The 144,179-nt window shown below is 41.7% G+C and overlaps 2 protein-coding genes, 1 long non-coding RNA gene and 1 pseudogene across 14 annotated transcripts; 2 read left to right on the top strand and 2 right to left on the bottom strand.

The window, feature by feature from the left end:
• Positions 1–1,101: 1,101 nt before the first annotated feature.
• Positions 1,102–1,519, bottom strand: LOC100687228 (annotated as a pseudogene).
• Positions 1,520–48,717: 47,198 nt separating this feature from the next.
• Positions 48,718–94,143, bottom strand: LOC119863882 (cytochrome b5). 3 transcript variants are annotated; one of them, XM_038525784.1, is made up of 6 exons: positions 94,120–94,143; positions 90,865–90,939; positions 57,917–58,045; positions 56,035–56,064; positions 51,976–52,010; positions 48,718–50,270 (listed from the first exon to the last, which is right to left on the bottom strand). In XM_038525784.1, the coding sequence occupies exons 1-6, from the start codon at positions 94,126–94,128 to the stop codon at positions 50,189–50,191; spliced, it is 360 nt and encodes a 119-aa protein (XP_038381712.1). In that variant the 5' UTR covers positions 94,129–94,143; the 3' UTR covers positions 48,718–50,188. The 3 variants fall into 3 exon arrangements, with proteins under 3 accessions (XP_038381712.1, XP_038381713.1, XP_038381711.1); XM_038525785.1 differs by lacking the exons at positions 90,865–90,939; positions 94,120–94,143 and adding exons at positions 53,062–53,084; positions 85,744–86,006; XM_038525783.1 differs by lacking the exons at positions 90,865–90,939; positions 94,120–94,143 and adding an exon at positions 85,744–86,001.
• Positions 86,211–90,508, top strand: LOC119870698. Its single transcript, XR_005353315.1, has 2 exons — positions 86,211–86,753; positions 90,001–90,508. It is a non-coding gene; the product is annotated as an uncharacterized LOC119870698 (long non-coding RNA).
• Positions 94,144–94,220: 77 nt separating the features above from the next.
• Positions 94,221–128,593, top strand: C1H18orf63 (chromosome 1 C18orf63 homolog). 10 transcript variants are annotated; one of them, XM_038525780.1, is made up of 15 exons: positions 94,221–94,348; positions 96,908–97,076; positions 98,826–98,904; positions 101,320–101,376; positions 103,827–103,870; positions 104,466–104,507; positions 105,995–106,071; positions 107,795–107,890; positions 112,592–112,701; positions 113,534–113,630; positions 113,743–113,828; positions 115,229–115,412; positions 123,530–124,546; positions 124,726–124,815; positions 125,886–128,593. In XM_038525780.1, exons 4-14 carry the CDS (start codon positions 101,348–101,350, stop codon positions 124,780–124,782), a joined length of 1,839 nt encoding a protein of 612 aa, XP_038381708.1. In that variant the 5' UTR covers positions 94,221–94,348; positions 96,908–97,076; positions 98,826–98,904; positions 101,320–101,347; the 3' UTR covers positions 124,783–124,815; positions 125,886–128,593. The 10 variants fall into 10 exon arrangements, with proteins under 10 accessions (XP_038381708.1, XP_038381703.1, XP_038381709.1 ...); XM_038525775.1 differs by having other exon boundaries at positions 103,759–103,870; XM_038525773.1 differs by lacking the exon at positions 94,221–94,348 and adding an exon at positions 94,846–95,055 and having other exon boundaries at positions 103,759–103,870; positions 123,593–124,546.
• The last annotated feature ends 15,586 nt before the right edge of the window (positions 128,594–144,179 follow it).

The following is a 144,179-nucleotide window of genomic DNA, read 5'->3' as shown; positions in this document are numbered from 1 at the left end:
GCTTCACTCACCTTTGTCCTTCTTGGGATTGCTGGCAGCCCTCACACTAAACCCTACTCCCTGCTTTCTTCAGGTCCCTCTGACCCAGTGACAATACTGTAATCCTAGTTGAAATGTGCTGTCAAGGGATCCCGCCTATCACACAATAAGCTATGTTTAGAGCTTCACTGGTTCACTCACCTAGGCCACGCTCCCAAACAAGAACATGCCTCGGCACGTCATAAGTACATCCAGCCCTAAGACAATAACCACACATGTGCATATATACACAAACGTGTCCCTACTTTTTAAGACCAATACAAACCAAACATGCCCTATCAGAGCCGCAGTAGTTTTGGGTGCATTTCATATTGACTTTCCTTTTCTGAGCATCATTATAAATTCACAGAACTTCACATTTTATTTCATTTAAATTTCAGGATGTCATTTTCTTTTTGACACTCACATTGTTGTAGTTAGATTAGCAGAAAGCTCTTTGTGCTACTTTTGTCTTGATACCACTGAGACCCCTGCAATGGAATATATTACTTTCTGGGAACATTGGTTGTGGGGGAATAATATTAGAGACCATAATCTGGGCACTGGGTACACACATGACATTTGGTGTCCCATCACTTTGGGACAGAAGTGATGGTCGTGTTGCCATTGCTGGGCCACTTTTTATGATGAAACTGGAGAAAATATTTCTTTCAAGTTGTTATTTAATTTTATTTATTTTTATCTTTATTTTTTTTAGAGGGAACGAGAGAGATGGGGAGGGGCAGAGGGAGAGGGAGAGAGAGAATCTCAAGAAGGCTCCACACTCACCTCGGAGCCTGACATGGGGCTCGATCCCACGACCCTGAGATCATGACCTAAGCTGAAACCAAGAGTCGGACACTTCACCGACTGGGCCACCCAGGTGCCCCGTAAGTCATAATTTTAAGTTAATTTAAACTTCATTCAATTTTAATCAAAGCAATTAAAAATAAAATAGTTTAATTTAATTAAATTTTTTAAATGTCGGTTTCTATTTTATTTCTTCTAAAACACATCTATTGTAATTTTTATTTTTTTATTGTTTTTTAACAGATCAAGCTTTTTGATTTTTATTACTCAAAAAAAATCCTCATTTTTTTATTTAGCTTTCTGACTCTGTGCTTGTGCCTTCAACACTTTCACAACGATTTTCTGCTCAATAAAGAAAGCACACTTGATCCTGTCACGAACACACTTAGCACACATGGAACCACCATAGGCCCTGCTGACGTGTTTTTTCATTTTAGACAATCTCATAAGGACTTTAGGTCTCACCGCACGAACTCCTCGAAGTCGGCCAGGACACACGCCACATGCAGACTTTGGCGCTTTCCCAACCTTCTTGGTATAAAGGTAAACGATTCTATTGCCAGGAGTTCGGGACAGCCTAGTTTTGTTAGAGGCTGTATTGTAGGACAGCCTACGACGGTATGTCAAACGCTGAACCATTCTGAACGCCTACAGACGCCGTCCCCGGAAGAGGACTACTGTAATTTTTAAACCTCTCCAGTACTATATTCATGTAAACATCCTCCCCTTTAATAAGCTCCACACTACTTGTTAACCACCATGCTGTAGTCCACATATTGACAGTTCCATGCAAGAAGCCTGTTGTACTTATATTTATGGAATTAAAATCTGAAACCAAGTATGGGAGACATACTGTAGAACACAAGCCAGATGGGGGGAGCTTTTTGTAGGAGAATTGGCCCTTCCCAATTTCCAAAGACCCTCCACCACAAGAGGCTTAAGGATTATCCCATGGGATCCCTGGGTGGTGCAGCGGTTTGGCGCCTGCCTTTGGCCCAGGGCACGATCCTGGAGACCCGGGATCGAATCCCACATCAGACTCCCGGTGCATGGAGCCTGCTTCTCCCTCTGCCTATGTCTCTGCCTCTCTCTCTCTCTCTCTCTATCATAAGTAAATAAAAATTAAAAAAAAAAAAAAGGATTATCCCTCTACAGCTGCCATTGTGGAAATACCTTGGGCCCACCCACACCCCCAACACCATGAGGCTCATCCACCAGGTATTTCCTATTTCGCAGGAATGTAGAGCAAGGCTCTTTCCTCTGGTTTCTGCAAAGCTAGTGTAGCTGGTCTCACTGCTCATATGAAAGGAAATGGCTTTACATTTTTACAAGTCCTTGGTAACAATGATGCATTACATTTCACTCAGAGTATTTGGGAAGATCCTTTTCAATTTGCCTCATTACTCTTTAACACATACCTATAAATAAATGAGCCTTGATTCTTAGAAGAATAAGAGGAAATTGTTCTTCTCAAGGTGTGACAGCTGGCAGACTTGAAAGGGATAATTTGCTTTATTTTATTTACTTCTTTTATTGGCTGTTCTTCTCTGAAGAAATACAAATTGCCAGTTAAGGAGGGATGATGTGCAACACAGAAGGACTCTTCTGTTTACAAGCATTTCAACTTAGTTCCTTTTAAAAAGCAAGACCTTGGACTAAGCTTAGAGATGATCTCTATACCATGGAATACTATTAATAGCCATTTAGAGGAGCAACGTTCATTTTAAAAGGCCTAATAGCACAAAAATGTGAAGAATGCAAGTTTGACTTCCTCCATTAGTTGATGTCATCATCATCCAGGCCTGTGAGAACAGGGTGATGCGGGAAAGGTAAAAACGTGTGCTTTCCTATGTGGCACATTAAATGTAGGCAATTTGGAAGTTTCGAGGTTTGCATGGGGCACCCAGGGCCTCTTTGAAATATTTAAACACCTGTGAGCTCACCTTGACTTGGTGGGGGAAGCTGAAACGAGAAGGCACAGGAACAATATAGGAGCAACCCAGAGTGAGGCATTGACCAGGACAGTTTCCATGGCAGATTGATTTCCAGGGAATGATAACAAAACAACAATAAAACAGAACAAATCCCCTAAGATTTGGCCAGGCAGCCAAACGCAGTCTGTTTGATTTTACACTAATAACTGGCATATATCAAACACTTTATATACGCCAAGCATTCTGCTACCTTGCTTCTTATTCATTAGCTCATTAAATACATAAAGTATAAATGCTATAAGTACTGTTATTATCCTTCCCTTACAAACAAGGAAAGCAAGACCCAGGGCGATGAAGTACCTTGCAGAAAGTCACAGGGACAGCAACTGTAGGTTAGTGCCCAGGATCTTAGGAAGCCTATAGCATGAAGGCTAGGACCCATCCTTGTAGCTCTGATGACTGATGGAGATACCGAAGAAGCCCACGTGCTGATAGTGTTGCTCAGATCTTCTACATATGTCTTCCCTGGGTTTTTGCCTAGTTGCTCCATCAACTGTTTGACAGAGAAATGTTAAAATCTTAGAGTATATTATGGAATTACCTACTTCTTCCGTGACCTCTGTCAATTGTACCCTCACTGATTTTGAAGCTCTGTTATTGAGCATATACACATTTATAACTGGCATGTCTTCCTGTTGAATTGACCCTTTTATCACCATGAAGTACCCTTATTTATCTCTAGGAATACATTTTGCTTTGATATTTACTTTTTCACGTTAGTACATCCACTCTGACCTTCTTTGTCTTGTCTCTTTTCCATTCCTATGTTTCTTCTTTTCTGCCTCTCTGGGATTATTTGGACTTTTTTTTAAAGAATTCGCCGAAGGCTGTCAAAGGTGTATGACAAGACAAATACACCAATTCTCTGCAGGTGAGAATCACAACTGACACCCTTCAAGAAAGAGAATCTGGTTATACATATCAACATTCTTAATAAGATATTCTGTTCTTTAGCCTATTCTACCTCTGAATGTTTATGCTTATTTTAAAATTTTTATTAAAGATTTTATTTACTTATTTGAGAGAGATCACAAGCAAGGAGAGGGGGAGAGGGAGAGGGAGAAGCAGGGAGCCCAATGTGGGATTTGATCCCAGGACCACAGGAAACATGAACTGAGCCAAAGACAGATGCTTGACCAACAGAGCCACCTAGATGCCCACATATTTATGTTAAAAAAAAATTATGGGGGCAGCCCTGGTGGTGCAGCAGGTTTAGCACCACCTGCAGCCTGGGGTATGATCCTGGAGACCCAGGATCGAGTCCCATGTCGGGCTCCCTGCATGGAGTCTGCTTCTCCCTCTGTGTCTCTGCCTCTCTCTCTCTTTGTGTGTGTCTCTATGAATAAATAAATAAAATCTTAAAAAAAAAAGCATTTGCATTCATAGAAAATAAAAAAATATATATATGGGTTTATAAGTCTATGCCTCAGGCTTATTTTTCTGCTTCCAGGGTTGACAATACCTGCTGCTACTATAGTAATACTCTTACAGAATATTACCATATAGTACGCAATGATAACCTTTGACAATCCTCACCTGTTCTGCTCTCTCCCTCTCCACATTGCTCCTCCCACCTCTTTCCCTCTTCAACTTACCTTAAGGTCTCATTGGCAAAAACCTACAGTATACCTTTAAATTAATTTTAGCTCTTAGAATTTTGCAATTCAAGAAAAAAATTTAGAATACATAACACACTGTTCATTGTTCCTAACTCTCACAGCCATACTCTATGGCTTGGGGGCAGCCCAAGGGCTGACACACGGGCCATCACAGAGTTGCAAGTGTGCAAACAACTGTTAATTTAGCTTTTAACAGGCATATAAAATAAATTGAAGGCTTTATTTGCTTTAGCTCTTCACACACAAAAAAAAAATACCTTAACACATGGGGATAGTAAAAGAAAAAGCAACAGCTGTTCATTAAGTGAATATTACGTATTCATATTGGGCATGGCATTTTATGCCAAATGCGTATGCAATAAAAATGAAAAAAGCAGGAAGTGGCATTTAAAAAGCTTTTAATTTTTCAGCAACGTTGAATCTCCTGCTCCCTTGGTAAAATGTAAAAGGATATATGGGGGTTGAGGGCAAGGACCCCAAATTGGGCTTGGGGATGGGAGTGGGAACAGGTTGCCAGAGGACTCTCAGAATCAGGAAAGGCTTCAGCCCCTCATCCTGCCCCTCCAACAGCTCCATCCAGCATTTTCTCTCTATCCTCCAGGAGGTGTTCTTTGCAAATACAAGTGCATATGTACTCTTTCCAAACAAGGAGTTGCTGAGAAGGGACAGAGCTGCCCTCTCTTCTGCCAACAAATTTGACTGAGAATCTCTGGGGGGGTTTTAAGACTATCTACACTCTTTGCCTCCTCCCACAGTTGAAAGCCCCAATCCAAAAACAATTATTTTGAAGAGAATTTTTTAAATATAAGAAGAAATAATAATGTTCTTCAAAATATGAAGGAATAATTCCTTAAGTAGATCCTTCTGGGGCTCTTGCAGTATCTGCATCTCCTCTATGGGAAGGGAGAGTGGTCTGAGCTCTGAAGCTCCTGCCCAATGGTGGGAGGTTGTGGGCTGGTGTGTGACCTGGAAGCTATTTCCTATCAGACAACTAGAGTGAAGTCTGTGACCCCTATCCCAACCCAAGCTAAAGTAGGGCACAAACCAGACACAGAGACACAGAGAGCAGACAAAGAATGAAAGTAAGAGAAAAAGAAGGAGACCATTCTCAAGAATATTGTATTTCTGAGAAATGGCTCACAATCCAGTGGTGCACAGATCAGGACAGTAGCAGATTAGGAACAGAAGAGGGAGAGACAAAGTCCTGTGTGACTGGAATGAAAGGCCTATTCCAGGGACAGTCCCCAGAAGTTCTGAGAATAGGGAGAAATTCAGTGAGGCAGGATGTAGAGACAGGGGGGCTGGAGCTCGGCAGGACAGGCATTGAAGATAGTTGGCGAATGTCCTTACCTACCAGGATAATGTTGGATTTTGTCTTCTGGGAAATGGGGGACTCATTCGCAGAGGAAATGCATGATTAGATTTATTTTAGGGAGGTCATTAGTCCTTGAAGCAGGAAATCTAGTGTGTCATGGGCCACTGGGTCCCGGCTCTGAGACCTTAAATCCCCCCCAAACTTGCTGGGGCAGTATGTCTGCTTGGATACTTTTCATTGTGAGTAATTTAAAGTCTGAATTAAACTGGTTTAATAAGGGGAAATTCTTGGCTCACCCAACAGAAAGGCCCAGGGGTATATCAGGCAGCAGGTGGAGTGGAATCCAAGAGTCCAACATCAACAGCGACCCAGCATTTTCCAGTCTCTTCCCTCGGCCCCCAAGGTGGTCACCTGATCCCACGGCTGACCTTCTCCAGCCTGGAAGATGTCTGTCAACAGTATCAGAGACACCTGCCTCCCTATTTACAGACAGACGAACAAAGAACATCTCTTGCCCCTGCCCCTTGCCCCTGCACTTCCACAACCCCTATTCAGACCATTCACCCTCCTGAATCCTTGCGGCCCCAGGGAAGGCATCACACTGAATGGCTTAGGGAGAGATTCTTACTGCTTCCTGAACAATCACTGTGTGGTTAGTGCTCACAACTACAACTGGGTTTGAGTCTGTATCAACTCAAACAGCACGGTCCCCAAGTCATGCAGAGGGTGAAATGGACCTCAGTGAGGCAACTGCAGTTTGCCAATTTTCTCCTCTAGTTATTTTTTCCAATGAGTATTGGAAATTGAGTGGTGTGCAGGATCCACAGTCTTTTATCCTGCCTATATGGGAAGCAGTCAAAAAGTCTGGGATCCACACAAAGTTTGATGTAGTATTTGCAGTGGGTTGGTGTCTTCCAAATATTCATGTCCAGCCAGAACCTCAGCCAGTGATCTTATTCAGAAATAAGGTTTTTGCAGATATAATTAATTATGATGAGGTCATAGTGGATTGGGTAGGCCCTAAATCAAATGACTGGTGTCCTTGTAAGAAAGGGAGAGGATTCATGACACACAGAGAAATGGCCACATGAACACAGGAAACAGGGATGGGAGTAAAAGAGATGCAAGCCAAGGAACACCAAGGGAAGCCTGGAATGACTGGGAGTGGGATGAGGCAAGGCAGGATTTGCCCCTAGAACCTTCAGAGGAAGAAAAGAAGCATGGCCTACCAATGCCTCCCCCTCAGACTTCTTGCCTCCAGAACCTTGAGAGAATAAACATCTGTTGTTTTCAGCCACCAAGTTTATGGTCATTTGTAATGGTAGCCCTGGGGAATGAATACAGTATTTATCATGGGGTATTTTATCATTTAGGGTTATGCTCAGAAACCCTTAAAAATGTGGCTTAAAACCATGGAAAGAGCCCAAGTGTCCATTCACTGATAAATGGCTAAAGAAGATGTGGTCTATATATACAATGGACTATTACTCAGCCATCAAAAATAATGAAATCTTGCCATTTCCAACAACGAGGATGGAGCTAAAGTGTATTACACTAAGGGGAAAAGTCAGAGAAAGAAAATACCGTATGATTTCACTCGTATGTGGAATTTAAGAAACAGAACAGATGAAAGTACAGGAAAGGAAGGAAATATAAAATAAAATAAAAACAGTGAGAGGCAAACCATAAGAGACTCTTAACTAGAGAGAAAAAAATCGAGGGTAGCAGGAGGGGAAGTAGGCAGGGGGATAGGCTTGATGGGTGATGGGCATTAAGGAGGGCACTTGTTGTGATGAGCACCGGGTGTCATATGTAAGTGATGAATCACTAAACTCTACTCTCGAAACCAATACTACACTATACATTAATTAACTTGATTTTAAGGAAAACCTGGGGCAGCCCCGGTGGCTCAGTGGCTTAGCACTGCCTTAAGCCCAGGGCCTGATCCTGGAGACCCAGGATCAAGTCCCATGTTGGGCTCCCAGCATGGAGCCTGCTTCTCCCTCTGCCTGTGTCTCTGCTTTTCTCTCTGTATCTCTCATAAATAAATAAATAAATCTTAAAAAAAAATAAAGAAAAACCTGGGGGGGAAATGTGACTTAAACAAGGTGATTCTCACACATAATAAAGAGGTTTAAAGTCAACAATCAGGGACAATCGCAAAATTTCTACTTGCCTTGCAGACCTAGGATCCTTCTATCTTCCTGCTCTGTCGTTGTAACCCTGAGGCACAACATGGCCCCAAGCAGAGGGGATGCAGGGGTGCCTTCTCCTTAAAAACATCATCTTGTTATTTGGAAAGAGAAGCCTTCGACAGGCCCTTCTGCCTGTATCTCATTAAGCTCCATCTACCTGTAAAACATCATCCAGTGTCAGACCATCACTCTGATTGAAAAAGGGTCTAGAAAACTGAATGTTTCAATGAATGAGGGTCAAGGACAGCAGGGGCCACAGTATAGAAGGCTCCCTTTGGTCAGGGAAAACTTCACCCAGGTTGCAACAGGAAACTGTTGGAAATTGAGTTAGTTGCAATCTGGTGCACCTAATAGTCACCTAGCTGAATGTGGTTCCAGATTCCCTTTGGGCACTAGGAAGCTTAGAGTTAAATCTGAGACCCACTTACCATTTTAAAGGACTATTTAACATCTGTTTCTGGGCTCATCTTATGTGCTGGCTTTTCATATTTCTCCTCTGGCCAGACCACATTCGAGTGTTCATTTTGCTCTTTGATATTGCCACAAATTTTTATGAACTGACTCAAGTCCTCCATCACAGGATAAAAGAGAGACTGAGATCGTGTGAGAGAGGATGAGAGCTAAGTCTAGCAGGATTTGGGGGTGGGAGATAATTAAGTCTATTTGGGATGTACAACATTTTAAGATAACTATGGGATATTGAATAAAAAATAATATAGAGATTGGATGAAGATTTGAAAAAGGCAAATAAATATTAAAGTCATGGGAGTGGCTGAGACTATCCAGGGAAATGACAGAATGAAAAGAGAAAAAAGATCAAAAAGAGAAGGAGGAAGAGGTGCTGTAAATAAGGAGCATGAGATACTTGATTACTTGAAGCTTCTGGATTCAGGAAGCAGCTGCTTGCGTTGCGGCGCTACTTCAAGTTTTCTTTCCAAGCAGACAGTCTGGTGCCACCTGTCTCACGTTTGTTAGAACTTTATGCTCTTGCATTTTTCATCAGTTTCATTTAACTCTTTGCAATAGATCCAACTCCCCAACTAAAGACAGAAAGAGAGAAACCATTATGAAATTAGGCAGCATCACTACACATGTCCTTTATCAGTGACAATTTGAAATTCGGTCCAAACGAAAGTGTAAGACCATGTCCGTGAGACAACCCATTTTCCATCTGCTACTGAAACAGCCCTCAACACACATCCTACAGTTTGGACAGTAAGTCCAGTTTATGTTATTCTCTAGTGGATCCTGGAATCAAACCTACTTGGTCTCCAAAAATGAAGACTATGTCTGATTGCTGCTGTCATGTCCCTCCCTACCTTGTGTGTGCACATGTGTGTGTGTTCCCATTTTCACAAGAACACTGGCAAACAATATTGGTGCCCACCCATATCCCCTCACTCCCACTTAGTGCCACTTCCCATTATTACCTGCCAGCACCCGTGGGTGTTGGCAAGCCATGGGCGATGGTTTCTGAGCAGCACCCTTGCTTCCAGCATTAGGAAACTGTGTTCTCTACACCTGGTAATTCTACACCTGGTAATTCTACACCTGGTAATTCTAACAAATTACCACAAGCATAATGGTTTAAAAGAACCCAAATCTTTTATCTTATGGTTCTGTATTCATCATTAGCCCAACATGAGTCTCATCTGGTTAAAATCAAGGTGTCAGCAATGCTAGACATTTTGACAATATTTGTTCTCCCCACCATGAGCATGGAATGTTTTTCCATTTCCTTGTGTCATCTGTAATTTCTTTCATCAGTGTTCCATAGTTTTCAGAGTATAGATCTTTTTACCTCTTTGGTGAGGTCTATTCCAAGGAATCTTACGGTTTTCAATGCCATTGTAAATGGGATGGATTCCTTGATTTCTCTTCCTGCTGCTTCATTTTTGGTGTATAGAAATGCAACAGATTTCTATACATTGATTTTGTATCCAGTGGCTTTACTGTGTCCATGCATCAGCTGTAGCAGTTTTTCTGGAGGGGGAGTCTTTTGGCTTTTCTACAGAGTATCATTTCTTCTGTGAATACTGAAAATTTGACTTCTCCCTTGCCGATTTGGATGCCTTTCATTTTTTGTTGTTGTTGTTGTCTGATTGCTGAGGCCCTGCTCATTTGGAATATGGGCAAATTCAGTTCCTTGAGGTTACAGGACCAAGGTCACTGTTCCCTTGCTCGTTATCACTTGGGGACCACTCCCAGCTTCCTGGAGTCCCTCCCATTCCTTGGATCCCAGCCTCCATCCTCAAAGCCAGCAAGAGGGGATGGGTCAGAACCCTTTCCCCCTTTGAATCTCGACTCCTTCCAAATGCTCCGTCTGACCCAGCGGGTAAGGAGTCTATTTTTAAGGACTCACGTGATGAGCTGTGCCCAGTGTCAGGTGGCTAGTAAGTAGGAGCAACTGTTTTGAAACTCAGGTGTTTCAGCTACCTCGGCTGGGCCCTTAGCTGCTCCAAGATAATGCTTCCCCAAAAAAAATCAGTTGGGGTAAAGAGAAAACAGATGCCACGTTGAGCCAATTGGAAAGCAGAGCAAAAAGAAAAATCAGTCTTCTGACATTGCCTTCCCTGAAAATGGTGATATTTTGATTATTATGGGTATTTTCAATTAATTTTGATTTCTAAAACTGTTTCAGGGAAATAGTATCACTCTCCCCCCAGGGCCCATAGAGAAAAGAGCACAGTGCTAGTTGCCATTTATGGGAACCTACATATACAAACACCTTTCCCAGATCCAGATGAATAAGCTGCCTAAAATAATAAAACGATTCCATCTGAAAGAAGGTGAGGAAAGGGAACCAAAACAGCTCATAATATTCTGAAACATGCAGGGCAATGACTTATCCTTGTCTTTTCCATTGATCCCAAGGAGAGAGGAGCAATGAAGATGAAGACAGGACTCACTCTGTTCCTAAGTGTCTGACTTTTCGGGAACTGTCACCAAACGTGTTCAGAACCTCATTGGGTCAGAAGGGGGAGCTCTTGGTTTTAGTTTTGTCTCCCCAGCACTCAGGCTTCGGGGGCTTCCTTTCTTTGTTTTGTAAACAGAGGAATAGTATTAAGGATACTGTACAACAGGCCAAGTGACTGTCTGAGTTGCTTGCACCACTGCTGCGCGAAGCCCTTGTCTTCTGCCTTTGTTCTGTCCGGGTCCCCAAGTGGTTTCTCTCGGCCCCACAGAGCAGGTTTCTAACCCTCTGCTGAGCGGGTGGGTGGTCATCTCCGGAAAAGTTCAGTGTTTCCGGAGCTTTAAAATTAATGCTTTAACTCTTTGGGGCCACTAGGGGGCCATGGACATCCACTCTAACAAATTTCAGACTCCAGAAGTTGGATAAGTTGGTAATTATTTACCAGTTTGCACTTTTAAGACAGTTTCTTTAGGATAGGCTTTTAAAGATTACTCATTTTTTAAAATTATTTATTTATTCGTCAGAGACACAGGCAGAGGGAGAAGCAGGCTCCCTGCAGGGATCCAGAAGTGGGACTCCATCCCCGGACCCTGGGATCACGCCCTGAGCCGAAGGCAGATGTTCAACCACTAGGCCACCCAGGCCTCCTAGGCTATTCATTTCTTTAGCATTCATTTGTATAGGGTTTCTTTAAATTTTAAGATCACCTAGTAACTCCAGTGAAATTTAAAGTAAAAAGCTATTTACATGAATGGAACAATAACTAACTGCTTCTAACTGGAGCATTCTGCTCCAGAAGAGTCTGTGCCAGATGGTGAGGCCACCACATCGAGAAAGACTCAATCCTTGTCTTTAAGAATAGACAAATTAGAAGCATGAATAGTTCGTGGCGAACAGGGTGGTAAGCGTGGGAACAGGGAACAGGCGTGTGGACAGGCGCTGGCATTTCGGGCTGAGGGGTCAGCTGAAGCCACGGAGCACGCGGGGTGTGTAGGAAAGTGAGTGTGTAAGAAAGAGCAAGTGGGGTGTGTAGGAAAGTGTCTACCCTTCAAGCATGGATTGCTTGAGCTTTAGGAAGTCCCAAGTTGCTTCCATCCTCTCCTAAAGAGAAGATTTTTGTTCACCATTGGATTCATCGAAAAAACAAAAACACAGGGCAAATGCCCCAAACCTGACTATCCCAAGATACCTAAAGTTTCCTACCAAATGCCACTGTGATGTTTTTCCCCTAGAAGTACCTTAACTTTTAAAAACCCTTTAAAAGATTTTTTTAAAGATTTTATTTATTTGAGAAAGAGAAAGAGAGAGAGCATGAGCTGGGGGAGGGGCAGAGGGAAGAGGGAGCAGCAGGCTCCCCGCTGAGCAGGGCATGGGGGGAGGCTCCATCCAAGCGATGAGGGAGCAGGCTAGCTGAGGACAAAGCAGAAGCTAACACCCCGCAGCCCCCCAGCCCCCCACTCCCAGGGGGACGTGTGGGACATTCCCCAGGTAACCCCCTGCACCCAAAGCTAAGGAAAGGAAAAACAAATACTTAACTTATGGAGATCACAATCCTGCAAGACACGAGTCTCCCTCAGTTTACAAATGTCTTAGGAGTTTCTGAGAACAAAGCATTTTTATCAATAACCTAGCTTCCGGAAGGAAATGTAGATACAATGAAATGTCCTCATAACCTGCAGCCCACTGACAGAGACTTGAAGTGGGCAGGGTGTCCTGTTCCTCAGGAAGCTCCCAACTGTCTTCGGTGGGTGAATGCCTGGCTAGAGGGAAAAACAACCTTAACTTGATAATGGCGAGGCCTCAGGTATCCTGGGCGTCTTCTTTAGATATGAAAATCCTTTGGAGACCTCCCTCTTCCTTGCCTCCCCCAGCTCCCCAGTGTAGAATCAGCCTCCCCTCACAAGCTCACAGGTCCTGTCCGAGGGTTTTCATAAAACCACCCTTTTGCACCAGAGATGTCTCAAGAATTCTTTTTTGGTCATCACCCCACCGAATCCCACCTACACTCCAAAACTATATCACCAGGACCCCGGGCCCATGACCTGAGCCAAGGCAGATGCTTAACCAACTGAGCCACCCAGACGCCCCTTTAAAAGATATTTTTTTTATTTTAGAAAGGGCAAAAGAAAAATCTATCTTCCCCAAAAGCCCCGCTGTGTATCTGGGTCTGGGAACACTCCTTGCCTTTGAGGAGCCCCTGCAAGCCTGGGTGGCCAGTGGGGCTCTTCCTACTTAGTGCCACAGGGTAAGTCTTCTATTTTGCACAACAGAGAGCTGAAAGAGTTACCAAACAAGACCAGAGCCTGCCTGGAAAGTTCCTGACAATCCAAAGGTCAGAACACTCCCTTTTATCCCATTTACCTAGGCCCTGGGCCTTGGGCCAGCTCAGATCAGAGAGCAAGCGGCCTGGCCCGGGACATCTGAGCCCCAAGGCCTTGGGCTAGCCCCTTCCGTCCCCAGGAGCTCCCAGGATTGTAAACCAGTGGCACAAGTCAACTGGATGTAGGCATCCACCTGAAAACAAATATCTGACACCAACTGATGGTCACTATCACCCATGAGAGTGAGGGACCAAGCAGACGCTCCTCGGGGAGCACAGGGCTCGGCACTTAGGCCGGAAGGGCCCATGGTCAGTGTAAGAGGTACCTGTGGAAGTGTAAGCAGAAGAGGATAATGAGGATGAGACAGGATGAAGGCCCCCAGAGAGAAGGCGGACCTGAAGGGCACACCTGTTGGGTGAGCCCCCTCCAGACCCACTTGTGAAGCCCAAAACCCAGGGTCTCTGGGAGCCGAGCCTGGGGTGGCATGGTTGCTCAGATGATGGCAGTGACACAGACACAGTGGCTTCCCAGCCCCTCGGAACCCAGCCCAGCTGCGTGGCCCAGGGCCTCAGAGGACAGGCTGCAGCCCTGGGGGTGCAGCGGAGAGAGCTGTCCCGGCCACAGTGGGGTCACACGGCCTGGCAGACGGTGGCACCTGAGCAGGTGCTGGAGAGGTAGGTGGCTTGCTGCCCACAGAGCCCGTCAGGAGGGGAGGCCGCTGGCAAGGAAGGGCTCCCACGTGATACCCCAGACTGCCTCTGAGACCCTGCCCGCCACTGCAGGGGACCAGCAGATGGGCAGCTGGAGCCCCCAGACTGATGGGGGGCAGGGGACAGGAAGGGGGCCAGCAAGGCCCAGTTGCCGTGTCATAGGGAGAGTTCTGTGGCCACAGTGGAAAGGATAAGCTGACCCTGTAAGTCCCTTAAAGGCAGGCCCCTCGTGTTCACAGAGTGTCCCTCTGACCCTCCATGGTCAGCCCAGCGCCTGGCGCCAAGGGGAAGGGGATGCTGTTCTTCGGGGGGTCCGGGGCAGGCTGCTTGCTGAGGCAGCTGGGCTGAGTGGGGGCCACGGGCTGGGGATCTGCCATCGAGAGAAGATGCATCTGGGGAGTAAAATCAATAGGCTGTGTCTTCAGAGGACCAGGAGGGTTAAGGTGGAAGCCGATATGACCCAGTAAAAGGCCTGAAGATAATGCATGTCCAGCACACATGGCATGTGACTACCACCGGCCCAGTGTGACTGCGATTAGGCCCTGCAGCCCAGGAGAGCGGGGCTGGAGCTGATGAGCACGCAAGCATGACCAGTGAGCCGCACACCAGCTAAGAATCATTCTTCGGGCCCTGGAAACAGTGTCACCTCCGTGTTTAGAAACATCTTTGAAATTGTGTTGACACCTCTACCCTGTTCTGTCAACACAGGGAAATTTGGCTGCAGAAAGCTCAGTGTAGCTTGCCCAGTCTGAACAAGTTCACGAAGGCTGAGACTTTGCTAATATCCAACGGGCATCATAATAAAGGAGATGCAAAGGGCTGCCAGAGAAGAAAAGTTAGTGCACCGCCCTGGAGGCAAAGACGGAGATGGTTGGAGCTTGCACCGCATGGTTAGAGACAACCTCCTTATTCTTCTGTGAAGATGGGATCCTTGTTCCTGAGGTACTTTTCCTCTCTGATTTTGAATTTCATATATTTTGGTGTAGTCAAGTCCCAAGAAGAGGCTTACATCCCCCAAATATTTCAAATATTAGAAAGCACAGAGTACAGTTGGAGCAGCCTTACAGGGTCAAGTGTGGAGATTTTCGGTCTGTCATGAGGCAAAGAGTGTCCAGAAGTGGCAAAAGGGCCCTGAGCTCCCACCTTCTACATGTCTGTTCTGCACACTCCCCGCACCAGACACAGTTACACAGGCCACCAATGTCAGAGCGAATGACCCGTTGACGATGGGCCTCTCTACCATAAGGGACAAGGGAGGAGGGCGGATCATCCCTTCCAGAGTCTGTGACTGCAGGTCCTTATTGTCTGGAAAGGAGATCCGGAGACACAATAAGAGGAGGAAGGCTGAGGGTGACCGGCCAGACTGACACACTAGTCTGGAGGCCAACAGTCAATGCAGAGAGCCATAGAAACTTTCCAAAGATTCAATTGTGATTATGTTAGCTTGGATGACGAGAAGGAAAGAGATGCCGCCTTGTACTCTAAAAAGCTCTCTGTATAAGCAACCTCGTGGCATCTGAAAGCACGAAGCCCAGAGTCCTTAACTGTGACACTTGGAAGACGTTCCTTAATCTCTGGCTAGCCCTGGTGCCTGTCTATAAACAGGGATATTTACAGTCCCTTCCTCAAGATCTTATGGGAAGGATAAAGATGAGGTAGCAAGACCTACAGCACTCGGCCAGTGCCTGGCCCATGGGGAAGGCTCAACAAATGTTTACCACTGTGATTTTTATCTGCACCCTGGGAAGAGAAGTCAAATCAAACATGCAATTAATAAATGACTTTGCAACAGTCAGCATAGCCAGGTAAGAAAAACATGTTTCGGTATAATAATCTTATTTCACCACCATCACGTTTTGTGCCATTGGTACTTGGGCTAAGGGCACAAGCCCCTGATGTTGTGAGAAGATACGAGAGAAGCAGGTCTGTAGGACAGGAGCAAGGAGGGGACTGTATAGACGCAGTGGACACTCAGCTGGTGGGGTGGAGCCCTGCCCGCTGTCACCTTCCACGCTTGGTCCAGTGGCCAGGCTTGCCATGCGTGGGCCACCAGCCACATTCTCCCCAAGGGAAGCATGATGCTTGCGTGGTCTTCCCTGGGGTGTGGGGTGGTAGGGCAGGGGCAGAAAGTGCCACTTCTATCTTTGTCCATAGAATTCAAATGCACAGATCTCCTTATTTTCTCCTTAAGTGCCTGGTGTTACAGAGTGCTCAATTTAGCCAACATCCACGGGGAAGAAATAAAAAATATTATTTAAAAAAAAATCTGTGGGAAAACAACAATTGAAATTTGGGGTGTGTGCATTACCCAAATGTCTGATGCAAGAAACAGAGAAGGGGAATGGGAAGCTCATCAGAACATTTCCACTTCCTGTCACCTTAGGATGGAATCTATTCTGGAGGCCACAGGTGCCACACAGGTCAGAACAGCTGCTCAGGCATTTGCTGAGACATTTGCTAAATGAGTCTAATCCATTGCATGTCTTCATGTTCCTTCCCCTGCTTTGCTGAACAGCACACACACAAAGTAAAAGGCTCTTGGATGTGAGTCTCCTTTTGTTCTTCTATCCCTCACACACAAAGCAGAATTTCTCTTTCCGTTCCAAGAATTTAAAATCAGCCTGAGTGTTAAGTGGCAAGCCCAGGTGAGCGATAGATGCCCAGGCCCTGGGCCCTGTTTACTCTCTGCTCTATGAGTGTGCCCGGTCCTGAGGCTCCGTCGCCCCTCTGTGAACGGGCTTTGCCCATCTTGGGCTGGGCACCACAGGGCAAGCTGCCCTCACCATCCTGTATTCACAAGATGCCCCCTGGGCTTGGCCTTCCCACGGAGGGTGTGTTGGCACCTCCCCTTGCAACAGACCACGGTGGATGCTGTCCTGAGCTGGCCGTGGAGGAACGCATAGGTGTGTGCTGCATGAACAGAGGCAGACCACGGTGGTGCAGGTGGGCGGCTCTAACCAGGACGGAGTGGGCTTTGGGTCCTGGTTCTGCCGTCTTGCAAACTAAAAGCTGAAAACCGACCTCACTGCTCCAAACTTGAGCTTATTTGTATATTTGTAAAATGATGATCATTGCTGGGGGTTAGTTCTGTCCCCACTCAAAGATATGTGAGTGTGGTCTTATTTGGACTTAGAGTCTTTACAGATGTAATTAATAAGTAAATTAAGGGGATCCCTGGGAGGCGCAGCGGTTTGGCGCCTGCCTTTGGCCCAGGGCGCGATCCTGGAGACCCGGGATCGAATCCCACGTCGGGCTCCCGGTGCATGGAGCCTGCTTCTCCCTCTGCCTGTGTCTCTGCCTCTCTCTCTCTCTCTCTCTGTGACTATCAAAAATAAATTTAAAAAAATTAAAAAAAAAAAAAAGTAAATTAAGGTAGGCACGCTGGATTAGGTAGGACTCGCCTCCCTGTGAGGAGATAACGCATAGAGAAGAAAAGGCAGGGGTTGGAGGGAGCCAAGAAACTCACAGGGACTCCAGCAATACCATGAGCTCGAAGAAACAAGGAAGGATCCTCCCCCCATGCCTTGGGAGGAGCCAGGCCCTGCTAACACCTCGATTTGGGAATTGTGTCTTCCGGAATGGTGAGAGGATGAGTCTCTGCTGTTTTCAACAACCATCTGGGACATTTTGTAAGGGCAGCCCTGAGAAACTCAGGCAGTAATAAATTCTGGTTCATGAGCTGGCTGTGGGGATTAAATGAGATTATATAAGTAAATGCTTATTAAGTGTTAGATATCATCCTTCCTCTGCCCCCAAGGAGTGGGAACATAAGTGAGTTCAGGAAAGGGTTTGATAGCCACGCTGTCACCTGAAACCCAAAGGTGAGCGCTGCTGGGTGTTGACCAATCTGATTTTAGAAGCACAGCCCAATTCCACAGGCTGCAGTCCACTTCTCCTCTACGTCTAGGTCTGAACTGGGGACTGGATACCTCCGCTGGCCCATCCCGTCCAATTTGGCCCTGAAGTCTGGTGATGAGCAGAAGGCAATGGCCCACCAAGCATCCTGATCAGAGATGGCAGAGGGATGTGCCACCAGCCTCCTCCCAGCCCTCTGGTGACTCTCATGGGCCAGACAATCCCCAAGACCCCCCTGAGCTCTAGCATCCTAAATTCCATGACGTGGGATCCAGGAACACCTGAAGACCAACCCCAAGGTGGTGCCACATTAAAGGTGGTGCTGTTCCCACGAGAACATCTCAAAGCCGTGTTTATATTTGCCACCCAATTCTACTAAACCCCCTGTACCTGGAGAGCTCCTCATCTGCTGAAAATTATTTACTCTATTTGTCAAAGATCCACTGAAGCTCCAGTCCACCAGAAATGAAGTCAAGGTTTGAACAGACTGAGGGAGAAGGCCCTTACGGAGCCTCCACCTCCCTTCCTGTGGACCCTGCAAGATGAGCGGCAGTGACCTGTCCCTGTCACTCCAGCTGATAGCCCAGCTGGAGCCCAGCCCTGGACTCTGATGTGGACCTGCCGTAGGGAAAAGGAGAAGCCTCCCGAACACAGAAGTCCATCCTCAGAGAGGGAAGATTAGGGCCAGTGAAATCAGTTCAAAGTTGACAGGTCACCGTGGAGAGAAGCCTCTGACCTCAGGTGGAGTCCCAGAACTAGGAAACCTGTTCAGTTTTGAATTGTATGTCCCCCAAATTCATCTGGGGGGATGCAGAATGTGACTATATTTATAAGGTTGTTACAGACTTAATGAACTAAGACTAGGTCATCCTGGAGTGGGGTGGGCTCGTAATTCAACACGACTGTCCTTACAGAGGAGACATTGGGACACAAACACACACTCAGGGAGAACACCAGGTTATCGTGAGGGCAGAAATGAGATTGATGCTGAGACCAGGGAACCGCAGAAACTGTCAGCAAAGCCCAGAGGCTGAGAGAGCCCTGGCACAGATTCTCCCTCCTAGCCCTTGAAGGAACCAGGCCTGCTGACACCTTTCTCTCAAATTTCTAGCCTCCTGGGAGAGGAGATTCCTGTAGTTTGAGCCGCCCAGGCTGAGATTCTGTGTCCCAGCAGCCCCAGGGAGCCGATGCAGCATCATTCCAATCATGATGGTGTAAAAGCAGGAGATAAGGTCAGGCTGGGCCCGGGAGATGTGAGAGTGCGGAGCTTGGGGGTCGGCGCCCCATAGCCGTGGGTCTGGAGGAGGCTTTGACTTCTCTGGCAAGTTCCAGCAAGAGCCACACCATTGTGGTCCTAGTAGCAAAGCCAAGGTTGGGGGCTTTAGCAGCCATGGAGGGAATCCTTGGGAAAATCAAGGCCGAGAAAGCAAAACCAGGTGACTACTGTGCATTTCCACCATCACTCTCAAACAGGGTTGCTGCAAGTATGTTGTGCCTAAGCACCTAATACAATCGGTCAACACTGGGGAAAGCCAAGACAGCAGAGAGCTCCAGGATACAAGAGGCAGAGCCCAGAGAAGAGCTGACCACCACAGCTGGCATGGCTGAGCAAATGTGGGGTGCACCGCACCTGCAAAACAGGGAGAGTTCCCCATTGAAAGCTTTGCTTCAAGAACTCAAGTGTAGCTTCTACTTGAAATCAATATTATTGCATGCACTTCAGTCATTCGCTCATAGGATGCTCAAGAGCCATCTGCAGTGACCCTTAAGTTCTGAGAGAAAAGTATCCAACTTATTTAAAAATGCAAACATACCCAGATATAGAAGGTACTAGTGAAAGCAAGTTAATGTACCAAGAAATAATTGTAGTTTGTTATAATCGAACCATTAAAGCATTTATAATGGGGAAAGGCTCCCAAAAAGAGTTTCTCTCATGAACAAGAGTCACGAGAGTTAATGCACCATTCAGTCAATGAAATTCTGGCAACAGACATGTTCCCAAAAAGGGCGCCTTCGCTTTATGGATTCCATGCATTGCTGAGGGGAAAGAGTTCTTATATTGAGTTTTCATTAAAAAATAAAGAATATACCCAAATAAGTTGGAGTTTATGTCCCTCAAAGCTTTGAGAAATATATACATATATATATATATATATATATATATATATATATATATATATATATGTATGTATAGGCTCTATACGGATCATGGGACGTGAACTCACAGCCCTGAGATCAAGAGTTGCATGCTCTTCCAACTGAGCCAGCCACATGCCCCAGATCCCTCTAAGCTTTGAAATGGTTTAATCAAATAGCAGTCTGATAAGAATGTTAGCATGAATCTAAATACCAGGAAAAAAGATCAAGTACATTCTGAGAATATTTCTGGAAGTGAACTATTTGATTAATTCTCAAAAGGGAAAAGAAGATGGGCTAGAGTATAGAAAAATGGAACTTGACTCAAATGCAAAGTTTTAATTTTTCCCAGAAGAGTTTACATATTCCTTGTGTAGTACTATTAATAAAAATTTTGTTTGGCCAAAGGAAAAAAAAAGTCAACTATTTGAGAAAGAGAAGTTTAAACTTCGTATGGATCTTCAGAAAACAGTGCATCTTAAAATGTAATTGAACAGTTGATGAGTATAAAAATAAGTGTTTTTGCCAATGGCAGGATTTCCTTCTTTCTCATGGCTAAATAATATTCCAGTATATATATCACATTTTCCTCATCTACTCGTCTGTTGACGGACATTAAGCTGTTTCCATGTCTTGGTTATTGTGGATAATGCTGCAGTGAACATGGGAGTGCAGATGATCCTTCCATATCCTGATTTCACTTCCTTTGGGTATACACCAGAAGTTGGTTGCTGGATCATATCATATTTCTATTTTTAATTTTTTGAGTAAATTCCCTACTGTTTCCCACAGTGGCTACACCAATTTCCATTCCCACAATGGTGCACAAGGCTTCTCTTTTCTCCATATCCTTGCCAACATTTGTTATTTCTTGTGTTTTGGATTTTAGCCATTCTGACAGGTGTGAGGTACTATCTCATCATGGTTTTGATTTGCATTTTCCTGATGAGGAGTGATGTGGAGCATCTTTCACATATTGTGTTGGCAATAACATCGATGGACATTGAGAGTATTATGCTGAGTGGGATAAGTCAGATGGAGAAAGACAAATACTGCATGGTGTCACTTACCTGTGGACTCTACAAAAGAGTTAGACTTAAGGGAACAGAGAGCAGGAAAGTGGTGGCTAGGAGAAATGAGGAGACATAACTTTCCACTATAAGATGAAGAAGGCCTGAGGATCTAATGTAAAACATGGTTGGTGACGCTGTATTGTATGAAATTTGTTAAAAGAGTAGAACTTAAATGTTCTCTCCCAAAATACTAAAGAGAAAAAAAAAGACACAAAAATACTAAAGAGAAACATGGGAGTTGTTGGCTAGTTCGAGGGGGACCCCTTTTCACAATGTGTGTGTATGTCAAATCACCTCGACGGACACTTCAAATAGCTTACAATTTTATATGTCGATTTTACATCAATAAAGCTGAAATTTAAAAAATTTATTTTCAAAAGATGTCTACACAAAGAAGGATGTTGCTACACTAAGAAATGTGTCAGGGCAGGGGTGGTGATGAGGCACACGGAGGGAGGAAGGGGGACTGGAAGGTGAGGCTCTGTCATCTATGTCTCGCAGGCATGAGAACCATAGTTACCAGGGGACTCGCCCCCCTCCTCCCCAGCACCCAGATCCCTTCTCACCGGCACCCACTCACCTTCTAGTTGCTAATTCAGTTTCTCGGGTATCTGGATGCTATCTAGGAATAAGCTGACATTGTGACTGAGAAATTCATCTTGTGTGGGTCAGGTCTTTTATTGAGCATCCAGCATCAGAAATCAGTGCAAGCAAGTTTAGACATTAAAGAAAATAATAATGGCCCCTGGAATCCAAATGTTAGGAAGGCCATAGATGGAGGTGGGCCTCAAGGAGATGTGGAGACAGGCCTTGACACTTCCAGGAATCTTCTATCTGTGAGTTGGCTCTGTTCTCTCTCAATGCAGCTGGCTCCCTTCCTTTCTCAAGAACAGCTGCAACACTCTGGCCCCTCAGCCCACACGGCCTTGGAGCTCAGGGGAGGGCTCCTCCTCAGCTCTGCTATGCAAAGTCCTTGGAGATAACCACCCCCAGACCACTCACCACGGTCTCAGGAATCCATTGATTCACCAGGGCCATGAAGATGGAGTCGGGATTGACAGGGGGAAGGGGAGTCATCTGCTAGATAAGGGGCAAGTTAGCGAGTGGGGGGCAAGGAGGAGGGGGGCGGTTCTCACGGAGCACACAGACCTCCATCACACCCACGGTAGGTATCAGGAGTCACTTCCCCAAGGCGCAACCAGCTCCCTGAAGGCAGTTAGTGAAGCCACAGGCCTCAAGTACTAAGACTTTAGACCCTGGATAAGGATACGACTGTCAAGGAATTTAACACCAACTCTGCCAACACCAAACTCTGGCTTTGAGTCTTGCCTATCACATTATAACCAAAATAGGGTCATGTTCTCCCAATTTCACTTCAGTACCAACAATATGAGAAACTCGGTGTTTATTTAGTATCCAAATGACAGATAAGCTGATTTGAGAGGTTTGTTTTTGGGCTTTTGTTCTGTTTTTTCTTTTTAAAGACAACACCCTGGGGTCAGAACATACATAACTCAGTCTTCCTTGCAATTTAATCGAGAATACTGCCCCTTGAGACCAGCAGAAACACCTTTCCCTCAACAGCTTCTGACAGCGTGGCTTCAGGTGTTGTGACAAGTGCTGAGGACCCAGGGATCAGAAAGACTTGTTCCTTCCTAGGGAGCCTTCTTCAACTGTCACCCAGTGAATTACTGAGCCCCCTAGAAGCTCAGTCTTATCATCAGAATAATGGAGATAATTAGTACCTACCATCCCCACGGTAATAAGAGAAACATATGGGATAGCACCCAGCACTCTCTAGAACGTCCAAGATTCATTATGTTCTATTCACTTTCTGATGTTAAACATGCATTGCTCTGATTTATTTGCATTTCAGAAATCCAATTGTGGGAAATATTGTTTACTGTCCGTTTTCCACAACATTAAGTTTATAATAATGAGTTGCTATAAATTCAAACAACGTTTGAAATGTGTTTGACAGTTTGGGACAGTCTCAGTTCTAATTAAATCAGCTAATAGTTAATCAAAAATACGATGCCTCAGTTATTTTACATAATTAGAGAGTTCCTGTGAAAATAGCAGGACAAGAAAAATTAAGCCTTTTGGAAATGAAGTTAAATAAATGACAGTTTTAAGTAAGGTTTTAAATATTGTCAAGTTTGTATAAGAAACTCCATATGAGGTACAATGAGGTAGACTTTGGCCTTACTGAAATATGTTAATTTTTTAGTCAAAACTTAATAAGAAGAACGTGGTCATGGCTGTCAGATTTTAAGGAGCATTTTTTAACTTCTCAGAGATGAAAAGCTGACATACTTACATGACCTGGGAGTGACTAACTCACTTTCTCTCAGACATGAAATTAGTAGGAATTGTGTCTTTCATTGACTGTGAGCACTCAGGAATCTCTTCTGGAAAATTCTACTGCATATATGGCAGCAATGATGGGGGTGGTGGGAGTAGAATGCAGTGGACAGCCGTGTTTCGTGCAGACATTTACACCAGGGCGATACCAGCAGATGTCCAGTGGTGAGACATTTAGTTTTTCTTTTCCAAAGAGCAAATGTTTGAAGATCTTGAGTGTTGTCAACCAAAAACAAACCAGTATGGAAGAATGAGAAATGGCATTCTACCAGAAAATCCCCATGATTTGTGTGATATGGAAATATTATTTCTGAGTCCATGACACATAACCAAAAGAGAATACCATGTCATTCCAACAGTAGAAGTGAAAAAGCCTGGGAAAGACGAGGCCCGCCTGTTCCATTTGGTCAACAGGGATACTAGATTTGCTCCTGCTCACACCTGCTCAAGTCAGTGCTAGACCCCAAAGCAGCTTACGAGAATAAGCATTCGATAAAAACAATGCTGGGTGCTTCCCAATAATTTTATTTAGTTCCTTGTAAACATTCATCAGTAAGGTGATGTAATTGCCTTATGCTGCATATACTCAGAATTCAAGATCCGCAGAGAGACTTAAGTCACAGTAACAGAATTATTACAAAATGTTTAATTTGTGGGGCAGCCCGGGTGGCTCAGCGGTTTAGCGATGCCTTCAGCCCAGGGCTTGATCCTGGAGACCTGGGATCGAGTCCCACGTCGGGCTCCCTGCATGGAGCCTGCTTCTCCCTCTGCCTGTGTCTCTGCCTCTCTCCCTCTCTCTCTCTGTGTCTCTCATGAATGAATAAATAAAAATTTTAAAAAATGTTTAATTCGAGCTAATGCCTGCTTCATAATTCATATTCCTTTTTGAGTATACAATTCTGTATCAAGGTAACCAGACATGGTTCTAACTGTGGGAAATAATATATAAAAGAAATCTTATTTTTAGATTTGCATGTCCAATAATAGTCATATTATTTCAGTCTTGGCCAGAATTCCAGATTTAGAATATTTTCCACTCTCAGAATAGAGCATGTATTGGTATGTGAACTGTATCTCAATGAAGCTGTTCAACAACAACATAAGGCATGTACAATTGCGGATACAGCATGGATAGCTTCAGGGAGTATTCCAGATACCGTGCCTCATTATTTAGGCTTTACCAGCATAAATACATCAAAATTCTAGCACAGAACATGTGCCTAGACAAACATTACCTTACTATCAAATCTCTGAGACTAGCTAGCATTCGTTGAACGCTTACTAAATACCATGAAATACTCCAAACCCTTTTCATAAACTCACTGATTTTTCACAATTACCTTAAAATGTAGGTGCCATTATTTTATTACATGAAAGAGGAAACTAAGACATGAAGAGTTTGTACAAATTGCCTAAGTTCACCCAGGGTGAGTGAGGGACACAGCCAGCGTCCCCACTCTGGCAGTATGGCTCCAAGAGCAGACATCTGGTGCCAGTCCAGAGTCCAGGTTAGCACAGAACCAGATGCCAATGCCTAAGCTTGCTCCATCACCCAATCAGAGCCCATGCAGATGCCCCTCAGTGGACCTCTGGCCACATCCCTATACCACCATAAAAATGCCATGGAAGGACACTGAACCAGAAGTTAGAATAAGAGGCCCTGGAACAAAGCAGCTGTAAAATACTGGGGTTGTCCCACAGGACCGCTAGGACACATCCCAGCACTGCCTTCACTAACATCAGACAGCCCTGGGAACTCCATCGACTTCCTTCTTCCGGGGTTGATGTGAGTCAGATCCCCCTGAAGAGGTGAATTCAGACCAAGGACTCTGGAGGCCACACGGAGCAAGGCAGGACTGCCTGACGGCGGGTGCTACAGTGGCCCTACCACAGGCTGCCTGAATGAGAGGGCCTCCAGCTGTCCTCCTGTCCCCTCCAAACACTCTCTCGGGGCCCGGAGGGTGGAAGCAGAGCCTGCTCCCTTCCTTTCCTGGACCCCAGAGAGTGATTCAAGATGTTACTCTATGTATTCTTCTCTGTTGACACTCCTCCCTAAAGACTTGAGTATTCACATGGTCCTGCTGTGTGTCTCTGGGTTGGGTGAAAACTTTTTCTAGAGAGGTTATGGGCTGGGCCCCAGTTTAGCCAGTAGAGAAATCCTTAACTAGTCCTGAGCCTCTTTCAAAATCATAATGTAAAACAACACAAATCAATTTTTAAGACCCCACCTTCTTCCCCCTTTCTGCCCTAAACGTCCTGCTGCTGCACTGAACTACTGTTTTCTCTTTTACATTCAAATCATTTCATGTGGGACATGTAGGTGGCTCAGTGGTAGAGTATCTGCCTTTGGCTCAGGTCCCCAGGATCCAGTCAGGAGTGAGCCCTACATCAGGCTCCCCACCAGGGAGCCTGCTTTTCCCTCTGCCTGTGTCTCTGCCTCTGTGTGTGTGTCTCCCATGGATAAATAAAATCTCAAATCTTTTCATGCTAAGATTTATTAATAGTTTACCTAATTTCAATCTTTCCCCCTAAGTGATCAAAATGTAGCATTACCCCAGCTTCAAACCTTCTTGGTTGCCAAAAACGAAAATTTGAAATACTGTCTTATAAAATAAAAGGTTTCTAAGACAACAATGGAATGAATTTCTAAGACTTGAATTTTGGGACACGTTGAATGCCTCTGTAATCTTATCCATCCACACAGAAACTATTTCATTGCCAATTCACAAGCCTGCAAATATTACAAAGACAGAGCAAAAATCAACTTCCTTATCAGCAGAATTTAATAAGACACAGGTCTTTTTGCTACCTTTACAGACTGCATTTAAAATACACACATACATGCACACACATGTAGACACACACACACACACACGTGCCAGAAGGAAACCCTCTCTTTTCTTCTGGATCTTGTCTTGATCTCTTGCTCTTTTTTTTTTTTTTTTTGTATAGAGAGGGACAGAAAATTATTAATACTTAACTTACAAATACTTTTGGGGCATTAAATTATTTCTAGTATCTTTTCCTTTTCTATTTCTTTTTTTAAGTTCTCTATTTAAGTAATTTCTGTGCCCCACATGGGACTCAAACTTACGACCCCAAGATCAGGAGTTGCATGCCTCTCCACCTAAAACAGCCAGCTGCCCTGGTCTCCAGTATCTTAACCAAACAGTGAGCAAAAAGAATTAAAAAAAAAAAAAAAAAAAGGTAAAAGGAGCATCATGGTTCTTGCATCATGGTGGTATTGCTGAAAGTCCTAGTTAGTGAGGAAATGATCATTTTTAAGAACACTGGGCCACCAGATGTGGGACAACCCAGCCCTGGACAGGACGCTGCCAGGGTAGGGGGTGGGGGTGGTGACCACGGCCTTGTTCCCAGAATGGAGGATGGCATGAGATGAAATGCTCAAAAGCTACTTCAGTAAGTGATTATATCTCACAGCCTATATGAATTTCATCGTCCCATGACCTTTTCAAAAATATGATTTCAAAGCCCACTTTTGCTGATAATGAGGGATATGTATCAAATACGTAACTAAAGCAAGGTATTTTCTACATTTCTCTCACTTTGACTTTTAAAAAGATCATTCTAAGTGTCTAAACCAATACATTGGAATTCTAATATTACAGGACATGTGACATTGCGTGGTTCCTGTCCAACTTTCAGTCCAACTGGACTTGAGCTGGTCTGGGCTGCAGGATATCTCTGGCATTGGGGTCAGAAGCCCTAGGTCTGACCTTTCTTGCACCTTAAATATGTGATCTCTGCCTTTGTTTCTTCAAGTGCAGAATGAAGCCTTAATTCACCCCACCACCACCACCCCCACATCAGTCAGGGTCCAATTAGAAGAACAGAAACCATGCAAAGTATCTGAGATCAAATCAGTGCTGGTGGATTTGCTAAGCTGTTGATCAAAGGACTGAGAAGCAGAGCAGGGGTCAAGGAGGCCAGACAGGGCATGCAAGCCGACAGAGGGAGGAACAGATGGATGCATGGAAGGGTGGGGAAGCTACAGGCCTAACTGGGATCATCGTGGGCTTCACCAGCAGAGCTCAGGCCACTGCAAAGCCACCTGCTCCTCCCCTGCTCTCCTGCCTGGTGCCCCTGCTCACAGAACTCGGCCAGGGCCGGTGCCTCAGGAGTTAGGGAAGCACACGCAGTATGGGTGCTCTTGTGCAACAGGGCACAGGGAGGGCAGGGGACACGTGAGGAATAGATTTGAATGTAAAACTGCTGAGTTCATGCACCCTGCGTGGCTGACTTGGAATGACTAGAATACACATTCCTAAAGCAGGTGGTGTTCAAAAACAGTGAGCTCTGGGGGCGTGTGGGTAGCATAGTTGGCTAAATCCCTGACTCTTGGTTTTGGCTCAGGTCTTGATCTCAGGGTGGTGAGATCAAGCCCCGAGGTGGGCTCTGTGCTCAGTGGGGAGTCTACTTGAGATTCTCTTCCCCTCTCTCTGCCCCTCCTGCTTGTTGTGTCTGTCTCTCTTAAAATAAGTAAATAAATCTTAAAAAAAAAAAAAAAGTGAGCTCTGGTGTGCATGGGTCCTTGGGACTTGAGGTGATGCATTTGAATGAACTCTCGTGACTTATAAATAGGACTGAGTGTGAATCAACAACCAGAGGAAAGAAAGTATGATGTAGGAAAAATCAAACAAGCAAATATTTCTGCCTGATAAGGAGTTCATCACTCCCAATGTGATGTTGTGGGCACAGCGGATCTCTGTGATACATACAGAGACGAGCACCCCTTGCTCTGTGTAGCTGGGACGGTGTCTAGAAGAATCGCTCACTTGCCCTGGCACCCACCTGAGACATCTCCAAGTTCACAGATATATTCAGAACTATTTGAAGGTACATATAGGTCACAGATTAAAAACATCACTTTTGGGGCACCCAGGTGGCTCATCCAGTTAAGTGTCTGCCTCCAGCTCAGGTCATGATCCGAGGGTCCTGGGATTGAGCCCTGTGTCGGGCTCCCAGCTCAGTGGGAAGTCTGCTTCTCCCTCTCTGCCCCTCACCCTGACTCATGCTTGCTCTTTCTTGTCCACTCACTCCCTAGCTCTCAAATAGAAAAAAAAATCTTTAAAAAAAAAACAAACATCTCTTTTGTAACCCTGTATATATCATTTTCAAGACATATCAAGTATCTCAAAAGATGTCAAATTAAACTCTAGTTATTATCTGAGGCTAGAATAATGATAGCCAAGCCTCTAAAGCTGCAAGAGGTCTTCGAGGCCACCGCACCCAACACACTATCTGATTTCAGAAGAAAGAAATCACAAATACTGCAGACACAGGGTTGCAACTCCTGATTTTACAAGTTACCACTTTGCTTCTTGAAGGTGAAACCACGTTCATCTCAAATTGGCTTCTGTGCAGCACAGTGCTGCTCATCCCTGGCCCATTATCTTACGGTTTTATAATTTATAATTTACAAGAAATCTGGACTGAGAAAAGTTGCAGGACTTACTGCCCAAGGTCACGGTCAGTTAAAGGCCACTCACAAACTTAAGGCCCATTTCCAACTCCAAACTCAGTGCTCCTTCTGAATCAACTGGCGGCGGCCACCAAGAACAAAGGGTGTACTCACATTTGTGGTGCAGGGAATTGAGATGGGGCAATAGTGTGCTGCCTTCTAAATGCCTGCTGAGGTCAATCAGTCCTGCCATGATTGTACCAATCCAACCTGTGTTGCGACATGGCTCAAAATATCAATTATAATTGCAACAGATTGTACTGCAAGTGAAAATTTTGTTTGAGGGAAAGCCAGACTTTGTACAACTCCAGTGCTTATTTGGAAAGAAACCTCATTCTATTTTTAATACTACCTTCCAAGTACATTTACTTTATATTTTGTCTGCCTGTCATTCCGGGCTCCCTGAATGTGCTGTGACAGAGGTGTCCCCCACCCTTCCCACTCCATCGCTTCCTCCAAGCAATTGCTGACCACCCACTAGGTCCTTGCAGCTCTGTATCTCTAAGTCATGGTTCTAGCACACAGCCGCATTCAATAAATACTTGCTCAATAAATGAGTGCACAGATGAGTAAAAGGCAATGATCAATCATTATACTGTCTGGAAATAGACAATTCTTACAGCTATAAAGATGAGAAGTCTGTAGGTCCCAGACAGGTGTTCCCTGAAAGTCGACCCTAAGTACAAATAGTTTATGTGACAGGTGACCCCAGAGTGGAGAAGTGAGACAGGGAAGGGAAGAGACACCATGAAGGTGGTGATAATGAGGCAGGGATATAGTCACAGATAACTGGGGCTTGGTCCTAGCAGGTGACTCCAGAGAGGGCAAAGAGTCCGTCTCAGCATTACCCCCAGTGAGGAGAGGAAACCAAGTATTTACCCACTCACTCCTGTCCCCATTGATTGAGTCACCCACTAGCAGGTCAGTCATGGGCCCAGGCCAAGCCAGAGAATGCCTCACACAGAGACACAAGAAGCCAATGGCTCTGATGGGAACTGCCCCAGAATGACTTCCTGGGCAGGTTGGAAGGACACGCATGGGGCCCTGACAATGCCTACTCTGCCAGAGTAAGGTTAGGAACCCCGGGCCCGTCTACACAGACTTAGGTACTGTCAAGGCTTCTGACAGGTAAATATCATCACCCAGCCGCAGGGGGGCTATAAACATTGGGGTGCGGGTGCCCCTTCGAATCCCTATGTTTGTATCCTTTGGGTAAATACCCAGTAGTGCAATTTCTGGGTCGTAGGGTAGTTCTATTTTAAACTTTTTGAAGAACCTCCACACTTTTCCAGAGTGACTGCACCAGCTTGCATTCCCACCAACAGTGTAAGAGGTTCCTCTCTCCACATAAGAAGCAGCTCACTCTTAAATGGAAAAAAAAAAAAAAAAGAAAAGAAAAGAAAAAAAAAAAGGAAGCTATTCATTAACCACTTGCTAAAAAAATAATGTCAAAAATATCTTTTATATCACCAATTGTCAGCCCACCTACAAAGTAAGAACGAGCAGTTTGCACCCTCGGGCACTTCAAGAAATCCTAGAAGAAGGCCTGGCCTGTGCCTGGGTGAGAAAGAAGAGAGACAGGAGGTGAGGTCAAGAGCAATGAGCATCATGGACAGACCTGTACAGGGCAGGGGGGGCCTAGTTCCTGAGGGGCGGCTCCTAGAAACACAGGCAGCAGACACGGTGAGCACAGCCCCACCCACACTGCACTGCCTGGGGCTCATGATTCTTATTTCACCCCCCTACTCCGTGCTCCCCCATACTTTTCGGCAAGAAAATACTAAAACACGTTGTAAACACACTTCAGTACACATCTCTCACAGTCCAGAATGATACCATTATCATCTCCAGCAAAACATAAAGCAAGAACCTGATTATCCAGTATCATCTTCATGCCACCTAGTTGTTGAAGACATTGAGTTCTGAGAGAATTTTCCATGACCTGGATGTGGCTGATTGTCAAGTCCGCCCTTTAGTATATGAAGAGAAATTATCCAGGGACCCAGGGAGAGGCAGACCCAGTGGATGGTGTGTTGATAAGAAGAGACAAAGAGCACATGCCTGGGTGTCTGTGGGTGACAAAAAGAGACACAAAGAAACAAGGCAGGGAACCTCTCCAGGAATCATGACACAGGGCAGCCCAGAGAAGCTGGCGCTCGCAGGTGGCTGGTGCTCCAGCACCAACAAGCTGTGCGTGGTGATCGTAGGCAGAGCAAACTCTTTTTCAGTTGTGGAAGGAAGTCGCCAAATGTATCCAAGACTTCTGCTGTCAGCATTCATTTCTGGTGAACTGCTCTCTCTGCAGCGGTCGTATCACCAGGAAGCATCCTGTTAGCATCGTTCTTAAGGAAAATCAAAAACACATCTCAGTTCTCACAGCTTTCCAGACAAAATACTTCCTCAAAATCGCTTGCCTTTTTATGTTTCTTTTTACTTAATTGACATCTTTACCTTAACCTTCTTGTTTCTTTAAATATCTGGGTATGTTAGGAGGTCAAGATCCCAGGGGACAGAGAAAAGTGCTGGCCGCTCAGATGCTCCCTGACCCACTGTCTCGAATGGGACACAACCCTGCTTCTTCCTGGATTAGTAACTAGAGACCACACACCTGGTGGCTTCAGACAACAGAAATGTATTCTCTCATAGTTCTGGAGGCCAGATATCCAAAATCAAGGTGTGGACAGGGCTGTGCTCCCTCTGACACCTGCAGGGGTGCCTTCCTGCCTCTTCCAGCTTCTGGTGGCTGTGGCCAGTCCTTGCCCTTCTTTGGCTTCCAGCTGGATCTCTCATATCTTGCCCTTTGTCAGCACACAGTGTTCTCCATGGGTGTCCCTGTCTTCACACAACCATCTTCTCATGAGGACGTATTGAATCAGGAATCCGCCCCACACCCCTTGACCTCATGATAATTAATTACATCAGCAACAACCCTATTTCTGAACAATCACGTCCTCAGGAACCAGGGATTTGGACTTCTACGTATCTTTTGAGGGAGATGTACTTCAACCCTTGACATTTCTCTTCCCTATACAAGCTCCGTATAACTGAGCCATACATATGTAGCTCCAAATAAAGTACAGACGATCAACGTCCTCTCAACTTAAAGATTTATTTTATTTATTTATTTATTTGAGAGACAGAGAGAAAATGCGAGTGGGGGGTGGGGAGCGACCGAGGGAGAGGATCTCAAGCAGACTCCCTGCTGAGCCCGGAGACCAACACAAGGCTTGATCTCATGACCCTGGGATCATGACCTGAACAGAAATCGAGAGTCAGATGCTCACTTGACTGAGCCACTCATGCACTCCTTTAAAAGTTTATCAAGGGAGGATCCCTGGGTGGCTCAGTGGTTTAGCACCTCCTTCAGCCCAGGGCGCAATCCTGGAGCCCCGGGATCGAGTCCCACGTCAGGATCCCTGCATGGAGCCTGCTTCTCCCTCTGCCTGTATCTCTGCCTCTCTCTCCCTGTGTGTGTCTATGATGAATAAATAAAATCTTTTTAAAAAATTAAAAATAAAAGAAAAGTTTATCAAGGGATACCTGAGTGGCTCAGTGGTTGAGCATCTGCCTTTGGCTCAGGGCATGATCTTAGGGTCGTGAGATGGAGCCCCGGTGTCGGGCTTTGAGCTCAGCACAGAGTCTGCTTGAGGATTCTCTCTCTCACTTTCTCTCTCTCTCTCTCTCTCTGCCCGTCCTCCCACTCTCTCTCTCAAATAAATAAATGAATCCTTTAAAAAAGTTGTATTATAAGAAATATCCACCTTCAGGTATGACCCAGGGAACCAATGCAACCGAATAATTGCCAACTACACAGTTGCATCCAAATCAATTAGTACAATGTGAGATGCTTCCCTCCTACTTATCCTCTGTTCCTGGACTTTCCAGGAAAGTTGACTGTAAGGTGAGTTGACCTCGAATCTGCCCCCAAATAACCTACCTCTGAACTATTATCTAAAATAGTTTTGTTATCTATTAGTTGTTTTATTACTGTATGTTTTATTATATTAGTGACTTGTGGTGTTTAGGAAATTAGTTTCCAGTTGGCTATTCTAGCCTGCGTGATCTCAGAAAGGGTTTGTGGAAGGGCTCCTTGGCAGGCTTCCTCAGAAGAGAGCTCAGTTATTTCCTGAAAGTAAAAGCTGAGAGGTTTAAGTCACGTGAAATTATAATAATAATTCGATGGTATTACATGCAAAATTAGAATATAAATCTTGTCATTTCATTGTTTGGCTGAACTTAAGACCGATACTCAAAGGCAGGCAGAGGTATTAAATTTACCTTATTCTTTTTCTCCTGCCCACACAAGAGTTCAAGGTGGTTGAAGAAGCAGTTACAATGAGAATATACCTTCCTCACCCAAATAGCAAGCCCTGCACCGTTATGAAGTCAAATCCCCACATCATAAAGGCAAATGCCAAGCGATGTTTGGAATCTGGCCCTCATTTTATGCCCCTTAGAAAGAAGGTGTAGGGATTTTAAAAGCCCTGGCTGTGGACGTGATGACCTTGCTGGCTGGATCAGTTGGGCCACCCTACACACACTGAGGCTCAGGAAGGAGCACATACGTCCCCTTCTCTCTGGGGACAGGGTTTGAAACTGACCCAGGCAGGTTGTGTTGCATCAGCCTGGCCTTCTTTGGTGGATGAAGCAGGTGTTGTCCCCCGCCCCCCCGCCCCGGGGACTAGCTCTTACCCCAGCAGGGGCCGGCCAAGGGGCTGGGGGGCACATGACCCCACCCCAAGCACAGCCCCCACCTGCCCAGCAGCTCCTGTGGCTCAGAGGAGGCTGAATGTGATACATGAGCAAACACACACATTTTCTAGAGGGTGAGCACACATGCAACCCGACTTAAGATTTCTCTTCTCCCACATGAGCAAATGTCTATCACTTGATGAAACATGATGACTCAGGACTAATGACTCATGGCTCCTGCTTTAGCCTGCAGTTCGTTAGAGCAATGTTAGCATTCGCAGGAGGGCTCAGTGGTCCACAGAGTACATGTCCTAAGCTAGAAAACCTCCCATAGCCTGCAAACCGGTGGGGGGCTGATGTACCCCACCACACTTAAATCCCTCTGTTAGTCCCAAATATTCACTCAAAGTTTAAAAAAAAAAAAAACCCTCAAACATTTGTGTGCACCATGAGGGATCCTGGGTGCATTCTCAGGATTTAGGAGAAGGATCCTGTTTGGGCCCATGCTAATGTTTGCAGGAATATGCATGACAGAGATGGTGGGTACCCCCTTGACTGCTGATGGTTCCCACCTGAGGGGGGCTCCCAAACACTAACCTGCTTCCTTTTGCTTACCTGAGTTGGAATTTGCTCTGAGTCCTAAGTCTTTCAGGCTGGGGCTGATGGACACAGTGGTCAGTGAAGCCAAGGGTGCCCATACCTGTCTCCTGTGGACTGGCCACAGGAGCGTGTCTTTTGAGTAGCAAGTGATAGAAAACTCACCTAAAACTCAGATAATCAAGGGGACTTATGAATTTCAGCTCTCAGGTGGAACTGAAAGAAACTGCCATTCTTGTAGGTCAGCAAATTGTCAGCAGTGGTCTATGCTTCCAACTTTATAAAAAGCCCCATGATAGATCAAGCTAGCTTCAGGAGAGGCGTGATCCAGCAACTTAGCAAGTGTCTCCAAGGACTCAGATTTCCCCATCTTCCCAGTCTGCCTTCCATGGGGACAGGCTCATCTCAGACATGAGTCCTCATCCCAAGGTATCTCATGATGTCAACATGGCTGCAACACACCAAAACATACATCTGTACGCCCTATCCTCCAGGAAAGGAGAATCAGTCTCTTCAGAGGCACAGAGGGAAGGAGCTCCACCTCCCCACAAACACTGGCTCGGCCTCCTCGGTTCTGACTGAGAGAAATATTTTCTCGCTGTGGTCAGGAGGTGGCAAGGTGGCATTTTTTTTTTTTTTAGCTCAAGCTAATAAGGGCTCGTGCTAGAGTCAGGATTCGGGTCAATCCCACCCATCACATAGCTGAGTAAGGAAGGCTGGGCTCCTGCAGTCAAATCTGGGTACTGCAACCAGATGGGAATGGACACTTGTGGGCGGGGAGTGGGACGTGGCTGGCACTTCAGTGCTCGTGACCAGAACAAGCCTGTGCTCTCAGCGCCCTGAGCGTTCACAGCCACCTGAGGGGAGGAGGCCATGTGGGGCTATGTGAGGCCTCCAGGGTCTTTGAGAGGACCTGGAAGTGGCCTATGTGCCTCGCTGGGAACACCAAACCCAGCTGGCGTCCCTGGGGTGCCGGACACCTCCCCTTCCTTTCTCCACACATGCCACATTCTCTCCACCACCTCCCCTCGTGGCTGACGAGAGGCATGGATTCGTTCCCCTTTCACCTCTTCTCTCCAATTCCTCTGGAACATTCTGGCCTCTTTGGCCCTTCCAGCCCAGGGCCCTGCAGCCCGCAGGCAGCCCCCTTGTCCCACAGCCCCTGGCGGCCACCCCACCTGCTGCCCCCATGCCAGCCGGTGTTCTGACGAGGCAGCCTCCCCTAGGAAGGCCACCAGGACTGCTCTGCCGCCAGCCCAGAGCAAGTTTTCAGGCTCGAGGCTAGCACAGGGGTGCCGAGCCAGCCCTGCAGGAGCTGGGGCCCGGCTGACACTCGTGGGTGACCTCGGGTGAGTTGTCTGTGCCCCTCTGTGCCTCCGCTGCCTCCCCCTCCACACCGTGATTAGAGCAGCTTCCCGCCAGCGTGTGGTGGGGAGGAGGCGGCCGGGCCACCCTTCCAGGAGGCTGCCGGGGCGAGCCTGCTGTGACCCGCCGCAGGGACACCTCTGGGACAGTGTCTTCTCCCTCTGGCTCTGAGCCTGCACACCCCTGGCCTCCCCCTGCCTCGGTGCTCAGCCTCCTCCCAGGCCACCCAGGCCCCTCGATCTAGAGCTCACGCCCCTGAGCCTGGTCTCCAACCTGGACTAAAGGGCACGCCAACTCCCAGATACCCACGCCGGCCCCCCAAAACCTTCTCCAACTTCCTTAGCTTCCTGACTGTAGGTCAAGGGCTTTCTGTAAACACAGACATATGAAAACTTCTCCCTGTGTTGAATGGTGGCTGGAAGGTGTCCAATTGGGGGATTCGGAAGGAGAGTAGGGAGTCACAGGGTCACACCTGAGGTCCTTCGTGCAGGTGGTATGATAGAGGGCAGCCCTAGGTAACAACCCATTCCGGGCTAGAGGGCTGTTCCTCCAAAGGCCTCCTGATTAACACCGCTGAGCTCACTGCTTCTCCACCTTTCTGGTGGGGCCCCAGATGCTTCACTGAACGAGCTCACTGAGGCAGCTGGTGTGCAGAATGTTCGTGGAGGAGCCAGGGTGGAAGCCTTGCTAATTTCCTTTAAAAGCGATGGCATGACTATTTTACTACGATGAAAACAGTAACAGTGCATAATGGACTACATTCAGCCATGACACAGCCTTTTGCTTTTCAATCTGGACAGATTTCTATTTATTGTAGAGTGAAAAACAATCTTGCCAACATGATTACACTTTTCTAAAGGAATACGGGAAGTAATTCTGGAAGAATATATATATATATATATATTTATTTATGTGTGTATATATATATAAATGCTAATTGTAAGTTATTTTTATGTGGCCACCAATTTAAATTTTATTTTCATGTATTTATGATTTACATCCCTTGGTTTTCTTTCTATAAATCTGTACAAAAGTAATAACAGTAATTTAAAAATTCCCACTTTGAAAAATCTAAATACAGAAAAACATATTTACAAATACATATATTTATTCCTAGGTTTGGGTACTTGCTCTTGGCCATCCATAGTCTATAATCTGCAGGTGGCCCCCTCAAAATGCAAATTGGATGATGGCTGTTGAAGGCAGACTGACCTCCTTGTTCCTCTTCAAATATGCAGGTACACCACTGCCACAGGTCCTTTGCACTTGCTGTACCCACTCAGGGAATGCTTTCCAACACACCTGCATGACTCATTCCCCAACCTCATGCTGACCTGCACTCTGAGGTCCTCAATTCAGATTTCCTAATTCCCCTAGAATCACACCCCATTCCCTTTCTGCTGCCTCCCCCACTTCATAACACTGTTCACTAGTGTTCCATGCATGTATCTTTTATTTTCCCATGGGTTGCAGGTCCCGTGGATGCAGGATCCTGGGGGTAGGGACTATGATATCCTGTTCAGACCTGTGTCTCAGGCCAAGATGGTTCCAGACTCCACGCATAGTTGAGGGGTAAATTTTAGGGACAGTTATGACTGAAGAGAGATGATTTTCCTTCATTTTTACACTTAACAACTAGTGGTTCTTGATCTTTGGGGAATAACAGGCCCCCTAAGAATTTAAGGAAAGTTACTAATACCTGTCTCGGAAAACCATGCATACGAACAAAATGTTTCATATATTTTGTGGGGCTCTAATGACCATCTGGGGCTGCTTCATGAAGCTTAAATCTGCCTCCCTAACTATAGATGCCACTCTTTTAAGCCTAATTTGTTATTCAGCTGCACCAGAAGTTACTAGAAAGATCTTTCCTCCGGGTTTCTCTGAGAGGTAAGCACTGCTGTCAGAGAGGCAGTTGTTTTTGAGAGAACGCACGAACATTAATACAAAGCATAAGTTTCCATTTACAACATGAGCTTGAGATGGGTGAGAACAAATAAGTCAGCAGTATAAATTAAATTACAGTAGGAGCTCAATCGTCCATCTCTATTTAATCTCATCACAGGATTAGCTGTCTCTCTCCAGGGCCTCTGAAATACGTGACACCCAATGCCCGCAACACACTGATACACTCCGTTAAGAGCCTGCCCTCCTGAGTGCCTACACACCCCACTCTATCTAGTGGGGTGTTTATCAGCTCTATCTGTTCCTACTCGGCTTATTTATATTAGCTGTATCTGTAGGTGCAATTACACTGTTTAAGTGAATATGAAGTAATCTGGAAAAAAACATGGTGCAAAAGAAGAGAGGTTCCTATAAAGACTGCAGAGACTAAGTTGAATGCGCTTGAAAGCTTTGGTCAAGGGGTTGTTTTCAAAAGGCTGGTTAGAAGCAGACAAGATGCTGTAAAGACCAGGTAGGAAATTCTAAAACTCCAGAAATACTGTGGCCATAAGAGCAAGGGAGATCTAAATGATGCGTTACTGATGCAATCTGTGGACCCACATTTAAAAGCTCTGAACAAAATAAATGAACACTTGAGTAAACTTAAAATAAGTTAAAATGATTTCCCCAGTTTACCTCACTTTGAGGAATCAACCGTCCACACATAGTTAAAGGGGCTTCAACCACAATCTGAAGATAAGGAGGCAGCCAACCTGAAATCTAAACCAATCCTGTAAGCATTATGGAATCAATTTCTACACAGACGGAATGCACTAGAACAGTTGTTCTTCTCCCGGCCTTAATCAAGCTGACCTGGAATCCTTGAGGAGAGTAAGCCGGGCACTGCAGAGGGCACAGAAGACAGCCACAAGCTAAGAAGCATTTGTTGTGGTGAGAAGAGCCTTAAAAAGAGAATTGGTGAGAAGAGAATTGAAAGGGCTATGGAATCCGGTTTGGATCTGAAAAACACAGGGAACCAGCCAAGAATAGGCATAATGCTCAGCACAGATGATCCTGAAAGATAATCAACAGTCAAGAGTTCTGGAGACTAGAGCAAAGACCTACTCCATGATTTCCCTGAAAGGATTTTCTCTAATATATGAAAACTTCAACCAAAAACACAGAGTTGCTTTAAGTCGTATTCAGTGTCTGGGGGCAAATCAGTGACCAAGATCACACCAAGAGGAAAGAGAAAAAATGTTTTCTCTAGTTACGCTAAGCCTCAGTAGTAGGTCTTGAATGTTGAAATAATCAGTTTTCTGAGGAGATCGTCACTTGGGGCCCCCCAAACCAGTAGGTTTTAGTTAAAAGGAAGGCTTTTGGGTCCTGGGCTTACTGTCAAGTAAACTTTACTAGCCTGTTAGTCTGCAGACTCAGGTTGGGGGCAGGTTTTGCTGAAGTCATGAGATACTGCAGCTTGGCAGAGATAAAGGGGACTTTAGCATAAGCTAATCAAGAGCACAGAACTTCCCTGACCCTCGGATACGCAGCCAGCCTGGCCCTCCCTCGTGTTTGCTACTGATAACCTTCTACCCTCCCTCATCCTTCATCTTTTGGACAGGCTCCAAGATCGAGGCACTAACGTGGCCTTTCCTAGGGTTTCATCAGCCAACAGGATCCAGCAAGTTAAGAACATCAGAGCTCTGTCAACTAACATCTTTCTCCACCTCATGCTATGCTGAAGGAGTGCCGGAGTCTAAATGTGCCTGTGCTCCAACCTACAACACTCAGCCTTCTGGCCGCAGTTCTTGAAAATCACGATCTTTAAAGGCGAGGAGGAGTTTGTCAAGTGCCTTCAGCACTACCAGACTTGGTGACATTGCCAAGGCTTTTGGGCAAGGGTGACATCAAAGTGGTATCTTTGGACGAATCATCTGATGGTGATGGGGATTGGAGGTTAGAAGTAGAGATGGTGAGTGGGGGAGCAGCTAAGGGACTTCACCTCTTAGTTTAGTTCTTCAGTCAACAAATATCTCTGTTCCAGGAATTGGAAAAGACTCTGAGGACACAGCATGAAACAAAATAATAGCATGACCAGATCCAGGTGGGAGGAGCCAGGGAGCACTTGCAGCAACAATTCAGGAGAGAAGACCTGAAGGTGTAAACTCAGCGGTGGCATGGGAGGTGCAGAAAGAAAATGGGTATTAGAGTCATCAATCATTCCAGCTATTTCTTACTATCAATTGCAGAAGTCAAACATTTTCATTCAAACTATATAACAGGGCAAAAAATAAAGAGCCCCTCCTCTAGTTTTGCATCCCACACCTTACGGGACACCACATTTAGCAGATGGCTGATTTTAGGAGGCGATGCTGAGGGGCGGCAGGACGTCACCCCCCATTCCTGGCATGACCTGGGTAGATGTTTCTGAGATAGGCAACCAGAGGAGAACAATTTCTTAGAGGATGAGTTTACTTGGATCATGTTGAATTTCTTAACAGCTGTACTGAAACGTAAGCCCCACTCTATACAGCTCACCCACTTAAACTGTACAATACCATGGCTTTTTAGTACATTCACAGATACATGCAACCATCACCACAAGCCAACTTTAGGACAGTTTCATCACTCCGCAAAGAAACCCAGCACACATTAGCCACCACTCTCCATTTCCCCAGACCTAACCAACCACTTCCTGTCTCTATAGATTTCTATTCTGAATACTTCATATAAATGGAATCATAACAATATCTGGCCTTTCGTGGCTCGTTTCTCTCACTTACCATCCCATTTTCAGGGTTCAGCCATGCTGTAACCCTATCATATAGTAATTTTTGCTGTTAAATAGTATTCCACTACAAAAATCAATCAATTAATCAATACTTCTTGTTAATCCATTCATTTGTTGATGGATGTTTGGGTTGTTTCTACTTTTTGGCAATTATAATGCCATGAACATCCAAGCACACGTTTTTGAACATCTGTTTTCAATTTTCTTAAGCATATATCTGTCAGTGGAATTGTTGGGTCACATGTATTTCTAAGTTTAACTTTTGACGGACCTGTGATACTGTTTTCTGTAAAATGGTGGCTACACCATTTTACTTTCCCACCAAGAGTACATAGGAGTTCCAATTTCTCCACCTCTTTGTCAACACTTATCATCTGAATTTTTGATTACAGCCTTCCAAGTGGGTATGAAGTGGTATCTTGTGATTTTAACTTGCATTTCCCTAATGATAGTAAACTTCAATTCACCTGCTCATTGGCCATTTGTATATCTTCTTTGTAGAAGTGTATAATCAGATATTTTGCCCATTTTTTAATTGAGTTATGTTAGATTGAGTCATAAGAGTTCTTTACAGGTCCCTTATTAAATGCCAGATTTGTGGGATCCCTGGGTGGCGCAGCGGCTTAGCGCCTGCCTTCAGCCCAGGGCGCGATCCTGGAGACCCGGGATCGAATCCCACGTCGGACTCCCGGGGCATGGAGCCTGCTTCTCCCTCTGCCTGTGTCTCTGCCTCTCTCTCTCTCTCTGTGATGACTATCATAAAATAAATAAAAATTAAAAAAAAATACCAGATTTGCAAATGTTTTCTCCCATTCTGTGTGTTGTCTTTGCACTTACTTGCTGGTGTGTGTGTGTTTTTTTTTAAGAGTTTATTTACTTATTCATGAGAGACACAGAGAGAGGCAGAGACATAGGCAGAGGGAGAAGCAGGCTCCATGCAGGGGTCCTGATGCGGGACTTGATCCTAGGTCTCCAGGATAACGCCCAGGGCCGAAGGCAGGTGCCAAGCTGAGCCACCAAGTAGGCGCCCCTGCTGGTATCTTTTGAAGTACAAAAGTTGTTAATTTTGGTGAAGTTCAATTTATTTAGTCTTTTGTAGCTTGGGCTTCTGGTATTATCAAGAAACCATTGCTTAAATCCAAATCATAAAGATTTAGACCTGTTTTCTTCCAAGATAATTATAATCTTTTACCGTGTTCTTGAACTGGTAAACTAAGAAATGTGAAGGTAATGCCACTCCTCTTTGTAACAATATTAATTTTCTCCATGACCATTCTCAACTGATTCCTTCCTAAAGAGCTATTGACATGACAAGTATAATCATGAAGTGGAAATTCAGTTCAGAAAAATATTAGGATAATAAAACAAGAGTTTTCAAAATTATTGAGTGTTCACCACAGGATACACATCACTTAAAATTATGGGAATTTCAAATTCTTTCTACTAGAACTTCTAATTGTTCAGTTATTTCCAGAATTCCCCATGGCTCCAAGAATATTAAATCAAATTTCTCATCTAAAGTGACAACATACCATTTCAATGATTCCTTACATTACATGGACTAGATATGAAATGTTTGAAATTGCATATTCTGCATTTTTTTTTTCCTGAGGGACCTAAGCTGTCGACACAAGAAAATTTGTTTCACTTGCTTCTTTCTTCTTTAAAGGCAATATGATGATGGAGTACACAACGGCCTCATGCCAGGAGCTACGGGTGCTTCTAGTAAACTCAGCCTGGCCCTAGAGAGACTCCAAATATCATCAGATGCAGAGACCACGTGTGGGATTGAGAAGACCTGCTGCCCACTTACCCTCCTTAAAGCAACTCCCCTTGATATGTCAGAAATTCTACTTTCACAGTGTAGGCTTTGGTTCATAGTGAATTTCATGACTCACTGGATTCTTTGCAGTTACTAACTAGCCTCAGTAGGAAAAGGGTTGTGACCAGGCTGAGGCAAGAGTAGAGAGAAGCAGGAAAACAAACACTGTTCATTTCCTCATTTTTAGGACTTTCCCTGACAGATGCATTGTTCCCACCACCTACAACTTGGGATTTGTTTTCGATCTTGATGGAAATGTTCACATGACAATCAAAAAACAAGTGATAATGACTTAGGTTTCAGATTTTATGTAATGATTTCACCACTCTCAAATTCTCAAACATGTGTGTATTGCAGAATATGCCTCCTGACAGAACCATCCCCCTCCTCATCCATCATGATGGAAACACCGTACACCTTCTATCCTTTCCTATTGTTTCTGAGATGGACATCCAGGTTTCCTGCAGGGAACATCCTCACCTGTTGTTGCCCCTCCCCGTTTGCCCAGAGAGCATGGACCATCTCATTCCCCTTCACCTCATATGCAAGCCCATGTTGCAAATGCTCATGGCACAGGAGTGGACCCTGATCTCTCAAGGGGGCCTCTGTACTATTCTGATTATGAGTGTTCCCCACCCTGGGGCCAAACCAAAATGTACCTCCAGATGAGGTGAACACAAATACAGTCAGAGAGGAGCAGAAAGAGTTTACACTGGGTCAGTCCAGCCTCACAGATTCTGTACATGGACCTGATGTCGCTGTTCACTGTAAATAATTTGTTTTGCTCAAATTTCACATACCAAATACCTTATTCTATCTTAAAGCAGTATTTTCTCTAAAGCAATCCAAAGGCAAAAACAAAGCACTGGATGTTCTGGCCATAAAAGTCAGAGTCTGTGGCTTCTAAGGAGCGGGGGGCGGGGGGCAGGGAATCAACTGTAGTTTATGGTGACATTGGGAATAGAAATTGATCCAGGGAAGACCAGGGGGCTCCAGGATCATGGAGAGATCAGAGTTTTTGATGACAAATCCAGAGTCTCCTGCACTCTGTCTTAGCAATGGCCTGAGAGATACACAGTGGTGTCATCTTTCCAGGCCAATGCTAGAGTGAGGGGAAGAGAGAGGAGAGGGTTTCGTTTAGGTAAAGTATGAAGTCTTGATCTGGCATCTTGTGTGGAAGCAGTCTACTTTGATGTTGACTATTTCTTTTGTCAATTTGATTTTGAGGTCTCTGGAGTTTGCACAGGACCAGATAGATGTCTGGTGGGGCTTTCTTCAGTTGTGACATATGCAACCACGTATTGACACTCTGTAATTTGGCAGCAGTGTCAGTGATCAAGAGTTCTTAGGGTCCTTTCCATCAGTCTCACTTTTGTAAAAGCATCAGTGTAAAACAGTAACTGTAAATGACAAAAGATTGTACAATGTCCAGCGTTAAATCTGGTGAGAGTTCATTTAAAAAGAAAATATAGTTATTTCTGTGATACACATTTTAAGATAACTGAAATTATGACTAATAACATTATAGCAGGACATATCAAATTTCTAGGATTTTATACAATTTCTGGAATACTTATTATACCTATACAACACAAAAAAGGCTTGGTATGACTTATTTGACAATACTTCTCATGTAATCTATTGATAAGACTAAATACTTTAACATCTTTCTAAAAAGATAAGGAGAGATGATAAATCTTCTGGGATGCGACAAGGACCTTTTGGAAAATCCCAAAGTTATCTCCAGCTCAGAAAGACATCAATTAGGATCTGGTTTGGGGAAAGTTTATAAAAAATATCAAAAGGTTTTAAAACACTTGGTCAAGGGACACCTGGGTGGCTCAGCAGTGGAGATCTGCCTTCAGCTCAGGGCATGATCCCAGAGTCCTGGTATTGAGTCCTGTGGGGAGTCTGCTTCTCCCTCTGCCTATGTCTCTGCCTCTCTTTATCTCTCATAAATAAATAAAATATTTTAAAATAAATAAATAAAACACTTGGTCAAATAGGATTATGAGCCACTGTGAAACAATACTTTGTTATCCATTCAATCATAATGACAAAGACTTCAGGCAAATACAAAAAGTTAAATAGTTATGTAAAAAACCTTAGCTTTTTCAACAGAGAAGACTCCGTTTTCTTTAGTAATCAAAAACCTGATAAACCTATCATGGAACACAGTAAATTATTTTGATAAACCATATAATCTTTGTTTTCTAGATTACTTAAAAAGTAAAATCCTTTTACAACCTATCAAAAGCAGACCAAAAGTTCAAGAACACTTTGCCCTTTTAACAGAACACCCAATTCCAATTTTGCAGATTATGTTTTTTTATGTTTTGTTTTCAGAGATCATGCATGCATGGCAGGAGGAGGCAGAGGAAGAGAATCTTTTTTTAAAAGATTTATCTATTTATTTTGAGAGATGGAGGGAGAATCTCAAATAGACTCCATGCTAAGCATGGATCCCAATGCAGGGCTGGATTTCACAACCCTGAGACCATAACCTGAGCAATTGGATGCTCAACTGACTGAATCACCCAGGTGCCCTAGCAGATTACTTTTGACATTAAATTCATTCACTTAAAAAAAAAATCTTAACTTTGTTCCAATCTTAGCCAGCTTGACCACGTATAAAATCCTTTTGTAAAGGTTTCTTTTCCACAAATTTCGACTTTTTAAATATCCCCTCAAATTTTGTCTTATTTTTCCTGTTTCCCATTCTGAAATAATCATTCACTTAAGTGCAAAATCACTCTTTTCCCTCAACAAAAGTGGATCTTCACTCCTCACATCATCTCTTACCAAAAGCACACATCTTCCTTTCCTTGCATACAGAAATACGTCGTGCCTTATTATTTCTAGTACCTTACATACGTTACAATTTTTAATGCTTAAAAAAACCTTAATTTCTGATGAAAACCAGGAAGTTAACAATTGTGAGCTTTTACTTTAGCCTGCTCTGGCTTGGCAAATTCATAAATACATTTTATATTTTCTAGAAACACACGCTTTCTCACTGTGGCACAAAACATATTTACTCATAGATTCAAATAGCTTTAGTTGTCTTTAGAAGCCAAAAAGTAGAAAAGGGTATCCATATTCAGTAAATTAATTTCAATATTTTATTTAAGTAATGATCTAGGCATTCAATGACTAATTTAACTTAACAAAACTTCAAGGTTTCAGGTTACCAAAAAGATTTATTTAAAAAGTTCAACTAAAAACTTCTGACCCACTTAACACTTACTCTATTTAGTTCTATTTGGTTCACTTGTTCTCTCAACAATTATGTTTACTTATGAAAATTTAAATATCATACCCAGTCATTTTTCCTGATGACAGATTTTATAAACTGAGATAACATGAACTTACTTAATAAATCCAGATAGAAGAAAAAATGTGTGTGTTATTTTAACGTTGATAATTCTACAGACATGTCTATTTCAATTAAACTAATTAATTTTAATCAGCTTTAATACTGAGTGTTTTCCTAGATCACATGATCTCAAAAAGCATTTAGGTCTCTATATTTTTGAGAATTTCATGAATACTTTATTCATATAACCATCTAATTTTCTTTATGTCAATTGAATAGAGCTCTTTTATAAATTAATTTTGGCAATATCATCTGGAGGTGGAAAATACCACACATGTACAATACGTGTATATATAAACATATGTATACATATAGACAAAAGAAAACAGAGACCTAATAGCTTTTGTTTTAAGACTTTAGCCATGAGATAGGTAGGATAATGCAGAACTCACTAGATGGATCCAAATCGCGTGTCTGGAAGATGAAAAAGTAAAGGTTATGTGTTCAGGAGACTAAAGCTCTTTATAGAGAAGACACTTATTCATTTGCCTACGTTTACAATCACCTTCCCTCCCGCCCTTTTGCTTTTCTTCTGGTAAGAATTACCTCCCTGAAGTTTGTATTTCAAAGACATGGCCTAATTAGGATTGCCAGGAGAAGACCCGTTAGAACATTTACATCCCAAAGGCACAGGGAAAAAAAAAAAGCAGGTTCCTCCCAGAAGAAACTTTGTTTCTTAAGGTCAGAATTTTTTACAATACTTACAAGCCTTTTGAGAGCAATCAAAGCAGTTTCAGGACTGGTAACAATAGATGAACTTTGAATTGTTCCCAGAGCTGCATTTCTAGTTTTACTAAGATTTGTAAGATAAGGACAGTTGTTTTTAATTCCTCTAAGAATTGGATTACTGCCTAATTCTACCGAAGGGTTGATGTGTCCATCTAACCACACTATCTTCAATTTGTTTCATATCAGGAAGAGGATTTCCAACTAAGATGAAAATTAAAGATGTTTATGTTCTGTATTTAGACCTGTTTGTCTTTGGGATGTTTTAGTAAATCTTTTACAAAGCCTTCAGAAGGTTCTTCTTTCCTTCTGGATGCATAGTTTTATTTTAGCTTAGGGGAGAAGGCCTAAAATAAAATTCTATCAGAAAATGAATATCAGCTTCCAGTTTGGCCATCTTTTGACCACAGAGGTACTTTACAAAAATCCTTTAAATATTTTATTAGTTTTCAGCTAGGACAAACAATAAGTATTTTTGGCAGTATTGAACATCCCCTCTCAGATGTAAGAGGGCTCCCCCTCAAAAGCATGAAAAGATGACTATCTTCCCTAGATCCAGAGAGTCACTCCCAAAGACGGTCCAAAGGAAGAAATGACAACTGTTGTGTACAAGGCAGGTTGAAACCAAAGCCAGGTAGGTTCTTGGGACGCAAAATGAGGCAAGGGAGAAGGGAAGACCTATCACTGGGGGAGAGAGGGAGAAGGAGAAGGAGTCAATAACCAGTGGGTTGGACTTGGAAAGACAACTCAAGGACTTTATTTTCCCCTCTCAACTAGGTACTGCAGACAGAGATCCAGGAGAGCTGACTCTGGTAAGGACCCTCACCCTTAGCCAGCCTCTGCCAGTTTTCCCAAGACCTCATCCACAGGATCCAAGTGGTCTTAGAGTGTAGCTTCAGTTATCCACCAGAATCTGGCAAGGTTTTCCGTTCATTTTCAGTTTTCCTTGGCTGTTTAAGGGAATAACAGCCATTTACCAAAAAAATCTCCCAGAGTCCTGTCAACTCTGGGAACTCTCTTTTGAGAGTAGATGAGGGATCCATAAGGCCACTAACTTGACCAACTTTGTTTACGGTCTTGTTTCCAAGTCCCATTCAAAATACTCAGCTGCAGTCATAAGTTCTGTCAGACTGATGGGAGCTCAGTTCCACCCTGGTTATTATTATTTTTAATCAGTCTCCTAGTCTCAAGAACAGATCCATTTACAAATAGGGCAGCAGAGCATGTTGGGTGACCTTGTTTATAGTATGTAATGGGAATGCCATAGGAAGAGTGCTTCCAGACAGGCTTTAAAGTCTGCCACAGATTCATCTTTTTTCTTTGAATAATAAACCAAACAAGGCAGGCAGGGAAAATTCCTTCTGAGAATGGCTTTTAAAAGGTCAACCACCATTTTATAAACTTTTTCTGGTCCATGAGGTAAGTGTGTTTAAGAACAAGGATCCTTAATATCTTCAGGTTTACACCAATCTGCTTCCTAAATATCTTCGGGTTTATGCCAATCTGCTTCCTGCATCCATTTTTGGGCTTCCTCAGCGCTGACCAGCAATGTGCCTAAGCTCACAGAGATCTGGAAGCCTGGGCTCACTGGCCCTGGTAATGACTCTAAATTCTTCAGGAAACTTTTGGGGATCCTCCCTGGGTATAGGAAGTTCTTCGACTATGGCCTCTTAGTTCACCCTTTGACCAAGGAGTTTAAGACATCTGAGGAGGATATCCCATAACCTGAAGTAACCCATTCTGTTTGGTTTGTGAGCCCTTGTTTTCAGAATCTTGTCTACTGGGAATGTTCTTCATAATGGCCATTATAATTCCAGATCCTATTTAGTAAAACTTTGTTGTAAATATCTACAGCTTCCGGGACCGCAGTTCTTAGACATCAAATAAGCAGTTGTATCAAAAGGTGGCGTGCTCAACTCTGAGCTAAGGCTTTGTGTCTTTTGGAGCCAAACCAATACCTAAGGGGATGTGTCCGTGGATTGCAGATTGTGTGGGTTTTACAGTGTACCTTACTGCATGGAGACTTTCTTGTGGTTGGCGGGTGACCTAATGTCAATCTGACCTGTTGTGTGACCAACTTATGGATAAAGTTGGGTGGCAAGCATTCTAACAGCTTTTAAATGTTCAACCTATACTCAACAATCAAGCAGCTTTTGGCTTCCAAGACCCCAGTAGCAATAGCCTTTAACTACACAAAACACGCTGGATCCAGGCCAGCTTAAGTCACACTCAGTTTGACCCCAGTTGGCAACCACCAGCAATTCCCAGCATGGGACTGGGGACAGGACTAAACCAAACAAATGGAGAACTGTGGACTAAACCAGGGGCAACATGGAATTGGAGACTTAACCAACAGCTAAGGATTCCGATCAGATGGAAAACTGCAGACTGGACTGCCAGCAGTTCTCAACATGAAATCAGGGACTGAAATCAAATGAACCCTTGTAAAGCCAATTAGGTCAGGAGCTTGACACAAAGAAGGCAGAGCTCAGAGCTGAGAGGAACTTGCCCATGGCCCTTGGAAACGATGAGAAACACAGAGAATGCAGTTCGTGGGGTACCATGCCTGTGTTTCTCGTTACCCCCCAAGGCTGTCAGAAGCTTCCTTCAGATCTCATCACTGCCACCCAATCTGTTAAAGTCCAAAATTCATCTGAATAAAATTTAAAGATCTTATCAGTTTTATTCAACAATTCATAGATCGGGCAATATCCTATCTGGCAAAGAGAAAGAAGTTCCAAAGAGCTGTACAAAATGGAAAACTTCTATGGGCAGAAAGAGGTGGGACAAGGAAATTATTTTAGCAGAGCTGATTGTTACAGGCAAAATCACCTTCCTTTGAGGGGTCATGGGTTTGGGAGGGTGTCTCCTGGGGATTATTCCACTAGTGCTGACCAGATCATTCGAGACTGACTGGCTTAAGATTCCACTCTTGGGAGAGACTGAAACTGCAATCAGTCTTGGTTTGGTGACATGGGCTTAGCACAAGTGACTCAATTTTGAGTTTGTTGCCTCTTTTTAAACAATACTCTGTAATTTAAAAATTCCTTTCCAATGTGTTTGTTATTTCTGAAGAACTCTATTGCTTATCAGGTGGTTAGAAGGCCAATGGAAACTTGCATAGTCATACATTAACTGCAAAGTACTTAGAATCTAATTCATCCTTTAAGTTTCCACATTTAGAAGAAAAAAAAGCATGGGGCAGAGAATAACAAACAAAAATGACAGAATTAACCTACTGGAACTCCAAAGAAAAAATGAGCAGAGTCATACTAGAATTCCTCATGGTTCATTACCAGCTAAATTTCTTCAAAAATCAGATTCCAAATGTCCCGTTATCTCTCTCAAATTTTGTTTTTGCAAAATAGGAAATCAACATTTCCTTAATGAGTATATAAACAGTTTTTGCCTCTGAATGAGGAATTTTTTTTAGACTTTAAGTATCTCTTCAGTAAATCTTTAGTCTGTGAGAAGGGACAGCTAAAATGTCCTCTCACAGTTGTGAGGTTTTCTTTTGACTGTATTTTTTAATCAAAAAAGAGATGAGATCTTTTTCATAGGTCCTACAGGCCACCTTCTCTTTTTGTCATCTATTTCACGTAGAACAATTAGAAATCTTTCATTTCTGAGCTTTTCTTAATTCCCTGGGAAAGGAAACTATGCTGGGGCAGGCAGGTACTGAATTGCTCAGGGAGATGTGAAGGAGAGATCTAAGGACATTCCCCTCCTCACGTCATATAGACTACTTGGGTCTGAATGATTAGCAAACTGAATGACTCTGCTAAATAATCAGATTCTAAATGTTTAGGACAATTATATATAGACGGGCAAACAGGGTGGTATATTTTAAAAGCCAGATATATTTTTAAAATATCACGCCTATAATAAGTAAATTACGTAGTGATGGAACATCAAAAAAAGTTGATGAACAAAAGGCACATTCTAAGAGTTCAGGAGTAGAAAGAACAGAAGAGTTCTCTTTTGGTTTGATTCAAAGTAGGAGAAAGGGAAACTGGTGTATTAAAATTATTTTTTGGGTGAAAGTTTCTGTCAGTTGAAGCAGTTAACATTGGCTTCTTTCTCCCCGGTGCAAAGCAGTCTTTTCTTTCACTGGCTTCTGAGAATGTGTTTAATCTTCCGCTGTGTAGAAGTGATACATCAGGGCTACCACCAGTGCTGAGATGGCTGGGATCACCCAGTTGGTCCACCAGCTGGAAAGAAACAGCAATGATGTTTGTACAGCTGTTTGACACACAGGACTCAAAACCTCGGCTACTTCTAATTACCAAAAATCAACATGGCAGGTTTTTATTATCTTTGTAATCTACCTAGATGAAAAGTCAACTCTGAGTTGTTAAAAGCGACGTGAGTGCAACACATGCTTTACTATACCAGCAACTGTTCTAGCTTTATAAGAAAATTAATGACCCCCAACCTCAATCCACGTAAATCTATTTCTATAAATAGACTTATACAAAGAGCTATGAATCACTCCCCCAACAGATGCTACCTATGAATAGTGACTTATCTAAGGACATAAACTCTGGGTTACAAGGTATCATTAGTTCACAAAAGCAAATATTCCTTACAGTTTCTATTCTATTTACAGACATTAAGAATTTAAAATAGCACTGAACTGAGAACAAGGAAATCAAGGTTCTTATTTTGGGACAGCCATCAGCAGGCTCTATAACCAAGAGAAAAGCACATCTCAGAGACTATGAAGTTAAGGAATTTGAGCCACAGGATTATTAAGGTTGCTATGAGCACCACAGCTCTATGTTCCATGATTCTGTTTTGAAAATCTAATAGTTACACATGCACAGCAGATTTAACAAATCAAGAGCATGCCCAAACTACTTAATCTGAGGCTCAAAGGTATAAACTCAGAAAAATGCCTAATTTGCACACTGTTTCAGGCCTGTTTTTTAATTCACTATAAATGAATAGTGCATAGTTTTTTAATTCACTATAAATGACAGATCGCAGATCAAACCAGGGACAAAGCTAGAATATCTTCAATTTAACTATGAATCTATAATTTCTTAGAAAACAAAATTTGTAGGTTGTAAAATATGAATTAGACCAGGTAATACCTATAAAGACAATTATGTTCTGTCATAAACTTTCTATCTTTTAATACTCTTCACATATCAACTCATACAAAAATTAAGTTCAATAAAAAGATTTAAACTGCAAATGTAACTTTCATCTTGGTGAGGTTCTGACAGGTCAGAAAACTGACCTGTCAATGAAACATACGGCAAAGTACTACTGCCTGAAGGCAGGGAATGTACCAGAACACCAAGAGACTGGGCAGTTATATTTGACAGGGTAAAATAAAATAGGCATAAACATGTGGTTTTGAGCTTGGAGCCAAGTATCTTTATCTACTAGACAGATAAATGCCAATTATACAGGTCAATATGGTAGAGCTGACACAAATGTAATAGATCTTGGACTGTAACACAGAAATCCAGTCCCAGAATGAGAGATTATTGTTACACCTAGAGGAACACTGAGCCATGCTTAGGAAGAGACGATCACTACAATATAAGAAATGGATCATATACTGAATAGAAAGGATGTTTGCCTAGACAATCAAAGATTGTGCAGGCCACAGGACTACCCTGGAGAAAGGGAGACCCAACTTATTCTGTGTATTCTATAGGGTGGATGCAGCTGGAGGGCGAGATTTGGGGTTGTTCTGAAGAGTGTCCAGAGTCTGAGCTGACAGTTGAGGAGGGGGCGTCCTGAGTCACCTGGGCACCAAGTGGAGATGTCCCTGGGATGTCCACTGAGGGGGGCAGTGAAAGCCTGAGCCTCAGATGGGTCAGATGGGGGAGGGGCCCTAATCCCTCCCTGATTCAGCAGGCTTTCTGATCATAGTTACTTTAAGTGAAAACTACCACATACCTGGAATTAGAATCAACAGTAGTAATGAGAGTTTCCTGAAATACAAGAGAAAAAGTAAATTTAAAGGGAACATCTAAACATTTATTCAATTGACTAAGAACATTTTAAAATAAGACCACAATATTTTTTTCACTATTCTCCAAAACACATTGAAAGGGAAAATTACATCATAAACTTTTCACTAAAATGTCTAATTTCACCATTTTTTCAGAAAAATGTTTTTTAAGAATTCTGTATTTAAATCGCTTACAAACATAACCTAGATAATTTGAAAAAAGTTAAAAATAGGCTACATAAAATATCCTCAACACAGTACACATCTGAATAATGTAGAAACTGAAGACAAAGATCATGTACATAGACTCAACCCCAACACTACCTTTAGGAAGAAAAGTTTGATTCTCTAAAAGGATGAATGAAACATTCAATAAAATCAGTTATTTCGTTTAAATTTTATATGAAGTAAAAGTGTATCCAAATTGTGTTAAAAAGACATGACAATCAAAAAAAGAAAAATAAGAACTGTCATGAAAATTATCACACTCTGGTTCAACACCTTTCCTGGCCTTTTCTAACTCTGACAAGAAGTTCAAAAACGTGGAGGCTTCAGGGACTGACCTCACACAGTCACCAGCCAAGAAACCTCCAAATAAAGATGCCCTGTGCATGTGCTGGGGTCTTTCACAGTTGGCCTATTATGCCTTCCAGAACTTTGAGAGAAGTTCTGTCAGTACCATGAAAATGAACTAATTTTGGCTCTAGAAAAATACATAGTTCCCCAAACAGCTGAATGATGAAGGCCTAAGGAAAAATAAACTTTTCTGGGATTGAAAACTTAAGCATTCTTTGAAATTTCACACCCGCGAAAGTATTAGTGCCTCAGAGATAGCAGTAAGTAAGGTAGCTCCATCAGAGAGCTCATCTCTGCAGTTTCCCAAAGCACATGATAAGCCGTTAGCAAAACAATCCACACTCTGCGATGAGGCAAAGCTACACACACAGTGAGGCAGCACATTAGAGAAACCCCATGAAAAAGCAGAAAACTGTTAGGGAAGAGCAAGCAAATCAGTTAGGAGACCCACAAACCTGGAAAATGGCCTTTAAGATTCCTGACACAGTGGGGGGGAAATAAATCATTTAAAAAGAAAACACACATTTATTATCTTTTCAAGCAATGTTAAATCTTAGCGACTACAAAAAGTATTCATAACTACTGCAAGATTATTTTTCTAATTTTGTATATATGAATAAAATTAACAAAGATTACCAGAAGTCACTGGACTATGCAAAATGATTATTCAGCTATTAGAAGACATAAGTTCAGCAACTGGAGCACAACAGTTCATTGAAGGTAAAATATTACTGTTACAGTAGAAAGTTAAGCCCAGAATAGTAAACAACACAAACACGTATCTGTTATTTTGTTATACCAAGCACGTGCATTTTACAAACATACTGACAACTCTAGGGAAACTAGGCTGGCCTGTCCCTCCTCCTCCATCACTGTCCTGTGTGTTAATGCTACAACTCTTAGGGCACCATTGCCACCAGCAATCATGATCTTCTAAAGAGTTGCACTTTAAAAAATTATATACATTTCTGAGTGTTTATTATGTTAGGCTCTTAACCTAAAAGTGCCTGAGAGTTAAGCAAGTTTAAATAACCACTTACCACACTGATGAAAAAGGAAAATGAAACGGTCTCGCCTGTCCAGTGGTCTAAGGGGCCTAAATTGGGTTTCTGTGTTTAACTAACAAATATGTCAAAAACCAACTGGCAGAGAAAAGACTATGGTTTTTATTACAGGCTCTGCTACCTGTTCACTTCATGACCCTGAAGGGTTCAATTTCACAGAGGAATGATTACTAATTCCATCAGGACATGAGAAGCTGTACATAAAATCATGCAAAGTACATCAAGTTTCTGCAAATCAAAATAATCTCATTTATACATTCATCTACTTTAGCATATTCCCTAATTAGAAGGCTTTCCTAAAAATACTAGGGACACTGATGCCTTTGGGGTATAGAGCCTTCAGGAGAAGCTTAAGAGACTACATCTGCCAAACATGAGACGGGTCCTTGCCATGGCTCTGCAGTGTGACCTGTAACAAGGTCTGAACTTCACTGTTTTTACACCTTCCCTGGAAGGTCTATGGATCCCACAGGGTTTTCATAAGAACCAAATAAAGTCACTTAAACAGCAATGATTTGAAAACCACAACCAAGAAAAAGTACTGATAATACTGATACCCTCCATGTAAGCAAATCTGATAGATACAAATTTATTTAAAAATGCATCATTTCTTGGTCTACAAATACCTTACTTTTTGGCAACTAAACACCATGTTTTCCTTTGGGCATAATAATCTTTGTTGCTTCATATTTCACAATTCAACTAGATATTTTATGTGGCAATATTTAAAAAATTCAGACCACAGCGTACACTTACCAGCCTGGAGATAGACAGATGGTTATACAGAGACACAACAAAATAAATTATCTAAGGACACTATCTTCTGGCAAAGTAGAAGCATAAGAAAGATAAATTCAAAAAAGTGGTCATGTATTTTCTTTCACTGTATTTGCTTACGGCCTCTAAGAAAGAAAGTTTGAGTTCTTGTCCTGCCTTTCTCCACTTCTGCTCACATAAGCAAAGTCATATATGTTCTAAAAGAGGAAAGGGTCTGTCTTTCAGAAATGTAACAGTATGGTAGGAGACCTGCTTACCATCTCAGCCCTAATTTCTGTTTGTAGATATCAAAATTCGAGATATGGTTGGACCTACATTATTAAATCTAAGTTAATGTAATGAACCTAACAAAATCTTTATTTTATAACTAAATGATTTGCACCAAAATTATTAACATTCTAAACACCTAATAGGAAAAAATATATACTTTTTCCCTGACTGTGGAGAAAAAGCAAAAACTATATGCATCACAGGATTTCAGTTATCCCAAAAGTACCCTCAAAAAAGGTGCTAATGTCTTATGAACCAACAGCAAAGACTGAGCAACTATTACAGAGGCAATTCAAATTCTGGAAGTCCATTTTTTATCTTCCCAAAGTACTCCAATCACCAACACTGAACTTTCTGAATAGGGAGAAGAGAAGATAGAAATGAAATTGCTTTGTAGGAAATAGTATTACGCAAGACTTATTGCACTGTCTGAGGTATGAAGGTAAGCACGGCCTTTATGCACTATTGGATTTACTGCTTTGATTTTGCTGTGGATTAAAGACAATGTCTTGTCAACAGCAGCTAGTAAATGAGTTCACCAGTTCTTCCTACAAGCCTTATGTAGTCTCACTTTTGGGCTCTAATAAAAGAGCAGAAACCAAAATGGAAAAATTATCCTTCCTTTCTGTGGTTTAAGCAAAACTTTCCTCCTTTAATTATAGGCCAGTAACTATTCTGTCTGCTTGTACTTTCAGGGGCTCTGGTTGTCATCAATTCTTACTAGGGATTTATCTTCAAACATAAGTGATGACCAACTCAGAGGGAAGGGCTAGTGAGCCAGGGCATAAAATAAGTATTAGTAGAATATATTTTCCTTTCCTAATGAAAAATGCATCAAAAAATTATCATTTAGTTTGATTAACATTACATTCACCCAACAAATACTTATTTAATACCTATTATGTCCCAAGTGGATGAAGACGACATGGGTAGTGTCCTCTAAGGTTCAAGTATTCAGACCCCTGCTCAATCAGATTTTAAGTTCTCTGAAAATAAGGCCTGTGTCAAATCTTTGAGATTAGCAGCACAGTACTACTTATACAAGTAGCTCTTCATAAGGTATCTACTAATAATTATGATGAAAAAAATTATGTATTGAGAGTCTTACAAAGAGAACACACAAGCTGTCTGAATGAAACACAATGGGTGGTCTATCTACAAAGTATTTTGCTGAGCCAACAGGTTACATATTCATCTTACCTAGAGGGACCTATGCTGGCCTCAAATAGGTAAAAGATTTCTGTCCTCCAGTTTGACAGGTATGAAATACAGTGAAGACAGACACAGCCACTGAGACACTTGAGATGACACACTTACCGAAGGCTTGTTTATCTTTGCTCTGTCATCCTGCAATTAAAAAAAAAAAAAAAGGCACATTACAGAATGAAAGAACATTTCCAAAAGTACAATGTCCAAAGCACTTGTTTTCATTGAGTTTTTTTTTTAATTATATTCAGTAATTAATATTTTGGGTTCATCTATCTAGGTTGTTAATCAAAAAGTTTGATCCATCTGACTTGACTGTAAAAATTAATAGCTGATTAAGTGATTAATTTTCAATCTAGAGTCCCAAAGTTTAGAATATCATCCATGATAATCATATGTATATGTTGATGTGCATATACATTTATTAGACTTGGATTTTGAACTTTAATTCAGGGATCAGCTGAGATTCTTCCCTCCTATCCTCTAAAATGAGTGTATGTATAGGTGTATAGCTGTATGTGTGTACTTGGGTGTGATATCCTGAGTGAATTCCTGCAATCTCCCAACTGCAGGGTTGTAATTTTCTTAAAACCTCTGGTTGAAGTAGTCCAAATTAAGGGTCACCTGAAGGTGACCACAGGGGATCCCAGTAGGGAGATGATGCAGAATGCTGTAGTCACAGCCTGAAAACCCACATGTTCTACACCCACAGGTTTGGAAAGGAAAGAATAAGGATACAATCAAACATTTTAAGGGAAGGCCTCCCTGGTTACCATAAAACTACTTCACTTCAGTTAAGTATGAAGAGGAAGATGAAAATAGGTGGGTGAATAAACTCTCCAGGTAAGTGAAGCTTATTCTTTCAGAGTATCACCTCCCTACCACCAAACAACCTACCCCACCACCATTCAATGGAAATTGCTCTGAAACAGGTTTCCTATTTTCAGGCCTTCAATAAAAAGTGTACTTTAAGCTTTCCTTCATTCATGGTCATTGTAAAAACCATTAACCAACAAAACTTTTCATACAGGTTTTTGTTTTTCAGTGGTTTCTCAGAGTGCCTACTTGAGCTGAGGCCACATGCCTATGCTAATTCTTGTTAGGCCGCTTCTAACAGGATCGCTACCCACTCTGGCTTGCTCCCAGTGAAGCAACAGGAGCTGTGAGGCAGACAGAAGACTGAGATGGTGCAACCCTGCTGAGAGGCCCAGGTGCTCTCTAGAGGTGAGAAAAGCTGAATGCATAGCATAGGATTCACTGTGTGGAGCACTCCACTACCTCTTCCCAAGTGTTCAGCTACATTCCTGATAACTTCCCATTGACAGATTAGCAAAGTTTTATATGGTCAGTCAGAATTGCCACAGAAGGGCCTAAATTCACATTACAGCCCCAGGTTTATATAAAAGCTAAATTAGGCCAGCATTTTCCCAAAGTTAGTCTAGAGACTGGCACGAAAGGTGATGTTCTCAACGATCTGGGGTAGAATGAGAAGAGTGAGGAGAATGTGTAGGTTTTACAAAAGGCAGAGTTTATTTATCTGTTCATTTAACAGAAGTGGTTTAAAATTTTTTTTAAATCAGTTTTTTTTTAAATTAAAATATCCTCAAACTAATGACAGTAGAAGGGATTTTCTTAAGTAAAATATTTTAGTCAAAAAATTAAAAAAAAAATAAAAAAAAAAAAACCTATCCTGGGTTAAAGAACCCCCTCTTCTAAAATCTGTTGCTTGGTGACACTTCACAGTCTGAGAGGCTCTGTCCCCCTACCACGGCCTTGGGTTACAGAGTCCTTACTCTGAGTGCCAGTGAAAACTGCAACCAGGGAAATACAAAGAAATTTCTGGTTGATTTTTTTTATTACAAGAATGGTGCTATAAAATCAGGAGGAATTGTTTTTGCTTTACTTCTGCTTCAACTATGTGATATGCAAGTCTACAGTTTTGAGCAAGGTCAACCCACAGCCTTAAAGAGAAGGCCCCCAATGAGATACTCACCGGATGAAGTTCCCCAATAATGAATGTTTTGGACAATTCTCTGGCATCTGTAGAGTGCCCCACGTCCTCGAAATTTTCAGTAGCATCCCCTCCAGCTTGTTCCCTTAATACTTCTTCCCCACCAGGATGCTGTTTGAAGGACAGATACAAAAAATAAATACTTTTCCAGGCAAATGATCTAAAAGGAAGTGACCAGTTTCTTTAACCAAATTGCTACTCTAGAAGTGGCAGATGACAATGTGTGAGTACAACTCCTCCATAATACAGATGAAAACAGTATACTCTTTTGTATTCAATTTCCTTCTTGAAAGTTCATTAGACTCTTTCTCCAATAATCAAGACGTTCATCTCCCTAGACTACTCTTATGGTAGTAAAGCATTAGATAACAGATTCTTAATCTTTGGGGAATGTCTTCTTCGCTTTTCCATAAACTCAGCATTGTTTTTCTTGACCTTTACCCTGATCTTTGACTTCTTTGGTCTAAGTGTGGACTTACACAACTATGCCTTCGGTGGAAACTGTGTGATAACTCACCTCTGAAAAGCACCCTGTCTGCCAGCCAAGTACAGGCAGCGTATATAGCCTGTTGGACAGGCAAGAGCATCCCCTGCCTCCAAAAGAACTCACTTTCCAGAAGGAAGAAAAAGGAAAGCAAGCAGGTGCAGCAGTGACTTGCTCAAGCTGCTTGCTATAGGGACAAATTATTGATGTGGACAAGGGAGGCGAGGGAGAAAGAGCAGCACACTCCACTGGGGCTTGGGGGGAAAGCCCTTGTGGAAAGGAAATATTTTAGTGCTCTTAGCTACTTTAATCAGGAAAAAAAAAAAACAGATGGTCACAATGCAGGGAGGAGGACTGACAAGAGGGGCCCAGGCACAGACACAGATGAAGTCCAGAGATCCTCAGGCAAGGAACGGAGCCCTCAAGCAAGTGAAAAGAAAGTTAAGTGGTTGGTTATATCACCTTAAATATATGTATGGGGGAGAAAAACCTTAATTGAGCCTCACTATTTCCTTAGATCAAATTTACCCTGCCCTTAAGCAAATCACCTTTAAAAGTACATGTCCAATAACTAAACAGAACAATTCCAGAGAAAGGTGGACAATTATTCTGTTTTGAAATCCGTTTCCCCTCCTACTTTGTTTAAATATATCTACTGCTATAGAAATCTACTTGTTATTTTCCCCCTCTATTATAAAAGTTATCCATTATATTATAGTAAAACTGCAAAATACCAGGAAAGAATAAACATCGCAGAAATCACCTATGGCCCTGCTTCTCAATAGGGCTGGATACACACACGTACATATGTGAACAATTTTTAAAGGAAAACTGAGATCATTACCTTAGACATATGGTTTTGTTAGATTAAAAACAGATTATAATACATGACAGAGACAGTAACGCTAGTGGTTACTTACTTCTACTATGTGAACTTAGGAAAATAATGGTTTTTATCCCATAAAATTTTTAAAGAGTAAATGCTTTAATATAGGTGTCTGACACAGATTAACGAATAAACACTGTTTAGCATTTTCATTAAATATTTTTCAACGTCAAAAAAAATATTTTTCAACGTCATCAGGCATCTTTCCTCAAAAATGACTTTTTTTTTTCTTAAAGATTTTTATTTATTTATTAGGAGTGACACAGAGAGATAGAGAGGCAGAGGCAGAAGCAGGCTCCATGTAGGGAGCCAGATGTGGGACTTGATCCCAGGACCCTGGGATCAGGCCCTGAGCCAAAGGCAGATGCTTTAACCACTGAGCCACTCAGGCGTCCCTCAAAATGACTTTTTAAATAGCTATGTAATGCTTTATTCTGCAGGAATTTCCAGATTTATTTAAACGTCTTCTACTGGAGGCGCAGAATGTCAGAAGTCCACTTTAAACAAACACAAGAGGTCACACCAAGGGTAAAGGCAGTTGACTGCCTACTCTGAAAGGCAATCTGAAGTTTTCTGATGCACCTTCAAGACTGTGGCAATGGATGGGGATCCCTGGGTGGCTCAGCGGTTTGGCACCTGCCTTTGGCCCAGGGTGCGATCCTGGAGTCCCGGGATCGAGTCCCGCATCGGGCTCCCGGCATGGAGCCTGCTTCTCCCTCTGCCTGTGTCTCTGCCTCTCTCTCTCTCTCTCTCTCTCTCTCTCTCTCTCTCTCTGTGTCTATCATAAATAAATAAATAAATCTTAAAAAAAAAAAAAAAGACTGTGGCAATGGAAACCATGACTTGTTGATTCTGGAACAGTCTACTTACTGTTGGACATGGACTGAGGAGTACAGAAGCAAAACACAAGAGATATAAAATGACAACTTACTCAGCACCCACAAATTATGTAAGTTCACAGACTGTTTTCCTTCAAAGTGGGTGGCTGAACTCATGAGTTCCTTAACTTTTGGTTCTTATTAAGGATATGTGAACATAGACAAATCTCCCAGAGTGAATCATTAGTTTCAGTTACAGCCTATCTTCAAAGAAAATTTTCAAATGAGGTTAAAAAACACAAGTTTGGGCCTTTGATAAGTATCATAAAACAAGACAAGTTTTTAAAATAGAGAATTTTGATTTTTAAAATGCTAAAATGTACAAAGTAAACATTCTATTTCACAGAGAATAACATGACAATCTTAACCTGAAACAAAAGGGCAACTTCTCAACTTAATTTCTGACCAAGCAAGGACAACAGAAGAGTATGTCTCTGCATGTACGTATGTGTGCATCTAGCTATGCTTTAGACTTTACCTAAACCATCTCTGTGACGTAGTTATTTCAGGGAAAAACAAGAAAGGTATCTTGGGTTCCACTGGTTCCACTGATCACTATTTAAGAAGAATTACAGAATGAACGAATTGACACTAAAATACCTTTGCCCTACTTTTTTTTTTTTTTTTAAGATTTTATTTATTTATTTATGAGAGACACAGAGAAGGAGAGAGAGAGGCAGAGACACAGGCAGAGGGAGAAGCAGGCTCCATGCAGGGAGCCCAACGTGGGACTCGATCCCGGGTCTCCAGGATCACACCCTGGGCCAAAGGCGGTGCTAAACTGCTGAGCCACCTGGGCTGCCCTGCCCTACTTTTTTAAATAGTAAAAAACACAAACTAACTAAATGGTGGTTTTGTGTTTTGTTTTGTTATATTTTGTTTTATTTTGTTTTGTTTTCCCTGGAACAAAATAACTTGTCTTATAAGACAGCAAAAGATACAGGACTTGCTTATTGTAATACTAAGTATTTTCCTTGAAATATATTTATGATGTGTGGAGAGAGAGATACACACTTTGTGAAAAATATCAAGTCTAATCATGATGGTTTGAAACCTGGTGATTTTCTTCACTCTTGGGAGTAGATGCATGCTGCTGCATTAATATGCACACATCTCATTTTAAGCCTTAAGGAAACTCATTTCCTTACCTGTCAGCACTCTTGAGTCAGACCTGGGGACACTGGTGTTGGTACCATCTTGGTTACTCCCAGGGATGACATATGTCTACACTTTGTACCCAGAAGCTCTGAGAAAACTTAACTGCTATCTGTTGGGCAGTTTCTAGAATTTGAGAGAAACTCAAAGAAAAGGTAAAGCTTCGAAGAGGAAAGCAATAGACAAACTGCTACTAGGTGATAAAAATTATCTGGTGATTTTCTGAAAGATATACGGAAAAGAACAAGTGCCTAGTCACACACAGGCAAGATCAGAGGTAACAAAAGATGTGAGACTCTCCTCAAGAGTCTGAACAAACCCTGGTGAAGTTGTAATAGAATTCTGCCCTCATAAAGCAGACCTCACTAGGGCCCCATTCATCCCACTATGTGGTGGCAGTCAGCAGCTGTAGGGCCCAAAGAGAGACACGAGAGGGAACATCAGGTTTGATGGTAAGAAGGACCCATGATGAACAGAACTGGGCGCAGCTATGAAAACTAGCTATTTCCATGAGAGCTGTACTTCTAACATAAAATCTCCCATTTTTCCAGAGGATGATTTCATTTTCCATTTGCATTATTATGTGCTCAAGTCAATCCACTCAATATACACACACCAAGCGTCTCCATGTGCCAGACACCAAGGTGTGCCAGACACAGGGAACAGAGAAGGCCCCAGATCATGCCCTGGGGGATTTACAAACTAATAGGGATCCCACAGGAATAATATTTAACTGTACAACTAACTGCAAGTGAAAACCAGTGTTCTGCAACAAAAAAGCACAGAGCCATGAAGGCTACAACACAAAGAACTCAGGTGTGGCTTCACTGAGCTGAGATACAAAGCAGGAGTCAAGGTCAAGGAGGGGCAGAGACAGGGGATGAATGTCCCATGACGGGGCCGAGGAGGGAGAAAGGGGAAGCAGCAGAGGCAGGGCAAGCCACACAGGGCTCCAGGCCTCTTCAGTGATGTTGATCATTCTTCTGCAAGCAATGAGAAGCCATTGAGAAGATCTAGGAAGAGAAGGTGACAAAAGTAGATTTAGTATTAAAAATATAACCTGGTCTTCAGAGTGAACAACAGATATAAGGTCAGGAGAGGATTCAGGAAGACAACTCAGTGAAGCCATTACAATAATCTAGGCAAAGACAGCCTAAGGCAGGCTTGTAGCAGCCATGGAGATGAAATGGCATGAGGGAAGACCCAGAAGGAAAGAGAGGAAGGACTTCTTGGTGGGATGAAGATGGTGGATGAGAGAGAAGATGCAACATGAGGATGCAGGTTTGGGGATTGTACTATCAAATGGATGATGGTGCCAACTGCTGGAAATGGGAATCCTGGCAGCAGACCAGGTTTGGCTGTAGACTGGTTCCAGCAGTGCCTCTACATACTCACTATATCCACATACCTGGTAATCCAATAATTCCCTCTGTCTACCTCTGCAATATCTCTATTCCACAAGTTATCCAAACATACTTGCTCTGACACCATATGAAACCCCCAGGTAGAAACCAAGGAATACCAATGAAATAACTGGAAACAGCTTTCACTCTGGACGTCCTTAAAGGGTCTTGTACGGGAAAATATATTTGAAAAGATAAAAGATTGGCAGAGTCCATAATCCAGAAGACATAAATTGCTACAGTCCCGTCCCACTCCTTAGGACACTTTCAGAAGACACAGTAAATTTCTGTGGTATGGACAGTAATGCTGGCAACCAGGGCGTGAAATTATATCTGACTTTCTACTTTTCATGGCATAAAAGTCCTCAGCAACCTTGGCACAGTGAAATGATTTCTTCTTGAAATGCTGGCTCTTCATGGCTGCTGAGACAGCAGGCCCTTCTGGTTTCCCTTTCACCTGACTGGCCACTACTTTCTAATCTGTTCATCTCCAATCTCAACATAGGAGCACCCTAGGCCCAGTCCTGGCACTCTCCCATTATCTACCTGTACTAGCTCTCTCAGTGATTTCACCTGGTCTCTCATCCAGAAAATCACTGTTCCCTAGTGAGTGCAGTTGAGAAATACCAACTTCCTTTGAGCGTGAGTCCTCCCACCTACAGTAGGCTACCTCACATGTTCAATCAGCATCTGATGCATATCCCAAACACAACCTAACAAAAACAAATGTTTTACTTTCCCTCAAAATCCACTGCTTTCCAGAGGCAGCTGGGTGGTACAGCCGGTTGAGTGTCTGACCCTTGGTTCCAGCTCAGGTCATGATCTCAGGGTTGTGAGATCCAGCCCTGTGTTGGGCTCTGTACTCGACACGGAGTTTACTTGAGATTCTCTCTCCTTCTCCGTCTGCCCTTTCTGCTCATTCTTTCTCTCTCTCTAAAATAAATAGATGGATTAAAAAAAATGCACTGCTTTCCAGAATTTCCATTCTCAGGAAACAGTGCCACCACATATCCAGTTGCTATGGTTCAAAACTAGAAGTCAAATGTTCTTCCACTTTCTTTCCCATCCCAACCCACCAGCAAACCCAGGTGGCTACCTTCAAAATATACTCAGCATCCAACCACCTCTTCCCACTTTCCAACACTGCCACCCTAGACCAAGCCATCAACATAAAGCATGGACTACCACAATGGTCTCCTAACTGGTCTCCTGCCCCTCCTACAATTAGCTCCCTTACACTGTCACACTATGAGGACTTTTAAAGGTGATTAAGATAATCTAGGGAAGGGCTAATGTTAACCTAGTCCAGGGTGGCTGGTGACAGTGGAGATGAGGAGAGGTAAAAGGGAAATAGAAAAGGAAAAGAGACAGCATCACAGACTGAGGATGGCATCACAGACTGAGGATGGCCAACTTGCTAACATCCAAAGTCTTTCCAGCTTCATATGACGGCAAAGCGAGTCTTCCCTCGCTCAGTTCTTGCCAGTCTTGGGGCAGGCCCTCTGTCTTGCTAGACTTGTTCTCCACATCAGATCCTTCCCATCTGCCTCTGCTTAGAATGCTCCTCTCCCAATGTTTACCTGATTTCATCTATCCTTCATTCATACTCGAGTTGGCCTCTTAGACTCCTTCAAGGATTCTCCCATCTAAAGGGCCCACCCCACATCACGTTCTCTGCCAACTTCCTATTTGTTCGCCTTCACAGCACTTATTACAATCTATATTTATATCCATTTGTAAGATTCATGAGGACAGAGACTTTTGTCTCACTACTGCCTCAATACCTAGGTTCAATGCCTGGCACATGGCAGATACAAAGAAATATTTTAAGTAATTGTTGGATAATTAACAGAGATAAGCACAGGTTGTTACACACTGGCTTTGGAATCATTACATATAAAGAGTTATGTGGCTGATGACATTCTCATTTCAACTATTCTAGTTCATACCACTCTTCTTTTCCTGAACTGATAATAGTTCTTACCATTCAGAAACCATATAATTTTATGGTTAACTGCTAAGTTATTTAATCAAAATATTTATCATCTACTGCGAGCAAGACCTTGTGCGGGACACACAAAAGTTCATGAAAAATCAACATGGCTCAATCCTGAAGAATCACGCAGTTCAGTTGAGGTTTAAAGAAACAACAGAGAAAAATCCCTTGGCCTCCACTGACACAGCCTCACATTTCTGACTAATCATGAATAATGACCCAACAGGCCCTAAACATGTAGCAATATGCAGCACTGCTGAACATGGATTTGAATCACTCTCCCTAAGAGTCAGGAGCAAATGAGGCACTTAGCTACTGCCCAGCATCCACAGCACAGTGCAAATGTAATTCTCAACTTAATTTCAATACTATAACTTGTGGGATGTGATAAAAGCTTTCTTTGTGACAAATCACTCTGGAAAAAAAGTCACCTGTTAATAATGGTAATAGAAATGAGAAAAATCAAGAAGTATAATAAAACAATGGTTGTGTTGACAGACATCAGAAATTTGGTTTGGAGTAAGATGTGAATTCAGAAATGGCTTTGAATCGTAATACAAATGGTTCCACTAAATATACCATCCACACAAAAACCAAGTGGCTTTCACAAAGCTGCTTTAGTGACTGTTCCAGACCAGTACTGCCCAATAGAATTTTTTGCAATGATGAACATATTCTATATCTAAAGTGTCCCAAGATAGTAGCTGCTAGTCACAGCTACTGAACACTTGAAATGGGGGTTAGAAATTTAAATTTACATTTAAATGTAAATAAGCCATGTACACCCATTAGCTACCACACTGGATCCTCTAGCCATAGATAGCACAAATCTTTTTTAAGACATACAGACAACCTATGTAAAAACTGAAAAAGCATTTCATTTGCAATGAAAGATTCATATATTTATTAGACAGGTAGGTATATGTGAAACCAAGCAACAGAGGCAACCCCACAGCTTTGGTAGTGGACTGCCTCTCAGAGTGAGGAGGCTCATGGGTAAGGGCCACTGGCTAGAATAAGGGCTAAGCATAAACCAAACTGCCTTGGAAGAAAAAACTTTTGTCGACTGACTCATTCAAGGAGAGGCCAAGATAAAAGATATGATGGCCAAGGACCAAATGACTCTTCTCTGTGGTTGTGGCAGGATGTAGGATCAAGCCTGACTTGTTTTACCAACCCTAGGGTATTACAGGATAAGGATGTTGAAGTTCCTTGTCTGTATAATGACAATGCAATAAAGACTAGTATGACACAAAGCAATTTATTCATATTAATTTAACAAATAATTAGCTTATGGCTGTTGTCCTTTTACAATCACTAGAGGTCTAAAGTGGTCTTTTAAGCTTTTCAGTTACACTTAACATGAGAAATATGTTACTTGTGAATTTAACGAACTTGTGAATTTAAGGATTTATCGAAGTCAAGGAACTCACAAATACACACAAAAATGAGAGGAATACCAATAAGGCAGAAAATAAGAAGTGTTAAATGAGTATCAAAATCCAAGGAAAGAATAGGTCATCCCAAATAGAGGACAGGCAACAATGGAACCCTCCACATGCCAAATGAATGATGGGGATGAGGTCACCCATACCTCATTAATGGCACTCGATCTAATAGGTCTATTACCTGATTTCTAAAAAATGTTGGGAATCCCTGGGTGGCGCAGCGGTTTGGCGCCTGCCTTTGGCCCAGGGCGCGATCCTGGAGACCCGGGATCGAATCCCACATCGGGCTCATGGTGCATGGAGCCTGCTTCTCCCTCTGCCTATGTCTCTGCCTCTCTCTCTCTCTGTGACTATCATAAATAAATAAAAATTTAAAAAAAATCCCTTTAAAAAATAAAAAAATAAAAAAATAAAAAATGTAAGAGCTCAAAAAGAAGAAAATATTATAAACTCGATCAGTATTTCTTCCCTGAGCACCAAATATCCATAACAAATTAATCGGTATTTACAATTCTTTGCACAATACTAACAAAAAGAAACAAGCTCAGATTTTCATTTCATCTTAAATTAGTAGTGCCACGCTAGTATTAGCAGGTAAATATTGAAGAGTTATATGCTGTGAAAAATCCATACACTTCGGGGCGCCTGGCTGGCTCAGTTTGTAGAGCATACAACTCTTGATCTTGGGGTCGTGAGTTTGAGCCCCATGTGGGTGGGTATAGTTTACTTTAAAAAAAAAAGAAAAGAAAAGAAAGAAAAATCTCATACACTTAAAGCAATGACTGATTTGTCACTCTTCACCTACAGAGCCAGCCTAGTCATGACCCCACCCACCTCTCTTTCCAAATATATCCTACTGTAAGAATTTGTCTGAAAAACATTCAGTGGAACTGGGGCTCAAGTACTCCTGGGATTGCTTTGTTCAGGAAGGGTACCCATGTTATCAGGGTTAACCCCACACTCAACAGCCTCCACTCAGAAACCATATGATAAGCTCTAATCATAACCAAAGTCTAAATAATCTGACTGAGAGAACATGTGGTCTGTTTAACACTAAGTAGCTCAATGGTTTATACCCCAGGTCAATAAAAAAAAAAAGGGGGGGGATGTGACCCAAACCTAATGGCAAGACTCCTATAGTCTACTGATGTCACAGCAGCACCATCAATCCAAGTAGTGAAAGTCAGTCCTAGAGAGCTGCTTCTTACACCTCATCCCCTTACCCCTGGATATTCTCTGCTTCAGTAATAACTAGTAGCAAGAGATACAACATACAACATGCAACGCCACATAAACATGTAACTTTTTTCAAATGAAAATAAGTCCAATTTCCCATACACAGGAAAAAAAAAAAATGAGTATCAGAGTAATCTATAAGGTGCTTTACCAGAGCCCAAGAGTACAAACATATCAGGGGGCCAGGTACAGTCGGTGAAGGCAAAGTCTTAGATTATTTTTGTGTGTTAAGGAGGCCAAGAATTATAACATCAACATAATGAAAGTGAAGCTACAAATCCTTTTTTAGAATGAGGCCAAAGAGAAATGCTAAGTAAAGGAATAAATGCAAAATTAGGGGACTTTTTAAACTGTAATACAATTCTATTTAATATTTTGCAGTACACCATATAATAAATAATGGCAATAATATAGAAAAAAAAGCATCTACGAAAACTGGCAAAATAAAAAAGATAAACTTAGATGCCTCTCCTGATACAGATGTTTTCAATAAGTAATAAATTCTTATTAGGAAGGTAATAATCTTTTTTTATTTTTAGAGGAATTTTTTTTTCCTTAAGAGTACTTTTTTAAAATTTGAATTTCTACTTTTATCACATGCAATAGAAACATTTTTAGAAATAGCTTAATATTTTCAAATGACTAATTATTAGTCATCCTTTTGTTACAACATTAAGCTAGAGATCCGTTATAGCCTTACTCTGCCATAACGTGATTTGTGAAATTTTTTGTTTTTACTTAAATTCTAATTAGTTAGTATACAGTGTAATATTAGTTTCAAGAATACAATACAGTGATTCAACACTCCAGCACAGTACCAGGGCTCATCACAACTGCCCTCCTTAGTCTCAATCACTTATTTAACCCATGCTCCCACCCACCTCCCCAGGAAGGCAATAATCTTAATGAGAAAGAAAATGTAAAATCAATTCAAATATGCAGCCTGTAAATACTATTAATTCCAAAACTAATTACTGAGTGAAAATACTTCTCCACTAGTCTTGGGAAGTTCATCAGAACGTTTGTTCGCATTTGAACTCATCTTCACCAGGTAGAGGACCATCTACCGAAAGTTGTAGCCAGAGAGACTTTTTAAAAAGGTATTGTATTCCTCGCATTTGTGAAATTAGTGGAGTTCAGATCCACTCTGCATCCCTACACTTTGTATCTGCGATTGTTTTTACAGTTCCTTGGCTCCTCCACTCAGAAAATATAGATGGGTACAAATTACACTTTTAGAATAATTTGTGCTAGTTATATTCCCCTTTAAAGGAAGTAATTTCATATAGGAGACTGTCTTTGGCTTGATAGAAAATAACATTTTTGCTTAGTCTTTGACCTTAACTCCTAGAATTCCTACATTTTAGTGACTCTGAAAAAACAAATTGTAAAATTTCAAAGTCAAATGTTAGGTGTTGTTCAACATGACAGGAAAGCCTTGCATTCTTGAAAGTAAAACCAAAGAGGGCTCATGGGAGTTCATGGCTCTAGCCACCAAACTAGTCCTCTTCTCCCTAACTCCTCTCCTAGTCTTACTCATCTTCTATATTGCTGCTACGATGTTCATCCTCAAATATTGACTGTTTCATGTATCCCACTCAAATATCTATAGTGGTGAATTTCTGCACGCAAATCAAAAGCCTCCTGAATATTTCAACAAAGAAAGCCTCAATATCTACACAGCACAGGGGGTGCCTTCAGCTGCACAAGCAGGTCAGTGGCAGCAAAGGCTGCTCATGGCTCATCATACTCTCTTTGCTCCTTCCACAACACTTAAACTTTTAGCTACAAATGGCTACCTAGAACAGAGATTTTTCCAGCTTCTCCTTCAGCTGGGTATGCCATGTGATTAAATTCTGGCTAATGGAATAGAAGTGGAAGTGTCTGAAGAACCTTCTAGAAGTCTTCTCTTTAGAATAGTGTGCCTCTTTGCCCTTTCTCTTCATCCTGCTTTCTGGAATAGAGATGCTGCCTTTGAACAGGAAGATGAGGACCAGACCCTAGGGATGGCCCAGAAGTAAACTAGAAGTATAGTGCCCTGAGGGCTTGATGGAACACAGCCAGCACACTAGGCCTAGACTACAAAGCGTGTTTCTTTATAACAAAAAAACTTCTTATTTAAGCACAGTTATTTGGAGTTCTGAGGTTAATTCTAATCATTGCATCCATCATTTTGTCAATACCATGCATCAGGCACTAAAGTCCTAAAGCATTTAAAAGATGTGAATAAACATTATTCCCCCAGTGTCAAGAAACTTAAAACCATATTAGGACAATGGTCTTCACATACATAAAAAGAACTAGAACAATATTAAAAGATTAAAAATACTGTTGACTGAACTGAGGAGTCTAGAAAGGTACAGACTATATTAAAAGATAATCTAGCCCCTTCAGGAGAGTTAGAATTTGGATAAACAGGGCAGCCCGGGTGGCTCAGCGGTTTAGCGCCGCCTTCAGCCCAGGGCGTGATCCTGGAGACCTGGGATTGAGTCCCACGTCGGGCTCCCTGCATGGAGCCTGCTTCTCCCTCTGCCTGTGTCTCTGCCTCTCTCTCTCTCTCTCTCTCTCATGAATAAAATCTTAAAAAAAAAAAAAAAAGAATCTGGATAAATAGCAGATAAAGAGGCTCAAGAAGAGTATGAGTACCAAGGAAGGCTTACTGGCTGAAATGTACATGAATGTTTAGGGTTAGTAAAGAGAAAAGTTTGAATAAAGCAAAATACATAAAGCTGTCTGATGGCTCAATTTATGTCCCAGCCCGACTGGGTCCAGGGATGCCCAGAGGGAACAGTATTTCTGGGGTCTGAGAGGGTGTTTCTAGATGAGATGAGCATTCATATCAGTGGATTCAGTGGAGCAAGTTGCCTTCCCTAATGTAAATTTAGAAAAAGGAATGTGCCCCCAGCTCCTGCCTCACTGATTGGGCTGGGGCATGTCATCTTACCTTGCGCCCTCAGACTTGAGCCTTTCCAGCCTTCTACTTTCCCTCAATCCATCACAGGCTCCAGCCTTAATAAACCACTCTCAGCTTCCTGAATGTCCTGCCGTCCTCCACCTCATTTGTGAGCTTGGCATCAAAAGCATAAAACTGAGCTAAAGATTTTGACTCAAAAAAGTAGGCTGAAGGTTAAAAATCCCAGGATGTGAGGGTCTGAAAGAACCTTCAGAGACTCAACATCCTCAAGTTCACAGATGGAGAAACTGGAACCCAGAGAAATTAAGCCCAACATCACACTGACAGTCCATGGAGGAGGCAAGACCAGAAGCCTGGTGTCCAACTCATAGTTTAGCCTCCCTTTTCTGAATATGCAAATTAACTGACCATGTTTTTGTCTCTGATCAAAGTGACTTTAGATAAAATGCCCTAAAAATAAATTTTCTCCATATATTTGAGGATTTAGGGGGAAATCTCTCTCACTTTTTCTAGGTCCCAAGAGCTTTTGTCATTTGCTCTGACTTCTTGGGTCTTATCAACTAAGCAAGATTCTAAGGAAACAGACACACACGCACACACACACACCTCACAATTCTGTGAGGTTAATCTCTATGAAAACCTCAGAAGGGTATGAAGAATTATACTACAGAATCGCAACATGTCAGGTCAAAGTCATTCCGTTCAAGGGTTTGGTTAAACAAGCAAAACAAAATATAACAACAAAAAAAATCCCAAAATTAAAGTCCATTTTAATGTTATGTGGACCCAAAGTCTACCAGTTCTAAAGTTTTAAATAGGATTTTTCAATCCCAATACTTAACACTGCCCAAAAAAAGATCAAATAAACATACTGTCCATAAACAATGACTAAGCAAAAAAATTTATTTAAAGAGATTATCTGCAATAGATAAGCCAAAAATGAAAACAATTCAAAGGCATTTGGACCATAAACAATTTATACAAGATTTAGAAAAAATAAGATAGCTCAACCACATGTTTTCCATAATTCTAGACACTTTTTCTGCACTGCCTAGGGCTTTACGTGCACCCTCTCACTGAATCATCAAAGCTCTGGGGCCAGAGCTCACCAGCATCATCTGAATTACTTCTCCTTGTTTCCCTTGAAGATCATGGGAGGAGAGGTAAGGCTTATCTATAAGCCTATGTAGCATTTTCCCCGCTAGCTTAAGACCCATCCACCACACATCTGCTAAGTGACATGCCAAGCTCTATTGTTTCCAAGATGGGTAATTATCAGCCCCCATCCTCAGGGAACTAGGCTAGTGAGCAAACAGGCCGGTAGACATATAATAGCTAAGCACTGTAAGCGCCAGGTATAGGAGCTATGGCACAGAAGGTGACAGGATAACCTCCCAGGTGCTGGAGGCCAACGAGGGAGGGGCCAGGGAATGGTACTCAGGAGAGATGCTTGAACGACAGTGTGTAAGGTTCAACAGCTGCTCCCCAGGGTTAACAAGGGAGTGAGGTTCTATGCAAAGGAAATACGAGAGGCAGAAACACAAGGGTATCCTGGACAAACTGCACAGGTAGTATAAAACACCTGATTTCTCATGTATAAAGATGAATTGCTGGAACATTCTTTCACTTGTTTTCATTATTGGATTAGGGGAGGCAATTAGAAAGGAGAATTAAGGACATGTCACCTCCCACTGGCTTTATAATTAACCCTTCCCCATATCACTTACCAAAATGTGAAATTAGACCCCTCATCAGTCACAAGCCTCTAAACCTTCATGATACCGCCCTGACCACCTCAGTGAGCTCTACCATCTACCTACTTACACTCCTCAATCCCTGTGTCATGGTTAGTATTCTAGAAGTTGTAATTTGTACCCTAGCTGTCACACCATCTGTGTTCAGGCAATACTGTGTAAGCTGAACAAGCTCTTCCAATCTTAGCGAAGTGACCCAGAAAGGTACTAGATGTTTCTAAGCTTCCATTTCCACATCACAAATTTCTCCTCAGGCGAGCAAACAGTACAAAGAGCAGAACACCTGGCATGTAACAGGTATTCTAGTAATGTCGATCTAACTCTCTTTCTCCAACACCCCCATTTGATGTTTCCACAGAGAACTTTGTCCAGAACCTGAACATTACCCCGTGCCCATGAACTGCTGAAGGCCAAGTCCAGCACCAAATGCAAAAGATCTCCCACTTCTTTCTATCCTGCCCTTCATCTTCAAGAGATTTCTGTGGATTAAATCTCAGATTTACTCGGCTTGATTGTACTAAGCTACAGAAACAAATGACGAGAGTTAACAGAAACTACGATTGCCAGGACAACAAACGTTGCCTGTACTCCCTTGTAAGGGAGTATTCCTAAGGGTCACGGGGATGAGAACAGATAAGTGATGCAGCTGTGAACTGGAGATTATTCCACAGAATGCTGTTAAGATTGTCTTTCCTTGAAAAGAGAGAAGCAAAATTCTTCTTGGTTATTTTTAGAGTTGAGATAGTAAATGTTTGGCTGAAAATGTGCCATATATCAAAGATAGTTTTGATGTAGTCAGTTTACTTTTAATTCCACCATTTCTAAACTTCTCTCAGTAGGTACAATAAAGCAAGTGTGTTATCTACTGACAGAACTATTCCTCTAACTCCAAAAGGAACATAAGTCTCTGATTCTGCAGAAAGGACCCTGGGTAGAGGAAAGGGACAGAGACATGCCTGCTTCTAGGGGAAAAGAGCAGGGGACGCTGAGGCCAGGAGAGGAGTTGGAAGAGCATACCATTTGCCTCATGACTCATCTCAATCCAACGTTGAGCAAAGCCACCAAACTCGAGGGCCCAGTCAGTGGCGGGCAGGCTGTGATCTATGAGGCACTGTTACTCCATCTACAGTCTGCGATCCACCATAGGTTAGAATAGCCAAATGACGAGATGATAGGACAGTCTACGCTAACTTAACAAAAGGATAAGGAAAGGAGGGCTGATACTGCACCAATCTGTCTTTTCTCACTTTCTTCCTCAAATCTTAGGCCTATTTTTCCTTTTATATCTACTGTTAAGAACAATAAATTTGGCTCAAACCTGTATCTGGGGGCAAGGCAAATAAAATAAGCTACCAGGAAATCATTCACTTTAGTCCAATTGACATCCTGCATCAATTTTCTAGTATTCTACACTTAAAAACTTTTAATCATTCATCCAATAAATACTTGTTGAGTCCTTTCTATGTACCAGCATTGTTCTGGTTGCTAGGAAATACCAGGGAATAAAACAGGAAGTATATACACCTGCATGTGCTGGAAAAACATATGCTCGTGCATCCATGGAGGGAGACGGGCAAGCAATATGTATAACTGGGTAGGGCAATGCTGTTGGGGTGCCTGGCGTTGGGGGAACTTCCACTTTTAAATGGGGAGCAGGGGTCAGGACAAGCTTTACTGAGAAGGTAAACAGGTGAGCACTGCAGGTATTTGGGGGAATATTCCATTGCAAATTACTTAAGGTGGGGGAGGTCCTGGCATGTTCACAGAAGAACAGAGCATGAGTATGCCTGAAGCGAGACATGACAGAAAGGCGGCAGCAGAGTGAACTATCAGAGATGGAATCTGGCTCCGAGCGACATGCAACCTTATAGCCATCAAACACTGGCTTTAACCATGAAAGAGAGAGAGCTGCTGAAGGCATTTTGTTTTAACTATCTTGAAAAAAGTCACAAGAAGTTGTAAAAATAGTACAGAGAGGTTCTATGAACCTATCACCCAGACTACCTCAATGGATGACATTTTACAGAAGCACAGAGCATTATCAAAACCATGGCTATCTTGGCATAACACAGTTCACCAGACTTTCTCAGGGAGCTGCTGTGGGCACTCACGTGTCTGTCTGGTGTGCTGGTGTGTTCTGGCCTGTAGCACTCTCCCACATGTATTTCACATAATGCAGAATGGTTCTATCATCACAAAGGGCTCTCCCACTGCCCATTTAGTCACCCTCATGACCTCTTATCTGGTGCTCACTCTGTAATCTCGCCATTTTGAGAATGTCCCATAAATGGAATCACACTCTATGCAATCTTTTGAGATTATCTTTTTTCACTTAGCGTAATGCCCTTGAGATCCATTCGGGTTGCTTTGTTCCCTTTGTAGTGAGGAGTCATATTCTACTCTATGCACGTACCAGCCTAACCACTGATGAACATCTGAGTTATTTCCAGTTTTGGGGATATTACACATAAAGCTACTAACCAACAGCTATCAATTTTCTAATAGTTCACAATTATAAACTCTTATTCAGTCAACAAAAACCGAGTTGTTCTATGCACCATCATTGCACCATCATTGTTCCAATTGCTGGGACTTGTGTATAGGCTTTCACATGGACACAGTTTTCATTTCTCTAGGATAAATGGCTATGAGTATGATTTCTGGCGCCTATGTTATGTGCATGTGTAACTTTTTAAAAGCAGGATGATTTCCAGAGTGTCTGTACCATTCTGCATTCTCACCAGCAGTGCATGCTGGAGTCAGTATTTCCACATCCTCATCAACGTTTGGGTTACCAGTATTTTTTTTTATCACAGTCTTTTTTTTTTTTTTTTTTTTTTTAAGATTTAATTCAGAGAGAGAGTGTGCAGAAGTGCACGAGAGCACACCCATACACAAGCAGGAGTGGCAGAGGGAGAAGGAAAGAATCTCTGCTCCTTGTTCAACACAGAGCCCCACTTGGGCCAACATGGCTGATCCCAAGACCCTGTGATCATGACCTGAGCCTAAATCAAGAGCTAGATGCTTAACCGACTGACCCACCCAGGCACCCCATCACAGCTCTTCTAGGAGGTTTGTAGTGGTGACGCCAGGCATCTTTCCATGTTTATTTGCTATCCACATATCTTTCTGGAAGAAATGCCTATTCAAGTCTTTTGCCTATTTTCTATTTGGGTTGTTTTCTTATTATTGAATTCAGACAATTCTTTATATATTCTAGATAGAAGTCTTTGATTAGATATGAGATTAGAAAAAATTATCTGCCAGTCAGTGGCTTGTCATTTCATTCTTTTAAAGAACAAATATTTTTCGTTTTTATGAAGCCCAATTTATCCATTTCTTCTCAGGGAGACCACATTTGCACTACCATGCCTAAGAACTCTGCCCAAGTCTCTTTAAAATCCTTTACATTTTATATTTACATCTATGATCTATATTTAGGTTTTTTTCATCAAGTGTGAAGTTTAGGTCAGGATTTTTCGACTACTGATGTTCAATTGATCCTGATCCATTTGTTGAAAAGTCTGTCCTTCCTCCATCAAATTGCTTGTGTCTAAAACCAGTCAGAAGTATTTGCAAGGGTCTATCTCTTAGTTTTCTGCTCTGTTCCAGCAATCTATGCATATGTCTCTCTACCAGGACCAACTTTTCTTGATTGTTATAGCTATAGCCTAAGTCTTAAATCAGGTGTTGTAATTAGTCATGAAAAGATTTGTACATGAAAGTGACGTGTTCTGACTTTTATTTTAAAGATTTTTATTTATTTGAGAGAGAGTGCATGAGCTGAAGGAGAGGCAGGGAGAGACAGAAAAGCAGGCTTCCCTGCTGAGCGGGGAGCCTGATGTAGGACTTGATCCCAGGACCCCAGAATCATGACCTGAGCCAAAGGCAGATACTCAATCATCTGAGACACCCAGGCACCGCTGACTTACATTTTACTTTATTTGTTTATTTATTTTCTGACTTACACTTTAAAAGGTCACGCTATGATAGTGAGAGTATGCTGTCCCAGGCAAGGGACACTAAGCATGGACCAATGGTGCTCAGACTAGAGAGACAGCAGGGAGAAGTCGGAAAAATTAGTCAGAATCTGACTATATTATAAAAATAGAGAACACAAAATGTCTTACTGGATTCATGTGTGGTGTGAGGTAAGAGAAGGGTCAGATAGGACCTCAAGGTTCTTGACCTGAGCCAATGGACAGAACTATCATCAACTGAAGTATCACAATGGGGCCAGTTTTACAAGGGAAGGTCAGTTCATTTTTTAATATGTTAGGTGTAAGGGGCCTAGCAGACATTGGAGCAGAGACATGAAGCAGACTGTGCACACAATAAGCCCAAGGCTAGGGAAAAAGTCTTTTTGCCCTGGAGATAAAACTTCAGAAGCTGCCAGCACATTTAAAGTCATGACACTAAATGAGATGGCCAATGGAAAGGGCAAAATGCTGGGCTGGAGGGCACTCCCACCCTGAGGACAGAAGGGAGACAGAGAGCAGACCACGGAGGCAAGAGGAAAACCAGGAGAGAAGAGCACTGGTAGCGACATGCAAACAGCATCTCTGAGAGGGGAACGTCTGGTCACGAAGTACAGGTAAGTCAAGCAGAGGAGAGCTGTGAACAGACCAGCAGCATCACTGGAGACCTCAGCAGGAACAATGTTGGTAAATTGTTTTAAGAGAACAGTGAAGACAAATTGAAGACAACAGGCTCAAAAACCTTCTCAGAGGATTTTACTGTCCAGGGAGCAGAAAGCAAGGAGCCCCAGGAAGGGGAAGTAAAGAGAGGCTGTGTGTGAGTGTGTTTTAGGACAGCAGCAATAGAACATGCTTGAACACCAGGAGAACCACCCAGTGGGGTGAGGGGAGGAGGAGCTTGTTTATACAGAAGAGCAGCAGGGAAGGGGCTGCTCCCTGCAGCAGAAGGGGCTGTGGGCAGGCAGGGTCACTGGCTGTTGGCAGATTATACAGGAAACCCCAGCCTCTGACTCTCCACGTCCTTCTCCTTACTTCCCAGGAGCCCTGTTGGTATCACTCTTACGCATTCCACACTCTGGGGCTATGCCATCATCTGAGCTGTCCCAGTAATATCTCACCAGTTTCTACGTTGTTAAATCTCTGGGACAGAATCCAAGCAAACAGCTATGAACCAAGAAAGGATCATGTCATGACAAAACCAGTAGGTATCACTGGTGTGGAAAGAGAAAAAAAAAGAGAGAGAGAGAGTACAGAGGATGTGTCTGTGTCCCTCCATCAGAAGCTCTCCTCCTCCACCCACGAGCACTATATGCCAGGATATGGAGCAGTGAGTAAGACGGACAGGGGCCCGGCTTTCTGGTGGGGACGGCTGCAAGCCAGCAAACAAGGAACAGAGTGAAGTATTAACAGAGAAGCAAATCAGTATGATGGGACTGAAGATTCCCAGTCCCGGGAAAACATACTGACATGTGACCTCACGAGTGCAGTGATCAAGGGAATATACATCACACAGAGGGGGAACAAGTACAAAGGTTTATGGCAGAAACTAGCCTGACTTGTCTGAGAAACAGAGAGGGCCTGAGCGAGGGGTGGAGGGCAGGGGGATATAGTATTACTAGCTGAGGTAGGGGCCAGATCAGGCAGATCTTATTAAACCAGGACACAGAGATGGGATTTTTATTATCAATGCAACAGAAAGCCATTGAAAAGAATTAAGCAGAGAAATGGCAATCTGTTTCCACAAGACAAAGTTTTTCAGTTTTGGTTTTCTTCTAGAAGTTACATTCTCTAATACAATAACATACACTCCCCAAACTGAAAACCCAAAGCAACCACCAATTTGGTGGAACCAGTGAAATCCTGGAGACTGGGTGAGGATGTGCTCTGAGGAACACAGGACAAGGAAGAGTCTGGCAGATACTGTAAGCAACGATTGTACGACAACAGAAGGGAAGGATCAAGAAGGGAGAGACCTTATTGGGGGGGAGGGGGAGGCCAACACCAAGAATCCCGAGCCCGCAACATTAAGTGGAATGGTGACACGGGTAGACAAGGTAGGGCAGGGGATTACCTACAGTCCCCAGGATAAGGACCCGCAAAGGGGCAGGCAGGGATTAGCTGAACCCATGCAGGGATTTTATCAGAGCAGTAACCTCATCAGATTTCCATTCAGAACAAGTCCTCCCAGGACACTTAAGAAGCCTTTCCAAAACAACATTGAACTCTTCAGGCATGCCTAACATATATGTAAACAACCTCTTCCTTAAACAAAAAGACACTGATTCTTAAGACCATCCAGGTGCTACTAGTGTTAGAAAAAGAGTCCTTGAAGCCTTCACCAAGACCTTCTACTTATAGAAACCTCCTGTGAGAAACTAACCAGCTAGTACCTTCACCTTCTAAAAGGCAACATAGTAAAATGACAATAGATGGGGGAGGGGCACATTTTTGCCCCTTGACCTCCCAAGAGTTATCTTATTGTTCAAATATTACCATTCCCAACTTCCCTTTGCTTTCTCTCTGGTTCCTGCAATGATCTCCAGACATGGGGTGGAAATCCCAAAGTAAGTAATAGTAACTAGGTACTAAATGGATGGCTCCTGTCTTCTAAAGCTCTCCTAGTTATCTCAGGTCTCTTGCCCTCGTTATGGAGTTAGCTGAATAAGATGGGCTGCAGAGTCCTGCAACCTAGACTTAAATCCTGGTTTTGTCCTTAATGGCCGTGGACTGGAACAAGTCACTGACTTCCCCAGCCACATTTCTCTTACCTTTAAGAAGAAGAATACCACCACCAACCTGGGAGGATCATTCTGAAGATTAAAAGTACAAATGTGAAGGAGGACTTTGTGCACAAAAAGCATTCAGCATACTATCTAGCACATACTCCATGCCAATCAACGTACAAGGAGAGTCCCCTGCTATTACTTTTACCATTAGCCTACTGGGGATCTCTCCTGAGGGAGGAAGTGAACGTGACATTTAGTTAACACTTTCTGAAGATGGAAAGAGGAGAAAGCAAGCTGGGTATATTTTGGGTCCTGGCTAATTTTTAACACAGCTGTGCAAAACTCAGGGAACATCCTGCCCATGATAAGCAAGAGCACGCACTACAAGAAACAGGTGGAAAATAATACACTCTAGTTTTCACTGCCAAAGAGCAACAGCCTGCCACCCCTAGAAAGCCAGTACAAAAGACCCTTGACTGAGCCTGGGCCGTTCATGCCACCTCCTTCTCTCACATCCACTCAGCATCCTGCTCCTTCCCAGCAGCAATGCTGGGTCACTGCAATCCTTCTGGACATGGGGACCTCAGGAATCTGAGTAGAGAAACAAGTCTGTGCATGCAAGAACATGACTTACACTGTCATCCACGAGATGTCAGCTCCCACTAACCACAGATCACTTACCAACAGGCTGCTCAGACCAAATTCTACTCACCCAGAGTGAACTGAGTTCCACATCTTCAATTCAGTTTCCTGGTCCCCACATAGGACTTAGTCTAAGACACCAGCAGTCAGTTAGTAAATATGCACATGCAACAGGTGTTCCCAAGAAAACCAAGTTGAAGGGTAACAAGGAAAAGCAGCACAGAAGGGTAGTGAGCCACTGAGATTTACATCCTTATTATTCTGCTATCTCAGGCCACTTTCCTGAGTGCTCCAAACTGGCTAGCGCTGGTAATTTTACAATAAACAAGGTGTTACTTGGTACAGGTGCATTTTTAAGAAAATGTATATGCTACAGGAGAAAAAAAAAGTTTCCGTACATTGCCCCTGAGAAAAATACACACCCAAATAATTCAGGAAAAGAGAAATCACCTAAGTTTCTCAGTTATTAAAACAAAACCCTGGGGAAAGTCAAGTCCACCTCCGTGTAAGCCCTGGTTGTGGCCACCAGTAGTATAATTACCTTGGACACTTTGGAAGTGAAAGGCATGTAACTTTTCACCTAGCAGTCACACTTACAAAGATTTACCTAAGGAGACAATCACAGGTGGCAAACTGAACAATGAGAGAGGATTTGGTTACATTTATGATGACACATCTACATAACAAGAAAGATGTTAAGCCTCAATAACCATGATTTACCGGAAACAGACTGGTGCCCTCCACATATAGGGTAATAAGGACAGATTATAAAACAGCATGCAGAGTATTTTCTCATTTATGTAAAACAAATCCATGTGCATAAAGCTATCAGGGGATAATGTGCATCAAGACATTCACGGTGGTCACTTCAGGCAGTGGAACTCTGGTCAGTTTTGATTTTTCCCTTTTTTCTCATGTATTCTTGTCCCCCAAAACTATAAATTTATATTATTAAAAGTGTCAGAAAAAGATGATACTCATCATGCACAGCACATATTCCTCAAAAATTGTATTTCAAGGGAATATTTGCATTTTGAAACTTTTTTGCTTTTAACATTGTAATTGGTATGTGTTCCTACTAAATAAATATGAAACCTTCCACACAATATTTTAATATATAAGAAAGCTTCATCTTAATCAAAATTTGTATACACTTTTCCAAGTGTTTTCACAATATTCTAATGTTCACAAACTTGATACAGGAGACAGAATATTCCCCACTTAAGAATGAAGAAAAAGATTTAGAAAATTTCCCTGAGTCATCTCAAAATAGGTCTAAGATGAGACCTAGTTTTCTTAACTCCCCTCCAACACTTCTCCTCAAACGTCTCGTGGGGGACCTGGGTTGCTTAAACTCCGTTATATTAAAAGGTACCCATTGCAGGGCACCTGGGTGGCTCATTCTGTAAAGCATTCAACTTTTGATTTCCACTCAGGTCAGGATCTCAGGGTCATGGGATGGGAACCACCACCACCACCCCTCACTGGGCTCTGTGCTCAGCAGAATCTGCTTATCCCTCTCCCTCTGTTTCTCTCACAGCTTGTGCACACATGTGCATGTGCGTGCTCTCTCTCAAATAAATAAATAAAATCTTAAAAAATAATAGGAAGCCATTACTTGTGTTCTATGGATCTGGAGGGGTTTTGGAATGACAGACAGCTGCATTCAGTAGAAACGAGCATTATTTACTCCTCAATTTAGCCATGCTGCCCTGTATAATCTATTCTCGCTTTCTTTGGAATTTCCATCCATCTTAAACAAAAAGCAAAAGTTTACCTCAAGTGTTGTTTTTTGTTAAGTTTTTACTGTTCAAAACAAAGTAGCTCACAAGCACTCCTGAAACCTCTTCTCAAAAGTAGCAAGAAGTTACCAAGGGAAAAAAATTGCAGGAATATAAAAGAGGCCTTGCCCACGGGCTCACATTCCCCAAGTAGCCTTGTGGCTCTGCCACTTGTTGCCAAGGACCCCTTTACATTTTCCTCATATGGATTTCATATTTTCTAAGTTTTATTCACCAAACTATATAAGTGAAATAGTAACATTCCCATTTTATATTAATCAAAGACGTATTTGCAACCACATCTCTTTAGGAGTATCAGATTCAGAATATTATCAAACTTCCTTGAAAAAACTCAAAGGCATTTAGGATTTTAACCCTAAATATGTCACCCTATATCAGGGTAAAGATATACTGTCCTCTTTCAGAATTAAGAGCATGAGTTTCAAGCACCCACACACTCTTCCTGAGTCCAGGGGAACTGAGTCTCCCAGAATTGGAACCACTGTTTTCTGCAAAGCAGGCAGCCATGTTCAAGGAAAATAAGAAAAAGTAAGTCCCTCTATCAAAACTACTAGCGTTTGTAAAGTAGTGTTTACTAGCGTTTGTAAAGTAGAACGCTATTAAAGAATATCCACAATACAGATACACAGCATCAGAATCCCAGGATGACCATAAAATGTTCTACAAAAAACAAGTTCTCATTTTCTTCCTGCAAAGGAGGGAGCAACCTGACACAAAAGCATTCTCTTCTACCACATTTTTTAAGGAAGATACCAATTTCATAAATTAAACATCTATTGACAAGAATTGAAAGCAAGTTAATATAACTTCATCAATCTAAGATGTGTTCTTCTCACCTCCCACAGCTCTTAAAAACTGAATGCACACTTCTGCCCAAATCACAGAGAGAGAAAAGAAAACCGTATTTTTTCTCCCAGGCCCAAATGCCTACATTTTCCTTTCAAATAACTGTTCTTCAAAGTTCTATAATCATTAGCCCTGCTAATAATCACCTAAGACAAAACCCAACTTCACAAATATAAATTAAAAAACTAGAACTCAGGACTGAAAAACAAAAACCTCATCCAAAATTTACAGGCAACAAAGCTCATAATGCTGCATGTCAACATTAGATAGTAACTAAACACCTGCAGTACTTAGCTCGCCATTAATAATGAGCCAGCCTGCCCTCTCAGGTGTCTACCTTCCACTTGAACAACAAACCAGTTTTCTAAGGCCATTATTTCAAGAGCTAGAGCTTGTTGCACAACTTAGAAACTTCACCTGTCTCTTAACTAGAAGGATATAATTTTTATAATCCTTTCTCATTTCAACATCACTTGCCTGATTTACACCTTTACCTAAAATCTCCTATTAACACTCAGCTACATAGAATACTACAGAAAACAAGCCACCAGCCTACCCTGCCCCAAATTAGAAAACAGAAGTTTATATTTACCCATGCATAGTCCATATGTCTGGTAGTGTGTTATGTGGTATAAAAATTTTAATTTTTATAACAATCCTGTCAAGTAAACACTATTAACATCCTCTCATTTTATCTTCAAACAAGGTATCTGAGGCATAGAGTGTAGGTAGTACACAAATACCCTCTTCCATCACAGTATATTTTCTCAACATCAATACGAACATGCATATAAATGTATGATATTCTTATAGGAGAAAATACTCAGCCATGAACAGTCTTGTTGTCCATACGAATGGGTAAATTCATAGTAGAAAGAAACCCATAATGTAGTAGAAGAGCCCATAATGATTCCAAGTTCACTTTAGAAGAGGGAAGCCCTCCATTCCAAAAGAAAAAAGACAAATCTTTCAAACTTAGGTAAATTAGGGAAAGCAGAACATTCTTTAGTTAACATACAAAGGCTTCATGAAATCCTGCAGTTTTTAAAATGATGGAAGAAAGGGGCAAGGCAGGAAGGAAGATACAGATCTCTTGGACTCCGTTCTCTGTCTCTAAAGAAGGTATGAGATAAACAGCATTGGCCAAACAAAGTAATGCAAATAAGAGGGATCCAGAAGAATGACACCTGGCAGAGTGTCCTACAGAAGCTGATGGGATGTGTGTTTAAGATGCAGGAAGCCATAGGCAGGGATCCTAGGAGGGGGTATCACCCTGGAAATGCCCAGCATCCTGCCAGTGGGTCCAAAAACTTCAAAATGTCAGTCACCTTGCTCTTCTACCTTAATCAAGATCCCACTCTGTGCACCTGGGTTGTCCTTTCCATCCCGCCACTGGGGACTTCAGGTGCTCTTTACAGAGCTGAGGCCTGAGGCCTCACACTGCCCTCCAGAGTCTGATCCCAACTGAGTTAGATGCAGCAGACCCAAGCACCGCACTCTCTCCTGTCCTATACCTGCTTCTTCCAATGGAAGGTTTTGGGAACAGAAATCATGTGTCTTCCTCTTGGGTTGTAGTCTACTGAGGGAGACATACCCAATGGAGTACATAAGATACGGAACTTACTGATCAAAAGAAAGGGCATGACTCCTAGAAGGCTGAATACACAGCCTTCTGTGCCCCAAACTCAAATCACAGGAGGCTACCACAGGGAGCATCTCACCAAGTACCAATTAGAAAAGGAAACAGAACTACTATAAACTTTTTACTTATTTCACTATAGTTTTAGTTATCTCACTACGTTATCAAACATTAGTGACAAACTCATTTCACCTATTATCTAACAGATTCTCCTGAAGCTACTTTCATACAGAATACTGAAAACAATACAATAAAGGAATTGGTTGTCAGCTAATTTATCCAACAGCTTGTTCACATTTCTTACAATTTTACTCACAAAAATTCTGTGCAATTCCCTCTTTCCTGCCTCATAAGAATGAAAAGTGGTTTAAAATTTAGCAATTTTCTCTTTATTATCTCCTTCTGAGAAATTTGCCCTTAAAAGTTATGCAAAATACATTTTTAGGACAGTGATTCTCTACTAGGAGTGATTTTTGGCCACTTGGCAATATCTGGAGACATTCTGGCTGTCACAATTGGGAAGTGAGTGGTGACATCTGGTGGGGAAAAGGCCAGGCAAGCTGCCTGTACAACACAATGTACAAAACAAAACCCACAAAGAAAGGAAAAAGAAAAAATAGTTCACAAAAATATCCTTTTATTTTTTTCATAAATGCTGTTCTTTTTTACAGATAGAAACAAAGAAAGCACACGCTGAGTCTTAAAGTTCTAGAATTACACATACGGAGAGAGAGGGAGAAGGAACTGGTTGAACGTAGACCTTTGGCATCAACTAGCCCTGATATTACCAGGCAGGGTTGCTAACTCCACCCTCTCTAATGCCGGTGGCTCAGAAGGGACAGATCAGGTGTGCCTCCTTACTATAAACCATTCCTAAATCAGAACACTATTTTATCTTCTGGCACACCACCAAATGACAACTTAGGAGTAAAATATCTCATTTAACATCAGCTTCAACTTTTAAAAAAAGAGTTAAAAAAATCAATCAATAAATTCTCTACAAAAGTCCTTGATGTACATTTTTATTCAGCTAAGACAGGCCTCTATTTTCATTTCTCCTTCAACTATGTAAAAAAAATTCCCATCACTAAACATTCTTATTTGTCTGGGAGGTGGGTAAGTGCTACATTCAGATTTCTCATTCACACTCAGTGATAAAACAAATCCAGAGGTAGCGAAGAAAAGCCCCTTAGGATGTGCTGCAAAAATTATATCCTAATGCAAAGAATCTTATCAAGGAATGTGTTCCTTTAAGTGAAGCAAAGTGGTTTTACAACTCCCAAAGGTAGGGTCCAGCGCCGCCCGGCAGCCTCAGGACCTATATTCCGCCTTCCTCGGAGCTTCACACCCGCGGCGGCGCTGATTTCCCGGCCTCCTGAGTCCGCGCTGTAAAGTCCTCACTGGATGCTGTTAACAATCACGGCGCTGCCTTCCAGACAGGGCGCGCGTCGAAGTTGGGGTGGGCCTGTGGACCACACCCCGACCTCTGAATTCAGGGTTTTCTCAGGTAGGATCCCCCCCATTCAGAGGGTGGTCTCCCCCGCAGTAACGGAAGTGGGCCTATCCCCGGCTTCCAGGGAGCCCCCTTATGCAAATTCCGAAAGGGATCTTTCAAAATCCTTCCGCAGCTCGGGACGCGGCTGTGCTTCCCACCAACCCCCGGTGCCGCCGTCCTGCACGCCCGGAGGTGCGGGCCCGTCGCGGGCGGCTACCAGGCTCGCCCAGTCGCCCCCGCTCCCGAGCGTGCAGCACAGCGCGCAAAGCTGGGTGCGTGCACCGGCCGGTGTGCGTGCAGGGGCGCCCCGGGGCCGGAGGCGCACGTACACACACGCCCAGGAACGCTCTCGGGCACAGAGCTGGGTGCAGGGGCGCTCCTAGGACTGGAGGCGCACCTACGCACACACCAGGAAGGCTCTCGGGGGCAGAGCCGGGGGCGCACGCACCGGGAAGCACATCCCACCCTGCGCGCACGTCAGCCCCACCGCGCTGTGAACGACAGACAGCTCACGTTTCTCCAACTCACCTCCTCCAAAAACTTGGTCAAATCGTACACCTTGTGGTGCAGGATCAACCAGGTGCTCTTGCTGTGGTTGTGCTTCTGGATCTCTTCCAGGGTGTAGTACTTGACGGTCTGGTCCGACTGCTCGGCCATTTCGGAAAGCGGCGGGCCTCAGGCCGTGCAGACAGCAGCCGAGCCGGGCGGAGCTGAGCGCGTCTCAGCGAGCTCGACCCGGGACATTCCCCGCGCCCCAGCCCCGAGCGGACAGCAGGGCGGCCCGCGCCACGGAGGGGGCGGTGGCTCACGGCCCCCGGTGACTGGACAGAACCCGTGTCAGTCAGGGGGCCCGCCCTCGGCCGACAGCCTCCGCCAATCTCGGCGCGCCCCCGCCCGGCGCGCGGGTGCCGACTGGCTGCAAGAAGTGCCCTTCAGGGGCGGGGCGGGAGCGCGGAGGGCGAGGCGAGCCGGGGGAGGGGGCGGGGGCGGGGCTTCCCCCGCGTCTGCGCAGAAGGCTGGGGCGGCGGAGTGGCCGGCCGAGGAGGCTACTTCGCGGTGATTTGGCAGTCAGGTCAGACTCGCCAGCCCGGAATGTCACTGCGTAAGTTACTGTGCCACGAGTCTGTTAATATCAAACTGTTAACGTGACGGGACAGCCCTGCTTCAGAGAAACAGTGTGCCTTCAGGGAAAAGGCCCAGGGAAGGTACTGGTTCTGTACAAAGCAGAAGCCTAAGGACTCCTAACGCTCTGCGGACACTGCCCGGCGAATACTGTCTCGTCTCCGCAGTGTGATGTTGACATAAATCCTAAAGACCAACAGCACTTGGGCTCCGAACAGCAACTGCTCAGCGAGCACTCAGGAAGACTTGCAAATGTTTGAGGAAAAAAGAGGGAAATCCCAGCACATTATCCAGTCACCTGTTAAGGCCCTTTTCAGCAATGGTAGTGAATGCCAGAAGGACCTACACAACAGGGTACAGGGAAGGCCATCCTAGAGACTCCACACAGCTCCCCCACATCAGGAGCCTCCGTAAAGGTTCGTTCCCCCCACCTGACCTCCTCCATAGGAATGCATGCCCATGGGGAGGAAAGATTTTCCCAAGCATTCCAACAGCCCTTACATATGATTGGATACACTGCTTTTCAAATACCGAAACAAACAAACAAAAAAAAACAAAAACAAAACAAAACAAAAGAACAAATACGGAAACAGCCTTGCATCTCTAAGTACAGCCCACCTGTTTATTGCTAAATTATATTTTGTTAGACTTTTATGGGGAATACTTGTGTGCAGTTTTCTTTCATGCATGGTATTTGCTGGCTTCATAGAATGAGTTGGAAAGTATTCCCTTTTTTCTATTTTTCTGGAAGAGATTGTATAGAATTGGTTTTATTCTCTAGAAGTAGAACTGGTAGACTTCTCCAGTGAAACCATATGGGCTTGCACATTTCTTTTTCAGGTTTTAAACCGTGAAATTTAATTTCCATGACACTATCAAATTACTGGTTTCACATCGGCTGAGTCGCGGTGCTATATACTTTTGGAGGAATTTATCCATTTCATCTAAATTGTCAAATCTATGTGTGATGTCATTCATATTACTCCTTTATTATCCTTTTGATGTTTGCAGGGTTTATAATGATATCCTCAGTTTAATTCCTGATACTAATAATTTGTGACTTCTCTCATTTTTTTGTTGTCAGCCTTGCTGGAGGTTTCTCAGTTTTACTGATCTTTTCAAAAAGCCAACTTTCCAACTCTTTGATTTTCTCTTTTTTTTTTTTTCAATTTCATTAATTTCTGTGTAATTTTTGTATAAGTTCCTTCTGTGTGCTTTACATTTATTTTTTTCTTTTTTTCTAGTTGCTCTAGGCAGGACTTTAAATTACTGATTTGATTCTCTTTTCAAATGTTTATGTTTAGTGTTATAATTTCCCCATACATTTTAAAAATAGTAAACCAGATTATACTTCTTCCCTAAACAGTTCTCAACTGCTGAATCTTCTCATGACTTCTAGCAGTTGAGCAATGAGTCTCTCGAGGTCATGGGTACGGTACATCTATAACCACATCAATACCATTCTAGATTTCAGTCCCAGTTCCAACTCCAGATGTGGTTAAAAACAAAACTTTGGCACTAGTGACCTGAATCTCACCCCTGGTTTAATGACTTATCAGATGCGTAACTATGAACTAGTCAATTACCTGTTCTAGGCCACTACTTATAAAATGCTTAGCACAAGGTGTGGAACAGAGACAGCATTCAATAGATTTTAGTTAGTGCAGTTATTATTATTCACCAAGGCCTCCTTGTTCTAAAACACAGAAATGAGGAAACATCCTATCTGGTAGGTGCTCTAAGGCAATCTGTGGTAAATCTAAGCAAATTTGGAAACAAACCTACAAATTAAAGAACACAAATATTTACAAACTCCTCCTGACCTCCCCTCCAACAAAGACATTTTTATAAACATTTAGAAAACCCAACTACACTCCTAAAATTCGTCAGGTAAAAATATATTGTAAAAACTGCTCAGTTTCTTTTCCACTATAAGGCAAAAGTAAGCAAACATAATTATATTTTTTATTCATTTTCTAATTCTATCATTCGTGCACAAGATGTATTTGGACAGCCTTTTCCTGCCCATTGATAGTTATATTTGCCATAGTATGGGTATAACCACAGAGAACTGGCTCCCTCAAACAAATGGGCACTTCTACAAAGATGGGACTCTCAATTCAAATATCTACACAGATAATTTGCATTATATCCAGGTCTTTTAAATACTATATTAGCATAGGTCAACTTTTTCCTTCAAAAAAATCTTAATCTATCATCTATATAGCCTACTTGGTTGATCTGTCAATAATTTCCTATTAGCAATAATTTCCAAGATTTTCTAAATGTTTTACATATTTATTCATCTTCAAATAAAGCATGTTTGGCTTGAGGTTATTTTTATCCATGTATAACACCAAACGTCAGTTGAGAATCTCTGGTCAATGGACTGCAGAAGCAGAAATGAGTAGAGAACAATGGGTACACTCTGACCACAAAGCTCACACAAAGTCTTAAAGTTCATTGCTAAGGTAGGGCAGTTTTCCTCACTAACTTCAAACAATGACAAATTAATTATATATCTTTTTGTAAATATATCCTGATGCACATTTTCCTTATATGTCCATCTTTAGGAACAGGTAAATAAGGAGAATGTTTGATAGTAGGACATGGCTGCAATATTTAATTTATTTTTTAAAAACTCTTTTTGTCTCCAGCACAATAGAACAAGATCAAACTAGTATATATAAAGAAAAGTCTAGCTATCCTAATTAACTTTGTAAGGCATTCCAGACAGTTCTATGAAATAGCTGCTGGTGTACTTCCCAAGTCAGAAGCTTGGAGATCATCCAAGTCATCCTCAAAATTGATTCCATCACCAAGTCCCAGAGATTTTTCCTCTTAAGTATCTAACAAGCACTGTCCTCGTTTATCCCTAGTACCGTTCTGCTACATCTGCTTTCACAATTACCTCCCTACTTGTCCCCCGTAACAAGTGGTTCTTCTGGTCTTCAAGTCCTTGGGTCCCTCTTCCATACAAGAATGAACCTAAGACTTCCCAATGTCTCCCAATAACTACAGTTCCAATCTCAACAGAGCATCTGAGATCATTCAAAATCTGCTGCTCTCCAGCTTGTCATTCCCACCTCAAACCTGCAGCCTGGCAACAGTGAGCTATTTTTAGATCTCTGGAGGCACAGCATCCTTTCCTCACTTCCATGCCCTATTCAAGTGCCCTTCTCTGCCAGAGTTCTCTCCTCACTCTTTTCTCCCTTTTATTTTTCTTGATTTAGGACTCAGGACTGTTTTTGACTCAACAACACTGGAGGAGGGATGTGCTGATCACATTCTTCCCTTCCCACAAATGCCCACTCAGTATTCCTTGACTCTCTGATCACCTCTATCACACAGCCAACTAAGTCATGAGTCTATATGTCTGCCCTCACTGGGCCAAGAGCTCCTAAAGGGCAGAGACAGTTGGTCACAGCTGTCTTCGGCACAGTGCCTAGCACTCAGTGTGTGCTCAGTAAATGTTTTTGAACAAATAAGGGTATAGATGTGATCTAGAATATGGTGCATAATACGTGGAAGTATCATAATTTTCCTATAACTGTACCAAAAAATGTGGATTAATTTATCTGTCACTAGTAAGAGTACTAGCCAAGTTTTCTAACTTTTCCCAAGACATCTTCTAAAGATAAAAATGTTTTCTTTCTTTCCCAGCTTAGGAAACAGAAAGAGAGGCTAAATGCAGCAGCAACATGAAAATAGTTTAAAATGAACAATGTGCACACCTAGGACCAATCCAGATGCTCCACACATTCACGTAAGTGTACATGTGAATGATGAAGAGGGCATTGGAGTTCTTGCAAGCTGGAAACCCCATGTCAAGAATAGTTACCTACCTGAATAAAAATAATCACTTAGGACCTCAAAGGTTGATGCTGGAAAATAGTGAATATTATTAGTCTCTTGATATCCTCCTTTCTGATTCTCCTACTGATTACTGATATCACTCGCCACCACAATACCACCACCCTATTCTCCTCCTTGGCACTCTGGCTCTCTGGCCGAAGTATGAAGAAACAGTTCTCTTTAGCTTTCTTACAACAGGGCCAGAGTATTCAAATGAACTTTGCTAAGGAAGCAAAAAATGACTTTCCTCCACATACAATGATCCTAGAGCCTAACAGACTCTATTCATTTTTAATAAATGAAGCAGTAACATCAACTGAATCAGTTCATCAGATTTCTTAATTCTTCTTAAGTGACTGTGAGGCACCAACCCAGTGAGAACCCTTTTTAGGGACACATCATGCTGAGTCCCAGGCTTCCTCTGCATGTTTGAGAACAGTTGATTACACTCTGCCCACAGATCCAATCTTAAACATCCAACTGTTCAAATTCCAGGTCAAGGTGCATGCTGAACACAGCCCCAACCCCCACCTGGGGCTTATCATCATAGTTCTAGCTTCCTTAATAAAGATTTGACTCTTCCCCAGGTAATCTTTACCTCCTAACCACAAAATATGGCCTAATCTTTGTGTGTCCAGACAGTTTAAACATGATTTAACACAATGCAACAACCTTAATCTTCATGAAAGAAATACAGTCAAACCGGTGGGTGGAATCTTTGAGAGGATTCTTTCCCATCTTGAATGCCTGTGAATGAGATAAAGAGAAACAAACATAAGTAACTCATACCTGGTAAATTGAATAAGCCTGCTCACAAACTTGTCATCAAAATGTATCCTATTGGTAAAGTTTTTCCCTGGGTAAAAATTTTGAGTGGCCCTATAACATCTTGTATTTTTTTTATTAACTAAAAATAATGATGTAACGCTTCATATGAGTGGATGCACAAACATGTTTTGAAGAAGAATGATAACAAATGAGCACCAATAAACCTTTCACTCGACTTAGGGTGTGGGGTCCTCCTACATCCCAACCTTCTGCCAACCAAAATTAATCAGTTATTATCCTGAATCGTGCTTATAAATTTATCCTTGCTTATAAAAAACGTTCTGCACATATAAAAATATCATTTTTATATTCATCTGTTTCAGCTCAACAATTCATTCAGCTTTTCTTGGGGAACTATTGAGCTGTATAAAAAAGAACTTATACAAGTATGTAGCTTTCTAGGACTTTCTTCTGAACAAGAATGTTCTTTGCAGCATTCTTTATAATAATCCCAAACTGGCAGCAATCTAATTGTCCATTTAACCTCAGAAAAGATAAAGTGAAGTATATATACACAATAGAACACTACCCAGTAATGAAAATGAGTAAGATACTACTACCCTCACAATATGGATCTAATGGACATAACACAATAGAAGCTAGACACAAAAGAATTCATGTTGTATGCTTCCATTGATACAAATTTTCAAAAAAGCAATATCATGTTAGCAGCCAAGACAGTGATTACCATTGGAGGAAGTAAGTGGTTGGGAGAGGGCATGAAGAGAAATGTTGGAGATCCCCATAATTTCCTACTTTTAGATCTGACTGGTGGGTAAACAAGGATGGTCCTTTTCAAAAAACCACAAAACTGCATAGAATTCATTCACATTTTAATAGATCTATGCTGTTCCATAAGGCAACATTTCACTTTAATGGAATAAAACTGGACATTTAGTACTTGGGTGATTTGATGATGTGAGCACAATTGAAAACTTCAAATATCTTTAATTCTGCCTTGTTAAAACTGTTGAAGCCAAAAACCAAAAGTTCAATACCAGAGGTATTAAGAACACAAAGTACTGACAGATGTGCTTTTCAGAATGCAAAACGCTAGACTACCAGTGTTTAAATAGATAAGCTATTGAATATATGCATTTATAAGATTCAAACTGAATCTACATTTTTGACCTTGTCTTCATGCAATTTTTTTCCCTATGTGTGTATATACCAGGTAAGATAAAGAGCTTTTCTGTAAATCTTAAAAGGTTTGCTTTCATAATTCCAGTGATTGCTGACATATAACCAGACTAAAAGTTTAGGACAGGGCGCCTGGGTGGCTCAGTCGGTTAGGAAGGAACTCTTGATTTGGGCTCAGGTCTTGATTTGGTCCCCACCTTGGGCTCCACATTCAGTGGGAAGTTGGCTTCCCCTTTTCTGGGACTTGGGCTGGTGGGAGCCCTGCCCACTCTCACAAATAAATCTTTATAGAAATAAGACAAAAAGTTTATTTGTTGGTATGCTTGTTTCAGAAGATTGTATTTTGTTCACTTTATATTGCAAAGTGTGTCACAGGAGGCTCAATTTGCTCATCAATCCTGTGATAATTAATCACTCACCATAATCTCCCAGGTGACCAAACAAGTATTTAGCACTTTCCAACCGAGTCAGGAAGACACCAGAAAGTACTCCCCTTTACCAAAGTTTATCATGCAAATACAAAGTAATCACTCTGATGGATCCAACGTTAAGTTAAACACAATAAAAAATCTCATCCTTTCACAATATAGCTTTTCGAACCTGGTAAAATGAGGTTGAAAATGGCTCTTCATAATAAAAATAATAAAGATACTACAAATATAATATTTATTATTTTATTTAAATAATAAAATATCCTGGCGCTCCACTACGAGGTTGCTTCTATCTGCAGGAATTTATGTTGGAGTCTTCTTCCTACACTCACTCGCTCGGTTTTAAATACCGTCCATTGCATGCAAGATCCTCTTCACTGTCCAGGATGGACGTGTCTGAAACCGCACCCCTCCAGACCTGCGTCCCCAAACGTACCCCTCCCACGGCCTCCCCTCTCAGTTCCTGGAACCCCTGTCCTCCCAAGTCCTCAGCGCAAACACCTCGGAATTACACTTGCTCGTCTGAGACCCCCTGTCCATCCGTGTCCCCAACGTGTTAGATTTAACTTTAAAGTGTCACAGCCCAAGCCCCCCCGCGCAGCCCTGCCCTGATCACCCCATCCGTCCATCCTCAGCACAGCGACCCAGGTGCCCCGCCCCCCCCCGCCCGCCGCACCTGCACGGCGTGGGGCTGGCGCTGTGCATCCTGCTTCCCCGCTCGGGGCTCCAGGACAGCCCGCCGGCCACCGTCCTGCCTCGGCCCCTGGACGCCTCCCTGCCTGCCCGGTGTAGCCACCCGCGCCCTCGTGTCTTCTCGAGGCCTGCTGACCTCTCCCAAGCCCCCCTTGGCTCTCCGCCCCACTCTATGGTTCTCTGTGCACCCACCGCCAGCCCCCCCTCAGGTGCTGCTCATTTATCCCGTCTTCTGTCCCTCAGTCACCATGTAAGATGCAAGGTCCGCGAGCACAGGGAGCACCGTTTGCTTCGTGGTCCCTCACCGACTCCTGGAAAACCTCCAGGATCACAGCAGGCGCTTCCTAAATACCTGTCCCAGGAGGGAGAGGTGCCCAGGGGCGCTGGCACCCGGCTGCGGTGCCAAAGCACGGCGGAACCTTCCAGTCCGGGACGGTTCGGTTGCCACGGGCCTTTCAGGGACGCAAAGGGCGCGCTTGTCTCTGTGGGCCCGGAAAATCGGCGCGTCCGCTCCCTCTAGGCGGCCAGGCGTCGCGTGCGGCCCGGCGCGCCCCAGGCCCAGCGCCTCTGTGAGGGAGCTGCAGCTACCGTCGGCACGTGCCCCGCCAGCGGCGTTGGCGGGAAGAGCTGGGCGCGCAGGGCATGGCGGGAGCGCGCACGTGGCGCACGCACGCAGGGAGCAGGGCCAAGAGCAGCAAGGACGGCGCAGAGGCGGCGGCCGAGGAGCGTGGGCAGGCCAGGAGAGCGCGGGTGGCGCGCAGGGCACGCCGGGAGCCCAGAGCACAGCGGCTGCGGCCGGGCGGCAGGCATGCTGGGAGAGGGTCGCGTGGCGCACCTGGGGCATGCTGGCGGCAGCGCGTGGCTCATGCGGCGTGCGGAAGCAGCCTCGAGGACAGCGAGGAGCGCCGTCGTGCCAGGAGGCCGGGCATGCTGGGAAGGAACGCGGGGCATGCTGGGAGCAGCCGCCAGAGGGCTGTGAGGAGAGCGCGGAGGAGGCGGAGGAGCCGGCTGAGGAGCGCGGAGGGGGCGGCTGAGGAGCGCGGCCCTCGTAGCGGAAGGCGAAGGTGCCTTAGCGGCCAGGCTGGGAGACCTCTGGGCGAGGGCAGGCCCTGCCGTCCGCCGCAGCCCGTCCTGGCCAGCCCGGAGAAGGCGTGTGCGGCCCCCTCAGGAGGCAGCCCGCGTGGGGGCCCGTGTCGGCGTCCCGACCGGCGCGGCGGGTCCCTGTGGGCCGGTTGTGCGGGTGGAGCCGGGCGGGACGCAGCCCCGGGGCGCCGTGAGTCCCGCTGGCTCCTGGACGCGGCGTGCCGGAGCTGAGGAAAAAAAACTCCGGGAGCTGTTCCCTACGCGGCCCGTCGCCGTCGCCGTCGCCGTCGCCGCAGGGGAGAACACGAGGCCCCAGGGGAGCGGGGGAGGGCAGGCCGCGCGCGCGGGGACGGGAGAGGGGACAGGGGACAGACGGGGAGGGGTCGCTGCGCCGGCTGCGGCCCTGGCTCCCCGGGAGATGGGGACGAGCCCTGCCAGCCGCCCCTCTGGGGGCCTGAACCCAGACCGCGCCCGAGGCAGGCCGAGGACAGACGGAGCTCCGGCCGCCCTGAGCGCGCTGAGCAGCCTTTGAAGGCCGCAGCCGTTGACCCGGCCGCTGCTGGAAGCCGTTCAAGGGAAAACCAGTCGTTCTAGCGGGAAACGTGTTGGAAGTGACACTAACGAATTATGGCCCAGGGCCTGATGGGCTCTTTGTGTTCGGGCACCTTCACTTTTGATGCCGTTGAGGGTAACGATTCAGAGAAAGAATCTTAGGCAAAACCGGGAAGTGGGTTGTCTTTGCTTTGGAACTTGTCACTTAAAGGGGCGCCTGGGTGACTCGGTGACATGTCTGCCGTTGGCCCAGGTCATGATCGCAGGGCTCTGGGGTCCAGCCCCGCATCGGGCTCCCTGCGCAGTGGGGAGCTCCTGCTCCCCCTCCCTGGAGCGCTTTCTTAAATGAATACAATCTCTATGAAAAGATAAACTTTTCAGAACAGTACGTGTTAAAATGGAGAAGGAAGATTTTCTTGATGGTGTCAGTCCTATTAACGAGGTCATCAACGCCTGGTGGGAATTTGTGTTAACATTTCTAAGTATTTCCCATTTTACAAGAAGCGAGCGGTCCTCTAGAGATGAACATCTCAAACACTGGTTCTCGAGTGAGGATGCTGTGCGACCGGTCAGAAGGGCACTGCCTGCGGTCCTCATGACACAACACACTTGGTTTCTGAGATCACACGTAAGACTGGTCTTACCTCAGATTCCAGGGCAGATATATGATTACTTTTCTTCTTAAAGGGAGAAAATATATTGATGTTTAAAAAATTTGAAGTACTCGAGTCTCTGTTACCTTCCCCCTGCTCTATGTGTGCGCAGGACCGAGATTGAGCTTAACTCAGCTACTTTATTTTTTATTTTATTTTTTTAATTAACTCAGCTACTTTGACATTCCAGTTTTCTCTAATACATAGGATAGACTTCAGAGATATTATGTGAACTATCAAGTATAAAATATGTTCCAAACAGAAGTTTTCAAGCTAAGTAATTTTGGAAAAAGAAAATAACAAAAATTAGAGACTTTAATAAATACTTTTCATATAAAAAGATGAAAAATATATTCAACCTTGAGGTGTTTTATGAGCTAACCTGAAACAATAGACTTTGCTATACATTTAGATATTCAAAAAATTATCATAGGAAATCTTTTTTTTTTTTTTTTCTGAAAACCAAATGAAACAAGATAGCCAAGAACTTTGGAAGTTTATTAAATAAAGATAATAAGATAAAAATATATCTAGTATCTAGTTTAGAATAGGTATTTAATAAGCTTATTTTCATTTTATTGTATTCAAATTATTTTACTTCTAGAACTTCAGGCTTCTAATTTGAGATCGATGGAAATTTTCTAATATGTATTATGATGGTTGCATACCTGAACATAATAAAAATCACTGAATATTATAATATAAAAAGGTGAATTGGAGGTTATTTGTATTGCATCTTTTTTTTTTTTTTTTTTTTTTTAAACTCCTGAGAGATGCAAAGGCAGAGACATAGGCAGAGGGAGAAGCAGGATTCCCATGGAAAGCCTGATTCAAGACTTAATCCCAGGACTCCAGGATCATGCCCTAAACTGAGGGCAGACACTCAACCACTGAGCCACCACCCAGGCGTCCTTTATTTATATTACATCTTGATAAAATTTGTACCAAGAAGCTTTAACAGGTTAAACAATTGGGTTTTTTTTTTTAATAAAAATTTTGAGAGCAAGCGAGCACAAGTGTATGTTGGGGGGGGCAGAAGGAGAGAGCATTTCAAGCAGACTCCCCACTGCTCAGAGCCCACCTTGGGCTTGACCTCACAACTTTGAGATCATGACCTAAGCCAAAATCAAGAGTCAGTTGCTCAACGACTGAGCCCCCCAAGCCCCCCAAACAATTCTTACAGGTAAAATGTTAGTGTTATTTAAATGCTAAAGCCTGCTAATTTGTTTTTATTATCTTATTCCAACACAATATCAAATATTCTGTGGTGAGTTGGTAGTAAAACCCTTTAGGTAAGACAGTTTATGACCATTTGATTGCTGCTTATTTTTAAAGGCCTGAGAGCTGAGACATTCAGTCAACGGGAAAACATGAATGATCCTAGACAGCAATCACTGTTCTTCATCACACCTCCAGATTTATACAAACTCTGTGCTGTCAAGATAATATTGAGTAATCAGGTGGCAGATACTGAAATTAGGAGTACACAAATGAAGATGTGCAGGTAAAACATTTTATAAGTAAGGCTTTCTAAATTTTTTGAGACCTGTAAGAGCTGTTTTAGAAGTATCTCCTTTAAAACAAAATAGTCTTTCATTTAATCTGTGTATATGATTTTAAATAAAGAAATTCAGTTTTGTTCTGACCAGGTATGTTGGATTACATTTAGGGGAGGACTTAAAATACTTGAGATTGAATATCACGAGTTTTTATGTTTGTGACCCTTTTTAATATAAATCTTTTATGGATATTGATAAATCAGGCTCTCAAAAACTTAGAGGTAGAGATTAATGAATATTCACTGAATACCAACTCTTTATGGGCACTTTAAGAGATACTATAAACATTTTAGAAAAATGCAGTTTAATTTGCAGGTCAACATAAGATTTCTAAAGAGTATTTCTCTAAGAACTATTTTGAAATGTCTGACCCAGGATAGTCTTTGAAAAACAGCTTGGGTGAAGCCTGAAGTATAACTTCATGATTGCTGAAGACCCACCATGTATTTGTCCTTTAAATTGTTTGAGTCACTCAAAGAAGGACTCTTAGAATACCTGATAAGATTAGATCTGTCACTGAATTTCTTGGAGAGGAACAAACGTAAGATTGCTAGGAAGCAGAAATAAGACACTCTTGGAACGTCCTCCCATTTTGCTCTTATTTACAAAACTTTCCTTCTGGTTTATTTTCCCACTCAAGTACATCCAGGAGCCTGTACGCTGTGTGGTAAGGTGTAGTTTGATACCTATTGAACATTTACCTGACTTCTTTTGGAAACAAATAGGTGGAAAACCTGAGATTTTCTGTTGTTTACCCTCAAATTGAAGGTAGTCATCCCCGCAGGGTGACGTGTCTTGACTCACTGTCCCAGTAACTGCTAAAGAGGCTGGAACAGGTTGAGAAGAGACTTAGCTGTGTCAGATAAAGGCAGCCCTTGTAAAACCAAGTACTTACTGCGCCTAGCTCTGTGCCAGGGTTCTGACCAGAAACAAACTGGCCCATCTTACTTTTTAAGGGAACTTCTCCCTGCCACACACTCTCATATTTTTTGCAGTTTGTTTTCTTGATGGTTGATTTTGAAGTTTTTCATGTGTTTTATCCACCTTTTCATTGACCTTTGAAACAAACCTATTGATATTTTGAATTGTGATTTTATTGTGAGTTCATTTGGCTGTTGAATGCTAAAATAAAATCACCGTCCATTTTATTATGGCTTGGAAAAAATTTCCTTTTTGAAGGAAAAGCATCTAGTCAATAGTTCTAACATTGAAGTAGTTGATCACTGATAGATGAATCCTTGGACTCTTGCCTCCAGTGCCTCCTGACCACTACTTAAAAAATGGAAAATAGAAGAAATAGAAGTTAGAAAAGCTAGATTCTTAACAATATTTAGACATCTTCAAATCTCTATTTGGACAGAAATGGAGTTACAGCTGAAGAAGTTATGGATGAAAGATATTGGGAAACTCAGAGGCAGGGACAAGTTTTCATATCAATTTCTGAAACCTTGTAACATTCTTAAATCTTGGCTGAAAGGCTAAATGTTCAAGTTACCAAGTTAAGCATGGGGAGAGAGAGAGAAGTCAATAACACACTCTTTCCCTAGAAAAAAATGTAAACTTTTAGATAGAACTAAGCAATTTTCAAAATGTTCTGATAAAGTAAAATCAAAGGGGAAGTCCACTTTAAAATTCTGTGTTTCAAAAATAAATAAAATAAAATAAAATAAAATTCCATGTTTCATTTCCCACAGGCAATTGCTATATATGCACCAAGATATTCTTGTGTCACCTGTGCCTGGAATATTAAGCCAAATTTGGGTAGTGATGGCGGTTAGTATTTTAAATTTTTAAGAAGTATTATTACTAATTATTGGGAGCAATATTGATAAGCAATAATTCGGATATTAATTATAGCTTTAATTTACAGTAGTTTATGAAGCCAAATTACCTGTGTTGTAGATTGATTGAACCATTTATAGACTTCAACTTTGATATACCTGATGTTTAAAATTCATTTTTTGTGGTTTTAATTTAATATTTAGTTTTTTGTCACAAATGCTAATATAAGACTATTCATGAAAAAATATTACAGCATGTTTTTAAGATAGCATGGGCTTAATCATTTTTTTGTATTTTATTCTTTAGAATTCCGCTTAATATAAAGGAAGAAGTTTCTCATTACAACGTTTATCCAATTGTTTTTAAAGAACTTAGATCAAAATTTTTTTTTAATTTAGAACTTTAAAAAAATTACAAATAATAAAATTAGAATGAGAAACGTATTTCCCAGTGCTGTATGTCACTGGGAATGATAATGAAATGCCAAAAAATTTTATAAAAATTATATTATCCTGAGATTTTTGTCAAAAATCTTTCTGAAAATCTTTTTTCTGAGATTTTAATTCTTCAGAATCTAGTGAAATGAACGTTTATTAATACTAACAAGCCATCAAAAAATCTTTAGCTCCTTTATTTTTCTTCTAGGTTATATGGGTATATATCTTTTATTTTCTCATTTTTGTTATCTTTTTTTTAATAATAAATTTATTTTTTATTGGTGTTCAATTTGCCAACATAAAGATTAACACCCAGTGCTCATCCCGTCAAGTGCCCCCCTCAGCGCCCGTCACTCATTCACCCCCACCCCTTCCACCACCCCTAGTTCGTTTCCCAGAGTTAGGAGTCTTTATGTTCTGTCTCCCTTTCTGATATTTCCTACGCATTTCTTCTCCCTTCCCTTCTATTCCCTTTCACTATTATTTATATTCCCCAAATGAATGAGACCATATAATGTTTGTCCTTCTCCGATTGACTCATTTCACTCAGCATAATACCCTCCAGTTCCATCCACGTTTAAGCAAATGGTGGGTATTTGTCGTTTCTAATGGCTGAGTAATATTCCATTGTATACATAAACCACATCTTCTTTATCCATTCATCTTTCGTTGGACACCGAGGCTCCTTCCACAGTTTGGCTATTGTGGACATTACTGCTATTAAATAAAATAAGCTGGGCAGCCCTGATGGCCCAGCGGTTTGGCACCACCTTTGGCCCGGGGTGTGATCCTGGAGACCTGGGATCGAGTCCCACATCAGGCTCCCTGCATGGAGCCTGCTTCTCTGTCTGCCTGTGTCTCTGCCTCTCTCTCTTTCTCTGTGTCTGTCATGAATAAATAAATAAAATCTTTAAAAAATAAATAAATAAGATAAGCTGTTGATGGACAAGTAAACACCACTACCTCTTTTGGAACAAGGTGGTCATTGTTTCACAGTTCTTATAAATTCAAGCATCCTAATCTTAGCAAGAATTAAAAAAAAAAAGAATAAAAAAAGGAAAGTAGCCATCTAGAAATGTTTTGTTTTCTTACAAAGATATTACATACTATAAGTTTTTTTGAAAATATTTAAAGTAGGAAATGGGATTTTTTTACATACTATTTTGAAACTTGCCTTTAATTTCCCCTTGAACAGCCTCTCCTGAATGTTCTATGCCAATACATATATCTTATTCATTGTTAAGGCTGTGAAATATTTCATTGTATGGGTGTATAATTAGTTAATATTTTCTAGTGCACATCTGAGTTTCTAGTTGTACTACTATAACGCTTCGGAAAGCTTCATTGCAATTATATCACTTTTATTTAATAGTTTCTATGGGTTAAATTCCTAGAAGTGAGATTGCAGTACATTTTAAACTATAATCTAGGTAATGCTAAATCACTCTCTGAAAAGCTTATATATACTAGATGGCATTTTAATAGCATATTGAGATAATCTGTATTTCCACATCCTCATAAATACCAGTTACCAGCTCCCTTTACATATCTGCCAGTCTGTTGGGTTAAAAATATCTCTGATTTCTGTTTCTGTCGCTGATTAATTGTAGCACCTTGGCCTTTTGAATATTCTCTGGATTTGTGTCCATTTTCCTTATGCCTAGGAAGGTACTGTTTACTAAGAAAGTTGTTAGATATCATATGAAATTTATTAGCCTTTTCCTTTTCTAGGTTCATGTCACTCTCAGAAAGGCTTTTCCTCACTTTGAGAACATACCCATAGATTCTATTTTAGAGAGAGAATGATTATCACTTGCTTCTCCAAAGCATAGAAGCCATTAGGATGACAACCTGACAATGAGTCTGCTTCTGGATAATGTTTAAATTCTTTATGTATTGCATTGTTTAGTAATATATTTGTGTTAAGTAATTTTTATAATTGTGGCTTTTTGTTGTTTTGTTGTTACAGATACCATTTTATAAAGCTGGAAAACTTAATGCCTATATTGAAAATTGTGGAGCTAAAGTAAGTTTTTAAAAGAATAATAATTCCAAATACTATTTATAGTGACTTTGTATTCAACTTCTTTTGTCAGCAAACAAAAAATATCTTTCTCATAAGTTAATGCTTTGCATGTAAAAGAGTCCACCTTTTTAGTTTCTGGAGTTAGTACAGAATTTTTATTTCTTACATAAATACTTGGTAAAATTCACTAATTAAATTATCTGGGCCTGACATTTTCCTTATGGGAAGGTTTTTGACTACAATTTCAATGTCTTTAATAGATAATAGAACTATTCAAATTATCTCTTTCAAGGGATGTGTCCATTTCATCTACTTGTTAAATAGGTTGACATAAAGTTACTTATAATACTCCTTTTAATTTCCTTTGCTGTAGAATTTATAATCATGTCACTTGTCATTCCTGATATCCGTCATGTTGTGACTATTTTGTTTTTTTTCTCCCTAATCAGTCTTGCTAGAGGTTTAGCAAGTTTATTGATTACAAGAAATAAGCTTTTGGTTTGGTAGGTATTATTTTGTATCTCATTGCTTTTCATTTTGGTCATTACTATTAATTTCCTCCTAAGTATTTGTTTTGTTTTGATTTTCCTCAGCTCAAAATGCTTTCTAATTCCCCTTTGAACTATGGGTTAGTATAAGTGTGTTATGTAGTTTTCACATATTCAGATTTTCCAGGGATCCTTCTATTACTGTTTTCTATTATAATTGTGGCTAGGGAACATGTTTTGTATAACTTGAACCTTTTTTTAATTTATTGAAATTTGTTTTATGGTCTTCCTTGTTAAATATCCCTGGTCTACTTATAAACAATGTGTATTCTACTTTTGTGTCAAGTAGTCTATGAATGTTAATTGGGTCACAGTGGTTGATGGTATTGTTAAGCTACTTTATCCTTATTTTCTATCTACCTGTTATATCAAAACGTGATAAAAATTTGGCCCTGACTTTAGCTGCAGTGGTCAGTGGCGCCATCTTTGGCCTGAATGGCATCCAGGTCAGGATGGTTATGGATGACAGAATTGCCCTACAGTTCTCCTTGTATGCCAAAACTAAATATATGCTGATAACATTCTTCTGTATCTGGGTTAATGCTTCAGTCCAAGAAGAAAGTCAATACAGAATCAAGGAGAATGACATTTGTCTTTCTAAGGAAGATCCTGGTAGTTATTGGGATTTGTTCAGCAGTTTAGCCCTGAAACCCTGTGTTCATGTTTGAGATTAGTGTCGCAGGTTGGCTTCATCCTGCTGCTTGAAGTCCTATTGATAATATCCTGAATTAAAATATCTACGAAACAAATTGAATGGATTTAGTCTTCATTGCCAACAGTTTGGTTACTTGTATCCTGGGAAAATTCACCAGGAACCAAAATGGTACAAAAATGGGGGGTGAATAATATTGGGAAACAATTCTCCTTGATCCTCTCATTTTCCTACATGTCTGGCTAAGAGTGGCAGTGGCAGCATTTTCTTTTTTGTACTGTATTTGTGAGGATGTTTGTATAGAAGAAAACCTTGGTTTTTTTCCCCTAGCCTGGATATTTTCCTTACATGCACGTGCTAATCCATGCTCAGCTGATGACTCAAACGGGACTCTGCTGGTCATAAGAGTTTGCTCTCTGTGCAGCTCTGTCCCCTCTAATACTTTGCCCCCAAAACTAGCTCCCTTGGCCTCCTGAGCTCTCAGCTGTCTCCTCATGTAAGATAGCCACTGGCTCTTCCAGGGTTCCTCCTCACTGCACCACAGCCTAGAAACTGCTCTTTAATCAACATGCTGGAGGTAATTGTAGATTTCCTCTTAAGGATTGCTCCTCTTTGTTGCTGGATGTCCAGTGTCTTGGAAACCATTGTTTCCTGTAACTTGCTCAGTTTTTTAGTTACCTCAAGTGGGAGGGTAAATCTGGATTGTATTACTTCTTCTTAGTCAGAAGTAAAAGTCTTGATTTTTAAAAATTCGCTACAGGTAGAGATAGTCTGCTCGTCTCATGTGTGCCCATGAAAGTATTTGTTTTCTGATGTAGAATTAGAGTAAACAACAATGAAAATTCTAATACAGCTCTGGGCTGGTTTCCTCTGTGCAGAGCAGAATTCAAAGTATAGTGTAGGGACCTGGCACAGGAGCTCTAAGTATTTAGGCTTATTGGTCCAGGATAAGGAGGGAGAATTTGGCTATTGCGACATGATAGTCTTCATGGCTTCAGAGCAAATACGTTTGAATGCTTCTTTAACTTTAGAATCAGATAGGATTAGCTGTAGTGATGACTATAACTCATATCCAAAATAGCCCAGTTTTTTGGATGGTGATCTAAACACATTTTCTTTGAGTTTATAGAAATATACCAATTGCTGTAAATTTTCCTATGTTTTATTCTTTAATATGTTTAGGTAGAGGCTCCACAAAGAGTAATTCCTGTAATTCTTCAAAATTGCCTTTCATATTCACTCATGTCTAGACTTGCTCCAGCCTGGAATAAAACTGGCCATCTCTTGGTGCAAGGTGACTTCATCTCTTTCAGTCATTGGAGGTTTCTAAACTAGATTACTTCTATTCTAGGCATCTGTTTTAAATTTCAAGATATATTATTTTTAGGGAATAGTTTTTAAAGCATAGTCCCAATTAAGCCTTCTCAGGCAAGTCCGTAACATCATGTCATCTTTTACTTAGGATAATATCCAGAGGCCTCCTGATGTTTCTTCAAAGAATTTTTTTAAATTATGTAATACTTGATGTTTAAGAAGGAATAAATATAAGCTATGGAGCATTATAATAAAATAAATACAAATTACCAACAATTGTTGGAACCAAAAGGCTATTCTGGATTTTGTATTGAGGTCTGACCATTTTATAAGTATTTTTTATGCCAGGAAATAAATATTAGAAGGAAGAATTGGGTATTTCTGTCTTTTTAATTGAAAAGATACTTTCTGAGTGGTCATATATTTTTTTCTGAATTGTCTTTAGATATTCCTTTGTGTAAAACTACATTTTAAAGTATTTTCCTTTGCTTTGATAAGTAAACATTAAAAAGTTTTATTTATCAACCATGGTTTATAAGTTATAATAATATGGCATACCCTATGAATTTTTTAAGGAAGAGAATTTCTTTCTCAAATGGGAAAGCAAAGTGCTGTTGGTAAGTAAAAATGCATATGTCATTAGATAAAACGTTAATATGGTTATAGTCATTAAAATGTTATGGAATGTTGGGTTGTTACAATATTGATGATTATCAGAATTTAATCAGGTATTATTATAATCACAATTTGACCCAGTACATCCTCTCTGGGTCACAATATATGTTCTTAATTATTAGAGAAAAAATTTACTTTTCTTAATTGGAATAAAATCTATATTTTTAATTTCTCTACTTAATTACAATTACCACTCTGAAGTTAAATTTTCAGGCACTGTATACTTTACAGAGTCATATCATTGAAAATTCTTTAGTACTGTTCTAAGTAAAAGATATATTTCTTATGAGAACATAATTCCTCTTTTCCTTAAAAGAGAGAAAAAAAAGATTGTTTAAAGAGACAGAGATCTAAAATACACAGTTTATAGAGTGGTCTGATTCTTTCATTGATAAGCATGGCCTTTTTTGCAAGTAGACCTGTTCATAAACAGTAGTCCACAGATAGCAGACGGTAGAGCTTTCACCGCAATTTGGGCATAGCCTTAAATCCTGAGCTAGCACCTTTACTCCACAACTATTTGATTTGAGTTGACTTTCAGGCTGAAGCCTGTTTGCACTCTTTGCCCTAATGTTATGTTTAAGTTCGACAGTGGCAGTCATTGTGCTCTAGGTCTGAACAAATAGTTTCATTACAGAAATTCAGTTTCATACCCGAACTGTCAAGACACTATACTGTCAGATGTTAAAGATAAGGTTTAGAAGAGCAAAATTCCTCACTCTTGTGTTAGAAATTTTCTTTTAGTTTTACCAAATGTAATATTCTATAGCAGACCTTGCAAATTATAAATGTATAGCTCATTGAATTTTCACAGACTAAACATATTCTCATAACTATTTCTCAAATCAAGAAACAGAACATTACCAGTACCCCAGGGATCCCCTCATGCTTTCTTCCAAGTATTACCCTTTCCCAAGATAACCACTTTCTGACTTATGTAAGTGATTCTAATTATGTGAATGCAAGGTAGAAGCCTTGGGGCTTTATGAGATCCGTATTATATCTGCTGGTATATTGATGGGTCTTCATGAAAAGACTATGGAGTTAGGAGCTTGGCATGGCACCTCTCCTGATATAAGAAAACAGTCTCCATTTTTCATATGTAATAGAAATCAGGCTTCTAAAAGTTGCTTGTTGAATTTTTCTCTCAACTGTGGGATGTCTCATTCTTATTATAGCCTTGCCCTGTGATGCCTCCCACCAACACATACATGTCCATATATCTGTGTTGTTCCAAACCTCTGGCTCATCTGCAGACTCTCAAATATTGTGATTTTTTTTGGATTTTTACCATGAATGGAAAAGAGTACATATTCTTAATTGAGCTTCGAATGTGAATAAATTTAAGTTAAAGCTATTTTTTGTTACTAAATTTTAATAAAATAAAATAATAATTCCAGAAAATCACAGTTAAATATTTTATTTTCAGTATTAGACATCAATGTAACTGAAACTCAAGTTTGTCTAAGTATAGAAGCTTACACAATCAGATTGCCACCACCTGAGGTACCATATATTTTGATTTCTGTAATTAACTTTATTATACTTACTGTATGCTTTATTAGCAACATGCTAGTAGGCTTTAATTTTTAACAAGAAGAGTGATAAGAAGGGTTTTATTACCAAAATCCACATTATTAAATGCTTGACATATTGATACTGTTTTAAATCTGTTTACTCAAAGAAAATATTCCGTTAGTCTAATACAGATTTTTAAATTATTTTAAATATTTTATTTATTTGAGAGAGAGAACACAAGCAGGGGTGAAGGGCAGAGGGAGAGGGAGAAGCAGACTCCCCACTGAGCAGGGAGCCTGATGCAGGGCTCAATCCCAGGACCCTGAGATCATGACCTGAGCCGAAGGCAGATGCTTATCCGACTGAGCCACCCAGGCGCCTCTGACACAGCTTTAATCGTAGTATTCTCTTGCTCAGAAATCTTTTTAGATGACGGTAGAGACTCTCCACAACCCTACTGTGCTTCAGCATTCACCTCTTCTGCCTCTTCTTTCACCTCCAAATATTAAAAAGACTGTTTCAGCTCATACTACGTATAATATCCCTTCATTAGCATTCTGGTAGCATTTTTTATATTTGTAAAAAACAATATACATTAATACTTTTTCCCTTCTTAGTAGAATAGGTCTTTTATTTTACTAATTCTCATAGCATCCAGCATGGAAACTTATACATTAATAGTAACTCAAATATTATTTTCCTTCTTCTGTGGCAGTGGTTCTCAGTAGAGGAGGGTGGAGAAGAAAATGAATTATTTTGTTCCACATGAGCCATTTGGTAATGTCTACAGAGAAGTTTGGTTATGACAAAGGGGAATGGGTGTGTTGCTACTGGTATTTAGTGGTTTTAGGCTAGGGATGCTGCTAAAAAAATCCTACAGTGCATGGGACAGCAACCCTACCTCCACCCCAACACAAGATTATCCAGCCCAAAGTATCAGTAGTGTCCATGTTGAGACAGATGATTCCTCCTTTGCCTAAAGTGATCCTCCCATTAGCTATACATCCTGCCTATCCTTTAAGGGCCAGATCCAATGCTAACTCCATTCATAATTCTCCTTAACTTTTTGATTTCTCCTTAGTTTTTTGATTTCTACTGTGTTGAGGCAATAGGCAAGTTAAAAATAAATAGGATCTACTTTCTGGCCCTCAAGAATTGTGTGATCCAGTAGGGAAACTGACCTGCATAACAGTAAATGGAATGGGCAGGATGACATGACTGTCTTGTACTGATGAGGAACCTTTGCAAGGCTTGGGGCCAGTGTGACCTCCTAGCCTCTTTTAAACTTTCATTCTGTTCTACATCGTGCTCACTTATTTGTACATACAGAATTATACTCATTTTTAAATTTTTTTTTAATTTTTATTTACTTACGATAGTCACAGAGAGAGAGAGAGAGAGAGAGAGAGAGAGAGAGAGGCAGAGAGAGAAGCAGGCTCCATGCACCGGGAGCCCAACGTGGGATTCGATCCCGGGTCTCCAGGATCGCGCCCTGGGCCAAAGGCAGGCGCTAAACCGCTGCGCCACCCAGGGATCCCTATACTCATTTTTATATGCCAAATTTATAATAAGCTTCTTAAGGACTAACATCATGTCTTACTGCCCTTTGAATTTTCTACAGATGATACTTGTGTTTTATGTATATAGTTTTGAATCAGAGACTGACAAAGAATAAGGCCTATAGAGATGAGAATACCATCTTTATTACTAGGATGAGAACATAATTTATGATCCCAAATGGATACTTCTGAGAATGAAAGGGAAACTAACCTACTGGGATACTGGCCCAACATACATAAACTGGAGGGTATGTTAAAAATAAAATCAGATCAATTAAAATTGTATTTTTGGAGTTTATTGTACATAGAAGAATAGTCTGTGAACCAAGAGTCTTCAAACCAACAGTGTTATGAAACTCAGAAGGGTGTTGTTGCAGGACAGCTTATGTAATGAATACGTGGGAGCTATTTTATCTTTATAATGATTGGTTATAGTAATGGGGTTTTCCAAATGACAGGGGATTAGTTAAAAGCGATTATCTTACTCCATTTTGGAAAACAATATAAGTTTTATGATTTTTAGACGCATTTACAAGAAGTAATTGAAGTTAAATTTCATTTGTGTTACAGAATGAGCTAGATTAGGTTTTATTTATGTGGCTTGGCTGGTTTTGTCTGCCTAAGGAATGTTCAAGTTTAGTCTCCCATTTTATTATTTTAATAGATAAATGGTCATCCTGTTCATTGTTAGAAAAAAAGTTATTAGAGAATGTGGCCTATCTGAACCCTAGAATTAGGTAGATTCCCTGCCTACCTGTGGGAGTAATAAACCCCCAGGCTCTCTTAAGAGTTCAGGCACGATTCCCAGTATGACAATTCAGTGTACTACTTCGTGCCAACAGACCAGTTCCCAAGAGGAAGGGAAAGGAACTGTCCCAGTTTTACCAACCAGATAAGTCACCTGATCTGCCTAGGGAGGAATGAATGGAAGGGCAGAGAGACATCAGGAATATGTATTAGAACTTTCTCAGCATGGAAGCGAACATCAGAAATGGGGAAGATGCACCCCTCTCTTCTGCTCAAGATTATATGCTCAATACACACTTTTTCTGTTCATTTATTTTATGTTTTTTATTTATTTTTTATTGGAGTTCAACTTGCCAACATATAGCATAACACCCAGTGCTCATCCTATCAAGTGCCCCCCTCAGTGCCCGTCATCCAGTCACCCCCACCCCCCCCCACGCCCTTTCCACCACCCCTTGTTCGTTTCCCAGAGTTAGGAGTCTCTCATGTTTGTTTTGTTTTGTTTTGTTTTGTTTAATTTTATTTATTTATGATAGTCACACACAGAGAGAGAGAGAGAGGCAGAGACATAGGCAGAGGGAGAAGCAGGCTCCATGCATCGGGAGCCCAACGTGGGATTCGATCCCGGGTCTCCAGGATCGCGCCCTGGGCCAAAGGCAGGCGCTAAACCACTGCGCCACCCAGGGATCCCCGAGTCTCTCATGTTCTGTCTCCCTCTCAGATCTTTCCCACTCATTTTTTCTCCTTTCCCCTTTATTCCCTTTCAGTATTTTTTATATTCCCCCAAATGAGTGAGACTGTATAATGTTTGTACTTCTCCGATTGACTTATTTCACTCAGCATAATACCCTCCAGTTCCATCCATGTCGAAGCAAATGGTGGGTATTTGTCGTTTCTGATGGCTGAGTAATATTCCATTGTACACATAGACCACATCTTCTTTATCCATTTATCTTTCGATGGACACCAAGGCTCCTTCCACAGTTTGGCTATTGTGGACATTGCTGCTAGAAACATCGGGGTGCAGGTGTCCCGGCGTTTCACTGCATCTGTATCTTTGGGGTAAATCCCCAGCAGTGCAATTGCTGGGTCGTAGGGCAGATCTATTTTTAACTCTTTGAGGAACCTCCACACAGTTTTCCAGAGTGGCTGCACCAGTTCACATTCCCACCAACAGTGCAAGAGGGTTCCCCTTTCTCCGCATCCTCTCCAACATTTGTGGTTTCCTGCCTTGTTAATTTTCCCCATTCTCACTGGTGTGAGGTGGTATCTCATTGTGGTTTTGATTTGTATTTCCCTGATGGCAAGTGAGCATTTTCTCATGTGCTTGTTGGCCATGTCTATGTCTTCCTCTGTGAGATTTCTCTTCATATCTTTTGCCCATTTCATGATTGGATTGTTTGTTTCTTTGGTGTTGAGTTTAATAAGTTCTTTATAGATCTTGGAAACTAGCCCTTTATCTGATAGGTCATTTGCAAATATCTTCTCCCATTCTGTAGGTTGTCTTTTAGTTTTGTTGACTGTATCCTTTGCTGTGCAAAAGCTTCTTATCTTGATGAAGTCCCAATAGTTCATTTTTGCTTTTGTTTCTTTTGCCTTCGTGGAGGTATCTTGCAAGAAGTTACTGTGGCCGAGTTCAAAAAGGGTGTTGCCTGTGTTCTTCTCTAGGATTTTGATGGAATCTTGTATCACATTTAGATCTTTCATCCATTTTGAGTTTATCTTTGTGTATGGTGTAAGATAATGGTCTAGTTTCATTCTTCTGCATGTGGATGACCAATTTTCCCAGCACCATTTATTGAAGAGACTGTCTTTTTTCTAGTGGATAGTCTTTCCTGCTTTGTTCAATATTAGTTGACCATAAAGTTGAGGGTCCACTTCTGGATTCTCTATTCTGTTCCATTGATCTATGTATCTATTTTTGTGCCAGTACCATACTGTCTTGATGACCACAGCTTTGTAGTACAACCCGAAATCTGGCATCGTGATGCCCCCAGCTATGGTTTTCTTTTTTAATATTCCCCTGGCTATTCGGGGTCTTTTCTGATTCCACACAAATCTTAAGATAATTTGTTCCAACTCTCTGAAGAAAAGTCCATTTTGATATTTTGGTATTTTGATAGGAATTGCATTAAATGCGTAAATTGCCCTGGGTAGCATTGACATTTTCACAATATTAATTCTTCCAATCCAATGGAATATTTTTCCATCTCTTTGTGTCTTCCTCAATTTCTTTCAGAAGTGTTCTGTAGTTGATTCCCTAAATTATAATTGATATCAGCTCCTCTAAATCTCACTTTACCTAAATTTTTGATTCGGCAATTTTCATGTTCTGACTCTTGTAAAAATTAGTTTCATAAATGTTTCTGTTCCTATTAAGTTTTGTCATCTCTTTGAGAGTCTAGGTTTTGTCTTATTTTTGTTCTCTAGTATCTCAACATTGCCTGGAGCAAATAAAATCCAAATTCCTTTAGCTTGGCATTATAAGGAAGAAGTGATATTTCCTGAGTACCCTGTTAGTGCAGGTCTATTCAGAAAAGGACACATTTTAAGTATTTATTAAATAAATGTAAGAGGTTAACTGTCTCTTGGAGGCGTATCGTGAACACTTGAATAGCCAGTCTTCAGAAATACCCAGGTTGAGAAAAGCTGATATAGACTTTAAGGGCTGGTACCATGGAGATCTCTGCAGCAATTTGCTTTAGTCTCTGAATAGTGTTGAAAATAGCCAGAAGGATATAAACTAAAGCTATGTAAGTGGGTGTATAAGAGAACTCATAAACTTTTGAACAGTTGGACATAAAACCTACCCTCTCTGAATTCAATCTTTGGTTGTTTTCTCTCAAATAATATATTTATTCACCTGCAGTCAGTCTTTCCTGACATTCATAGCCATCCCAGCACTGAGCATCCTTTTCTTAGGTCACAGATTAGACCATTTAGCTTTTAAGCACAGTATGTCACAGGGCAAGATTTATCCTCCAGTGTACAGGACAATATGAATCCTTATTCATTCTTACTGTCTTTGTTCTCTTACCTCACAACATAACCAGCAGTTCTTATCTTTATATTTTTGCATTTATGTTTTTCTGCTGTGCTGCCTCATTTCCATTAGTCTTAATAAATGCTGTAAGATTTCAGAGAAAGATCTGTCACTGAATGTAGAGGAGATGGTTCTAGCTCTAGGCCTATAAGGCTCTTTCTTACTGGTAGAATTCAGATATATCAGAGTAAGGGCAAGTATATTATTAAAATGCTGGGCAGCCCGGGTGGCTCAGCGGTTTAACACCACCTTCAGCCCAGGACCTGATCCTGGATACCCTGGATCGAGTCCCACGTCAGGATCCCTGCATGGAGCCTGCTTCTCCCTCTGCCTGTATCTCTGCCTCTCTCTCTGTGCGTCTTTCATGAATAAATAAATAAAATCTTTAAAAAAATAAAATAAAATGCTAATGATTTGTCTAGGCAGTAAAAAGAAAAATTGGCCAGCTTAGCTGGAATTTATTGAAAAGCAGTAGAGAATGAAGTTAGAATATTATTTTCCAAAAGCTGTATGATGATAGGTTAAAAGGAGGATGAGGATTTATGAACCATTCTTTCTCATCCTAACAGTGTCCTCGTAGGACTTATCTTTGACTTGTCCTCCTTATCTTTGACTCTGTATTAAAATGCCCCACAGAGTGAGGAAACTGTAAGTAGAAAAGGATTGGTAAACTATCAGCTTAAATACCCTGTGGATAGGTCACCTGAGGACCAGAGGAAAAGCATTCCAGAAGATAGAAAAGGGATACATGAGAGTATCAGCTCTCTGCAATCATTCCCGAAGACAAACTAGAGGGACAACTCCCTAACTCATTCTCTAGTTTTTTAAAAAAAAAATTAAGATACTATTCTTACAAAATGTAAATACCTTGCTTTAGAAGGAATTCAACTTCCTATAAATTAACATAATTAAAAAATTGAAAGCCAGTTGAAATAAGTAGAAGATAGAGGTTTGGGGTTGGAAAATGAGAGAAGGCATGAAATACTTGATATGTTGTATAGAGAGAAGTAGGAAGAGCTGAAACATCAAATACATTATGTAAAGTATTATGCACCTCTAAACTAAGCCTTTAAAATTACTCTGTAATTGTGTATGTGTTTCTTCTTGTTTGACAAATTCTTTTGAGGAGTTATGCATTAAATCTTATTTCTATTTAAAGCTAAGAGAATTTGGTATTTCCCAGAGTATTATAAAGGATTTTGATACTAACAACAATGCTGTCATTGAAGGACATTCAATTTTAAACAACTGGTGCTACGTTTTGCCAAGGTGAGATTTCAGTTTGTAGCATCTGAGGTAGGTCCAAGATATAGTAGTTCTCTCATTTTGCTTCAGCATCAGTGTGTACAAAAGTATAAAGGAATTTTTGAAACTGAATTTTTGAACGTGATTTGTAACTTAAAGGTCATACAGAAGCCATCAATTTCCTGTATTAAATTACTAAAACAATTTTATTATACCCTTATATTTTCATTAAATATAGTTTTTAAAAAACTAAAATTTCCAGATATCTAATTATGAAATTACAACTATTATAGTAATATCAGTAAAACCTTATAAACGCTACATATAATTAATGATTCTTTATCATTTGATAGGAGCTGTTTTAAGTTTGCACTGTCTTTAGGGGAAAATGGCTTGTTATTAATATAAATAGGACTATTGGGCTGAAATTTTAACCTGCTTAGGAAAAAGAACTTTAATTAACTAACAGAATATACATAATAATTTAATCATCAAAGCAGGGAAGAGGTAGATAGGGAACATAGATTTGACTCTGATTCATTTAATACTTAACAGACTTTTCCCTAAAATCTGACAGTTACCAGGCATACTTCTGTGTGGCAACACTTAATAAACGTTTTTTGTTGTTGTTGTTGTTTATAACTGGCACATTGTTTACATTAATTCAATTTAGTTTTTTCTAACAATTCTGGTTCTGATTTAATACAATGGTGTACTTGGAACTAGTAGCAAATGATTAGTTTATTATGTAAAGAAGGCTGCTAAATCTTTTTGAGTATTTTTTAAATTAAATTACATAGTTAAATTATATCCAAACACTGGCTCATAATACTTTATCAACTCCTATTTTTCTTAGTATGAAAAGGGGACAAATAATAAGTATTCTTCACACCACACCCCCTGACTGTCCTTTTCACTCATATGAAGATTTCCGGATGCACTGGGATGACTTGGTAAGAAATAGAAATGTGTATTATGGTAGGAACTATTTAATTTTGCTTCATATAATTTAATCTTAGTTTAGCTTTCTCTCAAAAGAACTTCATCTTTGTTCCTAATTTTTAGTATGGCTATAAACTTCCAGAAGATTGTGGAAATACTAAAATTTACTGCAGCATCTACTTCAAAATGATAGGAGAAAGAATCTTCACGTATCCTTTTACACACTACTTATAACAGAAGCCCCCTGCCAGCTTCATGATCCATCCTTACTCCTGGCTCTAGTGTTGTCATCATTTTCAACCTTATCTATGTCTGAATGAAACTGTTCCCTTCTACTCCCCCCCTCCGCGCCTGAATATTTTTTGTTTTCCTTAGAATTTTTCTATTTTTATTTGAGAAAGAACTTGATGATATTTTTTATTTTAAATTCTATTGCAACAATTTAGGTAACAAAAGGAACTTTAGATAGAAAAATGTTTACAGGATTTCTAGTAGACAGTAAAATAGTCCTATGATTCTCCTTAGCCAAGGGCTCCCTCCAGTGGTATTTTGGATATTATTGAAAGGGTAAAATTAAAAGAATTAGTCTTTAACAAAGATTTTTCTCTTTGGAAGATTATTTAATTTTACAGGCAAAATTTAGAGGATCTGACTTGCACTTAATGCTCCCCAATGCTTTAAGAAAATATCTGTCTTAACATTATTTTAAATAATTTAATAATAATTTAAAGTATTCAGGTGAAACTCTTCAATTGTAATCAGTATTGATTTCACATTCCAGTCTCTGTATTATGACCTGCTGGAGTTTCAAATTGGAAGAAGAGCCATAATGTTCTCTTTCTGCATTTTACACTTCCTAACCCAAAACTTAATATAAAATTGATGTTGACAGGGATTAAATACTCCCTTTCATTAGAGGCAAAGACATTATTATTCCAAGTCGTCAAGAGTATTTTTCATCAGAAAGAAGCAACTGCTCTTCTCAAAGAATTGCTTTTGGAGCTTGAATACACTGTGTGTTGTTTCTTTGTACTGAATTTTTACAGCTTTTGGAGATGCAACCTCTTTATTGTTTTCTATAAACACTTATTTTTGTAACCTCTTAAGGTCATAGTATCTTTCTTATAAATCATTTTCATAATATCTTAGTCTGCCAGTCTATATAGAAAGATCTGTAATAACAACACAATGAGCAGTATTGATACTGAGTGTTAAAATAGAATGAATTAAGACCCTGTGATAAAACATACTTTTAGCTTTGGAAAATATGAAATAAGCAATATATGAAATAGGATTTAGTTATGTGTGTCTTTTTAACAGTTAATATTGTAATACTTTTTTAATTCCATAGACATTGCTATCTCTTGGGGCTCCTGGGTAGAGTAGTCGGTTAAGTGTCTGACTCCTGGTTTCGGTTCAGATCTGTGTCATGAGATCAAGCCCTGTGTCAGGCTCTGCACTCAGCAGAGTCTGCTTGAGATTCTTCCTCCCTCTGATCCTCTGGTTCATGTGCTCTCTCTCTTTCTGTAAAATAAATAAATAAATCTTTTTTAAAAATTGCATCTCTTTAGTACAAAAAAATGTTCTACTATTCTTTAACAGTGTTCAGATACCCTCTCAGCTGCATCAGAAGTCAGCCCATTCAGTTCTTTCCAAGAGTAGATTTGGAAGGTGTGTTGAAAAGTTTCCTTTCAGACTTAAAATCTAAATTGCCTCAGATATGTGGCTTTCCCATAAAGATGACAACTAAGGCATGCTACTACACACAAGAACTAATGAAACCTCATGTACAGGTAAGAGATTTCATGTCCTTCTGAGCATTCTAAGACCTAGTATGCACCTGTCTTGGATCTTTTGCTTTCTGTGAGGGGCTATCTAACCCATTGTACTAGAATTCTTTTCTGTCGGTTCAGTGTTTCCCTAATGCTATTTGTTATTGTACTTGACCATTTGTCACTGCTATTTGTTACCTTTTTTGTATTTAACATGGCATTGTAGTCATAGTTGTTTAGTGATCTAATTTATCATGAGCTCTTGGAGAGCAGAGATCATGTTCATTTTCTTATGCCAAGTACCTAGTATAAAATAGGTGTTCATTAAAAGCATTTTTCAATGAATAAATGATCTTACAGAATAGTTTGGAAACATTTGTCTCATACAAATTCAAGTTTACTTTGAACTGCAACTTCATTTGAATGTGCTTGATAAAAAAAAAAGCCTTTGTATAGTTCCATTTACAGAAATTGAATTCATTCAATAACATTTTTATTGTAAGATGATATGCTAAGTGAATTCTTATGAAAAAAAGAAGTAACAGCAATTAAGCAAAACTGATGAAGAAAATATGTTGGCCTATATTCACACTTACTAGAATAAGATTTCTTTGTCAATAGACAATAAAATTGAAAGGGAAGTTTTTGAGAAATATGAGGAATTTAAATTTTTCAACAGTGGCCTTTTTCTTATAAATGACAGTTGTGTGTTTTCATACAAGGGAAAAGCAAAAGGTTGAACAATTTGAGCAGTTTGAAATGTAATGTGAATTATATGAATATTTCTGTGTCTGCTTAATCTTTTTTCTTAACTGTGTCCTCTGTTTATTATAGTTTCCACTGCTCCAGTGATTTCAGGTTTCACATGGTATTGCCTTCCTATGGCACATGGCAGTTTTTCCAACTTCTGCTTCTGTGCTAATTGTCATTCTATGATCCTCAAATAAAATTCACCAGGGCCAGTATCTGATAGGCCCCATTCATCTTTTCAGGCGAGGCCCCCTTGTCTGTCACCAGCCAGCATGTGGATTTGGTATCCTTGAATCAAGAACACTTCGTATAAATGGTATAAAAACATGGCAGCCAATAGGCAAGGCCATTTCCTAAAAGAATGTGAGGGGCACCTGGGTGGCTCACTGGGTTAAGCATCTGACTCTTGATTTTGGCTCAGGCCATGATTCCAGAGTTGTGAGATTGAGCCACACATCAGGCTGGGCACTCAGCAAGGAGTGTGATGGAGATTCTCTCTCCCTTTCTCTTTGCTCCCCTCCCCCACCCCCTTGCGTGCACACACTCACTCGCTCTTTCTGGAATAAATACATCTCTAAATAAAAAGAAAAAAATGTGAGTGGACAAATTCCAATCGACATCTTTATGATAATGAATCTTAAAGTTTTGGCCAGACATAACATTTTTAGTAGTTATTGGCCGAGTCCAAATCTGAGGAATTTAGAAGAAAATATGTCATTACATAATTCATTTTTATTGGACATATTTATTGAATATTTATTTTTTCCAGTCCATGACTTTTATAAAGAGTGAATCTGGACAATATACTTGTGCAAATTTGCTTCTTAAATGTAAAATAATACCTAACTGGAAAATCTGGGTTTTGTATTGCTCCTAACAATAAGAATTTATCCTATTCAGTTTTATTACCTCTGTGTGCCAGCTTCTTTTATGATTTCATCATAATCCTCAAAACAGACTCTAAGAATAAAGAATTGTTTTCCCACTTTTGTAAATGAAACTGAAGCAGAGAGCATCCAAATAATTTAACCAAAGCCATATAATTAAATACATTGCAGAATTAGAACTGAAACTCAGGGGAAGATTCTCAGTCACAAAATTGGAAAAAGTTTAGATCTGTGTTTAAAAGCTCTAGCTCTAGAGCTTACTATGTGTGTAATCTTAAGCAAATTATTTGGTTTTCTTGTGCCTCAGTGTCCTTGTAAAACAGGTCATGGTAGTAGTGGTAATAATAACATTTGTCACAAATTGAGCTCTCTAGGAAGCTGACTCTGGAGTCTAGTGCAGGTGATGTTTATGAGGACTGAACTTGGAACACCTGTGGAAGGTGAGGCTAGAAGAAGGTGGGGTAAAAGAAGTCCATAGCAAAGTGGGTACCAGGTAGCTTTGGCCAATCTTCCAGGAGCTCTAAGGCTAAAACAGCCCATCATAATGATTTTACATTGTCCAAATAGCCAGGCCTTTACACCCATTCCTTCATCTGTCATTGGATTTGGGCCACCCAGGGACGGGCATGTTCTAAGGTGAGGTAGGTTTCTAGAACTAGGGAGTTCTTGCAGGGGCCAACTCCCAGCGGTGGAGGCAATAGCCCTTTTGTGAAGGGGATCTGAGTAACATGTGACCACTTCCTTTACGGTACTTCACAGGGTGTTTTGGTTTTTTGTTTTAGGATTAGATAATAACAGTCCCTTGTACTTAGTGAGCTCTCAGTAAATGTTAGTTCCTACTACTGCTATACCATGTGTAAACTATGAGATTCATGCAGTCTAAAAAGCTTAAGTTTAAAAAGTGAAAAATAGATTGATCAGACTATTTGTTAAAACTCAACTGACTTTTAAAAAAATTAGGAATGCTTAACCAAACTATTTTTATTTTTTTAATTGATAGAAATCCTCAAAGGTACATAAAAGAAATTAGTATAACAAACTCTCATATGCCTATCATCTAGTGCTTCTTTGACATAGTTTTAGGTGAGGAGTATACTGGAGTATTTTCAAAGAAACCCAAGATATGATGTTATTTCATCTGTAAAGACTTTAGTATGCATCTCTGACAGGAGCCTTTAAAAACATTATTTGCAATAATTCTTAATATCTAATACCAGTTCATATTCTAATTCCCTATATATCTTAAAGATTTAGGAACTTTGTTTAAATCGTAATCTAAGCACAGTCCATGTATTTTCTTTTTTTTTTAATTATTTTATCTTTTTTAAAAAATTTTTTTGAAGATTTTATTTATTTATAGAGACAGAGAGAGAGAGAGAGAGAGAGGTAGAGACACAGGCAGAGGGAAAAGCAGGCTCCATGCAGGGAACCCAATATGGGACTCAATCCCAAGTCTCCAGGATCACACCCCCCGGGCTGAAAGGCAGCGCTAAACTGCTGCGCCACCGGGGCTGCCCCAGTCCATGTATTTTTATTTGATTGTCCTCTTAGGTCTCTTTTATAACAGTCTAAACCCCCTTCCCTTTTTATTTATGCTAGTTATTTGCTAGAAAAACTGGACCATTTGCCCTAGAGAATGTCCCATATTCTATATCTGACTGTGGCTTTATGTCATTTGAAGTTAACATATTCTAAACCTTCTATTTCCTACAAACCTGTGGTTAGATCTAAGCTTAACTGAATTCTGGTTCAACTTTAATCAAGAAACATTCAGGTGCCATAATACACAGAACCAGATTTTAATAGGTAAAACACATTTGATCAGTCATTTTGGTCAATCCTCAAGTTTCTTTTAATCATTACCTTAATTCTAGGACTCCATTAAATGACATTCATTCATATCTAAGTATCAGTTAAGGCTCTTGCTTTTCCTCCACAATTTATGTTAATGTACTCCAAGTTATGTAAGTTGTTTGTGAAGGCCTAGAAATTAAAAGTTAACTTAGCCACATTTGTCAGTGACACCTGGCAGAATAATGGTAATAATGTAGTAAAATATGAGATATTTGTTGAGTTATGACTTCATAAAGCTTTGGTTTGTTGACCATTTAAGTATTTCAAGTTCTATGAATTATTTATGATCTCACCTGCTGTTCTTTCTGTAGTCTTTTTATAAATTTTGAATATAAACTTGGAAGTTTCACCCTTTGGGCTATCTACTATATTTTAGAAATTGAAAGAATGAGTAAATAATACATCAACAGGCTATGGGGGCAAAACAGGCTTTTGGAAGTTATTTTCATCCAATGTATGTTTCTGAAACAGATGGTGATGAAACTGTGTGAACATAAACATATTTAGACACATTCTATGTAAGTTTTATGTCAGAATGCAAGTAATTCTGTTCTCATATGAATCTACCTAGAATGAGTTTTTCTTCTGGAATTTCAAGTAGTAGGTATATTTAAAAGTTACTACAGTTTATAAAATGCAGGGGTCAAAAATGGCTTAATTCTTGAATGCTTTTCTCATGCAATGGAAAAAAAATCTCTCTAAATATATTGAGATGACCTAGTCCCTTCTAATAAAACATCTCTTTGAGGTGGAATTTCATTCAAATTAATGAATTGTTCTCCCCATGATAGCGTATATGTACAGGAAAAGGCAGTGTAGGGTGAGGGCATTTGGTGTATTTGCCTAATATGGTCCAGGAGAATGAGTACCCTAAGCTGTTTCTGGTCACCTATAGAGATGGTGAGCTTGATACTTGGCTTCTGCTAACTCTGCAACTGAAAAACCAGAGGCATTCATAATTGAACTTTTTAGCAGGAACTGCAGAAGTGCAGCTTTCACTTACTTCTTCCTTCCAAATAATGAATGAGTGTTTCTGATTCCTTGATTCTAAAATGCATCCTGAACCCTAACTGCAAAGGAGAAAATGTCCATTTTATTTTCCAGACACCAGTTTAGAAAGTAACACTAGACAGAGAGGGTAGAATGAATGTTGCTCTCCAGTCCACCAATATCCATCAGAGATTCACAGCTGAGTAATGCAGGGGAGAGGGAGGCATTTGTTTCTTGACCTGGATTGGTCTAATGTTGGTGGTCTCTGTTCATGTGGTATCTTGGTGAAGATTATTTATAAGGTTTTCTTCTAGCTACCTTATTCAGAGAGTCTTCAGAAGAACAACCGCATCACCTCTTTATTGTCTTCAGAAGTACATGTCAAGCCCTGTCAAGCCCTGTTATGGATTGAATTGTGTCCTCCTTGCCCCATATTCATGTATTGAAGTCCTCACTCCCAGTATGTCAGGATTTGACTTTGTTTGAAACAGGATCATTGCATTTATAATTAAGATCAGGTTATACTGGAATAGAGTGGGCCTCTAATCCAGTATGACTGATATTGTTATATAAAGGAGAAATTTGGGGACAGATACATGTGCAGGGAGACCATCATGTGAATATGAAAATGACCATCTAACTACAAGCCAAGAGGAGAGGCTTGAAACAGATACTTTCTTCATGGCCCCAACCCTAACACCACCTTGATTTCAGACTTTTAGCCTCCAGAACTTTGAGGCAATACATTTCTGTTGCTTAAGCCCCTCAGTTACAGTGCTTGTTACAGTAGCCCTATCAAACTAAGATAAACTAAGATAAACTTTTTGATACATGTTTTTTTCATTCAGGCTAGCAAATCTCTGGGGGGTTATAAGCCAGCTGTTACTCATTAGTCAGCCTCTCTGCCCTTTACTCAGGGTCATGAAACCTGGCTGGGTCTTCTGTGCCCTCCCTCTGAAAATTATGGGGAAGTAAAGAAAGGTGTCTCCTTGCTCGACTGACACGAATAAACCTCCAACTTAAGAAATCTACAGACAAGAGGTGAGCCCTGCTCATCTATTTTCAGCATCAACTCAATCCTCATCCAAGATTTTTCTTGGAGTCTTCCCACTTCCCCAGAGAATAGCCGGTGTGGGAGAAGGAATATTGTTCTCTATGGTGACTTTGAATTATGTCAACTTAAGTATGATAGAAGTACATTTTTCTGAATTCCTTTCTCTACATAGTTCTGGCTTAGGGTGGCATGTGATTGGAAATGTAAAAGTGAAGCAAGACTGTATTTACACTTGGAAGGTCTGTGTTAAGCCTGTGTGATAACTCAGACCCACAGGGATATGCTGTGGCACCTTTTTAGTTGGTGTGGAGTAGGCATTAGGTCATGGTTCCTTCATCTCCTGCCATATGTCCTCTTTAAGCCTTCCTAAAGCCTATATCAGGTTTTTGTGTAGCTTCAGCCCTTTAGTAGGCCAACCATACTGTGACATTGGAGGCTTGAGGGTGATAAGAGATGACATGGGTTCTGGCTAGACACAGCATGCTTTCTGATGCGTACTCCATTTTTCAAGATGGTCACAAGATTGTCTATCCACATGCCCTTATGATCAGTGGCAACACTTATGCTATTACGAGGTTGGGGGTGCGTAGACTGTGTTCCCTCCTGTGTCTGGGCAGGACTGTGACAGAGGTGATGCTGCCTGACTTCCAAGGCTAGGTCAAGTGGAAGCTGTCTCCCTCAGGACACTTGCTCTGGGATCCCAGACCACATGATGGGGTTGCCTGAAGTCCAGTTTACAGCTAGCATCTAGCATCATATGAGTGAGGAAGTGACAACCATCCCAGAGTCCCTCTCACTGCAAATCCCTGAGAGACTCTGAATTAAGCCAAGTCAGCTCCCAGAATCATGAGACAGGAGACCTAATTATTGTTTAGAACCACCAAATTTTAGTTATTCTGCTTAATAACTGGATCACTCACTTTTTCTTTGCTTATTTACAACTCTTATCCCCCAAAACTCTCTACTACTCTTCTCTTAACTCCACTCAACAACTAGGCCACCAGCAGTAGAGAAAGGAAAACGATTTGTTCTGGTTTGCACATTATTCCTAGCATTTTTTAAAATTTTGTTTCAAGTTGTGACTCTGTGTTTGATGCCGGAAGATGAGAAAAGAACTCCCTATCTCATGTTTCAGATTATTGTCACATGTCACTTTTTTCCAGGTTCTGGGACTCGACAGATATGTATTTTTAAAAACTATAAACACTTCCCATTGACAGGTGAATGGATCAACAAAATGTGGGATTTCTATACAATGAAATATTATTCAGTCATAGAAAGAAAGGAAATTCTGACCCCTACTACAACGTGGATGAGCCTTGAAAACATGCTGAGTGAAATAAGCCATACACAAAAAGACAGATATTGTATTCTTCCACTTACACAGGATACCTAGAGGGGGAAAGTTCATAGACCCTAGAGAGTAGGATAGAGTTTCTAGAGAAATAGAGAAAACCAGAATTGTTGAGAACTACAGAGTTTATCTTTGAAATGAAGAAAATGTTGTGGAAATGATAGTGGTGATGGTTATACAGCAGGAGTACAATGAAGAATGTACTTAATGCCACTGAACTGTATATTGAAAAAAGATTAAAATGGTAATTTTATGTTTTATCTATATTATCACATTAAAAAAAAAAGACTGTAAATGCTTGGCTCTCTTCGAGCTGTCTGACAAGTCAGTCTGGCAGATTCTTGTTGAATTGCTTACCAGTTACCCACAATCTTTTAAGCAGTGAGAATACAAAATGATGGAGACACAGCCAGCCAATGCCCTATAGTCAATATCCTACTTATTCTTATTAAAGGCCTGGTATAGATGCAACCACCTCTTCCATTCATTTAGTTTCTTGGAACAAGTATTTCATAGTAACTGTGTGAATGATTTAAGAATGTGAAATATAGTGGCACCTGGGTGGCTCAGTCAGTTGAGCATCCAACTCTTGGTTTCAGCTTACGTCATGATCTCAGGATCATGACATAGTGCCCCACTTTGGGCAGTGAGGAGTCACTTGGGAGTCTCTCCCTCCTTCTGCCCCTCTGCCCCTCCTCTGCTTATGCACTCATACACTCTCTCTAAAATAAATAAGTAAAATCTTTAAAAATTGTGAAGTATATAAGAATAAATATATCATGGTTCCTACCTTCAAAGAATCTAGTATATACATAGGGGGATGGAACATGGATGCTGAAAGATAAGAATGCCACCCTTTACTTTTGTGTGTGTGTGAGAGACAAACACTGATAGCATATCCTTAAGAAGTTGAAAGGGAAAGAATGTAAAGAAGAGGGAAAGACTTTTCTGAGCGAGAGCAGCATGGACCTGTTTGGAGGACAGTAGGTAGCTAATTGTAGTTTTAATAGTTGATTTATATAGAATATATCTTCATTTTAAAATATCTTGAAAGGTTGGTATCTTAAAAAGGATGCAAACCATTAGAAGCATTCATGTTTCCTCAAGAAGACTCATTGGTTTTTTGTTTTTCTTTCCTGTTTTATGTATTATAGTGTTTATGTTCTTACTTTGAAATTTTGTATGTTATTTCTGTTCCGTTAAGAACGTTTTTTACATTTAAAAAATTTTCTAATCTCTATCTTTTCAGGAAAACAAAACCAAGGCATTTAATGTGACCACTAAACAAATGTTCAGTTCCTCTCTGACTCAGGCCCCTTCCACAAGACCTGCTCTGGCTGAGCATCTTCGATGGTGTTCAGTAGCTGTGGACCACAAGGTGGAGCTTTCAGGCAGCCATCTGAAGAAGCCTTGGGTGCCCTCAACTCTGCAGCTCCAGCAAGAAGCTGTTCAGAACAGAAAGAAAGCCCTACCTGACAAGGCACCCCAAGTACATATGGAAGTACCAAAGCCCAACAGAGGAAAGATTCAAGTTCAAGGCACAAATTTCACCTCCCAGAATAATATTGTCCCTAAATTTATACCATTTTTCAAAAATCAATCATTACAGATGAACAAAAATATCTTAGAACCTGGCAATCTAAAAAGAAAACAGCTTGTTACAGAATCTAAATTTTTTTCACTTAAAGCTGGCGTGATGCAAAATGACAAACTGAATTTAGATCCAGCTATTAAAAAAAGATCTAATCATAACATTCAGATGAATACCAGAAATTTAAATCAGAAGATTTCTAGACTTCTACAAGAAAAAAACACTGGGTCCTGTGAAAATATAAAACATCCCCCTTCTAATGGAGAATCATCAACTATGAGTTTAAATGAAAGTAAACACCTGTCTAATAGTTTACTATTTCAGATGTCAAAGAACAGGATAGGCGTAATAAACAGTGCTGTTGACTTCCAAGTGAATGGAAAAGAACATTTAACAAGCAAACATATAACACAAATTTTAGGGAAAGGCCATGAGTCAGTGAAAATAAAACAACCACACATTTTTGAATCAGATACAGAAACAGAAGATGCCCAAGTACTACAGTGGCAATCAATAAATGAAACTATAAAAGTTGGTGTAAATGACCACAAATTGATAATAAGCAAAACATCCCACAGGTCTAAAAGAAAATTGTGTCAGGAATCTTCAAAAACTTCAAAGAGATCTCATTCCAATACCATCCATTATGGACAGTCCAGTTTTTCTAGGAACAAGGTAAAAAAAAAAATCTGGGGTATTTATCATATGGTAGGCCTTTAAAGCCCCTAAATAAAGATATAAATGATTTGCCCCAGATCATCTAGAAATATAATCAAAAACAGAATGACTACCATAACACAGCTGCAAGTATATACAGTTAATTTTAACAAAGTGATTCTTCAATCTGATTACAGATACATGATGTGGACAAATCAAAAGCTCAGAAATCTCTCATCATCCCTAAAGCTTAGAACATGGATATGAAAGAAGGAAATATCCACCAGGTAACTTAGGTGATATATTTTGATTTATTTTTTTGTTAACATCATCCGTATTGGAATTGCCATTTTTAGGAATCCCCCAACCTCTTGGTAAGAAATAGCTCCTTTTAAATTCCCTGAAGCCTTATAATCAGCAAGGAAATAGGAAATACTGGGAATAGTGCAGCCCTTGGATAAGGATTGTACACAGAATCCGTTGCATATAGTAAAGGCCCCCACAGAGGGATGAGGTGAAGAGAGTCCCACTACTGGCTGTCTCCCACACTGCTCTGTGGTCTTTGCAGACTAAAAGATGGCATAGCAGTAGCAGACCATCTAAAACTGTGAGATTCTACATGTACCTTTGGGACTTTTACCCAAGATAATTAACCTTAAGTGATGTTTCATAGGTTAATCATTAAGTTAAAATTTACTCCACATTATTGCAGTCTGGCAAAAGTGAAACTTGAGATTTAGCTGATAGTGCTGAGTCCAAGGCATTGAATTTACAAACCATGCATCTGGAAATCGCATTTTATTCCATTCTGCCATCTGTTTTATTCTAAGAACAAACCTATTACGAAAATATCCACAAATATTTTTTTTGTGTTAGAATTACTGGAATATTTTCAATTTGAATTCCCTGTGAACAAACTAGAAAATATTTTCTTTTCTCTTATAAATGCTGTTTCTTTCTGTAGTAGAATTTCAGCCTGATTTCACTTAACTAAAAGGTGCTTAATTCTGTTCCTATTTTTTCAATCATATTGTGTTTCATGTAGTTTTTGACATCTTAATTTTAATGCACTCAGTAAGTGGTTGAGGAAAAATGTGTGTGCTAGAATGCCTTAATTTTTTTCATTTTAATTTTAAAAAATCTATTTCAGATTTCATAATTTTTTAGAAGTATAGCACTTTCCCACTTTGAATTTAAGACTCCTAGAAAGAATAACATAATGAGAAAAATTACAGGACATCATTATAGAAAATAACTTCTGCCAAGTATGAAGTTAATAAATACCCCTGTAAAAATTTGAGTAATACAAAATAGTTTCAAGAGAAAAAAAAACAACACCTGTAATTCTTCTTTGCAGAGATAATCACTCTGAACATGGATGGACATTTGCACGCTCTTGTGAACATGGAATCAGGCCCCACACACTGCTGTGGAACCTCCTTTAACACTTGAAAATTGTTGTTGTCATGGGTGCATAGTATTTATTCCATAGCTGGTGGGTCTACTATATTAACTGTCCCTACCGATTCACATTTTAGATCCAACTCTTCGCTGTGGTGACAATATTGTATACAGTATTGTTAGTTGAAAATACCTTTATTTTCAAAAATATCTCTATTTTTATGGAGATTTATTTGAACTTATTTTTATTATTGAAGATTTCAAGCTTTACAAAGTACAGATAATAGTGTAAAGAACCTCTAAGTATCAACAATTCAATTACTAATACTCAACTTCAACAATTACTAATATTTCATCACTCTATTTCACCTATTTCTCACAGATCCACTTTTTTACTGTACTATTTTAAAGCAAATTAAGTATCAGATTGGTCATCTATAAACACTTGAGTATAGCTCTCTACCAGGCAAGAGATAACATAATTTAAAGAAAAAAAAATGTATGTCTGTACATTCCATTTTTGGCATGTCTACAGTATCTTTACTAACTCATTAAATTTTACTTTAGTCTAACATGCAAACTGACAGGAATCCCTCGATAAACATTAAACCTATTTCACAAAGTAGCCAGCTAAAGCCTTCAATCATACAACCAAAATACTGGCATGAAGATTTATTTCTTCTGCCATACGTATGTGCTCTGTGCCAGGCAGTGGACCAAGCACTGTGCTACTGAAATGACAAAACTGCCATTGGCTGTGTAGTCTAATCTCTAGCCAGCTTATTCTGGGTTCCTGGCAAAGATGTAGGGGTTGTGTATGTACAATGAAGCAAATTCTAACAATGACGTTTTGGTCTATATTGCAAATAAATTACTGAACTTATAAAAAGAAACAAAGATTCTCACCTAATTAGTATTATTCTGGCTTTCAAACATTTTAGATGTTTAATTTGCAAAATGTGATATAATTCTTGTAAGATATTTAAAAGATTAAAAATCCTCATTAATATTCTACTGAAATAATTCTTCATTAAATTTTTAAAACCCCAGCAGAGAGCTGAGTGTAAGTTTAACTTTGATTTTTTAATGTGATTAACTGTTTTTGCTACCTCACTGAGTCATTGCAATTAAAGGCAAAAGTGAATACAAACTCTGCTTCAAAACTGTAAATATAGTTCTTGCTCTTGAAATTGCATGTGGTTAATCAATTTACCTGTATGTCTTTTATTGGAAGCATTTGTTTTTCCAGAGTATTTCTATTTTAAAATATTATTTTATAATTTTCATAGGCAAACACAACTAGTTTAAAGCCCATTTTGAATGTGCCTTGCTCATTCTAAAACTACTATGATAACTAGTAGACTGCAGTAAAAAACAAATGGTATGTCATTGTGTTTGTGAGGTGGTGATGACAATATTTGTTAAAGAAATTACTATGAATAAGGATATATTTTTGGTCACTCAGTTGTCCACAGCATGTACTTCTTGAAACCAGTCTTTCCTTTTGTTCCATACATTCCTAGCCACCTTCCTGCTACTGTCCAGTCATCATGCTTTAGTTAAAAGACTAAGCAAAATAATTAAAAAGATAAATCCACTGCTTAGTGTGTAGTATCTTCCAACTCTTTAAATAATCTTGCTAGCTCCTCCTCCACTCCATTAGTGTCTAAAACTAATTTTTAGGATAGTATTTCATTTAGATCAATGTTAATCTACATGGCAAAGCCTGCGTATTGAGGATCAGTCTATTTTCTGGTGTAAAGTAGGTTTGTTTTTCATCTTACAATATTCTAATTAAACCAAAATATATATGATATATGTGTATGCATGGTATGTATGTACATATATATGTATGTATGATATATATATGATTTACTATAGAGATACACAAGCGAATTGATTATTTACTATTTCATGTTCAGAGAAGTTACAGACTAAATTGCTGGGCTCAAACTCACTGAAGAAATTAATGAAGATTTTGGCTCATTTTAAAGATTATTATTTGAAAGCCAGGATAATTTCAAATCTAATTAGGGAAAACTAAATTATGCTATCTTGTTTAAATTTTTGGTGATTTATATGCATTGTGGACACCACCCTTACCCTGCCCTCAACTCATTCTTCACATTCCAGTTGTATGCTAGTTTTTGAATCATTACAGTTTTAAACCATAAATAATTTTGTTTGCTTTTATGCAGAACTTTAAAAGACATGGCAATATGCCAAAATTAATGCTATGAGTCATCTTCATAGAAATGTAAAAATGCTTTTCATGTACTATTTATATTTCAAATTACAGTGGTTTTTTGCTTACTATATTTGAATTTTTCTACTTTTATTTTTTATATATTACTAAAATTATACATTATTATATATTATTTTCTTTGTATTTGTTGCTTACCGTAGCAAATAGGTAAAAAAATATATAGGTTTGTCAATTACTAAGCAGTTCACTAACCAGTTTTTGCACTCTGTCAAATTTCACATCATCTAATGTTATGCTGGAACTAACAATATATTGGTGTTCACTGATAACTTAAGAATGGTCAGTATTTATAATTGTTTAAAGATGTCAGGGCCATTATTTATTGATGCTTAAAAGGTCCATGTTGTATCCTATATAGCATTTTATTTTAAATAAGAAAATAAAAGTATTCAGATAGATGTATTTTTCATGTTTTGGAGTGACTACATATAGGAATGGAAAGGCTTGGATAAATTCCAAACTATTTTACATTTATGGTTCTGTTTCTTTTTTTTTTAAGAGTTATTTATTTATTTATGATAGACATAGAGAGAGAGAGAGGCAGAGACACAGGCTCATGCTGGGAGCCCGACGTGGGACTCGATCCCGGGACTCCAGGATCGTGCCCTGGGCCAAAGGCAGGCGCTAAACAGCTGAGCCACCCAGGGATCCCCTATGGTTCTGTTTCTTTACATGCATTTGCTTCTGGACCCATGTAAACTAGTTAGATCATTATCACTTCACAGAACTTCTATTCTCAAAAGTTCCTTCATCATTTCATTTAACAGATATTTATTTAGTATCTACTCTGTGGCAAGCAGTATTGTAGATTCTTGGGATATATCAGTGAACAATGACCTTGGGATATATCAGCAAACACTGAGAGACAATAAACATGACAAATATGTAATGTATCAGCAAGTGACAAGTATATAAAAAAAATAGAAAAGTAAGGGAGACAGTTACAGTAGGCTTCCTTGAGCAAAGACAGAAGGAGATGAGCTCTCTAGGCATAAGGAACAGGCTATGTATGTTCAAGAGATATCAGGGAACCCAGAGTGGCTAGTGTAAAAAGAGCCAGAGAAGGGAGTCCAGAAGATAAGACTAATGATACTGGGCCTGTCAGCCATGGCAAAGACAGTTACTCATTTACTCTGAGTGAGATGGGTTTGGGATCAGAGGACTGGCATGGTCTGACCTGGGGTTTCAACAGGCTTATTCTGACTGCTACGTTCAGCGCAGACTGAGGCTAGAGGAGGGTGTGAGAGAAGAAACGGAGACCAGCCCAGAGGCTGTTGCAGTCATCCAGCAAAGATGAAAGTGATGTACCACCATTGCAACTACAGAGGAGATGAGTGGCTGGGCTAGGGATTGAGAGAAAGAGAGGTGCTTAGGATGACTCCATAATGTTTGGCTTGATTACATCTCACTTGAGATGAAAAGGAGCAGGCTTCAGATTTGGAGGAGGACTGGGGATGGACCGTTGTCATTTCGCAATGTGGAGGCCGTCGATGAAAACTCCATGTAGGCAAAAACCTGACTGGGTTGAAGGGAGAGGAGAATTGGAAATCTTGAGTGTAGAAATCTCTTTCAAGAAGTGTCATCACTGGAGTTCTCTGAATCCTTTTTAATTACCCTTAACAATATTATCTTTGATTATCCCCTTTCTGAGACTATATTCTCCCACAGCCTCTATAATCTTGTATCTCTGGACACATTTTCTGTTTCTTTTACTTATTGGCATTGAGTACCCAGGGACCTTGAGAGATAAAGAATAGTTACGCCAGACATTTGGGACATAAGAGCAATGAGGAAGGGCATTCCAAAAGGAAATGAGAAAAAGCATGAAGAGGTATGCATGTTTAGAAACCATGAATACTGGTATGGTTAGCATGTGCTTTGTATGGGGACCAGAATGACTGCAAACCAGGTCACGGTGGTAAAGGAGTTTGAGGCCTGGGAATGAAACCATCCAGGGTCTGTTCCAGAATCCTAATCCAGGCAGCAGAGAATAAAAAATAAGATTGCTGACAGATGTACAAGTGGCCACCAAGGAAGCTGGCTATCGATAGCACATGTTGGGTGAGGTAGGGTCAGAGGTGAAGCTGAATTTTCAATCTTGAGCCACTATAAGAAGAATGTCACCTTTTAAAAATACAGAAAATGGAGGCATGGCGGGGAAAATACAATGGGAAGATGGCTGATTCAGTCCAACATGAACCGAGTTAGTGGCATTAGTAGATCCAGGTAAAGATGGACAATAGACACTTGTATTAAAGCTCAAGGAAATGGAGTTTGGGATATTGTCCACATAAAACTATTGAAGATGCATGTGCGTGTAAGGAGTGAAGAACGTGATAATTTTGAGTACACAATATTGACATGTAAGGAATGGGGAAAGGGAGCAGATCAGCAAGGAGATGAGGTGTCCCAGAGCCAAGCAGAGGAGAGTGTGGAGATGGCAAGGCCAGCATCCGTGCACTGGCCAGGAGGAGACCTGAGAGACCGCAGGCTTTGGTCCCAGAGGTCCCCAGTGGCTGCCACAGTTCAAAGGGGAGATGGTCAGGTGCACAGGAAGCAAGTGCTGTGGTCCTCTGCAAGAAGGCTGGTGTGAAGAGATGGCAAGATCAACGGGACATTTGTGACCTGAAACAAAAGAATGAAACACTTCAGTACAACTAGGAGCAAATACCTGGTGAAAATATATCAAATGGATAGAATTTTTCCATCTTAAGCTTTTTCCTCTATGATTCTTTAAAATTCTGGAAACTACTGCGACTAAATGTTAACAGAAAAATTCATAAAACAGTTGATCATCTTAGCTTATTAGCTTTGTGTTTAAGATGAATGTTCATGATTGATTTTAATATTGCATGTATCTTTTCTTTTCTCCCAGAAAAAATTTTCCTAGTTCCCACAAAAAAAATACATCAGTATTTTATTCTACAAAGATCATCCTGACTGCTATAATATTCATTATATTATTAAATTTCTAAATTTAAATATTCAAAGAATGTTTTGCTATTGACATTTAGCCATGAAAGAAATTACATATAGTATGTGCATAATATTTTTAAATTTTGTTCCACTAGCTTTTTTCCAAAGCGTCGATGGGAATTATTTCTAGTTAAAAGCCTGTATTCCTATGTAAAAATAGTAGAAATCTGCAGTTACAATTAAGGAGAAACTTGGCAAAACATAACTGATTTTGTGGTTTATTATATATCTACTTATCTCACCTCTAAAATAATTTAGGAATAAAATATTTAAATCTCTGAAAGCCATGAGTTGGGCTGCCTTAAAATCCTGGGTCTGCACTTAGAGGAAACATAATCAACATAATCATTTAGCTGAAATGAATAATACAATGGAATTTTATAAACCTAGTGTTTAACCCATTAAAAGTTTTATTTAAAATGTTTTTTTTTTTTCCAAATCCATTCCAAGTTTTGCTCCATACCAATGTTACCATACTGAGATAAATAAATATGGGACTTGTATGAAGCAGAGGGCTTCCCCTACCCTCTTCTCTCTTCAGCTGTGGACCTGGTGAACTTGTTTTGGTCTGAGTCAGAATTTGAAAACTAGCTTCCTCAAAGAGTTCTTGTTTCTGGTAACGGCAGGCTAGTTTAGTTTATTTAAACTAAACCTGTCACAGAAAACAACCAGTAATGCTGGATACATTTTTTTTTAAGTTCATAGAAACATTCAAAAACCAAAATGACATAAGGAATTACCAGTTGTAAATGCTAAGAGAAAACCAGAAAGATAAACAATTTAAAATCACTTTTGCACTTAAGATATTGGATGGCCCAGAATGGGAATGGAGCTGTGTTCTGATGATGTTGAAGAGCAAGGGGAATAGAAATGAAACAGCCCAGCCCCTGCCAAAGGCGGGGAGCCCGATGGACATGCCCACCTCACTCTGTGGGAGGCTGTGCGTAAGGGGAAGTGAGCCTTCAGCCACCAACCCCAGGAGATCCGGGGTGGGGAGGTGCACTGCTTTAGTGAGAAGAGCAGGGGGAAACGTAAGCCCCACAGACCTCGGCCCCAATCCACCAGGGTGATCCAAGAAAATGTAAACCAAGAATTTAATTTAAAATGATATCAGAGACATCAAAAACTTTAGGGAGAAAACCAAATGTTTTTGAATGGTATTAAAGAATATTGAAGTAAATGGAGACCTACCTGTGCCCTGTTCATAGACTGGAAACTGGATAGTGAAAAGATGCAGTTGTGGTTTTTAAGATTTTAAAGGCTAAACCACTGAGCCACCCAGGGATCCCCTCGCATCTCACTTCTTACCATGTTAGTAAGATTCATAATCGCCATTTAGATTGCCTTTGGGACATTGTGAGAACCGTAATAGTATGAAATCCTATTTATATATGACTGACTTCTGAGCTCCTCCGTTTTGGTGGTTTGGTGATCTGGACACCAATACTATACTGTTTTAATTATTATAGCTTTGTAGAAATCTTGCTATCCAGAGAGCAAGTTGTCTCTCTTCTTGTTTTTCTGTTGAGTCTTTATCTCTGACGTCTGCATGCCCATATCAATTTTAGAATAAGCTTAAGTTCTAAAAATAAACATGTTGAAGCATGGCTCAAAATCACAACTGCAGGGATGCCTGGGTGGCTCAGTGGTTGAGAATCTGCCTTCGGCTCAGGGTCTGATCCCGGGGCCCGGGATTGAATTCAGCACTGGGCTCCCTGCATGGAGCCTGCTTCTCCCTCTGCCTGTGTCTCTGCCTCTGTGTGTGTGTGTCTCTCGTGAATAAATAAGTAAAATCTTTTTTAAAAAAAAATGTGAATGAGCTTCCATTCATGTGAAGTTGAAAAACAGAAAATTTAGCCATATTGTTTATGGACTTTTTTTGCCACAATAATATTTTATTTTTCCTTTTGATGTCGTTTAAAGGCTGCAATATATTAGACAAAGAAGTCTTTGATGATATAATTGTTAATTCTCTGCAGACAACCAAATAATCCTTAAAAATAACATAAGCAAGATAAAGGTTTCTGCAACCTACATATGCCTCTGGAAAAAAAAAAAAAAAGCAATGTATTGACAATAATTTCATTGGAGCTTTAAAAAAAATGGTTTTCTTACCAAACTTTAATGTATAGTAAATGAACCGATCATCTGTTAGATGAACCCAAGCCAGATCAAGCAAAAAAACAGTGTAAAAATTATAAGTAAAAGGACATTATCATTTAAAAGTTCAGCACAGTGATGTGTCATGAGGGAGAGGTGGGAGTCTGGTAGGAGTAGGTAGGTGGTAGGGCAGTCCTTCTAGAATACTGGTGATATCTGTTCTTTCTTGTCCTGGCTGGTAGTTATACAGGCATTAACTTCACTGCTCATTGAACTGTAGCTACATGTTTATGTGCTTTTCAATGTGTGTGTTACATTTACACAGAGGATTGTTTTTTAAAGAGGAAAATAAAATGGAAAAAGATAGCCTTCACATAGTGTAGAAGACTGAAGGGACTCTCCTTTGGGACCCTAAGATAGTAAAATGGGGCTGTAGTTCGTGAGGATGGCATCTGACAGTTCTCTGAAGTATGGCAGGTGCCCAGGACTCTCAGAATGAGCTGCTCTACATGGGTGCAGGGATGGGCGGTTGCAAGACGGCAGCAGAGGAGGACACCAGGCTCAAAAAAATCCCAACAGAGGTGTGTGGGTTAAGTGGTAAGGGCAGAGGGCAACAGAAATGCAGCGCTAGAGCGTGGAACGAAGTGGTTAAATCAGGTCTGGCAGTTTGAGAAGTTTTAGCCAAAAATGGTTAGTGTGAAAAGAAGAGTGAATTGAACTTAGGTCTACAGTTATCATTTATCTTGTGGACCTCAGTTCTAAGGTCAATTCGTGCGAGCTCCAAAAAAATAAAACTATAATCTCTGCTTCCAACCTAGTTTTATTCAAGGCTTATCCACATAATGAGGACGCTGAGGGACTGTCCTGAGGAAAACTCGGGGAGGGCAGTTCCGTGACAGCTACCTGTGAGCAATATGAGTCTAAGGTGTTTTGTTTTTTATTATTTCATGGATATGCTTCAGGGTTCAATATAAAGATCAGCAGTGCATTCGAAAGCCATTCCTTTGTTAACTTGAAAAACAATATAAGTAACCATACTGTGCAATAGGAGTGTTAAATAGCCAAGTCCTAGCACATCATGTAAACCTTAAAGAGAGGAGAGAAATGCCCCCACCCCTGCTGGGGGGAAAAAAAACAGAGAAACAGGAAATACATAGTTACCAAAAAGCTAAACTGGGAATGGGGTTTGGGGGCACAGAATTCAGTTACTGCAAACTGGAGGAGGAGAGTCGACGGGAAATGGACTTCATTCAATATCTCAGGAGCATTATTAGGAACTTGCAAGGCGCCTCCCGGCGATGCTCCCCTTCTGATACTTGGGGTGCGGTGGTCACGTCCCCTGCCACGCCACTCGAATCCCAGACACACAAAGCATGGCAAAGAAATATTCACAGTGGTTTTAAGCCACTGAGTTTCGGGGTTAATGTGCCACACAGCAGTCGACGACAGACCCAACTGTGCGGTGTAGGAATGCTGGAGGACTGAGTCCCAAGTCATGCTGCCCGGCCAGCCCCTGAGAACAGGACCGCGGAAGAGGGGACAGGGACTGCCGCGCTGCCGGCCACCCTGGCCTGCTGTCCAGTGGTGCCAGAGGAGAACCGTTCAGCATGCAGGGGGGGGGGGGAGGCCTGGCCCCCGGGGTCCAATGCCGCAGGGCTTGGGGACATTTGTGATGCTCAGTCTGGTGCCAGGTGGGAAACACCGATCTCCCTGTGCTGGGAGGTGATGGAGCCCCAGATCTGTCCCCAGGCGGTGCACCAGTGCTTCCCACAGACTGAAGCTCGCTCCCCTGGGAGGGCTGTCGCCCCCCCCAACACCAGGGCAGGGGCCCTCCCTGGCAGCCCGCGTTTCCAGCCCAAGGGACTCGTGTCTTCGTGGCCTCTCCTCCTCTCCTCCTCTCCCTGGCCTTCTGTCAGGCCCCGTGGCACTCCCTGCCTCTGTCTGCGACGCAGAGGACCCGGATCAACTGGCTCAGAGCCGTGTTCTTTCTGCTAGAGCACACGATGCCACGATTTTCAAGATTTTCTGTGTGAGATAAAAGGATTTGGAGGACACGTTCACGTGATCATTTTCATGGGTATTAGCGATCTCTGAACACACACAACCCTTCTCAGCCTTTCTTCACATTAGCAGTTCTCGGGTTTTTCTCTGCCTCACTGCCCCCTTTAGACACTAAACTTGCTCCTTTAGACACTTCTCACCCCCCCCCCCCCTCAGTGACTCTAGATGGAGGGAGGGTTTGGCAGTGATGCATGGAGCTCAGACATTTGAAAAAGCCTTTCAAGAACTGAGGAGTACAGGAGGGGAATCCTGGCCCTTTCTCCTGTGTTTTCCTCGAGAATCACTCTTAGTTGGGTTAGGCCAGCACCCAAAACTCCTTCCAGCTTATGGCACCAAGACTGTATTTGAGAAACCAGTGTAGGTTTCTCTCACTTATCAGAACAGCCTGTCCCCTTGGAGATCATGGTTAAGGCTTCCAGAGTGCATCTGGTGTCACCACATTCCCATGCTAATCTCATCCAGGCCATGCAATTGCCTTGTAGATGACGACGAGGATGCCATCGAGCTGAGGGCTGGTCGGGCCATCAGTGCAGTGTCACCCGCACCACGTACCAGCTCAGGAGGTCCCCATGAACTTCAGTGGGCTTGCTTTGGCATCCACTATAAATGGCAGTTAATGATTATGACCCAGACATTCATGGCATATCTATAAAACAAAGAACTTCTATGTTATAAAACTGAGCAAGCTCTGTGTTTCCCACAGCAATAAATTCAGCTTGCCTTTTTCCTCCTTAAGAACTAGTTTTGGGACTTTGTAAACTGAAATAAGCCACGCTATATATGGGGCTGCTAAGATGAAACAAAGCAAAGTATTTTTAGTCCTACTTCTCTTTAACCACATTTCATTACTTTGCTGCCTACTATTGCTCTGTGGTCCCTAAGGAAATAACTGGATGAAATTGAGAATAAAAATAACAAAGTAGGATATTCAATACACCGGGTTGCATGCACCCAGTTAGGTCGCACAGTGATTACATTTAGCTCTAGTTAACCTGATTTCAAGTGCAGTTTGATCTTGGGGATCTTGTGTAAGAATGCTTCTTCCACATTATCAGAAAATAGTTTTGTTGAAACGTACAGTTCTGCGTGTCCCTGCTGTATAGGAATATTGACACGCATCAGGCAGGTTCTCCCTTAAGAGATTACTAAACGCTGTATTTGTACCATTAACTTGACAGACGTTTTATTTGGTCCAAGAGCACAGTAGCCCAGCAATCACCTCCACATACGTGCTACCTGTGGCACCTCCGCCCTGTTGTGCTCTAGGAACAGGTACGGTGTTCTATCTGGGTGCTGGGAGCCATGACATTTCCAACAGGCAGCTCCGTTTAGGCTTAGTCTCCCCAAACCTCCCAACTCTGAATGTGTTGTCCCATTGTTTGAAACCAAAGTGTAAACCAGCTCTATAAGTCAGAGGGAAGAATTTTCGGACATTTAATCATATTACAAGGCTGTGTAATTTCTTCCTGGGGAGAGAGAGTGTGGGATTTCCAAATCAAACTGGTTCACTTTTGTCTGGGCTGGTTTTAATTAACTGGCAATTCTTCTAAAAGTATGGAGATAGACCAGATGTCTTCTCAAGGTCTTTCCAAACCAGCCTGCTCCGTGCTGAATGAGAGAGTGTAAGAACAGAAAGAGATCTTGGCCGACAAGTCTACTTCCTTAAACTCAACAGCGAGGGAACCAAGATACACAGAGTAGGCATAGTTCACATTATTATAATTCTAAGGAAAAAATCATTCTGTTACTTTACAGTCCCATCTTGCTTTTTTTTTTTAAAAGCAACTTTTTATTATTAATAATACCATGGATTCAAAAGCACTTATAAGTATACAACTGATATACAAAAACATGCATTTGAATTTTGAAAAGGAAAATGTGGGCAGCCCCGGTGGCACAGCGGTTTAGTGCTGCCTGCACCCTGGGGTGTGATCCTGGAGACCTGGGATAGAGTCCCACGTCAGGCTTCCTTCATGGAGCCTGCTTCTCCCTCTGCCTGTGTTTCTGCCTCTCTCTCTGAATAAATAAATAAATCTTTAAAAAAAAAAAAGGAAAATGTACATCTGCATTACATGTATGAAAACTTCTGCAAGGAAATGTATCAGAACATTACCAGTAGTTACTTTGTATGCTGTTTTGGGTGATGTTTCTCTTTTCTGTGCCTTTTTAAAATGTCCCAAATGTTGATAATAAACATGAACTATTTGTATTATCAGTAAAAAGACATTTCATGTTATTTTGGAAAATAGATGGAGCAAGACATAGCATTTTATCTTTTGGCCAGACAGTCATTTCCTTTTGCTGGATACATGCAAAAATATTGAAGGAGTGATACTGTTTAAATTTAGATTAATTCCACATTGGTTTTCCTTTTTTATTCTTATCTGTTGCATCTCCTCAGGGTGTTAAGCATGTTTCACTCTGACATGTGCCAAGTTGTTGCTTACGCTCTTTCTAGAGCACTGGGCAATGGCCCAGATTCTTCTGAATAGTCCTGCCAGGAAACATGACAGGAATACTGCCAGAGAAGTCACCCGGCACCTTCATGATAGGAAGATGACGAAACAGGAGGGCCCTGGAGCCTTTTAGGGAATCCCAATAACTCATTTAACTGAGAAATTGCAGCTTCAAACAGTTGAAGCCACAAGCCTATCAACTTTCTCAATGGTGAATATTTAAGTAACTGCTGGAGTCAGGGTAACTATATGCTTCCCGGAACCATGCAGATTCCCAAATAGGACTGTTGTCAAGCTGGAAGAGCAAGTGGATGCCAGGAAGGTGATGTTGACCACAAGCTGTAATCCAAAAGTCCTGACCTCATCAACCTGTAAGCACAAACTTTATTGGTCCTATTTATTTAGCATGTACTATGCACAGAAGTTATGCTAGAAGCCAGATATTGCAATATCAAATATAAAGGGCCTGGTTGCTGTTCACTCATCCAGTGGGGAAGAGACACAAAGCAAGATGTTTTGAGGATTGTTTAATGCTATCACATAGGAAGCACAGGGATCTATCATGGAAGCAATAGCAGGAGCATGGCTCCCAGAAGCAAGGGAAGTTTAAGCTAGGATATTTCTATGGATGGGGACTTAGTGGTGTAAACTGGAGGTAAGGGTGGTGTAGGCAGAGGAACGAGTGTGAGAAAAGACCCAGAGGAAGGCATGAGAACTCCAAGAAGCCAGAGAAGATCAGCAGGGATGGAATGCAAGGCAGAAAGTAGGGAGAACAGGTGGCCAGGAGGGACTGGAAATTTAGGTTGGAGGAAGGCAAGACTGGAGACGGGGGATTGCTTAGGGGACTGCAGTGCATGAAATGGAGAAATAAACTGGTTAAGAAACATCCAGAAAGTAGAGTTGCCAGGTGCCAAGACTTAGTGGTTAACTGATAAAATGGAAGCTTAGATCACAGGTATTGGATCTTTCTCTTTTCTGATGTAAGCGTTCAGTGCTATACACGTGCTACTAAACAAGCTTCTAATTTCCAAATATTTGTGGCTTTTGCAGATCTCTGTCATTGTTTTCTAATGCTATTGTGGTCATTCATTTTAAATTTATTAAGACCTGTTTTGTAGCCCAGGATATGGTCTGTGCATGAGGCCACCCCAAGCCCAGTTGGTTCCCTTCCCTTTTTTATCTGACCTTACCTTGCCTTATCTGACTTCTTTGTTTTTTTTTTTTTTTTCTTTCTTTCTTTTTCAGTGATCTCTCTCCAGTACATAGGAGTGAAGAGGTCAGGCCTGCATGCATTTCCTGCAGTCTGCAGATTTTTTTCTCGACACTGCTTGTGAAGAACTATGCACCAACTCCACAAAAATAAGCAATAAAATATTGGCACATTGTAGTCCAAATCCATATTTGGGAAAGAAAATCACTCTTAAGAATCACAGTCTGTAGAAAAGAGATGCTGACCACAATAATTACAACCTTTACAGTATTATGCAGAGGAGTTTAGCCTCCCTGGAGCCAGAGCCACATGGTTTCAAACATCTCCTTCCCAGAAGAGGGTCTCTCCCCATTGGGGTGGCTTCCCAGAAGAAAACGACATTCAGCTTCAAAGACTGATTCAACCTCTTACCTCTTAAGATATTGCAGGAACTTTATAATTATAATTACCATTATAATTAGAATCATAATTACCATTCTGTCTTCAATAAGGATATATACAAATAAGTTGTATATATACATATATATATATACAAATAACTTGGTGTCTGGTCTCCCCCAGGGGCATTGCCTTTTGTTACTGTTTTCTTTTTTTTTTTCTTTTTTTTTTTTTTTTTTTTTTGTTACTGTTTTCAATGGGGAAGAGAATCATGTGTCAGGCAGGGAACATGAGCAGGGAATTATGGATTCTGCTTTACCTGCCGTGAGTAGCTAGGACATAAATGCAGACCCTGAATTTGCATGGGTGCCTATTGATGTCTAACGCCAGCTCCTAACCCCCCTCCCTTCTGCTCTTTAAACCATAATGGTGCCTGGAAAGTGTTCTCACAACACTGTAATCCTAAGTTTTGGGACACTGGTCTCTGTAGAGAACTCATTGTAAAGATGAGATCCTCTTTCATTACATCAAAGTTCTCCTCAGGGAACAGTGTACAGGTCCCTGCCTCATGAGCTAACCATCAAAGGAACAACTGGTAAAACTGAGGAAATTCTGGAGTCTGTAGTTTAAATTCCTCTAAGTCCTTAAAGTCACAAATTCTAGGGAATTTAGTAGTATTTAAACAGAAGAAAACAAGGAGTTGTTTTGTTGTTTTTTTCCCTGTCATCCAGAACATTGTCCTTGGAAAGAGGATGTGGGATAGGACAGGGGCTATAAAGCAGTTAAGAAGTCATGAGGTAGCCTGCAGCAACTTTAATCGAGACGAGCCTGAGGGCACTTTTTATTCTCTGTTGAAGGTTATTTCTTCTTGGGGGACTTAAAACCTTGGTGTCTACCCACACTCTTTAACTGGAAATTTCTAGCCACATCTGTCGCACATCTGAGAAGATCGCATGTGCTTCTGTGGATATCTTGAGAAGTTCTGTTTGAACCCTCACATTTTATTCTATTTTTCCATCAGGTTCCGGTTTTGAATTCCACGAGTCCTGACTCAGCGTCAGCCCTGATGAAAGAAGATGTCCTGCGTTCTTGGATGTCCCTAAGGACCATTGGGAACCTCCATGTCCCATGGGGCTGCCAAGCCAGGGCCACAGCTCAGCATCCCTGCGAGTGACCGTGTCCCTGCCCTTAGGCCACTGGCCCTGCTCCTGTCACATCTGGACCCAGCAGGTGGCAGTGGCCAGCAGTCGTCAGTGGGGACTCCTGCAGGGAGGCCGGGCTCTGGATGCCACTGTCCATCACATCACAGTGCAGAGATCTTCACTGTAGTCTGCATGTTACCTCAAAGGCTGCTGGTGGTTTTCGGCGGAGCAGCCCTCACCTGTTCCCCAGGTGGATCCAGTAGTTTGCATTGGCACAAGGTAAGACGAGGGATTCCACAGGGCTTACTCTGAGATCATGTTGAAGAATCCAGAGAAGAATGTGTTTTTAAGAAAGTAGTGGTGGAAATTACTAGAGAGGGATCGGCAGCCAGCGAGGCCATGGAGGCTGTTCCCTCAACCCCTGACAGCAGAGGCATCCCCCCCAAATGCTGGCAGTGTTGATGCGGAGAGACCTCGAGCCTGCAATGCTGCAGTGGGCGCCCTGGCCATGGGGTCCCCATAGGTACAGGGCTCCGAGAGTGAGCTCTGTGACCCAGAGTCGCTCTTCTGCAGGGTGTGCCTACGTGGGAACAGCTCTGACTCACGGCACAGCCAGGAGAGCCTAGTGGGCAGTGCAGACGGCAGCACTCCGCCTGGGCTGGCCGGGCCTCCTGAAGCAGACAGGACGGGCCAAGGAAGATGCTGGAAGCTTACAGGTCCAGGTGGGCACAGACAGTCCCCGGGTGGCCTGAGGGGGGCTAGTGGGGACACGCTGTGGGACAGAAGGGGTGATGGTGGGTTGGGGTCCAACTGGGGGGTCCTGGATGGGCTCCAGACTTCACTGAAGGCCGGATGCTGATTCGGGGGCACTTGGTAATTTTGTGAAGTAAACGGCGAAGGGAAGAGGAGGCCGTGCCCCTAAATTCCCCTGCCCCACGGTCAGGCCTCGCAGGATGTCACTCCGCAGTCCACTGCCTTTCCTCTCTGGCTACTGACCGCAGGCCCGGTCACCTGCCCGCGAGAGCCGGCAGCGCAGGGGAAGAAAGGCAGAGGCCCTGCCCCGCATCCCGCCCTCGTCCTTCCGCAAGTCCCCGTCGAGGGCCCGTGTGTACAAGGCCCTTCCCACACCGACTGGCTCCTCGGGGGCCCAATCTCAGGGGAGAATGCACCTGAGGAGCGCAGGACCTCGGAGGCCCTCAGTACACCTGAGAGCAAATAAACGCATGACTCGAGTCCGCTCCCAAAGCCCCGGGACGCAGCAGTGCGGGGCGGGCTGCCCGGGCCTGTAGCCGACCCGAGCCCAGGCAGGGCCCGCTCCGGAGCCGCGTCCACGCTGGCGGTTCCGGGACGGGAAGGCTGTGGCTCTGCGGCTGCGACCGTCTTCTTGCCTGCCGTCGACCACAGGGAGACCACAGGGAGAGCGCGGCTCACATGCGGGCCCAGCCCAGCCCGCGGCGCGGGGCCGGTGAGGGCGGCTCGGAAGGCCGCTCCGGCGCCGGAATCCGGGGCTCCCGCAGCACGGGAGGGCTCAGCCCTGGTCACAGCGTCCGCGAGGTCACAGGAGCAGGAGTGCCGCCTTCCTGGTTTGCGGGGAGCTCACCCCGGGAGGACGGCAGAAGACAAGCCGCCACGAGATCCTGAAAGCTGCGGGTGGGGCTCCTGGGACAAAGGCACAGGCCTCGGAGAGCTCCCGAGGGCGCCCAGCCCGCTCGGCTGGTGCGGGGGGCGGGGGGCGGGAGCTCGCAGGCCGCAGGAGGCCAGTCCCCACCGCCCCCCACCGCCCCCAGGCACGGTGGGTTAGGAGCAGCCCGAGCCACAAACAGCGGCCTGTCGACAACACGCTCAAAACTGCCCCGGACTGTGCTGTCCACCCCGGCCCACGGCTCAGCAGCCACCCTGCTGACCCCTGGTCCAGCTGCGCAGCTTTCGGGTAACCGCAAGTTTTTGGAAAGTTTCATTTGTGTCCTGTAAGGTACAGTCGTACCGGTTTGAAGATGTGAGTCTCCTGTTTGATGGGCAGCCCCCTCCCCTCCTCCCACCGGGCGGCTGGAATCATGGCCCGAGGGGGGGCGTTACGGGGTGTGTGTGTGTTGGGGAGGCCTGCTGAGGAAACTGCAGGGGGGCAGGGGGCAGGTTCTGCTCCTCCCCACATGCCCCTCTGAGGGGGGTCAGGGGCAAGGAGGGAGAGACAAAGCCTGTTCCTCACACCTGCCCTGGCAGACGGCTCCCCCACCCCCCTTGGCTGGTCATAAAGGCAGCTGCCCCCTGGCTGGGGGCTAACATGCAGGCTGCTGGCGTCCGATTCCTGGACCAGAGAGCCTTAAATGTCATTGGCCTTGGGCCTGCCTGGGATGTTTTAAGAGGGAGGGAACGTGCGGCCTGAGATGGCAGAGGAAGTGCCACAGACCCAGCAAGGTGGCCGCCCTGCCCCGGAGAACGGCTCAGGTTTTAATAAACAGGAGCTGGAGCGTGGATGCAAACGCAGATATAGAGACTGGGAAATCTGGGCATTGTCTAGGGAAGTGGCGTTTCCATGTAACTTTGCAGGACACCCCACGTCTGTGTGAGTTGAGGGGCATTTACCCTGTACCACTCTATCCTGGGTGGCCGAGAGGCTGGATGCACAAAACCCGGGTGTGTAGACCTACTGTGTGGGTCCAGACAGAAGCTGGGAAATGCCTTTCAGCTGCTGCTGGTTAATGGTATCAGCCCGGGGAAGGGTCACCCGAGCGCTGGCACCCCCTCTGATGGCGGGCCCACGCTGGGGTGGTAGCTCTTCTTCACTAGGATTTAGTTTGAGAATCCCCAACAGAATACAATGACTGAAACTTTCACTCTGAAGATGCCAGTTTGGGGGTGAAGCTCTCCGCACAGAGTTTGGGGAGCACAGACCACCTGTTTGCCAGGAAAGCAGTTGAAGTGTCGCATCAACAGCGAACGGCTACTAATGAAGTGTTTACAGAGCAGGTGATTGACTCAAGTACCAATGTGGTTTTAAAATCTGAAAAGCATCTGGACAGGTGACAGATGACTGCCCGCCTGGGATGGAGTGGGTGAAGTGAGGCAATAAAACGAGAAGTTTGTCTACATGCAAACCCATTTCCTTCCCTGTTCTGTCGTCCAGATGTCCTGACACCCCATCCCCTGGGTGAGCCGGGGGTTCTCTGCTCTGCAGATGTGGACAGCTGTTCCGTGAGGCACCAAGCCCAGCGGAGAGCAGGGTACACACCAAAGACAGGGTTAAAGGCCGAGTCAATAGACTAGCTGCTCAATAAATATTTATTGAATTAATTATTATTTATTGATGAATTAATTACAACATAATCAGATAGGAAGACTGGTGATTCCTCTTATGTGTCAGCTTGGCTAGGTCATAGTCTCCAGTTACTTAATCAAACACTGAGTGTTGCTGTGAAGGTATTTTGGAGATGTGGTTACTACCTACAATCAGTCAACTTTCAATACAGCAGATTACCCTTGATAATGTTTATGGGCCTCACCCAATCAGCTGGAGGCCTTAAGAGCAAGACTGAGGTTTCCCAGAAAAAAAAAAAAAAAGAAAAGAAAAGAAAAGAAAAGAAATCCTGCCTGAAGATGGTAACATCAACCCTGCCTGCATTTGCAGCCTGCCAGCCTGCCTCATGGATTTCTGACATGCCAA

The sequence above is a fragment of the Canis lupus genome, chromosome 1 (genome assembly GCF_011100685.1).
Source record: "Canis lupus familiaris isolate Mischka breed German Shepherd chromosome 1, alternate assembly UU_Cfam_GSD_1.0, whole genome shotgun sequence".
Classification (NCBI taxonomy): Eukaryota; Metazoa; Chordata; class Mammalia; order Carnivora; family Canidae; genus Canis; species Canis lupus.
Note: the sequence above shows the minus strand (reverse complement) of the source record. Positions and strands in the feature narration are given on the sequence as shown.

Excerpts from the sequence above, each read along its gene's own strand:
- C1H18orf63 (XM_038525772.1), top strand. The coding sequence starts at position 94,995 with ATGGCCCAGGGCCTGATGGGCTCTTTGTGTTCGGGCACCTTCACTTTT. Across the intron at positions 95,056-96,907 it reads CACTTTTGATGCCGTTGAGG|GCCTGAGAGCTGAGACATTC; the intron begins GTAACGATTCAG and ends TTATTTTTAAAG. Across the intron at positions 103,871-104,465 it reads TGGCCATCTCTTGGTGCAAG|GAAGAGAATTTCTTTCTCAA; the intron begins GTGACTTCATCT and ends GAATTTTTTAAG.
- LOC119863882 (XM_038525783.1), bottom strand. The coding sequence starts at position 85,872 with ATGGCCGAGCAGTCGGACCAGACCGTCAAGTACTACACCCTGGAAGAG. Across the intron at positions 58,046-85,743 it reads TGACCAAGTTTTTGGAGGAG|CATCCTGGTGGGGAAGAAGT; the intron begins GTGAGTTGGAGA and ends TCCTTCAAACAG. Across the intron at positions 50,271-51,975 it reads ACTGTTGATTCTAATTCCAG|CTGGTGGACCAACTGGGTGA; the intron begins GTATGTGGTAGT and ends GTTTCTTTCCAG.